At 41.1% G+C, this 144,179-nt stretch overlaps 1 protein-coding gene across 1 annotated transcript; it reads left to right on the top strand.

Moving 5' to 3' along the window:
• Positions 1 to 45,719: 45,719 nt before the first annotated feature.
• On the top strand, positions 45,720 to 134,987 carry LOC144753986 (natural cytotoxicity triggering receptor 3-like). The gene is made up of 3 exons (XM_078641507.1): positions 45,720 to 45,967; positions 120,408 to 120,776; positions 131,280 to 134,987. The coding sequence occupies exons 1-3, from the start codon at positions 45,757 to 45,759 to the stop codon at positions 131,438 to 131,440; spliced, it is 741 nt and encodes a 246-aa protein (XP_078497633.1). The 5' UTR covers positions 45,720 to 45,756; the 3' UTR covers positions 131,441 to 134,987.
• The last annotated feature ends 9,192 nt before the right edge of the window (positions 134,988 to 144,179 follow it).

Below are 144,179 nucleotides of genomic sequence, written 5' to 3'. Positions count from 1 at the left end.
TCCTGCAGTAATGCTTGCACAATGAGTCATGCTGCCCACAGGCTCTGGGTACCCTCTGGGTACCATACACTGAGGACTTATAGGTAAGTTAAATGTGCCAATCAGAGGTATGCCAATTTTGTAATTTTGAAAGGAGGAGCACAAGCTCTTTATCACTGGTTAACAGGGGTAAAGTGTGTAGAGTTATACAGCCAGCACAAATAGGGTTCAACAAAATAGGCAAGAAATTCAGAGGCCTGTGAAAAGGGCAAATTCTCAACAAAAATGTATTGTTTGTCTTGTAACATTTCTACTGAAACTATAACATAAATGCAAACTAGTAAGTGAAGGTATGTCTAAAAACTGGAAGTGCATTTCACAGGTCTGTCGCTTTCTACACTGAGAATAAGCTCCATATGACCTTTGAACCTCTTGGTTTGGATTTATTACTAGAATGCGTTGACAGTACAGCTGTCTGAAAGATATATTTCTTACAATTTACAAAGAGTGGACTTTGGGTTAGCCTCTTTCAATAGTAGGCTTATGTAGGTCATCCTCGTCCAGCCCATCTTGAAACATTGAAACATTACAATGATATCTTAGATTGACCCACAGGAGTATTTATATATTATCATCGTGCTTGGCTATTGGCATATCATTCTGCCCGCTACGGAGTGCTTATACTGTGTTGCATGAGGGTCTATTTTACATTTAAAAATTACACACACCCATCTTCCTTTTTGTGACATAAAATGTTTTTCTCATATGTGCATTGTAAACAGAAAGTAATATTACTGCAGCAGTCACTACCACTACCACCGATATCAAATACCACCATCAGTGTCATCAGCAATATCACCACTAATACCGTCAATTCCAATACCACCCCCAATACTACCACTACCACCAATACCATCATTAACAATACCACTGCCAAATCCACCTCCCCACCACCATGCTATCATCACCACCACTTCCAATACAACCATCAATACCCTGACCACCACATATCAAACACTGGTAAAAACCAATAGGTGTGGCTCTAATATACTTTTTCAAAAAAATATAATTTCTGCATACTTACGTTTACATGTGTGGCATATAAAAACATATCTATTTGCTTTGATAATACCTATTTGTCTCAATTTAGATATTTTGCTTCTCCTAAAATAGTTCTCAAGTCAACTTTTGACATGTAGAATGGCCTTCATTATGGCATAGTGGTGTCTCCAGTGTATACTATGAGTGGTCTTGTGTTTTCTGACCAGGATTTAATGCGTACAAAAACCCCCAAAAGTGCAGTGCTGGTTTCAGTTGCTGGGAAAACAAGCACCGCCCTGTTTGACACTCTCCAACACCACAGGTTTGGGGAGCAGACAATACTTTCACCACCTAGCTACAACCTGGAATGGGCCAGAACACATCCCAGCTGCCATTGTTCTTTTCCCTGTTTGAGAAGTGAATTATAGTTGGGTTTCCTAATGCATACCTAGAAAAATTTCTAATCAGCCTCGAAAGTGTTTTTAGTTAAGGGCAGAATTTCACATTCATCACTGTTTAATTTATAACTTGACATTGATGAAAAAGCACAGACTTCTTCTAAGAAGGCTGGAATTGATTCAGTGGGATTTGAAATGAAAAGTAAAATATCATCAGCATACGCTGCAAGTTTAACATTTGTTGTAGGGGTCTGGAAACCTTGGATATGTATGTTTTGACGGATTCTAGAGAGGAAGGGTTCGAGGGCTAAATTAAAGAGAAAAGGAGATAAAGGACAACCTAGATGCACCCCTCTACCAAGGTCAAAAAAGGAAGACAATAACCCATTAGCACAGACAGCAGCGCGTGGATTTGAGTATAACAGGGAATATAAGGAAATTAAATTAGGGCTGAATCCAAACCATTTAAGGGTATAAAATAAGTAACGCCATTCTACTCTATCAAATGCTTTTTCAGCATCAAGTGCTATGGCTGCTAGAGGATGCTGCAAATGCGTAGCTTTGAAAACAATATTGAAAAAAGTCTGGTGTTATCTTGTATAACACGACCCTTCACGAAACCAGACTGTTCCTTACCTAATAACCTGGGAAGATAAGAATCTAAACGATGGGCCAGTGATTTGGAAAAAATCTTGTAGTCAATGTTAACAAGTGAAATGGGTCTAAAGTTCTTACAATACTTCGGATCCTTGCCTTCTTTAGGAATCAAACAAATGTGTGCATCTGAAAAGGTGCCATTAGACTGCCCCAAGGATTTAAAAGATTCAATTAAAAGGAATAATTTAGGCATTAATAACTTGGAGAAATGAAGGAAAAATTCAACAGTGAAACCATCTGGCCCAGGGGCTTTGTCTATTTTCAAGTGTTGGAGAGCACGCAAAAGTTCTTGTTGGGTGATGGGAGTTTCCAATGGGGAAAGATCAGTAAAAGACTGTTGGGGCTTTTGTATATGTGAGAAAAACTGCGAAAGTGAATGGTCTGTAGGGGTAGTTTCAGATGAATATAGTCTCTTATAAAATAAAGCAAACTCATCCAAAATTTCCTTGTCCTTAAACTTTAAGACAGCATCATCATCAAAAATAGCTTCAATATTCACTTTGTTCTGTTTTGTTTTTAAATAATTCGCTAAAAGCTTCCCTGCTTTATTTCTACCTCCATAACATTTTGCACTAGATTTTAGTAAAATATAATGAAGCATTATCTGTTGATTCCTTATTAAACTGTAATTTAGTTGTGATAAGAGTGTTTCGAGTTAGAAGTGTAAAAAGAATGTTCCAGTCTCTTAATATCGTGAAGGAAAGAATGGGTACGATTGCGAGCAATAGCACGCTTCTTAGACACATAGGATATAATAAAATCTCTAGCAGAAGCTTTAAAAGCATCCCAGATAGTTGAGAAAGGCAAGGAATCTGTGTCATTCAGGAGAAAGTATTCCTTATTTAATTTTCCTCAAGCAAACCTGGCAGCTCAACTCTGAACTTCAAACCCATCCACAGTTTGGGCAAGGACAGATTGCTCCCTTGAAAGCTTTAGACCTATTTCCCTAGTAGAGACCCAGGGTGCCTTAGAGTCCGCCAACTCGGGCTCACCGGCAGATCTCTGCCCTCCTAAGATTATGGCGCTCCTCTCCCACATCTTGGCACCTATGGTGCAAAAAATGTTCAATTGCTCTATTATGGAAGGGGTAATCCCCTTATCTTGGAAAGAAGCATTTGTTCGCCCCATTTTTAAAAAACTTACGGCAAACCCCTCGGAACTGGGCAATTACCGCCCAATATCCCTGCTCCCTCTCTTAGGAAAAATACTTGAAGGTTTGATCAAGAAGCAGCTAAATTGCTACTTGGAGGCAAATGGTATTCTGGAACCCTCGCAGTCCGGGTTTCGACAGGGATATAGCACGGAAACGGCACTCGTAGCAGTGACAGATTCTCTGAGAACAACGGTGGATGCGGGTGGATCAGCCATTTTGATTCTGCTCGACCTCTCTGCGGCCTTCGATACTACCTCTTATATAAGGCTTGCGGAGAGGCTAGGCTCTTTCGGTATTGGTGGTCTGGCGCTCAAATGGCTCCAACACTTTCTGACTGACCGCTCACAAACGGTTATCATGGCCCCCCCCACCATGCAGGAAAAACATCATTAGATAAAGGCGTTCCCCAGGGCTCCTGCCTGAGCCCTACCTTGTTTAATATCTATATGGCTCCTTTGGATAAGGCAGTGGAGGCCCTGGGGTTCGAGGTTATCTCGTATGCAGATGCCACCCAGCTGCTATTTAACATCGGCCAGAACCTGGAAGCAGATAGACTCCGTTTTGTCTCAGGAATTGCTGAAATATCTAACTGGATGACTGACAACCGTCTACAGTTAAACACAAGGAAAACGGAAGTCATGCTCCCGGGGAAAGCCGCAGCAGTTTGGTCGGCGGACTGGTGGCCATCTCAACTAGGCCCGCCACCACTGCCCAAACAATGTGTTAACAACTTGGGCATTAAATTAAACCACACACTGTCCATGCAAGATCATGTTTCCCCAGTCTCGGGATCCTGCTACTACAGGCTTAGGCTACTGCGAAAAATTCTACCTTTTGTTCCTATGGAACATCGCAAAACCTTGACCCAAGCCTTGGTCCTTAGTCGCATGGACTATGGAAACGCCCTACTGGCGGAGGTCGGAATTACCTCCTTGAATAAATTGCAGGTAGTTCAGAACACGGCGGCCAGGCTGGTCCTGAACAAGCCAGGAGGCTCTTCGTCACTCCCCTTACTGAGAAAATTACACTGGCTGCCGATAAAACAGAGAGCCTTTTTTAAAATTTGTTGCCTGACGTTTTGTGCACTCCAGGGACAGGGACCCCTGTATCTTCAAAGGAAACTAAAAAAGTATACCCCCAGTCGTCCTCTGAGATCAAGCACGCTGCAGCTGCTTCAGGTACCTCGCATCAGGCACCAGAGATCTGGGGGCATGGCTTTCTCCTATCTTGCCCCCAGGTACTGGAATAGCCTTCCACTTTATTTACGAGAAATACCCTGCTTGTCTTTCGAAAACAGCTAAAGGCATTTTTATTTTAGGCTTCTCCTCCCTCCCTGTGCCTCCACCCATTTGGAGTACTCTGAGTAAAGCACTGAGATGCCCACCGGTGATTCGAGCGCTATATAAAAGAGTCTAACATAACATAACATATAACCCTTTTCTACGAGGGAATATTATTAACATGTCAGATGCCACATAAGGCTCCCAGAAAGGCCTCCAACACTTCAAGCAAGAAAACACAAAGTGGTTACAACCTATATGCATTTGTCAGCATGATATGTTATCTTAATATAGGATGTCAAATGTAAAATCGATGTTGTCTGATGTTTTTAGTTACAAACAAAATACAGAATGAATCATTGACAGTTATAAAAGAAAAAGTAAGATTTAGTGTTGTAATGTTCTCCGCCTAAGTCATTTGAATTCAACCTGGGGTCACATGACTGACAATACATATAGATATTTAAATGTGTATGTATCATATTTTAAGGAACATTGACCATTCATAATGTCAGATTATTCGCTACGTTCATGCTTGTTTCAGTATAATATATTGTATAGGTACAATCAGAAATATATACAAAATAATTTATTGTGTTTTAAGAGTGCACTGCAGCTCTTCTCCTTGATTTTTGCATACATAATATGATTGATAAAGTTAATATTATATTAGTAATAAAATGAGTGTATGATAACTATGTCTTACACAATCAATATGAAAATGAAAAATGTTACCATGATTGTAGATGTAAAATATGAAAAAATTTAGACGCAATGATAAAATTGAGACATTACTCTTGTTGCAAGCTGATGCATACACCTTCATAATGCATTGCTACCCAACTTTGTATTGCTATGAAAAACATCATTACAAGCGACACAAATTATGCAAAGGGAATGTACATCTAGGAGCACATTTTTACATCTACCTTTAACTTTCACTTTTATGTCTTAGGGAAGTGGTCCTGTTGGATTGTAAAGAGTGTTTTTTTGAGGTGTATTGTGAGATTTTTGCATTTGTCAGTATTGTTTATATCTCTAACTGTTTTGTATTGCCTTGTAATAGTCATTGAGTCTGTATGTTGTGTATTATTTGTATTGTGCCTTTGGCATTATTGGACACTGTCTTACCATGTCTTTCTGTTGTCTTTGTCTTAGCATAGTTGGGGGTATTAGATTGTTTTAGGAATTGCTACTAGGGGCTAGTTAGAGCTAGGTTACGTAGTTTATCAGGGTTATTATTTTAGAGATGCCTGGAATGGACTGTACCCACAATTTTGCAGAGAAGGATGTTGAGTCTTTGTTGTGGCCAGTGGTACATTATCTAACTCAAGATGTTCGACACTGGTTTAATATTTGGCTAAAGGTATTCATATGTGGTGATGCAGTGGAAGAGGATTCATCACAATCTGGTTGCTCTAACCTCAACAGATTGGACGGTGCAGCAGATGCAACATCCCTGGACAGATGCAGGATCTCGAGAGAAAGACCTTCTGCACCATTAGGTAATAGAAGAAGCCGGCCCACTTGGAAGATGTAACAATTATTATAATTAAAATAATTACTATGCTTGTGTATTAATGTGTATAAACATCATCTTTTTATGAAAGAAAATGTTTCCTATTGTGTAGCATATACTCATCACGATTAATGTGTATTTTAAATTATGTATGTGTTTAATTTTGAACATGTTTAAAGTGTTATTGTAGTTTGATAATCATTCAGTTGTGCATCTTGTAAAACACGTTTATAAGGGATTAAATAACAATATCATGACAAGCACTGTAAATGACAATAGTTTGTTTATATGTTTGTGTCATAGGTGGATCACCTCCTTGTCTCTCCAACTTAATTTACCTCTCTGGATGCCCCAACCATCAGGGAATGGATTCTGGGGCTAGCCCTACCCTCATCGGGTATTTTCAAGATGTCCAAACTCTTAGGCTATGTCAACTTTGGCTCTGTGGGCTGGGAGTGGGAAGAGTGCACTATGGTAATTCTATTGCCCTCCCACATCTAAGACTAACATCTAGTTTTTTCCAGCCCCTATACTCCCAATAAACTTAGAGACAGAATTCTGGTAGGACAAAGGTATACACAGTGGATACACACAAATTGTTTGGCAATCTGTTTCTCTCATTTGAAGTGTGTCCCCAATGTCATATCATGTCACTGTCATGTCTTGGCACGTCAACAGGATCTGACACGGTGATGTCAACAAGAAGTCCATTCTATTGGAGGCTGTTATGGTTCGAGGGACAAAAGAAGGGTGCCTGGGTATTAGCTACACCTGCTTGCGGCAGGGTAGGATTCTTTGAAGTTAATCAAGTTCTTGGGCCCAGCCCACAGGCCATCCTGTCAAGGGCACAACAGCACCTCCCCTCACTCAAGGTTTTTTGTCTCTGTCCTGGAAGCAAGTTCACACCCCAAATACTTATTCCGCATCCAACTTTACTAGTGAATTGGGTTTAAATATCTGAAACAGTAAACATTTTTTTAGATGTTTCCTAGGTTACAGTAAAATCTATTAAACTAAACATTGTATCCCAATGTTTTCTATTAAACAGCTGCCCCTGCTATGGTAAAAACGTTTTAGGAACTTTTCACTGTACGGGTATGTTTAACAATAAACTGTTAAATGTCCTTCTTTTCAATACTATGCACCCTCTGATGGGTAGTATGGTCTACTTAAGGGTGAGCTATAAATATCTAAAAGGAGGGTTTTTAGGGCGTTCACAAGGCGTTATTTTGACAGGTCAAATTGCTCGTTTAAACCTGCACAGCTAAGTTACTGATGGTAGTCCTGCAGTAATGTTTGCACAATGAGTCATGCTGCCCACTGGTAATATTTAACTTACAGGCTCTGGGTACCCTCTGGGTACCATACACTAAGGACTTATAGGTAAGTTAAATGTGCCAATCAGAGGTTTGCCAATTTTGTAATTTTGAAAGGAGGAGCACAAGCTCTTTATCACTGGTTTGCAGAGGTAAAGTGTGTAGAGTTATACAGTCAGCAAAAATAGGGTTCAACAAAATAGGCAAGAAATTCAGAGGCCTGTGAAAAGGGCAAATTCTCAACAAAATTGTATCGTTTGTCTTGTAACATTTCTACTGAAACTGTAACATAAATGCAAACTAGTAAGTGAAGGTATGTCTAAAAACTGGAAGTGCATTTCACAGATCTGTCGCTTTCTATACTGAGAATAAGCTCCATATGACCTTTGAACCTCTTGGTTTGGATTTATTACTAGAATGCGTTGACAGTACAGCTGTCTACAAGATATATTTCTTACAATTTACAAAGAGTGGACTTTGGGTTAGCCTCTTTCAATCGTAGGCTTACGTGGGTCATCCTCGTCCAGCCCATCTTGAAACATTGCAATGATATCTTATATTGACCTACAGGAGTATTTATATATTATCATCATGCTTGGCTATTTGGTATATCATTCTGCCCGCTATGGAGTGCTTATACTGTGATGCATGAGGGACTATTTTACATTTAAAAAGTACACACACCCATCTTCCTTTTTGTGACATAAAATGTTTTTCTCATTTGTGCGTTGTAAGCAGAAAGTAATATTACTGCAGCAGTCACTACCATTACCACCGATATCAAATACCACCATCAGTGTCATCAGCAATATCACCACTAATACCATCAATTCCAATACCACCCCCAATACTACCACTAACAGCAATACCATCATTAACAATACCACTGCCAAATCCACCTCCCCACCACCATGCTATCATCACCACCACTTCCAATACAACCATCAATACCCTGACCACCACATATCAAACACTGGTAAAAACCAATAGGTGTGGCTCTAATATGCTTTTTCAAAAAAATATAATTTCTGCATACTTACGTTTACATGTGTGGCATATAAAAACATATCTATTTGCTTTGATAATACCTATTTGTCTCAATTTAGATATTTTGCTTCTCCTAAAATAGTTCTCAAGTCAACTTTTGACATGTAGAATGGCCTTCATTATGGCATAGTGGTGTCTCCAGTGTATACTATGAGTGGTCTTGTGTTTTCTGACCAGGATTTAATGCGTACAAAAACCCCCAAAAGTGCAGTGCTGGTTTCAGTTGCTGGGAAAACAAGCACCGCCCTGTTTGACACTCTCCAACACCACAGGTTTGGGGAGCAGACAATACTTTCACCACCTAGCTACAACCTGGAATGGGCCAGAACACATCCCAGCTGCCATTGTTCTTTTCCCTGTTTGAGAAGTGAATTATAGTTGGGTTTCCTAATGCATACCTAGAAAAATTTCTAATCAGCCTCGAAAGTGTTTTTAGTTAAGGGCAGAATTTCACATTCATCACTGTTTAATTTATAACTTGACATTGATGAAAAAGCACAGACTTCTTCTAAGAAGGCTGGAATTGACTCAGTGGGATTTGAAATGAAAAGTAAAATATCATCAGCATACGCTGCAAGTTTAACATTTGTTGTAGGGGTCTGGAAACCTTGGATATGTATGTTTTGACGGATTCTAGAGAGGAAGGGTTCGAGGGCTAAATTAAAGAGAAAAGGAGATAAAGGACAACCTAGATGCACCCCTCTACCAAGGTCAAAAAAGGAAGACAATAACCCATTAGCACAGACAGCAGCGCGTGGATTTGAGTATAACAGGGAATAAGGAAATTAAATTAGGGCTGAATCCAAACCATTTAAGGGTATAAAATAAGTAACGCCATTCTACTCTATCAAATGCTTTTTCAGCATCAAGTGCTATGGCTGCTAGAGGATGCTGCAAATGCGTAGCTTTGAAAACAATATTGAAAAAAGTCTGGTGTTATCTTGTATAACACGACCCTTCACGAAACCAGACTGTTCCTTACCTAATAACCTGGGAAGATAAGAATCTAAACGATGGGCCAGTGATTTGGAAAAAATCTTGTAGTCAATGTTAACAAGTGAAATGGGTCTAAAGTTCTTACAATACTTCGGATCCTTGCCTTCTTTAGGAATCAAACAAATGTGTGCATCTGAAAAGGTGCCATTAGACTGCCCCAAGGATTTAAAAGATTCAATTAAAAGGAATAATTTAGGCATTAATAACTTGGAGAAATGAAGGAAAAATTCAACAGTGAAACCATCTGGCCCAGGGGCTTTGTCTATTTTCAAGTGTTGGAGAGCACGCAAAAGTTCTTGTTGGGTGATGGGAGTTTCCAATGGGGAAAGATCAGTAAAAGACTGTTGGGGCTTTTGTATATGTGAGAAAAACTGCGAAAGTGAATGGTCTGTAGGGGTAGTTTCAGATGAATATAGTCTCTTATAAAATAAAGCAAACTCATCCAAAATTTCCTTGTCCTTAAACTTTAAGACAGCATCATCATCAAAAATAGCTTCAATATTCACTTTGTTCTGTTTTGTTTTTAAATAATTCGCTAAAAGCTTCCCTGCTTTATTTCTACCTCCATAACATTTTGCACTAGATTTTAGTAAAATATAATGAAGCATTATCTGTTGATTCCTTATTAAACTGTAATTTAGTTGTGATAAGAGTGTTTCGAGTTAGAAGTGTAAAAAGAATGTTCCAGTCTCTTAATATCGTGAAGGAAAGAATGGGTACGATTGCGAGCAATAGCACGCTTCTTAGACACATAGGATATAATAAAATCTCTAGCAGAAGCTTTAAAAGCATCCCAGATAGTTGAGAAAGGCAAGGAATCTGTGTCATTCAGGAGAAAGTATTCCTTATTTAATTTTCCTCAAGCAAACCTGGCAGCTCAACTCTGAACTTCAAACCCATCCACAGTTTGGGCAAGGATAGATTGCTCCCTTGAAAGCTTTAGACCTATTTCCCTAGTAGAGACCCAGGGTGCCTTAGAGTCCGCCAACTCGGGCTCACCGGCAGATCTCTGCCCTCCTAAGATTATGGCGCTCCTCTCCCACATCTTGGCACCTATGGTGCAAAAAATGTTCAATTGCTCTATTATGGAAGGGGTAATCCCCTTATCTTGGAAAGAAGCATTTGTTCGCCCCATTTTTAAAAAACTTACGGCAAACCCCTCGGAACTGGGCAATTACCGCCCAATATCCCTGCTCCCTCTCTTAGGAAAAATACTTGAAGGTTTGATCAAGAAGCAGCTAAATTGCTACTTGGAGGCAAATGGTATTCTGGAACCCTCGCAGTCCGGGTTTCGACAGGGATATAGCACGGAAACGGCACTCGTAGCAGTGACAGATTCTCTGAGAACAACGGTGGATGCGGGTGGATCAGCCATTTTGATTCTGCTCGACCTCTCTGCGGCCTTCGATACTACCTCTTATATAAGGCTTGCGGAGAGGCTAGGCTCTTTCGGTATTGGTGGTCTGGCGCTCAAATGGCTCCAACACTTTCTGACTGACCGCTCACAAACGGTTATCATGGCCCCCCCCACCATGCAGGAAAAACATCATTAGATAAAGGCGTTCCCCAGGGCTCCTGCCTGAGCCCTACCTTGTTTAATATCTATATGGCTCCTTTGGATAAGGCAGTGGAGGCCCTGGGGTTCGAGGTTATCTCGTATGCAGATGCCACCCAGCTGCTATTTAACATCGGCCAGAACCTGGAAGCAGATAGACTCCGTTTTGTCTCAGGAATTGCTGAAATATCTAACTGGATGACTGACAACCGTCTACAGTTAAACACAAGGAAAACGGAAGTCATGCTCCCGGGGAAAGCCGCAGCAGTTTGGTCGGCGGACTGGTGGCCATCTCAACTAGGCCCGCCACCACTGCCCAAACAATGTGTTAACAACTTGGGCATTAAATTAAACCACACACTGTCCATGCAAGATCATGTTTCCCCAGTCTCGGGATCCTGCTACTACAGGCTTAGGCTACTGCGAAAAATTCTACCTTTTGTTCCTATGGAACATCGCAAAACCTTGACCCAAGCCTTGGTCCTTAGTCGCATGGACTATGGAAACGCCCTACTGGCGGAGGTCGGAATTACCTCCTTGAATAAATTGCAGGTAGTTCAGAACACGGCGGTCAGGCTGGTCCTGAACAAGCCAGGAGGCTCTTCGTCACTCCCCTTACTGAGAAAATTACACTGGCTGCCGATAAAACAGAGAGCCTTTTTTAAAATTTGTTGCCTGACGTTTTGTGCACTCCAGGGACAGGGACCCCTGTATCTTCAAAGGAAACTAAAAAAGTATACCCCCAGTCGTCCTCTGAGATCAAGCACGCTGCAGCTGCTTCAGGTACCTCGCATCAGGCACCAGAGATCTGGGGGCATGGCTTTCTCCTATCTTGCCCCCAGGTACTGGAATAGCCTTCCACTTTATTTACGAGAAATACCCTGCTTGTCTTTCGAAAACAGCTAAAGGCATTTTTATTTTAGGCTTCTCCTCCCTCCCTGTGCCTCCACCCATTTGGAGTACTCTGAGTAAAGCACTGAGATGCCCACCGGTGATTCGAGCACTATATAAAAGAGTCTAACATAACATAACATATAACCCTTTTCTACGAGGGAATATTATTAACATGTCAGATGCCACATAAGGCTCCCAGAAAGGCCTCCAACACTTCAAGCAAGAAAACACAAAGTGGCTACAACCTATATGCATTTGTCAGCATGATATGTTATCTTAATATAGGATGTCAAATGTAAAATCGATGTTGTCTGATGTTTTTAGTTACAAACAAAATACAGAATGAATCATTGACAGTTATAAAAGAAAAAGCAAGATTTAGTGTTGTAATGTTCTCCGCCTAAGTCATTTGAATTCAACCTGGGGTCACATGACTGACAATACATATAGATATTTAAATGTGTATGTATCATATTTTAAGGAACATTGACCATTCATAATGTCACATTATTCGCTACGTTCATACTTGTTTCAGTATAATATATTGTATAGGTACAATCAGAAATATATACAAAATAATTTATTGTGTTTTAAGAGTGCACTGCAGCTCTTCTCCTTGATTTTTGCATACATAATATGATTGATAAAGTTAATATTATATTAGTAATAAAATGAGTGTATGATAACTATGTCTTACACAATCAATATGAAAATGAAAAATGTTACCATGATTGTAGATGTAAAATATGAAAAAATTTAGACGCAATGATAAAATTGAGACATTACTCTTGTTGCAAGCTGATGCATACACCTTCATAATGCATTGCTACCCAACTTTGTATTGCTATGAAAAACATCATTACAAGCGACACAAATTATGCAAAGGGAATGTACATCTAGGAGCACATTTTTACATCTACCTTTAACTTTCACTTTTATGTCTTAGGGAAGTGGTCCTGTTGGATTGTAAAGAGTGTTTTTTTGAGGTGTATTGTGAGATTTTTGCATTTGTCAGTATTGTTTATATCTCTAACTGTTTTGTATTGCCTTGTAATAGTCATTGAGTCTGTATGTTGTGTATTATTTGTATTGTGCCTTTGGCATTATTGGACACTGTCTTACCATGTCTTTCTGTTGTCTTTGTCTTAGCATAGTTGGGGGTATTAGATTGTTTTAGGAATTGTTACTAGGGGCTAGTTAGAGCTAGGTTACGTAGTTTATCAGGGTTATTATTTTAGAGATGCCTGGAATGGACTGTACCCACAATTTTGCAGAGAAGGATGTTGAGTCTTTGTTGTGGCCAGTGGTACATTATCTAACTCAAGATGTTCGACACTGGTTTAATATTTGGCTAAAGGTATTCATATGTGGTGATGCAGTGGAAGAGGATTCATCACAATCTGGTTGCTCTAACCTCAACAGATTGGACGGTGCAGCAGATACAACATCCCTGGACAGATGCAGGATCTCGAGAGAAAGACCTTCTGCACCATTAGGTAATAGAAGAAGCCGGCCCACTTGGAAGATGTAACAATTATTATAATTAAAATAATTACTATGCTTGTGTATTAATGTGTATAAACATCATCTTTTTATGAAAGAAAATGTTTCCTATTGTGTAGCATATACTCATCACGATTAATGTGTATTTTAAATTATGTATGTGTTTAATTTTGAACATGTTTAAAGTGTTATTGTAGTTTGATAATCATTCAGTTGTGCATCTTGTAAAACACGTTTATAAGGGATTAAATAACAATATCATGACAAGCACTGTAAATGACAATAGTTTGTTTATATGTTTGTGTCATAGGTGGATCACCTCCTTGTCTCTCCAACTTAATTTACCTCTCTGGATGCCCCAACCATCAGGGAATGGATTCTGGGGCTAGCCCTACCCTCATCGGGTATTTTCAAGATGTCCAAACTCTTAGGCTATGTCAACTTTGGCTCTGTGGGCTGGGAGTGGGAAGAGTGCACTATGGTAATTCTATTGCCCTCCCACATCTAAGACTAACATCTAGTTTTTTCCAGCCCCTATACTCCCAATAAACTTAGAGACAGAATTCTGGTAGGACAAAGGTATACACAGTGGATACACACAAATTGTTTGGCAATCTGTTTCTCTCATTTGAAGTGTGTCCCCAATGTCATATCATGTCACTGTCATGTCTTGGCACGTCAACAGGATCTGACACGGTGATGTCAACAAGAAGTCCATTCTATTGGAGGCTGTTATGGTTCGAGGGACAAAAGAAGGGTGCCTGGGTATTAGCTACACCTGCTTGCGGCAGGGTAGGATTCTTTGAAGTTAATCAAGTTCTTGGGCCCAGCCCACAGGCCATCCTGTCAAGGGCACAACAGCACCTCCCCTCACCCAAGGTTTTTTGTCTCTGTCCTGGAAGCAAGTTCACACCCCAAATACTTATTCCGCATCCAACTTTACTAGTGAATTGGGTTTAAATATCTGAAAAAGTAAACATTTTTTTAGATGTTTTCTAGGTTACAGTAAAATCTATTAAACTAAACATTGTATCCCAATGTTTTCTATTAAACAGCTGCCCCTGCTATGGTGAAAATGTTTTAGGAACTTTTCAATGTATGGGTATGTTTAACAATAAACTGTTAAATGTCCTTCTTTTCAATACCATGCACCCTCTGATGGGTAGTATGGTCTACTTAAGGGTGAGCTATAAATATCTAAAAGGAGGGTTTTTAGGGCGTTCACAAGGCGTTATTTTGACAGGTCAAATTGCTCGTTTAAACCTGCACAGCTAAGTTACTGATGGTAGTCCTGCAGTAATGTTTGCACAATGAGTCATGCTGCCCACTGGTAATATTTAACTTACAGGCTCTGGGTACCCTCTGGGTACCATACACTAAGGACTTATAGGTAAGTTAAATGTGCCAATCAGAGGTTTGCCAATGTTGTAATTTTGAAAGGAGGAGCACAAGCTCTTTATCACTGGTTTGCAGAGGTAAAGTGTGTAGAGTTATACAGTCAGCAAAAATAGGGTTCAACAAAATAGGCAAGAAATTCAGAGGCCTGTGAAAAGGGCAAATTCTCAACAAAATTGTATCGTTTGTCTTGTAACATTTCTACTGAAACTGTAACATAAATGCAAACTAGTAAGTGAAGGTATGTCTAAAAACTGGAAGTGCATTTCACAGATCTGTCGCTTTCTATACTGAGAATAAGCTCCATATGACCTTTGAACCTCTTGGTTTGGATTTATTACTAGAATGCGTTGACAGTACAGCTGTCTACAAGATATATTTCTTACAATTTACAAAGAGTGGACTTTGGGTTAGCCTCTTTCAATCGTAGGCTTACGTGGGTCATCCTCGTCCAGCCCATCTTGAAACATTGCAATGATATCTTATATTGACCTACAGGAGTATTTATATATTATCATCATGCTTGGCTATTTGGTATATCATTCTGCCCGCTATGGAGTGCTTATACTGTGATGCATGAGGGACTATTTTACATTTAAAAAGTACACACACCCATCTTCCTTTTTGTGACATAAAATGTTTTTCTCATTTGTGCGTTGTAAGCAGAAAGTAATATTACTGCAGCAGTCACTACCATTACCACCGATATCAAATACCACCATCAGTGTCATCAGCAATATCACCACTAATACCATCAATTCCAATACCACCCCCAATACTACCACTAACAGCAATATCATCATTAACAACACCACTGCCAAATCCACCTCCCCAACACCATGCTATCATCACCACCACTTCCAATACTAGCATCAATACACTGACCACTACATATACCACCAGTATCAAACACTGGTAAAAACCAATAGGTTTGGCTCTAATATGCCTTTTTCAAAAAGTATAATTTCTGCATATTTACGTTTACATGTGTGGCATATAAAAACATATCTATTTGCTTTGATAATACCTATTTGTCTCAATTTAGATATTTAGCTTCTCCTAAAATAGTTCTCAAGTCAACTTTTAACATGTAGAATGGCCTTCATTATGGCATAGTGGTGTCTCCAGTGTATACTATGAGTGGTCTTGTGTTTTCTGACCAGGAATTAAAACGTTAAAAAAAAAAAAAAAAAATGCAGTGCTGGATTCAGTTGCTGGGAGAACACGCAAAGCCCTGTTTCACACCCTCCAACACCACGGGTTGAGGGAGCAGACAATACTTTCACCAACTAGCCACAACCTGGAATGGACAGAACACATCCCAGCTGCCATTGTTCTTTTCCCTGTTTGAGAAGTGAATTATAGTTGGGTTTCCTAATGCATACCTAGAAAAAATTCTAATACAGTTTTATTGAACATGTGAACCATGTATTCTGAATGCCTGCTGCACTATGTATACAGAGCTGGTTGGTGCATTAGACACAATCTGCGCATGTGCAGAACAGCCTATGAAAATGTGGTGCAGATCCAGCTGATTGGTACAAAAGCGGGGTGGTGATGGACGGAGCATCTGAACCAATCAAACACTCACACCCAGTCAACAGATCTGGGTTTAATCCATCACCGTTCTTTAGCCCACTCTGCCATCCCAGTTCAGACATGGCCATATGCAAATCAGTCTGACCCTGAGCCTCATGGGAACAGTCCAGCCCGAACTGCCAAGCCATGCCTTCCCTGGACCAGAAACAAGCTTCCTAGGACCGGTTTCTGGCATTTCAGCTGTCTTCAGCCAGGCTTGCTTGAATCCAGTGGCAAAGTGAGCAAGGGACTCACGTCTAAGCATACCCTGCCAACTTATGGCGAACAAAGCGGTACAAAAGGGGTTGATGATGGACGGAGCATCTGAACCAATCAAACACTCACACCCAGTCAACAGATATAGGTTTAATCCATCACCGTTCTTTAGCCCACTCTGCCACCCCAGTTCAGACATGGCCACATGCAAATCAGTCTGACCCAGTGCCTAATGGGAACAGTCCAGCCCGAACTGCCAAGCCATGTCTTCCCTGGACCGTAAACAAGCTTCCTAGGCCCGGTTTCTGGCATTTCAGCCGTCTTCAGCCAGGCTTGCTTGAATCCAGTGGCAAAGTGAGCAAGGGACTCACGTCTGAGCATATCCTGCCAACTTATGGCGAACAAAGTGGTACAAAAGGGGGTGGTGATGGACGGAGCATCTGAACCAATCAAACACTCACCCCCAGTCAACAGATCTGGGTTTAATCCATCACCGTTCTTTAGCCCACTCTGCCACCCCAGTTCAGACATGGCCATGTGCAAATCAGTCTGACCTTGTGCCTCATGGGAACAGTCCAGCCCGAACTGCCAAGCCATGCCTTCCCTGGACCGGAAACAAGCTTTCTAGGACCGGTTTCTGGCATTTCAGCCGTCTTCAGCCAGGCTTGCTTCAATCCAGTGGCAAAGTGAGCAAGGGACTCACGTCTGAGCATACCCTGCCAACTGATGGCGAACAAAGCGGTACAAAAGGGGGTGGTGATGGACGGGAGCATCTGAACCAATCAAACACTCACACCCAGTCAACAGATCTGGGTTTAATCCATCACCGTTCTTTAGCCCACTCTGCCACCTCAGTTTAGACATGGCCATATGCAAATCAGTCTGACCCTGTGCCTCATGGGAACAGTCCAGCCCGAACTGTCAAGCCATGCCTTCCCTGGACCGAAAACAAGCTGATTGCCATTAAATTACGCTGACATTACCCACTTGCTATTTTGCACATATCTCTGAACATCACTTGCATTTTTGTGAATTGATTGTCTGCTCTATTAAACAGACCGTTTTGAGATATCATGTCTGTTTGCAGTTAGTGGAAACTCTGTGGTGAGTGGTGTCTCTAGCAAAATCTTAGGCAGCACTTTTGTTTACCTGTTTTAAGTTTTTTGCAGGTGGTGTGCTGTTATCGTGCACATTTGTAGCCTAATTGTGAGCTCTCATTTAGGTTTATGGAGTCCAAGGTCCTCATTTTAGTATGTTCTTCAATTTTTCACTCCTCTTCTATCTTTCTTTTTCAGTTTCAGAAAGGAATTTTATTACAGAATACAGGTATGTCATTGCACAGTAAAGGCAAGTAAACAACAAACATTGAATATTAAACGCTGCAATACAATTGTAGCCCAACAAAAAATACTTGAGTGAAAACAGAAACAATAGTATCTACAATAGTTAAGCAAGAAAGAGATTATAAATGAGTCAGAAAAGAAAGAGAAGGATGGTAGAGAAACTAAGGAGGTTTAAGTACTTCCTGTTGAGAAGGCTTCAATGAGGAATGTTCCTTAGCACATTTGTCAAAAAATGTCGTGACTGGAAGCCACAATTGAAGCCTTTTTAAGACGATGGGTGACGAAGAATTAAAGTAGGTATCCAATCTGTGATTGTGGCACACATCATACCACCAAGCCTTGTATGAGATTTTTGTAAAGTCTTTCCAGTTTCTTGTTATTTGTTGGTAAGCAACAGCAATTAAAAGATCATTATTTTGAAATTTGTTGCATTATTATCCCAAACTGAAGAGATGCTTCCTGAGAAAATGTGCATCGCAGAAAACGGGAGGCGCGTACCAAAAATTAAATTAATTTGAAGCCAAACCTGTCTCCAAAAGTTATGTACTAATTGGCATAAAAACAGCATATGATATAAATCTGCACTTGGAGAAGCACAAGTCCAACATGTATCCGGGGTGTTAGGGAATCTTTTATGTAAAAGTTGCGGAGAAAGCAAAAGTCTAATATACACATAAAACAATGTTTGCGTTAAACTAGCTGACCTGGAGGATTTTCGCAATTTAGTCCATAAGTTATTCCATAGGACAAGAGACCAAACTGCATTAAAGTCTTTTTCCCATGCCCCCTCAGTGCTTGTTCTCTGTCTCAGTGTGTTGGTGGATTGCAAGAACGTGTATAATTTGGAAGCTTTGGGCTGAGTATGAAGTAAATCAAAGAGATCTGTATGTAAATGAGTGGTGGAAACAACAGTGCTGTTGTTAGATAACGTTGTATATACATCGAGGACAGCCTTACGAAGAGTCTGAAACTTGGAAATAAAGGAAATAGGTAGGGCGTACATCTGTCTAAGTGAGGAAAATGGGAGAAATTCTTGATTGGAGAATAACTGGTGAATCCAAATAAGACCACGTTGTCTCCAAGTTTTCCAATAGAAGGGTTTCTTGCATATTAATAGTGTTTTATTATGCCATATGGGTGAGTTAAAAAAAGATTCAGGAGTATCAGAGATTGAGGGAAGGATAGGGTTAGATAGGTTTGAGGTAAACTTGATTATTGGGGTAGAGAGTGTTTGGGGCTTGCGAGAAAAAGAGAGATATTCTTGAAAGGAAAAAGGAGATAGGAAAGAAAGTTCCACTATCGCCCAACCGGGAAATCCTCCACAGAATCAAGCAGCCAGTATGAGGCTTGTCGCAAAAGAAAAGCTTTATGGTAAGCAGTAAAATTCGGAAAATGTACCCCACCTTCAGCTTTAGGACGTGATAACTTTAGGATAGACATGCGTGATCTTTTCTTATTCCATAAAAAAGAAGATAATATTGAGTTCATGGATTTAAACAATTTAGTAAAGATGGGAACTGGAATATTAGATACGGTATATAAAATACAGGGGCGAGCATCATCTTAATGGTGTCTAGGTGACCCCACCAGGATAAATAAAGAGGATGTCATTTATTGGTAAGCTCTGTGAGATTTTGGATACAATTATTCAGGTAGAGCGTAACTGTTTCTTTTATTGTTGGTGAAAAATTCAAGCCCAAATATTTAATAGAGGACGGCTTCCAAGTAAAATTAGTGGAGATAAAATCAGCCTTGAAAGTGTATTTAGTTAAGGGCAGAATTTCACATTTATCACTGTTTAATTTATAACCTGACATTGATGAAAAAGCACAGACTTCTTCTAAGAAGGCTGGAATTGACTCAGTGGGATTTGAAATGAAAAGTAAAATATCATCAGCATACGCTGCAAGTTTAACATTTGTTGTAGGGGTCTGGAAACCTTGGATATGTATGTTTTGACGGATTCTAGAGAGGAAGGGTTCGAGGGCTAAATTAAAGAGAAAAGGAGATAAAGGACAACCTAGATGCACCCCTCTACCAAGGTCAAAAAAGGAAGACAATACCCCTTAGCACAGACAGCAGCGCGTGGATTTGAGTATAACAGGGAATATAAGGAAATTAAATTAGGGCTGAATCCAAACTATTTAAGGGTATAAAATAAGTAACGCCTTTCTACTCTATCAAATGCTTTTTCAGCATCAAGTGCTATGGCTGCTAGAGGATGCTGCAAATGCGTAGCTTTGGATAAAATATTGAAAAAAGTCTGGTGTTATCTTGTATAACACGACCCTTCACGAAACCAGACTGTTCCTTACCTAATAACCTGGGAAGATAAGAATCTAAACGATGAGCCAGTGATTTGGAAAAAATCTTGTAATCAATGTTAACAAGTGAAATGGGTCTAAAGTTCTTACAATACTTCGGATCCTTGCCTTCTTTAGGAATCAAACAAATGTGTGCATCTGAAAAGGTGCCATTAGACTGCCCCAAGGATTTCAAAGATTCAATTAAAAGGAATAATTTAGGCATTAATAACTTGGAGAAATGAAGGAAAAATTCAACAGTGAAACCATCTGGCCCAGGGGCTTTGTCTATTTTCAAGTGTTGGAGAGCACGCAAAAGTTCTTGTTGGGTGATCGGAGTTTCCAATGGGGAAAGATCAGTAAAAGACTGTTGGGGCTTTTGTATATGTGAGAAAAACTGCGAAAGTGAATGGTCTGTAGGGGTAGTTTCAGATGAATATAGTCTCTTATAAAATAAAGCAAAGTCATCCAAAATTTCCTTGTCCTTAAACTTTAAGACAGCATCATCATCAAAAATAGCTTCAATATTCACTTTGTTCTGTTTTGTTTTTAAATAATTCGCTAAAAGCTTCCCTGCTTTATTTCTACCTCCATAACATTTTGCACTAGATTTTAGTAAAATATAATGAAGCATTATCTGTTGATTCCTTATTAAACTGTAATTTAGTTGTGATAAGAGTGTTTCGAGTTAGAAGTGTAAAAAGAATGTTCCAGTCTCTTAATATCGTGAAGGAAAGAACGGATACGATTGCGAGCAATAGCACGCTTCTTAGACACATAGGATATAATAAAATCTCTAGCAGAAGCTTTAAAAGCATCCCAGATAGTTGAGAAAGGCAAGGAATCTGTGTCGTTCAGGAGAAAGTATTCCTTATTTAATTTTCCTCAAGCAAACCTGGCAGCTCAACTCTGCACTTCAAACCCATCCACAGTTAGGGCAAGGACAGATTGCTCCCTTGAAAGCTTTAGACCTATTTCCCTAGTAGAGACCCAGGGTGCCTTAGAGTCCGCCAACTCGGGCTCACCGGCAGATCTCTGCCCTCCTAAGATTATGGCGCTCCTCTCCCACATCTTGGCACCTATGGTGCAAAAAATGTTCAATTGCTCTATTATGGAAGGGGTAATCCCCTTATCTTGGAAAGAAGCATTTGTTCGCCCCATTTTTAAAAAACCTACGGCAAACCCCTCGGAACTGGGCAATTACCGCCCAATATCCCTGCTCCCTCTCTTAGGAAAAATACTTGAAGGTTTGATCAACAAGCAGCTAAATTGCTACTTGGAGGCAAATGGTATTCAGGACCCCTCGCAGTCCGGGTTTCGACGGGGATATAGCACGGAAACGGCCCTCGTAGCAGTGACAGATTCTCTGAGAACAACGGTGGATGCGGGTGGATCAGCCATTTTGATTCTGCTCGACCTCTCTGCGGCCTTCGATACCACCTCTTATATAAGGCTTGCGGAGAGGCTAGGCTCTTTCGGTATTGGTGGTCTGGCGCTCAAATGGCTCCAACACTTTCTGACTGACCGCTCACAAACGGTTATCATGGCCCCCCCCACCATGCAGGAAAAACATCATTAGATAAAGGCGTTCCCCAGGGCTCCTGCCTGAGCCCTACCTTGTTTAATATCTATATGGCTCCTTTGGATAAGGCAGTGGAGGCCCTGGGGTTCGAGGTTATCTAGTATGCAGATGCCACCCAGCTGCTATTTAACATTGGCCAGAACCTGGAAGCAGATAGACTCCGTTTTGTCTCAGGAATTGCTGAAATATCTAACTGGATGACTGACAACCGTCTACAGTTAAACACAAGGAAAACGGAAGTCATGCTCCTGGGGAAAGCCGCAGCAGTTTGGTCGGCGGACTGGTGGCCATCTCAACTAGGCCCACCACCACTGCCCAAACAATGTGTTAACAACTTGGGCATTAAATTAAACCACACACTGTCCATGCAAGATCATGTTTCCTCAGTCTCGGGATCCTGCTACTACAGGCTTAGGCTACTGCGAAAAATTCTACCTTTTGTTCCTATGGAACATCGCAAAACCTTGACCCAAGCCTTGGTCCTTAGTCGCATGGACTATGGAAACGCCCTACTGGCAGAGGTCGGAATTACCTCCTTGAATAAATTGCAGGTAGTTCAGAACACGGCGGCCAGGCTGGTCCTGAACAAGCCAGGAGGCTCTTCGTCACTCCCCTTACTGAGAAAATTACACTGGCTGCCGATAAAACAGAGAGCCTTTTTTAAAATTTGTTGCCTGACGTTTTGTGCACTCCAGGGACAGGGACCCCTGTATCTTCAAAGGAAACTAAAAAAGTATACCCCCATTCGTCCTCTGAGATAAAGCACGCTGCAGCTGCTTCAGGTACCTCGCATCAGGCACCAGAGATCTGGGGGCATGGCTTTCTCCTATCTTGCCCCCAGGTACTGGAATAGCCTTCCACTTTATTTACGAGAAATACCCTGCTTGTCTTTCGAAAACAGCTAAAGGCATTTTTATTTTAGGCTTCTCCTCCCTCCCTGTGCCTCCACCCATTTGGAGTACTCTGAGTAAAGCACCGAGATGCCCCCCGGTGATTCGAGCGCTATATAAAAGAGTCTAACATAACATAACATATAAACCTTTTCTACGAGGGAATATTATTAACATGTCAGATGCCACATAAGGCTCCCAGAAAGGCCTCCAACACTTCAAGCAAGAAAACACAAAGTGGCTACAACCTATATGCATTTGTCAGCATGATATGTTATCTTAATATAGGATGTCAAATGTAAAATCGATGTTGTCTGATGTTTTTAGTTACAAACAAAATACAGAATGAATCATTGACAATTATAAAAGAAAAAGAAAGATTTAGTGTTGTAATGTTCTCCGCCTAAGTCATTTGAATTCAACCTGGGGTCACATGACTGACAATACATATAGATATTTAAATGTGTATGTATCATATTTTAAGTAACATTGACCATTCATAATGTCACATTATTCGCTACGTTCATGCTTGTTTCAGTATAATATATTGTATAGGTACAATCAGAAATATATACAAAATAATTTATTGTGTTTTAAGAGTGCACTGCAGCTCTTCTACTTGATTTTTGCATACATAATATGATTGATAAAGTTAATATTATATTAGTAATAAAATGAGTGTATGATAACTATGTCTTACACAATCAATATGAAAATGAAAAATTTTACCATGATTGTAGATGTAAAATTTGAACAAATTTAGACGCAATGATACAATTGAGACATTACTCTTGTTGCAAGCTGATGCATACACCTTCATAATGCATTGCTACCCAACTTTGTATTGCTATGAAAAACATCATTACAAGCGACACAAATTATGCAAAGGCAATGTACATCTAGGAGCACATTTTTACATCTACCTTTAACTTTCACTTTTATGTCTTAGGGAAGTGGTCCTGTTGGATTGTAAAGAGTGTGTTTTTAAGGTGTATTGTGAGATTTTTGCATTTGTCAGTATTGTTTATATCTCTAACTGTTTTGTATTGCCTTGTAATAGTCATTGAGTCTGTATGTTGTGTATTATTTTTATTGTGCCTTTGGCATTATTGGACACTGTCTTACCATGTCTTTCTGTTGTCTTTGTCTTAGCATAGTTGGGGGTATTAGATTGTTTTAGGAATTGTTACTAGGGGCTAGTTAGAGCTAGGTTACTTAGTTTATCAGGGTTATTATTTTAGAGATGCCTGGAATGGACTGTACCCACAATTTTGCAGAGAAGGATGTTGAGTCTTTGTTGTGGCCAGTGGTACATTATCTAACTCAAGATGTTCGACACTGGTTTAATATTTGGCTAAAGGTATTCATATGTGGTGATGCAGTGGAAGAGGATTCATCACAATCTGGTTGCTCTAACCTCAACAGATTGGACGGTGCAGCAGATGCAACATCCCTGGACAGATTCAGGATCTCGAGAGAAAGACCTTTTGCACCATTAGGTAATAGAAGAAGCCGGCCCACTTGGAAGGTGTAAAAATTATTATAATTAAAATAATTATATGCTTGTGTATTAATGTGTATAAACATCATCTTTTTATGAAAGAAAATGTTTCCTATTGTGTAGCATATACTCATCACGATTAATGTGTATTTTAAATTATGTATGTGTTTAATTTTGAAGATGTTTAAAGTCTTATTGTAGTTTGATAGTCATTCAGTTGTGCATCTTGTAAAACACGTTTATAAGGGATTAAATAACAATATTATGACAAGCACTGTATTTGACAATAGTTTGTTTATATGTTTGTGTCATAGGTGGATCACCTCCTTGTCTCTCCAACTTAATTTACCTCTCTGGATGCCCCAACCATCAGGGAATGGATTCTGGGGCTAGCCCTACCCTCATCGGGTATTTTCAAGATGTCCAAACTCTTAGGCTATGTCAACTTTGGCTCTGTGGGCTGGGAGTGGGAAGAGTGCACTATGGTAATTCTATTGCCCTCCCACATCTAAGACTAACATCTAGTTTTTTCCAGCCCCTATACTCCCAATAAACTTAGAGACAGAATTCTGGTAGGACAAAGGTATACACAGTGGATACACACAAATTGTTTGGCAATCTGTTTCTCTCATTTGAAGTGTGTCCCCAATGTCATATCATGTCACTGTCATGTCTTGGCACGTCAACAGGATCTGACACGGTGATGTCAACAAGAAGTCCATTCTATTGGAGGCTGTTATGGTTCGAGGGACAAAAGAAGGGTGCCTGGGTATTAGCTACACCTGCTTGCGGCAGGGTAGGATTCTTTGAAGTTAATCAAGTTCTTGGGCCCAGCCCACAGGCCATCCTGTCAAGGGCACAACAGCACCTCCCCTCACCCAAGGTCTTTTGTCTCTGTCCTGGAAGCAAGTTCACACCCCAAATACTTATTCCGCATCCAACTTCACTAGTGAATTGGGTTTAAATATCTGAAAAAGTAAACATTTTTTTTAGATATTTCCTAGGTTACAGTAAAATCTATTAAACTAAACATTGTATCCCAATGTTTTCTATTAAACAGCTGCCCCTGCTATGGTGAAAACGTTTTAGGACCTTTTCACTGTACGGGTATGTTTAACAATAAAGTGTTAAATGTCCTTCTTTTCAATACTATGCACCCTCTGATGGGTAGTATGGTCTACTTAAGCGTGAGCTATAAATATCTAAAAGGAGGGTTTTTAGGGCGTTCACAAGGCGTTATTTTGACAGGTCAAATTGCTCGTTTAAACCTGCACAGCTAAGTTACTGATGGTAGTCCTGCAGTAATGTTTGCACAATGAGTCATGCTGCCCACTGGTAATATTTAACTTACAGGCTCTGGGTACCCTCTGGGTACCATACACTAAGGACTTATAGGTAAGTTAAATGTGCCAATCAGAGGTTTGCCAATTTTGTAATTTTGAAAGGAGGAGCACAAGCTCTTTATCACTGGTTTGCAGAGGTAAAGTGTGTAGAGTTATACAGCCAACAAAAATAGGGTTCAACAAAATAGGCAAGAAATTCAGAGGCCTGTGAAAAGGGCAAATTCTCAACAAAATTGTATCGTTTGTCTTGTAACATTTCTACTGAAACTGTAACATAAATGCAAACTAGTAAGTGAAGGTATGTCTAAAAACTGGAAGTGCATTTCACAGATCTGTCGCTTTCTATACTGAGAATAAGCTCCATATGACCTTTGAACCTCTTGGTTTGGATTTATTACTAGAATGCGTTGACAGTACAGCTGTCTACAAGATATATTTCTTACAATTTACAAAGAGTGGACTTTGGGTTAGGCTCTTTCAATCGTAGGCTTACGTGGGTCATCCTCGTCCAGCCCATCTTGAAACATTGCAATGATATCTTATATTGACCTACAGGAGTATTTATATATTATCATCATGCTTGGCTATTTGGTATATCATTCTGCCCGCTATGGAGTGCTTATACTGTGATGCATGAGGGACTATTTTACATTTAAAAAGTACACACACCCATCTTCCTTTTTGTGACATAAAATGTTTTTCTCATTTGTGCGTTGTAAGCAGAAAGTAATATTACTGCAGCAGTCACTACCATTACCACCGATATCAAATACCACCATCAGTGTCATCAGCAATATCACCACTAATACCATCAATTCCAATACCACCCCCAATACTACCACTAACAGCAATACCATCATTAACAACACCACTGCCAAATCCACCTCCCCAACACCATGCTATCATCACCACCACTTCCAATACTAGCATCAATACACTGACCACTACATATACCACCAGTATCAAACACTGGTAAAAACCAATAGGTTTGGCTCTAATATGCCTTTTTCAAAAAAATATAATTTCTGCATATTTACGTTTACATGTGTGGCATATAAAAACATATCTATTTGCTTTCATAATACCTATTTGTCTCAATTTAGATATTTTGCTTCTCCTAAAATAGTTCTCAAGTCAACTTTTAACATGTAGAATGGCCTTCATTATGGCATAGTGGTGTCTCCAGTGTATACTATGAGTGGTCTTGTGTTTTCTGACCAGGAATTAATACGTACAAAAAAAAACAAAAAATGAAGTGCTGGATTCAGTTGCTGGGAGAACAAGCAAAGCCCTGTTTCACACCCTCCAACACCACGGGTTGAGGGAGCAGACAATACTTTCACCAACTAGCCACAACCTGGAATGGATCAGAACACATCCCAGCTGCCATTGTTCTTTTCCCTGTTTGAGAAGTGAATTATAGTTGGGTTTCCTAATGCATACCTAGAAAAATTCTAATACAGTTTTATTGAACATGTGAACCATGTATTCTGAATGCCTGCTGCACTATGTATACAGAGCTGGTTGGTGCATTAGACACAAGCTGCGCATGTGCAGAACAGCCTATGAAAATGTGGTGCAGATCCAGCTGATTGGTACAAAAGCGGGGTGGTGATGGACGGAGCATCTGAACCAATCAAACACTCACACCCAGTCAACAGATCTGGGTTTAATCCATCACCGTTCTTTAGCCCACTCTGCCATCCCAGTTCAGACATGGCCATATGCAAATCAGTCTGACCCTGAGCCTCATGGGAACAGTCCAGCCCGAACTGCCAAGCCATGCCTTCCCTGGACCAGAAACAAGCTTCCTAGGACCGGTTTCTGGCATTTCAGCTGTCTTCAGCCAGGCTTGCTTGAATTCAGTGGCAAAGTGAGCAAGGGAATCAGGTCTAAGCATACCCTGCCAACTTATGGCGAACAAAGCGGTACAAAAGGGGGTGATGATGGACGGAGCATCTGAACCAATCAAACACTCACACCCAGTCAACAGATATGGGTTTAATCCATCACCGTTCTTTAGCCCACTCTGACACCCCAGTTCACACATGGCCACATGCGAATCAGTCTGACCCTGTGCCTAATGGGAACAGTCCAGCCCGAACTGCCAAGCCATGTCTTCCCTGGACCGTAAACAAGCTTCCTAGGCCCGGTTTCTGGCATTTCAGCCGTTTTCAGCCAGGCTTGCTTGAATCCAGTGGCAAAGTGAGCAAGGGACTCACGTCTGAGCATACCCTGCCAACTTATGGCAAACAAAGCGGTACAAAAGGGGGTGGTGATGGACGGAGCATCTGAACCAATCAAACACTCACCCCGAGTCAACAGATCTGGGTTTAATCCATCACCGTTCTTTAGCCCACTCTGCCACCCCAGTTCAGACATGGCCATGTGCAAATCAGTCTGACCTTGTGCCTCATGGGAACAGTCCAGCCCGAACAGCCAAGCCATGCCTTCCCTGGACCGGAAACAAGCTTCCTAGGACCGGTTTCTGGCATTTCAGCCGTCTTCAGCCAGGCTTTCTTGAATCCAGTGGCAAAGTGAGCAAGGGACTCACGTCTGAGCATACCCTGCCAACTGATGGCGAACAAAGCGGTACAAAAGGGGGTGGTGATGTACGGAGCATCTGAACCAATCAAACACTCACACCCAGTCAACAGATCTGGGTTTAATCCATCACCGTTCTTTAGCCCACTCTGCCACCTCAGTTTAGACATGGCCATATGCAAATCAGTCTGACCCTGTGCCTCATGGGAACAGTCCAGCCCGAACTGTCAAGCCATGCCTTCCCTGGACCGAAAACAAGCTGATTGCCATTAAATTACGCTGACATTACCCACTTGCTATTTTGCACATATCTCTGAACATCACTTGCATTTTTGTGAATTGATTGTCTGCTCTATTAAACAGACCGTTTTGAGATATCATGTCTGTTTGCAGTTAGTGGAAACTCTGTGGTGAGTGGTGTCTCTAGCAAAATCTTAGGCAGCACTTTTGTTTACCTCTTTTAAGTTTTTTGCAGGCGGTGTGCTGTTATCGTGCACATTTGTAGCCTAATTGTGAGCTCTCATTTAGGTTTATGGAGTCTAAGGTCCTCATTTTAGTATGTTCTTCAATTTTTCACTCCTCTTCTATCTTTCTTTTTCAGTTTCAGAAAGGAATTTTATTAATAAAAACAGGTATGTCATTGTACAGTAAAGGCAAGTAAACAACAAACATTGAATATTAAACGCTGCAATACAATTGTAGCCCAACAAAAAATACTTGAGTGAAAACAGAAACAATAGTATCTACAATAGTTAAGCAAGAAAGAGATTATAAATGAGTCACAAAAGAAAGAGAAGGATGGTAGAGAAACTAAGGAGGTTTAAGTACTTCCTGTTGAGAAGGCTTCAATGAGGAATGTTCCTTAGCACATTTGTCAAAAAATGTCGTGACTGGAAGCCACAATTGAAGCCTTTTTAAGACGATGGGTGACGAAGAATTAAAGTAGGTATCTAATCTGTGATTGTGGCACACATCATACCACCAAGCCTTGTATGAGATTTTTGTAAAGTCTTTCCAGTTTCTTGTTATTTGTTGGTAAGCAACAGCAATTAAAAGATCCTTATTTTGAAATTTGTTGCATTATTATCCCAAACTGAAGAGAGGCTTCCTGAGAAAATGTGCATCGCAGAAAACGGGAGGCGCGTACCAAAAATTAAATTAATTTGAAGCCAAACCTGTCTCCAAAAGTTATGTACTAATTGGCATAAAAACAGCATATGATATAAATCTGCACTTGGAGAAGCACAAGTCCAACATGTATCCGGGGTGTTAGGGAATCTTTTATGTAAAAGTTGCGGAGAAAGCAAAAGTCTAATATACACATAAAACAATGTTTGCGTTAAACTAGCTGACCTGGAGGATTTTCGCAATTTAGTCCATAAGTTATTCCATAGGACAAGAGACCAAACTGCATTAAAGTCTTTTTCCCATGCCCCCTCAGTGCTTGTTCTCTGTCTCAGTGTGTTGGTGGATTGCAAGAACGTGTATAATTTGGAAGCTTTGGGCTGAGTATGAAGTAAATCAAAGAGATCTGTATGTAAATGAGTGGTGGAAACAACAGTGCTGTTGTTAGATAACGTTGTATATACATCGAGGACAGCCTTACGAAGAGTCTGAAACTTGGAAATAAAGGAAATAGGTAGGGCGTACATCTGTCTAAGTGAGGAAAACGGGAGAAATTCTTGATTGGAGAATAACTGGTGAATCCAAATAAGACCACGTTGTCTCCAAGTTTTCCAATAGAAGGGTTTCTTGCATATTAATAGTGTTTTATTATGCCATATGGGTGAGTTCAAAAAGGATTCAGGAGTATCAGAGATTGAGGGAAGGATAGGGTTAGATAGGTTTGAGGTAAACTTGAATATTGGGGTAGAGAGTGTATGGGGCTTGCGAGAAAAAGAGAGATATTCTTGAAAGGAAAAAGGAGATAGGAAAGAAAGTTCCACTATCGTCCAAAGCGGGAAATCCTCCACAGAATCAAGCAGCCAGTATGAGGCTTGTCGCAAAAGAAAAGCTTTGTGGTAAGCAGTAAAATTCGGAAAATGTACCCCACCTTCAGCTTTAGGATGTGATAACTTTAGGAAAGACATGCGTGATCTTTTCTTATTCCATAAAAAAGAAGATAATATTGAGTTAATGGATTTAAACAATTTAGTAAAGATGGGAACTGGAATATTAGATACGGTATATAAAATACAGGGGAGAGCATCATCTTAATGGTGTCTAGGTGACCCCACCAGGATAAATAAAGAGGATGTCATTTATTGGTAAGCTCTGTGAGTTTTTGGATACAATTATTCAGGCAGAGCGTAACTGTTTCTTTTATTGTTGGTGAAAAATTCAAGCCCAAACATTTAATAGAGGACGGCTTCCAAGTAAAATTAGTGGAGATAAAATCAGCCTTGAAAGTGTATTTAGTTAAGGGCAGAATTTCACATTTATCACTGTTTAATTTATAACCTGACATTGATGAAAAAGCACAGACTTCTTCTAAGAAGGCTGGAATTGACTCAGTGGAATTTGAAATGAAAAGTAAAATATCATCAGCATACGCTGCAAGTTTAACATTTGTTGTAGGGGTCTGGAAACCTTGGATATGTATGTTTTGACGGATTCTAGAGAGGAAGGGTTCGAGGGCTAAATTAAAGAGAAAAGGAGATAAAGGACAACCTAGATGCACCCCTGTAACAAGGTCAAAAAAGGAAGACAATAACCCATTAGCACAGACAGCAGCGCGTGGATTTGAGTATAACAGGGAATATAAGGAAATTAAATTAGGGCTGAATCCAAACCATTTAAGGGTATAAAATAAGTAACGCCATTCTACTCTATCAAATGCTTTTTCAGCATCAAGTGCTATGGCTGCTAGAGGATGCTGCAAATGCTTAGCTTTGGATAAAATATTGAAAAAAGTCTGGTGTTATCTTGTATAACACGACCCTTCACGAATCCAGACTGTTCCTTACCTAATAACCTGGGAAGATAAGAATCTAAACGATGGGCCAGTGATTTGGAAAAAATCTTGTAGTCAATGTTAACAAGTGAAATGGGTCTAAAGTTCTTACAATACTTCGGATCCTTGCCTTCTTTAGGAATCAAACAAATGTGTGCATCTGAAAAGGTGCCATTAGACTGCCCCAAGGATTTAAAAGATTCAATTAAAAGGAATAATTTAGGCATTAATAACTTGGAGAAATGAAGGAAAAATTCAACAGTGAAACCATCTGGCCCAGGGGCTTTGTCTATTTTCAAGTGTTGGAGAGCACGCAAAAGTTCTTGTTGGGTGATCGGAGTTTCCAATGGGGAAATATCAGTAAAAGACTGTTGGGGCTTTTGTATATGTGAGAAAAACTGCGAAAGTGAATGGTCTGTAGGGGTAGTTTCAGATGAATATAGTCTCTTATAAAATAAAGCAAACTCATCCAAAATTTCCTTGTCCTTAAACTTTAAGACAGCATCATCATCAAAAATAGCTTCAATATTCACTTTGTTCTGTTTTGTTTTTAAATAATTCGCTAAAAGCTTCCCTGCTTTATTTCTACCTCCATAACATTTTGCACTAGATTTTAGTACAATATAATGAAGCATTATCTGTTGATTCCTTATTAAACTGTAATTTAGTTGTGATAAGAGTGTTTCGAGTTAGAAGTGCAAAAAGAATGTTCCAGTCTCTTAATATCGTGAAGGAAAGAACGGGTACGATTGCGAGCAATAGCACGCTTCTTAGACACATAGGATAAAATAAAATCTCTAGCAGAAGCTTTAAAAGCATCCCAGATAGTTGAGAAAGGCAAGGAATCTGTGTCGTTCAGGAGAAAGTATTCCTTAAAAAAGGTTTTGAATGAGGAAGAGAATTCTGGATCCAAAAGCAGAGTATTATTGAAACGCCACCTTCTAGGAGAATTAGGTTTGGGTAAAATGTCCACAGCAATCAAAACTGGAGCATGGTCATACAATAAAATAGGACCTATTTCCGCATGTGTAAGTGCTTGTGAGAGGTTATGTGATACAAAAAAAGTAATCAAGTCGTGATTGGGAGTGATGCACCGGGTAATAAAAGGTGTATTCCATTGTAGTAGGATTACACAATCTCCAGGCATCCAAAAGTTTATGTTGCGAGACCGTGTGGATGAAGGATTTATGTGTTTTATTGGGAAGAAATTATGCTTTAGAATTCCGATCTATGAAAGGATCGAAAACCTGATTACAATCTCCCGCCAAAATAAATTTATCTTCCATGTGGAGGGTGATTTGCTTGGCTACTGCGCGCCAAAAGGAGGCATCACCACCTGTTGGGGCATAAACAGTAAAAAAAGAGACTGGAGCATCCTTAAACAACAGTTTAACAGTAAGCCAATGACCTTCAGCATCAGAGTCCTGTGAAACAAATTTAAAATAAGAGATTTGCGACACAACATCATAACTCCATTACGTTTACCATCCCCACTAGAGTAAAATACATCTCCCACCCATCCTTTTTTCAATTTTAATGACTCATTGCCAGTAAAATGAATCTCTTGCAAAAATACTATATTGGGATTTAACTTAGCCAGATGAGTTAGTAATCTCTGCCTTTTTATAGGGGAATTGAGTCCTCTAACAGTCCATGAAACTAACTTTAACGACATGGGAGATTACGAGAGATAACAGATACCAGAAACTTAGCAGAATTTGCTGGGAAAATGGGACTACAGGACTTGAAAAGCAGTAGGGAGAAAAATATCAAGGGAATGCATACAATCCGAATAACAAGGAACAAAATGGAACACATACCTACAGAAAAGGGGTCAGGGAAACAGGAGAGGTGAAGGAAAAACGATCAGGAGAACACGAGGAGGGAGGTGGAACCACAAGGGGCAGGCGGCAACACCAAGAACCAGCAAACGGATGGCCAGGAAGACGCCACGGAACAAGGACTTAGAATCTAGGGAGACAAAAGCAAAATGACAAAGATTAGAAGAAAGTGCTAGAAAAAGCAAAGACAGAATCGTTAAACAATATCAATGAGCAAGCAATGCAACAAACATTTGAAAAACTGATACAACAATTCATAAAGGACCAAACATTATGCAAAAAGGCCGAAACGAAATAATCCTAAACGGAAGTAAAGGCATGTTCAAGTAGTGAATGAAGAAGAAGAACCTGAATAATCCATATTAGTTGTCTTGCATGAGTTAATAAAGCTTTGTAAGTGTACAGGATCTTCATACATTGTAGTTTTGTTATTATGAGTAACCTTGAATAGGCATGGATGAAAGAGGCCATAGCGAGCCACCATTGCACGCAATTCAAGTCTCAAATTCAAGAAAGCCTTGCGACGACTAGCTGTAGCTTTAGCATAGTCCTGTGCAAAAAACAGAGAAGAACCTGACCAAGTAATTTTTGGAGAGGCTTTAACCGCTGAAAGCACCTTTAGCAAGTCTGTATACTCCAAAAAGTAAAGAATGACACTGCTTGGCTTCTGTGACGCCAATGCTTAGGATGGGATTCGACCCAAACGATGTGCACATTGAATATCAAGGACTGTTCCATCTGGCAAGTGTAATAGTTTAGGAAGTAATTATTTTAAAAAGGTGATGGAATCAGACCCCTCAATTCCTTCTCCCAGACCATAGATACGGAGGTTATTCCATCTGTTGCAGTTCTCAAGGTCTTCCACTTGTCTTTGAAGTGAGGAAACTTGTGAATGATTGAAGATGAGAGACGTTGGTGCAAGTTTCTTTTAAAGAGGAGACACTCTGTTCCACTGAGGAGACCCTTGTCTCTAGTTGGGACCAGTTGTCCGTTAGTATTTGCAGCTTAGTGTTAGTTTCTTCCATGAAGGGTCGAAGGGCTCTAATCTCCTCTAGTAACAGCTCCATGGAAACTAGCGAATTTGACTTAGGAGGCGAGGGGGATCCTTTTTCAGCCGTTTGGTGTTGGATTTTCCTGAGACTGTGGACGAAGATTCCATTGCGATGCAAAACCACCGATGCATCCTTCAATTTAGAAAATTCGGAGAAAAGTTCAGAATTTTTAACAAATTTGTGCTTTGGAGTAGAGGATGATGAATGCAACAACTTTAATCTGCCCATAAAATCCAATCAGAACGCTCCTTTCTGATTAAGGATGAGCAGAAACATCAATGTGATACAGAAATAGTATCAAAGGAAGTGCATCCTTAAATTAAGAAAATGAATTCAGAGTTCCGGAGGCAGGTGCAGATGAATGTTGCCCACTAGTAGGTGAAAGAAAATAGAGCAGCCATAGAACAACAGAAGTGCAATACGCCATGCAAAATATCCACACATGGGGAATAAGGCGATTTAAAAGCACTTCTATCTGGTATGTTGTGTTTAGAGGTATAAACACCTTTTAGTCATGAGCAGACTTGAAAGGGAGGAAGGAAAATATCAGGCATGAAACATACAAAGCAGCATTTAAAATAGTCAGAAGCACATAATGGCTGCCATGCAAAATGTAATGGGGTCTCCTCAGCTTTTGAAACAAAAGCATCAGTCTGTAGAAAGAACCATCCTCAATTAGTGAAAATAAGGGTATACTAAGCACAATACCCGATTCTGTGGGGAATTGGATGCGTCGGGGCTTTAGCGCTGCAGTTAAAAGTAAAACGCACGGCCGCGCTAAAAAGCAAAATGGCGGCCGCGGTAAAACGGAGCCGCTTCAGCACCTACAGGGGTGAAATTTTTCCTGCATACAGCCTCCTCCAAGTCGTCAATGCCGCGAAAATGTGCCCTTTGACATCACAGAACTGCTCTTATCTCCATTGCCGGTAAAATCAGCTCCGTTCCGCGGAGACTGCCGAGCGCAACGGGAGCCTCACCCAAGTGCAGCCTTACTCCGTGGGCTCCAAGCCATGCCCCCTCTTCTAACTTTCCAAGGCTTCTTTGTCTAGTTGGTTGCCACACGAGATACAATTTGAATATTAGCCGACTAGCCTATTTAAAGGCAGCTGATGCATGGACGCATCAGAGGTGAGACAAGGCATGTCAAGGCAAGCGTGTATGTTCCCGTTCACTCTATCTGAAAACCTTTTCAGATCCTACTATCTGTCATTTGTGTAAGCTTCTCGTAACATACTTCTCTGTCTTATTTGGGGCTCTTCCTAATAACTATTATAAGCTTGACACATAAAATTCAGAAAGAAGAAAATCAGTTCTACCCTAACTCTTCACATACTGTCTTGGCTACATTCTCTATCAAATAAGACATTCTTCTCAGAATTAAAAGAATGCTTTGCCATATTCGTTCAGTGTCTGAAAGAAAGTGGATTATTATTGGTGTGGCTGACTGCCCACCGCAAAGAATAATACCACTTCTTGTCTAGGTGATCCCTCAAAGTCACTATACTAACCTGAGCTCAAACTCGTGTTAATAAAGCTATGCAGCAGACACGCTTAACTTAGAGCAATGGTAGTTATGCAGTACCTAAACAGTAATAAAGTCAAAACACCTAGCAAAATAAATCCCAAACCGAAACAGAAATATACAGTAACATTTAATAGACAGAATTGCACCAAAAAGACAAGAATCCAGTAAGGAGGGATGGACATACGATTTTTTTCAGTTTTAAGTAAAAAAATCTGTCAAAAATCTCTAAGCGCCAATGCTATTCTTTGGAAGCAGTAGAATGGGACCAAGGACCAATTTAAGTCTGAATGTGATGGAGCCTGGGTTGGATAGAACCAATGAAAGTTTTGGACATCAAAAAGTTTGAAAATATTATTAAGTTCCACTACAGAAGGGACTTTGGCAGTTTTTGTGAAGAAGAGTATTGACATTTTTCAAAGTCCCATAAGCAGCATGGGACTTTATCCCATTTTGAGAAGAAAAAGTCCCGCTACTTGGGTTGCCACTGAAACTGTAGCCATTTCCCTGGAATCAAAAGCTGGTACCTGAAGCAGGTTGGCCCCGAAGGCCCTTTGGCGATTTATAGCTGAAAATGCAGAATGAAACTTTTTTGAAGCTGGAGGGACCTTGGAGCAGGGGGGAGTGAAAATGTAATCTGACTCTGGGGAACAGAGGGGAACAGCGGTAGGACAGCACGTTCAGCCCTTTTTCGATCTTCTTCCTCCAGTAGGGGTAAAGAGGATGAGGCCTTGGGTGCCACATTTATGCCTGGCACTCAAAACTGGTCCTGAGGGTGGCTTCCCTCTCACTGGGTTTAGTGCCAGCTTGGCTAGGGAGACAAAGGCTTGGGCCTTTCCAGGTGTCACCTGACATTTACTTGTGGCAGGCCAGGCCATATTGGAGTTAAATAGGTTTCTGGGGCTATCCCAAGTAGTACCACCCCAATCACAGGCTATTGTTTCTACTCTGGAAGCAGTTTTCACACCTCATTCAGGCCAAGTACACTCTGAGCAGATGCCAGCGAACTAATGGCAATTTGCCTCTACCAGCTTCAGACAGGGTAAAGGTAACTCTCAAAATGCACATTTCTGTTATATTGAATAACCCCTTCTGTGCTCCCGTCGGCCAACGGCAGTCGCAAGCATTACCTGGCTAGTGCTGCGCACGTCCATTGGCCGACGCTGCTACTGCTGCTGCCGCTGAATTCGCACTGCGGTTAATTGGATGAAAATCAAACTTCACAAATAGATTGGAATATTAATAGATATAAACATACATCTTTGAATGGGGTCTGTAGCTGGTATAGGTCAAATGTTATAGATGAAAGCGTATAATCTATACTCTGACTTTTGCTATGTGCCAGTTACAGGCTGACCAGTGACATTCTCGTTTTGAGACTAATCACTGGGGGAACATGTCATTTACAATGTCAGAAATTTTCCATTTTTAAATATTATGCACCCTAACTTGTTTTATTTAGATAATATTTTAACTTTTATTTATACTTTTTTTGGTCTTTTTTGTCTAGTAGCTAGAAAATATATATATCCTTTTCCTTTTTGCCCCTTCTGAAACTAAAGGAAGGACCCGTGGGAGGTGGTGCGCATGCCAGCAGAGCATACCGGCTAGAAATCCAAATCAAATTTATGTAAGCGCACTCTCAGGATGCAGCAAAAGTAGTCACATTTATGCAGAAAGCTGTTTACTTCACACAACGCTTTTTGACTGCCCAGCAGTCTTGGTCACATGTGTTTACATCACCAATAGGGTGTCCTTAAGAATGCATAATAGAAATAAAGAAAGAGATAACATTACAGTCTAATGTGTCGGTCATATTGGAATGTGGTTGTTGACATTTGAAATGAGAAGTACATGCCATGGAAATGTATAAATCTTGCTGAATTGCAAATGAACAAAGCCATAAACACTAAGGACAGTTGGCCAAAAGTAGAGAAATTGCACATCGCATAATGCATAAAATTCTATAGAAATAAAACTAAAAGAAATTATATCATGCATGAATCTTATCTCTGATGGAATCCCAGGAGTGAAGACAAAGAAAAGGTTAGGGAAGCCAGTGCAGGTGAATTTGTAGTGATGAGTCCCTTCCTTTCCTCATATAAAAAAGACACAAAAAAAGAAAGCATTAGCATCTAAGAGCACAGTTAAAAATGCTTAAAGTATGTCTCTACAAACAAACAGTACAAGTGTCATTCTCATTGCGGATGAAGGGAAGAGGATTAAAACTGGCTTAAAAAGACAGGTGTGGGTGTGTAGAGATCATTGTTCTTTGAGGTGAACTGCTAGTTCCTCATTTTGGTTTAGCCCTCCGGGATTTTGGTTAGGAAGTCCACTATATATTTGGACTCCCTTTTCCTGAGCTTCAGGGTCCTGTCCCCACCCCTAATATAGACCATTGGTTATCTGCTCAGTGGTACAATATGTATGTTCGGATTGGCCTGAAAAATTATTTTCTGGAAAGTGTTGGGCAACCGGATACTTGGGATCTCTGTTGTTGATGGCCCTCATGTGTTCTAAAATTCTCTTCTTGGCCATCAAGGTAGTACTGCCTATGTATCAAAGTTTACAATTACACTCAATAATGTAGATTACAAAGTTGGTACTGCATGTGAGAAATTGTGAGATAACCTTGGTGACTGGCTCACATCTTATTTATTTGCGCATCAGACTGTTCGTGCAAGCCTTACAGTGGCCGCAGGGAAAGATACCCTGTAAATTATGTCTGTGGTAATGTCACTGCGGACTAACATGTCCCTGAGGCTGCGCCCTTTCCTGTAGGTAATACGGTGTGTATCCTCCATGTAGTCGCCTATGGTTGTATCACACTTGACGATATCCCCGTTTTTGGCAAGTATCCACTTGACCCTGCGGCATCGCGTTCATATGTAAGAATGATCCTGGGGCCGTCGTCAGTATGTTCTGTCTCAGTGTTCGTCCAGTCCGCTAGTGTCTCCTGCCCCGTGATGCCATCAGCTCTCTCACTGGCCCTCTTGAGGACCCAGTTCAGGTAACCTCTTTCCCTGAATTTGTTTAACATGATGTAATGTTCATTTCAATAGGCTGTCTCGGTGTTGCAGTGTTGTTTGACTCTTAATAGTTCCCCGTAGGGTATGCTCCACTTGAGAGTCTCGGGATGACTGGTGAGAGCATGCAGTAAGCTGTTACCAGCTATGGTGTTGCAGAAAAGCTCAGTGTGGATGGTTTTCTGCCTGATGTCAATCTTGATGTCAAGATTCTCAACTGCGGTGTTACTGATATTACCTGTAAGCTGAATGTTGCGATTGTTATCATTAAGCTTTTTAATGAAATCAATCACCAGTTGTTCGGTGCCTCTCCAAATTATGAAGAGATCATCAATGTATCTGAGCCATACCACAACATGCCCTAGGTCTTGTGCAAGCTCAGGGTTCTGATACAGGCCCTCCTCCCACTGGCCCATGAACAGGTTGGCAAAGCTCGGAGCAAAGCACGAGCCCATGGCGGTCCCAGTAGTCTGCCTGTAGATGACACCATTGAATAGGAATATATTGTTCTTGAGACAATTGGCTATCATGATGGTATGTTTCCTATACCTAATCTGCCTTCTGCGTAAAAAATGGTGGCAAGCTTCAAGTCCTTGTTAATGGTATAGAATGGTGTAGAGTGAAGTAACATCGAGGGTGATCAACAGGTAATTATCCTTCCATTCGATGTTCTGCAATTTGCACAAAAAGTCCTTAGTGTCCCTAACGTAGGAGTCCAGTTTGAATACGTGATCCCTCAGAAAGTGATCTACGTATTTAGACACATGTTCAAGAGCTCTGCCCTTTGGAGAAACAATAGGGAGTCCCAGCGGGACAAGAGGGTCCTTGTGTATCTTGGGAAAAAGATGCAGAACTGGGAGCTTCGTGTGGCCTTTTTTCAGGAAACAATATTCCTCCCATTCAATTACCCCCTTGTCTCTCTATTCAGTCAACTTGTCCCAAATGGTTGTGATGCTGTTGGTGTAATCCTCTCTAGAGATGGGAATGTAAAATCTACTCAGCCTTTGGTTTTGCTTTGTTCGCCCTAAGTTGGCAGGGTATGCCCAACCGTGGGTCCCTTGCTCACTTTTGCCACTGGATTCAAGCTCGCCTGGCTGATGACGGCTGATTAACCAGAAACCGGTCCCAGGATGCTTGTTTCCGGTACAGGGAAGACATGGCTTGGCAGTTCGGGCTGGACTGTTCCCATGAGGCACAGGGTCAGACTGATTTGCATATGGCCATGTCTGAACTGGGGTGGCGGAGTGAGCTAAAGAATGATGATGGATTAAACTCAGATCAGTTGACTGGGGGTGAGTGTTTGCAATGTTTAACACTCCATCCATCATCCCCTTTGGTTTTGCAATGTAAAATCTACTGTCACTGAGTTGTCTCATGGCCTCCGTAATATACATATCTTTGTCAAGTAAAACAGCGTTACCCCTCTTGTCTGCTGGATGTATGACAATCTCACTGCCCCCTGCTAGTGAGACTAGTGCCTGTCTTTGTTCAAAGGTAAGGTTATTGGGAGTCCTGTTCCTGTGATTAGATTTGTGTTGTAGTTCTATGAGAGACTTGGTGACAACCTCATGAAAGATGTCAATCTTGTCATAGTGTGGGATAGAATGTAGAACGTGACTTGTAACTGGTGCTGGTTGCTGCTTCATATGTTATGCCCAGTTCGTCTAACGCAGAGGTTTCGGTGATTTCTAGTTCCGTGTGTCCTGGCTCCTGTTGTAATTGTAACAGAGTTACTAGGGTATCCATGTCCCTGATGTCTAGATCTGTCTATTTGCCCTGGGCTTGAAAGGGATTACTACTTCCCAGTGCAGAAAGCGTCAATTTGTGCCACTTTTTCAATTTGAGTTTGAAAATATATTTTAAAAGGTCAATTCTAGTTTTAGTGTAGTTAAACGTAGAGGAGGGACAGAAAGAAAGACCTAGGGAAAGGATGTGTTTTTTAATGTCATTAAGAATTCTCTTAGATAGGATAAAAATAGTCCTATTAACCATCTCGGGATCCATTACAGTGTCTTCTTGGAGCTTGCGCTGTTGTTTCCCATGCGCCCCGTCCTCTGTCTCTTTCGCCGTTTTTATTGGATGCGTAATCTTTTTTGGCGGTTCCTCTTCTACCTCTTCCTCTGCCTCGTCCTCTCTGTACTCTTGGTTTTGGTATCAGGGTATTCTGTGTTGTCTGCCTCCCCCGTCGCATGAGACAGTATTCGTCTTAAAAAGTCACCGGACGCGTGATTCTTTTGTTACCAGATGCACTGCTACCTGATGTCACGGATTCAACATCAATGACAGTCAATTGCTCTAAAAGTGAGTTCTCTGCAGTTGTCTGTTGTACATCCTGTGTGGGAGGCCTGTCTGTGTAAAGGTGGCCATATTTCTTACTAAAAGTGAGAATCTTCCCACTCTCATAGTCACAATGATTTCTCCAACTTGCACTGTTTGCAGGCTTTGTCCTCGTGATTCTTGAGGTGATCTTTCATGCTCTCCATATGTCTTTTCAAGTTGCCTTCTTCTATATTGGTCTCAAGATATTCCTGTATAGATTTTATGCCTGTATAGATTTTATGCCTCATGGTTAATCCTTGCATATTTAATCAATATTTCTAACATGCATCTTGAATCTTTGACTGAATTTTCAGACCATTCCTGTAGCATTTCTGGATTGAGTGAGTCATAGGAGGGGGGTGGGGGGGGGGGGGGGGTAAATATCCGCAGTCCTTCAAGTACCATATTATTATCTATATAATTCTGTAGTGCAACCCTGTCTCATTGACTGGGTGGTACTTATTGCTAAGGGTGCTATCACCATGCGGTGGAAGTCGGCGAAGGCCCCATCAGTTTATACTTGGCATAGAGAGGTGGCGCACTGGGGTAGTGCGGAGAGCGCTGCCATTAGACGAGAGGAGGCCTGAGGCTTATGTAAGACCCTGATTTCAATCGAACGGGACCTGTTAATAGAAGAATTCAAGGCTATAGAACCTGCGCCTGTTCCTAGAATAAATGATGAGTAGTAGGATAATTATCCTCCAATGCCAACTTCCCTATTACTATCGGTCCCAGAATAATACACATACGTAGTATGGTTCTCCAAACCCCACATTATACACATACCACTATGGGCACAAGGTGGCATCCAGGGTTGAGTGTTTCTAACTGGGGTAGAGCCAGCCAGAAGCAGTGGGGGGTAGGGAAGTTCAGATGTTATGGTATTATAAATGCACTCATGTGTGGCCTCTTTTTTCAGATACTACTATAAGAATGCACATGTAATATATATCCTATACCAAGATGTGTAGTGTCAAATGATAGCTATAGACTAAAGATAGTAAGATATACAATGTATGACATTACCTTCAATGTACTGCAAATTTCACTGTGCATATACATGTTTCTGTCAAAATGAAAAGGAAAAAAAACAATAAAGTGTGTTTTAAAAAATATGTCTTTCAGGTGCTCTCCCATCATGATATTGCTCATTTATTTAGACCATAAAAGTTGTTGCACCTTAGCAATAGCTGATGCATGTATCTTCATTATTCTGCAACAAGGTGCATTCACTTTATTGTGTGGTTCTACAATATTCGTCTAGCTTATATACTGAGGTAATCATTTCAATAGATAATGCTTAGTAGAAAGCATGTTAGCTTTAGACATTGACATGAGTTTACATGGGGAATTTGCACATTATTTCTTTCACCATCTACATCGTGATCACAGGGTTTATTTTTTTCAAATGAATGTGTTACATAATACACATTTATTGACTGTATTGAAATATTCTAGCAATAGATTTTATGCTTAAGGTATAGGCATGCAGGGATTCTTAAAAATGCACAGTATAATATGTTGCCTGCTTTCATATTATTTAAATAGTTTGCTTAAATCCTCGCTGTAATATTTTTGATGTCTGCTGTTATTTTGTTTTAAGTATTGTGCACTAAAACTGGCGTGCAAGAAATCTAATACCAGGGTGGATTTCTTTTGTGTGCGCTCTTGTTCCAAAAATTTTCAGAACTGATAGCAACAATAAATATATATGCCTGATAGTCTCTGGCATTGTTGCATTTCTGATTTCCTGTTAAGTTGAGAGAGATGCTTGGGTTATAACTTTCTGCTTCTTCAGCTCAGCATTGGTAGGTTGGTCTATATCTCCACTTGCAAAAGCATATACCTTATTGTGTTTACAAAATGCTTGTAAAACCATAAAAGGAAAGACTTGTAAATGGGCTTTTCCATACTATGGACCTAAACATTACATCCATTCAAGACTGTTTCCTTCATTTATCCAATTCCAGAAAGAAAGAACTATTTTAACAACCCTTTAGCTTCATGTGAGCGTGTTCTTCATGCCAAATCCAGATTCAAGCTATTACTTTATCTCTCCCTGTGTGATTTCACCCAATGTGTTACTTTTGCCGATGGAATTTCAGTTTAATATGCCCCTGGGTCCACTGCACTACAATTTATGTTTTAAAATTGTTATATGTGTCATGTTCATTCTATTTTGCTATATACAGCACTATACCGCCCCTAGGTTTAGATCTGTACTTATAAAATACTCATAATAAAATAATTTTGTTATTTCAGGCAAGTGAAGGTTTATGTTGTGATTTCCAGAAAAATACCTAGTAATGTATTTCAATATATGTTTATACAAGCGAGCATTCTCTACTCAATAGATGGCAATACCTGGTCAACGAACACTCAATTAAAGGTGCATCAATGACAAGTTTGAAATGTATACTTTTCCGATTTGTCATTGTTTCTGGAGGATGAAATCTTTTTAAAAAACATTGTAGACCTCATTTGTTTATTAAAGTGCAAATATGACCCCAATGAGCTGTAGAGTATTGTACACATTGGGAACAAGCAAAACATTGAATATTAAGATGCATCAATTATTTTTCTTTAAGCAGACAGTTAACATTACAGTTTGAAACATTACAATACTGAAGAGCAGCAAAATCATGATCTATTTTGGTGAGAGTTAATGACAGAAGCATTTTGGCTTTAGACATAGTAATATGGAGCATGGTAAGAGGAACCTGACAGCAGTATGCAAACAAACTATAAAGGAGTACTGAGGGATCCAAAAGGGAGACCCATATTTAGTGCAAGTTGTATCTTTAAGGTAGTGCACTAAGATTTCTTTTTAGCAATGTTCTAACAGTAGGCAAAGAGACAGACTCTGAAAGGGGCAGATAACACATTCCAATGAATCAGTGCTATGCAAAAATGCTGAAATGAACACCAGAGAAACCCTGACTTTTATTGGGCCTTTATATATTTTGTATAAGAACTGAAGTACTGTTTCTTGTTATATACATTTCAAAACTGTTGATTTTATCTATAAAAATGGCTGAAAATAGTAAATAATATGTGGCTTTGCATGTTGTGGAAAACACGTCATCATTTATTTACTCATCTAAAAACCTTTGTAGTAATAGAGAAGAGACTTATGCCAATGACTACACCACAGGAAGGAGTGACAATACAGCCACTATATAAACCATTAACAATTGTACTATTACACAGAAGCACATTGAAAGATTATAGCCACCAAATCTTTTTCTGAATATGGCTACAGAACCTGCTGTAAGTATTTGAGTGTCAAGTGTTAGGAATAGGATGCTATTACTGTGTCAGATGCAAAGAGCTCCTGCTGAACGTTACCACGTATTGTTCCTAGAAAATAATGATTCAACTACTTTCTTTCCTGGGATTAGCCCTGATAAACGAACTCAGTCCTAATTTATTCTGTCTTTCACTTTGCACAAGTACATAGGTGTAATTATCACTCCAAGAACACGCTGCTCATTTTGTAGCAGCGGAGTGTGCTATAGTTGCTATTTTCTACTTGTCATGTATATTTGTACTCTAGCCTCTCTAAAATTTAAATCCGGATTCTAAATCCTTTTCAGGAAACAATTGTGTCATTTTTAATTGTTTTTTTACTATTTTTTCTTCATTGCTTTTATTATTCATTCATTCTTTAAAGAGTATATCTTTCAATATCACAAATATGTAGTTTCACTCAACTCAGTAGTCAATATGTGTGATTAATAGAAAGCACATTTAGTTAATATTTCTGAGCTCTGCAATGTGATAATCAAGTTTGCTTGAATATATTTGCAGTATTTATTCTAAATGTTCTGTTAAAAAATATTTGTTATTGATTTCTGAAAAGTTGATAATTATGTGTCTTGTTTATTGTTGTTGTTCAAAACAACACAGTTTTGCAGAATGAAAATAAGTGAAAGGACATCAGGCCACTCTCTGCTGATTGTTTAGGCCAAGAGTTTCAACAACAGTAAAATAATATTATAAAAGCTGAGCACAAAGAGTGAGGATTTAGAGGGGCAACTGGGCAGGCCGTGTCCCGATTCTAACTGAAGGCTATTGGGAAGGAAGGTACTGAGACTTTGCATGCTGAACCCATCAGTGCAGCTGGCCTCATACAATAAGAATAACAGGCCTTGCTATTTTATTGAATATATGTTCTGTTGCTCAAACAGGTATGTGGGTGTGAACCATCTCTGAAACTCTAGAAAGTGTTTCTTTTCTGCTATGCTAGAATTAGCTTAGCGCTTAGAAGTAGTATAATGGGGTATAACTGCTATAAATGTACAACCACAATTTCGTTGAAGTGGGTTCTTTTATTCATTCTTTTGGTAAATGTTGCTGCTGCCACTTTATCTGTTTCATTGTAGGTGTCATTCATATTGGGTGTACTAGACAAGGCATTTAATTTTAAAATCAATGGTTAATCTCCTGTTTTATAGTGCTCTTGAGTGTATTATTTCTTAATGGCAGAGGATTTGGGATTAAACTAAATATACCAGTATTGTCTCACAGGATTGATTCTCCTTAGTACAGGAAGTCTAGAAAACTGAACTCTGTGTTTCTAGAAAAACTAGAAAATGCATCACCACTTTGGTGTCTTGCATGAACAATGGTATCTTCATTTTCTAATTATCCTCCTATTTTAGATTAAACTACTAAAATAATTCACATTAATTCCAATGTACATGAGCAAGTTTCTTTGCAGTGCTCCTGCGATTCATATACATTGTATGAATGTTTTAAGTATGTGTAATTTACTTAACTCGAAGGAACACATGTGAATTACCAATTTTTTTAATTTACTCTAGGAAACCATATATGTAAAATACGTTATTGACATTTTGATGAACCTTTGTGATTCAGGCACAATTTTGTGACTTGTAAAAATGTCTAAATTTCTGTTTCGTTTTTGTACCTCCCTCCTCTCTGTTAACTAGCCTCTTCCATTTCCTTTTCATTTCAACCCTGTCCTCTTGACCTAAATAATCTCATATGCCGCCTTTCACCATAAGCACACGTGCGCAACCAGTTCCCTCTCTTTACTGGTTGAAACGGAGACCACCAATTCATTTTTTTAGCGGTTTGGGGCTTTTGCTGAAGCTGCTTTCAGCGTCCGTACCATTGAACCTCAGGAGCATGGAATGGAAACCAATACTTACAATCTTCATCGCTTACATGATCTTACATTTGCCATTGTGCCCAGGTAAGATACCATGTCATTGTTCCAATCATTTGCAATGTTTGTTGTACGTTTATGGATGCCCTCCAACTGATGCTCGGTGATGTAGATAGGCTAGTTGGTAAAGCAGTACTGTGTGTAGGCAGAGATTCTCAAGAAATTGAGATACAGAGAGAGGCAGATAGCAAGACAGAGGTCCAGATGACAATTTCACTGGATATATGACATGGTGAGAAGAGATAACCAGATGACACTGGGAGTCAAAGTCATATCTCCAGGAAATGTATTTGTTTATTTTTATCACTGAAATGTAATTCTATTATTTTCAGATAGCTGCACATTGCATCATATCCGTCAGTCAATGAATCATTAAAAAATACAGACAGACTAGATTCAAATCATATATCCAAAATCATTTTTGGAAATTGGGCATAAACAAGCAAAAATTAAGAAATTAAATATTTTTGATCAAGCACTGATCATTATATAATAGGAAAGGGATACTTCCATGTGTAGGTGGCGTTGATGCTATGTTATGGTTAAGGTTATAAAAGTGGATCACAAGAAAGAGCACATCAGGCAATGCCATCTATTCCCCATTGGGTTGGGATGATGTCAATAGGGCTTTCACTAGTCCAAAGGAAGTAGCGGGATGAGAAGGAAATACTGTTTGCATTAAGAAGCATTCAAATTGCTCTTTTTTTCTTATTTTCGCATGAAAGATTGGCCACAGACCCATTGTATTTTCTTATATATTTGTATATGTTTGTGAAATCAATTCCCAAAAAATCTGAAGTATTACAGAATTAGTAATCACATATCAGGTTGAAAATAGTCAGTTGAAAATTAGACGCTAGCAATAGGACTTAATCATAGTTATATATTATTATTTAGTGCCTCATTGAGAAATTATCATATGAGAGTTCAGCCGCACATCCGTAGGGATTCACGCCCCTCAAATCTGCAGTTCCACACCTCGTTTAGGGAATCAGCTGGCTCAGGCATTGGAATCTTTGCTCCAGTAGCATCCGCCAAAGAGCCACCGGGGATCACAATACAGATGCCCCATGGCCTCCCTCCACTGATTTTTCTTGCCTATGCTTGCCATACAGGACAAGGTGGTCCTGAGCAGGAAAATACAACAATGTTCCTGACATGCAGAAATAAAATGTAATTTAAATATGGGAGGTTGTTTCCATAAACAAACACTGTCAGCAGGTTGCAAAAATAATTGTCATCGTACTTTCAGCTTTGGAAAAAGTTCATACACCAAATTGGCAGGTTTTCTTTCAGGGAAGAGAGGTAGGTATCTTTAAATGAGGCAGGCGGATATGAGGGTGTCAACCAACCCAGCAGACTGGTGGCCCTCCTTTTTGTACTTCTGAAACACATATCATTAGGAAATATAGACAGGCCCCTGGTGATAGTAATTTCACCACCATTACCAGTACCCAAAACAATATCACCTGCCACCATGTGTGCCAGCCCTACACAAAATCTTTTTATTGATTTCTGTTATTGGCCTTCAATAGCACCAACCATTTCACCTTGCAGCCACTTCAGGACTCCTTGGGGACAACACAGTGGTCTTTGAGAAAGTTTAATTGAGGTTGGTGTGTTTATTATTGAAGTATGTTCTTATTTCTTGATTTCACTTTCAAACATTGTTTAGTTTTATTTTCATTTATGGTAAGCAATGAGACAATTTCAATATTCTGTTGATATAAGAAACCCTATAGAATTGCACCACTCGCCAGATGCTTTCTTTGAATATTGATCTCTTTTTCCTGAGGTGCATCTCCCTCACTTTCTCTGAGATATGGAAAATATCACTGATGATATATCCATTTAATGGGTGTGTCCTAAATCCTCACAGCACCAAGCAGCTACTTCTTGAAGAAAATTACTTCTACTTACTAGTGCAAATTCACAAGGTTTATGAATTCCCATACATTCTTAGCAGCACACTTCGAAAGCTGTAACTTGCTTTGTAAATGTGGGCTTTAAAAGTTTATTCTCAGTGTTTGAGATTCATAATACCTTGAAATTGTGGGCCAGATTTACAAAGGAATACTTAAGAGGTATAAATACGTTTACTTCTGCATAACTGTATGACATCACTTTACATAGTCACGCAGCAGTAAATCACGTTCAAGGGATGGGCATTTTGAGGATCAAGATGCAGTTTGCTTACAGGTTTTTAATCGCCCACAAAGTTTATTGGTATTCATAAAATTCTCTCGGATATTCTAACACCCTGGAAATGGTAAAAGATTTCTCCAGAAAAGTGCTGGATTAAATGTCCATTTAGGGTTGATTGGCAATAGAACACTCCAAACTTCCTGGATGTGGGGGAATGGCAAAAATGTTTAATCCATGGATTAAAAACTGAAAGAGAAATATGCAACTGCACAGTGACAAATAACAAAGGACATGACATTTCTAGTAGTATGCCTAGAATCTTCTGATTGGTGCAGCTTTCCAGGTGTACCACCCAGAATGTTTACAAATTCCCAAAACTCGTACACCTATATCCATGTGGACTGTATCCAGCTGGAGTACTGTCCATGTAGGGAGTTACAAGATTGTGCATCTTGTTCTTTGCTTTTTCTTGGACAACAACTTGTTGGGTAGGGCTGCAAAGGGCAGTTTCTTTGTACTTTTAAACTCTTTAAGATATTGCCACCGCTAAAGTTAGGGCTAGATGTACGATGAATCATAATAGTGATTACCGAAGCAATTTTCTTGTGAATTACTATGTGGTTTTCACTGTCACTAATTTACTACGGGGTTATTTAGCCCTTATTCCTAAAATAGCGATTTGTAGTGGGTCGCAAATAGGCCTACCTCATGAATATTAATGAAGCAGGTCATAATTTTTCACCCACTACTATTCGCTGCCACCACAGGGATGGTGGGTGTCCCGCTGGGGTCAGAAGACCATCATAACTGTAATTGCTTTAAAAGAAAGCAATTTGTTTTAAACATAACCCATTTTCCTTGAAACAAAATGGAAAAAAAATGAAAGGTTTAAGTTTCATTTTTTGAACGTATACAGGGGTCCCTTGCTCTTACAAATTGATTATTCTACTATTTTCAAAGAGGAAGAGGTCCCTTGGGGACCTGTTCTCATTTGCGAATGGGTTACCACCAACTTTGCATACCAATGCGAATCGGTATTTGGAAGGGACGCGCTAAACAAGCCCCTTCCAAATACCGATTCACAAACCCAAATTGCGATTCAGTGATAGGTTACCGAATCATAATTTGGGTGCAATAAATCAGAAAAGGCATTTTTGCGTTCACAAACAATTCTGCGAATCATGCTGTTTCCGAATGCAAAAATGCCTCATACATTTAGCCCTCAGACCCAAATTTAATTCATATTATTGAGAAGTACACTCCATTCATTTGCTTATAAGAATGCCTTGTTTTGGAGAAAGTCAAGAGAGATGACAGAAGATCTGGCGGCTGAGTAACTAAAGGCATTTATTATTTCACTTATTGTTTTGTACGTTTTTGTTTTTATATTTCACAAAACTTTGCAATGCCTGAAGAAGCACAGTTCTACAGGCTTTGAGTACAAAGCTAATCTACGGCGTTATGAATGGTGAGGGAATAGATTTAGAAAACAACCTAACAAAAGGGACCTTATGTCCAGAGGATTAGGTGGAGAAAGTATTCAATGAACAGATCCATCTCCACTTTCTGAAATAGACAGTGAAACAGGGCATCATCAGTGATCGTTTTTGACACTTTTTTTTGTTTTCAATGACTTACATGCTAAGCATACAACAAGGCGACCATCAGTTGTATCATGATGGACTTTTCTGGCTCAGCGTAGAGCCAAGCACCTCTTTTATGCGCCTTCACAGCCTAAAATGGATTCATTTTACCCAATATTTCTCTGGGTTAACACTTTATTTTAAGACAGCACAGCTCAAAAAACAGAAGGATACAAACCTTGCCCACTGTTTCCGAGCTGTAATATCTGAACATCTTTGTACCATGCATTTTAGCAAATTCAGTACTTTGTATACAGGAGACCTTGCATTTGAAATTCCCATAGTTTAAGGGTGGCCATAGTTCCAGCAGTGAATGACTGGGGGGGGGCTGGACTGGTTACATTCACACACTTTTGTAATTCGGCTGTTTTAGCTGTGAGGTAAATGTATCAGGAGCTGTGAACTTCACACCTTCCAGTAATCCCTTCATAAATGTGAAATGCCTTCCAGGGGAGTAATTCTTTCACTGACTGCGTCAATTCTAGGCATAAACAGTGAGGAGGTCCAATACACTGTTAAATGATGGACTCCTCCAACTCATCGTTTTCTGGGATTTAAATCTAAGACCCAAAAGAGAACTTCAGGTCAGACCTTTCAGCGCCGGAAACTTGTGCGCCGCTTCCTGCAGCAGTAAGCCCCTAAAGTATTCTTTATTTTTCACAGTGCAGTTCACAAAGTGGCCTAAGCTTCTGAGTAATGCTTCTCCAATAACCATACGAAATCACATATTTGCATAAGTTATACCACAGTAATTCCGTGCAGTACAAAACAATATAATAACCAAATACCCATGCAAACCAACAATAATATCACACATGGCATGTGGTTATTGCAACAAACATCTTAAAGTCAATACCACCACCTGGGACAACCCTCCAGCCCAACAGACAGGGCACACTAAATGCACCAGTATACAGCCAAATCATAACTAGCCTAAAACAACATCCATTGCCTTGGAAAGATAGAGAAATTAATTCCATCCCTAACGAACACATGCATTCGTATGTCATACCTAGAAACCTCTCACACTGGTGTCCACAACCCATAGGCCCATTTTGCAAACTAGTGTATACTATAAACCTAAGTATAATAATAGTGAACATGAAGCTCTCAATGTATACATCCACTGTTCATGGGAGGCGCTGGGATTTATGTATGTTTAATGACAGTGTATTGCTTCGCACTCACAGATAATAGAAAATACTGCCCTCCTACATGGAGGCTCAAACACCACGAAGCAATACAAACAACAAAACACCACCTGGAAAGGGATTTCACTTTATAAAAGTAGACACATCAAAGACTGTATTCAGAATAAGGCTTGAGATTTTATTTATGCAACGCTCTCCAACCGAAAGGCTTTTCCAGATGTCAAACGAACAACATTCAAATGTATATGGATATATATAAATATATATGTTTATATATGCAATGCATGGAATATACATGAAATAAAATGCAAGCAGATAGCAATATTAAAATTAAATGAATGCACATAATAATATGATATAAAATTCAAGCAGATAATACTGGACGTCCTGCAAGAAATCAGAAGATATATACATTAAATCCTTCAGATGATTAACTTGGATGTGCACACAGACACTCACACATAACAAAGTCAATACTCAAAGAAAACACCTCAGATGATTATTGACTGGGGAGCCTTTGAAGCGTTTCGAGCACTCTGAGCCCGCATTTCTAAGCCAGCTGTGAGGACTTCAACGCCCAAGGGGAGCCGCGGCGGGAGCCACGACAGCAACGCGCCAGCTGCGCATAAAAGCAGCCTTGGGCTCCCGCTGCACTGGACGTGCGCAGGCGTGCCCGGTCCGAGCCCGGGCAAAGCCCGGGCCAAGGGCAGGTCCGTCTGAGCCCATCAGAGACTGGAGGAGGCTGGACTGGGCCCCCCCCCCCCAAGAACTGCAGTAGCCAGAGTATAAAGGTCAGTACCACTATCCACTTCCTAATGCTATGACATAAGAGGTTCTGGCACTTACATCACACTCTAATTCTAGTATCAACATGAAGTAGCGAGAGGGTAGGGGCACAGAAGCTGGTGGAAGTATTGTGGGGACACTTGATCAATTCCTAATAAGAGCGACCTCCGTACTCGAACACGAGATTGAGATAGCAGATTGACGCCTATTCTTTGAACCTCTATCCCACAAAAGATCTTTGCTGGGGGGCTTGGCATCCAACATAAACCCAGACCAGCAACCGAGTATAGACAAAGCAATTGAAACCACAACAGATCTTGACCAGGCCCCAGAAATACCAACTGGACAGATATCCTGTGGGCTAGAGCCCGAGACTGTTGCAACCAATAATACATTTTGATATTCCACTAGAGCAACTAGGGCTACAGGATTAACAAATCCCTCAGGACCAGGAATGTCTCCTGATCCTGCAGTGAAGAGGAAGAGGGTCGGGGCCCTCAGAGACCGAAAACCGTAAAATCTGCTAGTTCGATTAATAGTGGAGGGGGGTTAAAATAGACACTACTGACCCAGATGTAAGAGTCCCAATTAATCTGGGAACGCTGAACCCAGACACCTCATATGCCCCATGCCCTGCCACAAATGAGGCTATGTGGAAGAGATTGGAGACACAATGCTGACCCCCAACACACAAAGACTAAGTCGGATTGAAGAATGACTAAATGTTTTTGATTCTCAGGCCAAGTCCAATTTTCGTGCATTAGAGGCACTATTAGTCAGAACTAAGTTGACGCCACTGCCAGTGCCATTGCCTAATGGAAAATCCCAGCCCACGCACGAGATAAATAAAGCTACACCCTCTGCCAAAATAAGGAAACCACCAGCAACGAAGTCTATACCCCAAAGGAAGGCAACCCCGCTGTTAATATCACCGTCACAGTTGTGGATGTGGATAACTCCAGGACAGCTGATACATCTAGCGAATTCACCCAAATTCCTGAGAGCCCATCGGGCGATACAGCATCTAATACTCTGAGCGACGGACGCAATCTATTAAAGGACAATCTCAATCCTATCCCCAATTGTCCATCTACTGGGCTGGTCAGCATACCATCAGTGAAGAGTGGCCCAGAAACAAATGGGATGTATGTAAGATCGGACAATGGTACCTCAAAAGCTAGTTTTTAGCTTTTACATCAGCCCCCTGGGGTGGTGGTATTGGGGAATGTGCTATTATTGCGGGAGGGTCAGGTGGAATCCACAGTTCAATTAATGCTAAAAGTTATGCACTGGGTGGATCAACAATTGAAGGGGTGGGGACCCTGGATGGGGGCATCCAAAGCCAAATGATTACGGCCAGAAGAATTACTTGGATAGGGCCCACAAGGAAAGAAATGAGGGGTGATTGTGTGGTCATAAACTTTAATAACGGGACTGTTGTCCGATTCCTTTTGAAATATTTGGGAAACAACTTAGATAGACACTACGACAAGATTACTGTGCTGCCACTTGGCTTCTTTTATAGATTGCCCCCCCCCCAATTCTTATCAGGGAGCTGTCCTTTATTTGTGGAGAGACAGACTTGGGTGACCCCAAGAGGCCAAACCAGGTTTTCTAACCTAAGTCTTGAGAACACATTTGCCCCCCTAACTGACCTAGAAGCATGCGATTGACTGCAGCCAGCTCACATTAATTTTACAGAAAGTAGCGTCACTTAGACCATATCAGTTTCTGACGCTGGTGATAGACCCCAGCTAGCAAATCTAAATCAATCAGTAGCTAGACCCAGCTCACCATGGAAATTAATGGTGAACCGGTTTGTTCCCTATTATCTGTTATTTCTTGGAATATTGCTGGCTTACCATCTAAGATTGTGTCAGCAGACTGGTCATCCTTTATAGAGGGGTATGGTATCTGCGCTTTTCAAGAAACATGGACACAGAATTTGATTTTTCGCTCAGGCTACCTGACGTTTAATAAACCAGCTATTGTAGGACAAAAAGGGACACCTTCTGGTGGGCTAACCACCTGGGTAAGGCAATAATCTGGATTTCAGGTAGAAGAGATTCCAACGGAAAGCAACGATATTTTGGTTATTATAATACGTCCAAAACTTGACAGAGATATACTAGTGATCAATGTATATGTGAGAGGGATGGTGGGTGGGAAACTTTCAACTACTGTCTCCCAGTTAGACATATTTATTGAGACCAATAGGGCGAAGAATCACATGGTAGTTGCAGGTGATTTTAACTGTACTTTTGAGCCCCTTGGTGATGAAGACTGCGGTCTCAGTAGCCATGAGGATTCCAATTGGGGGATCCCCGTGTTAACTCTGCCACTTATAAAGAAATGGACCGAGGCAGCACGTCAGTTAACAAGTTTATGCCTAGAGAAGGGTATAAGGACTGTAAAGGGGAGGTCAAAGTCAGATAATATAGGCCAGCATACCTACAACAATGGGGTAAGAAGTAGCAAAATTGACTATCTGCTCATTAATTTGGCCTCGACTTAAGGACATGATGATCCATCAAAGACTTGAGAGTGATCACAATCAAGCACTGATCATTATATAATAGGAAAGTGATACTTCCATGTGTAGGTGGCGTTGCTGCTATGTTAGGGTTAAGGTTATAAAAGTGGATCACAAGAAAGAGCACATCAGGCAATGCCATCTATTCTGCATTGGTTTGGGATAGTGTCAATAGGGCTTTCACTAGTCCAAAGGAAGTAGCGGGATGAGAAGGAAATACTATTTGCATTAAGAAGCGTTCAAATTGCTCTTCGAATATGTAGGGCAACTGATGCCCTCTTGAATTAAGAGTCTTTTTTTCTTATTTTCGCATGAAAGATTGGCCACAGACCCATTGTATTTTCTTATATATTTGTATATGTTTGTGAAATTAATTCCCAAAAAATCTGAAGTATTACAGAGCTAGTAATCACATATCAGGTTGAAAATAGTCAGTTGAAGAATAGACGCTAGTAATAAGACTTAATCGTAGTTATATATTATTATTTAGTGCCTCATTGAGAAATTATCATATGAGAGTTCAGTCGCACATCCGTAGGGATTCATGCCCCTCAAATCTGCAGTTCCACACCTCGTTTAGAGAATCAGCTGGCTCAGGCATTGGAATTTTTGCTCCAGTAGCCATACGCCAGAGAGCCACCGGGGATCACAATACAGATGCCCCATGGCCTCCCTCCACTGATTTTTTTTGCCTATGCTTGCCATACAGGACAAGGTGGTCCTGGGCAGGAAAATACAACAATGACCCTGACATGCAGAAATAAAATTTAATTTGAATATGGGAGGTTGTTTCTATAAACAAACACTGTCAGCAGGTTGCAAACATAACCGTACTTTCAGCTTTTGCAAAAGTTCATACACTAAATTGGCAGGTTTACTTTCAGAGAATAGAGGTAGGTACCTCTAAATGAGGCAGGCGGATATGAGGGTGTCAACCGACCCAGCAGACTGGTGGCCCTCCTTTTTGTACTTCTGAAACACATATCATTAGGAGATATGGACAGGCCCATGGTGATAGCCATTTCACCACCATTACCAGTGCCCAAAACAATATCACCTGCCACCATGTGTGCCAGCCCTACACAAAATCTTTTTATTGATTTCTGTTATTGGCCTTCAATAGCACCAACCATTTCACCTTGAGCCACTTCAGGACTCCTTGGGGACAAAACAGTGGTCTTTGATCAAGTTTAATTGGGTTGGTGTCTTTATTATTGAAGTTTGGTCTTATTTCTTGATTTCACTTTCAAACATCGTTTAGTTTTATTTTCATTCAAGGTAAGCAATGAGGCAATGTCAATATTCTGTTGATATAAGAAACCCTATAAATTGCAGCACTCACCAGATGCTAGTCCTAGCTTTCTTTGAATCTTGATCTCTTTTTCCTGAGGTGCATCTCCCTCACTTGCTCTGAGATATAGAAAAATATCACTGATGATATATCCATTTAATGGGTGTGTCCTAAATCCTCACAGCACCAAGCAGCTGCTTCTTGAGGAAAACTAATTCTAAGTACGGGTGCATTTCACAAGGTTTAGGAATTCACATACATTCTTAGCAGCACACTTGAAAAGCTGTGACTTGCTTTGTAAATTTAGGCTTTAAAAGTTTATTCTCAGTGTTTGAGATTCATAATACCTTGAAATTGTGGGCCAGATTTATAAAGGAATACTTAAGAGTTATAAATACGTTTACTACTGCGTAACTGTATTACATCACTTTCCAAAGTCACGGAGCAGTAAATCCCATTCAAGGGATAGGCATTGGGAGGATCAAGATCCAGTTTGCTTACAGGTTTTTCATCGCCCACAAAGTTTATTGGCATTCATAAACTTCTCTCTGATCTTCTAACACCCTGGAAATGGTGAGGGATTTCTCCAGAAAAGTGCTGGATTAAATGTCCATTTAGGGTTGGGATGGCAATAGAACACCCCAAACTTCCTGGGTGTGGGGAAATGGCAACATTTTAATGGATTAAAAACTGAAAGAGAAATATGCAACTGCACAGTGACAAATAACAAAGAACATGACATTTCTAGTAGTATGCCTAGAATCTTCTGATTGGTGCAGCTTTCCAGGTGTACCACTCAGAATGTTTACAAATTCCCAAAACTCGGAAACCTGCATCCATGTGGCCTGTATCCAGCTGGAGTACTGTCCATGTATGGAGTTACAAGTTTGTCAATCTGGTTCTTTGCTTTTTCTTGGATAACAACTTGATGGTTAGTGCTGCAAAGGGCAGTTTCTTTAAAGTTTTAAACTCTTCAAGATATTGCCACCGCTGAAGTTAGGGCTAGATGTACAAAGAATAGTAATAGTGATTACCAAAGCAGTTTTTTGTGAATCGCTATTTGGTTTTCACTGTCACTAATGTACTAAGGGGTTATTTATTCATAAAATAGCAATTCGTATTGGGTCGCAAATAGGCCTACCTCATGAATATTAATGATGCAGGTCATAATTTGTGACCCACCACGATTCGCTGCCCTCACAGGGATGGTGTCCTGCTGGGTTCAGTAGACCATCATAACTGTGATTGCTTTTAAATAAAGCATTTTTTTTAAACATAACCCGTTTTCCTTAAAACAAAAAAAGATAAAAATCAAACATTTAAGTTTAATTTTTTGAGAGTATGCAGGGGTCCCTTGCTCTTAAAAAGTGATTATTCTACTATTCTCAAAGGGGAAGAGGTCCCTTGGGGACCCGTTCCCATTTGCAACTGGGTTACCACCAACTTTGAGTTGGCAGTAAAGTGTGAATGTTTTGTGACTGCATACCAATGCAAATCAGTATTTGGAAGGGACGCCCTTAACAAGCTCTCACACTGGTGTCCACAACCCATAGGCCCATTTATTGCAAACTAGTGTATACTATAAACCTAAGTATAATAATAGTGAACATAAAGCTCTCAATGTATACATCCACTGTTCATGGGAGGCGCTGGGATTTATGTATGTTTTATGACAGTGTATTGCTTCGCACTCACAGATAATAGAAAATATTGCCCTCCTACATGGAGGCTCAAACACCACGAAGCAATAAAAACAACAAAACACCACCTGGAAAGGGATTTCACTTTATAAAAGTAGACACATCAAAGACTGTATTCAGAATAAGGCTTGAGATTTTATTTATGCAATGCTCTCCAACAGAAAGGCTTTTCCAGATGTCAAGAGAACAACATTCAAATGTATATGGATATATATAAATATATATGTTTATATATGCAATGCATGGAATATACATGAAATAAAATGCAAGCAGATAGCAATATTAAAATTAAATGAATGCACATAATAATATGATATAAAATTCAAGCAGATAATACTGGACGTCCTGCAAGAAATCAGAAGATATATACACTAAATACATCAGATGATTAACTTGGATGTGCACACAGACACTCACACATAACAAAGTCAATACTCAAAGAAAACACCACAGATGATTATTGACTGGGGAGCCTTTGAAGCGTTTCGAGCACTCTGAGCCCGCATCTCTAAGCCAGCTGTGAGGACTTCAACGCCCAAGGGGAGCTGCGGCAGGAGCCACGACAGCATCGCGCCAGCTGCGCATAAAAGCAGCCTTGGGCTCCCGCTGGGCTGGACGTGTGCGGGCGTGCCCGGTCCGTGCCCGGGCAAAGCCCGGGCTAAGGGCAGGCCCGTCCGAGCCCATCAGAGACCGGAGGAGACTGGACTGGGCCCCCCCCCCAAGAACTGCAGCAGCCAGAGTATGAAGGTCAGTTCCACTATCCACTTCCTAATGCTATGACATAAGAGGTTCTGGCACTTACATCACATGCTAATTCTAGTATCAACATGAATTAGCAAGAGGGTAGGGGCACATAAGCTGGTGGAAGTATTGTGGGGACACTTGATCAATTCCTAATAAGAGCGACCTCTGTACTTTAACACAAGATTGAGATAGCAGATTGACACCTATTCTTTGAACCTCTATCCCACAAAAGATCTTCGCTGGGGGGCTTGGCATCTAACATAAACCCAGACCAGCAACCGAGTATAGACAAAGCAATTGAAACCACAACAGATCTTGACCAGGCCCCAGAAATACCAACTGGACAGATATCCTGTGGGCTAGAGCCCGAGACTGTCGCAACCAATAATACATTTCGATCTTCCACTAGAGCAACTAGGGCCACAGGATTAACAAATCCCTCAGGACCAGGAATGTCTCCTGATCCTGCAGTGAAGAGGAAGAGGGGCAGGGCCCTCAGAGACCGAAAACCGCAAAATCTGCTAGGACGATTAATAGTGGAGGGGGGTTAAAATAGACACTACTGACCCAGATGTAAGAGTCCCAATTAATCTGGGAACGCTGAACCCAGACACCTCATATGCCCCATGCCCTGCCACAAACGAGGCTATGTGGAAGAGATTGGAGACCCAATACTGACCCCCATCACACAAAGACTAAGTCGGATTGAAGAAAGACTAAACGTTTTTGATTCTCAGGATAAGTCCAATTTACGTGCATTAGAGGCACTATTAGTCAGAACTAAGTTGACGCCACTGCCAGTGCCATTGCCTAGTAGAAAATCCCAGCCCACGCACAAGATAAATAAAACAGCACCCTCTGCCAAAATAAGGAAACCACCAGCAACGAAGTCTATACCCCAAAGGAAGGCAACCCCGCGGTTAATATCACCGTCACAGTTGTGGATGTGGATAACTCCAGGACAGCTGATACATCTAGCGAATTCACCCAAATTCCTGAGAGCCCATCGGGCGATAAAGCATCTAATACTCTGAGCGACGGACGCAATCTATTAAAGGACAATCTCAATCCTATCCCCAATTGTCCATCTACTGGGCTGGTCAGCATACCATCAGTGAAGAGTGGCCCAGAAACAAATGGGAAGTATGTAAGATCGGACAATGGTACCTCAAAAGCTAGTTTTCAGCTTTTACATCAGCCCCCTGGGGTGGTGGTATTGGGGAATCTGCTATTATTGCGGGAGGGTCAGGTGGAATCCACAGTTCAATTAATGCTAAAAGTTATGCACTGGGTGGATCAACAATTGAAGGGGTGGGGACACTGGATGGGGGCATCCAAAGCCAAATGATTATGGCCAGAAGAATTACTTGGATAGGGCCCACAAGGAAAGAAATGAGGGGTGATTGTGTGGTCATAAACTTTAATAACGGGACTGTTGTCCGATTCCTTTTGAAATATTTGGGAAACAACTTAGATAGACACTACGACAAGATTACTGTGCTGCCACTTGGCTTCTTTTATAGATTGCCCCCCCCCCCCAATTCTTATCAGGGAGCTGTCCTTTATTTGTGGAGAGACAGACTTGGGTGACCCCAAGAGGCCAAACCAGGTTTTCTAACCTAAGTCTTGAGAACACATTTGCCCCCCTAACTGACCTAGAAGCATGCGATTGACTGCAGCCAGCTCACATTAATTTTACAGAAAGTAGCGTCACTTAGACCATATCAGTTTCTGACGCTGGTGATAGACCCCAGCTAGCAAATCTAAATCAATCAGTAGCTAGACCCAGCTCACCATGGAAATTAATGGTGAACCGGTTTGTTCCCTATTATCTGTTATTTCTTGGAATATTGCTGGCTTACCATCTAAGATTGTGTCAGCAGACTGGTCATCCTTTATAGAGGGGTATGGTATCTGCGCTTTTCAAGAAACATGGACACAGAATTTGATTTTTCGCTCAGGCTACCTGACGTTTAATAAACCAGCTATTGTAGGACAAAAAGGGACACCTTCTGGTGGGCTAACCACCTGGGTAAGGCAATAATCTGGATTTCAGGTAGAAGAGATTCCAACGGAAAGCAACGATATTTTGGTTATTATAATACGTCCAAAACTTGACAGAGATATACTAGTGATCAATGTATATGTGAGAGGGATGGTGGGTGGGAAACTTTCAACTACTGTCTCCCAGTTAGACATATTTATTGAGACCAATAGGGCGAAGAATCACATGGTAGTTGCAGGTGATTTTAACTGTACTTTTGAGCCCCTTGGTGATGAAGACTGCGGTCTCAGTAGCCATGAGGATTCCAATTGGGGGATCCCCGTGTTAACTCTGCCACTTATAAAGAAATGGACCGAGGCAGCACGTCAGTTAAAAAGTTTATGCCTAGAGAAGGGTATAAGGACTGTAAAGGGGAGGTCAAAGTCAGATAATATAGGCCAGCATACCTACAACAATGGGGTAAGAAGTAGCAAAATTGACTATCTGCTCATTAATTTGGCCTCGACTTAAGGACATGATGATCCATCAAAGACTTGAGAGTGATCACAATCAAGCACTGATCATTATATAATAGGAAAGTGATACTTCCATGTGTAGGTGGCGTTGATGCTATGTTAGGGTTAAGGTTATAAAAGTGGATCACAAGAAAGAGCACATCAGGCAATGCCATCTATTCTGCATTGGTTTGGGATAATGTCAATAGGGCTTTCACTAGTCCGAAGGAAGTAGCGGGATGAGAAGGAAATACTATTTGCATTAAGAAGCGTTCAAATTGCTCTTCGAATATGTAGGGCAACTGATGCCCTCTTGAATTAGAGTCTTTTTTTCTTATTTTCGCATGAAAGATTGGCCACAGACCCATTGTATTTTCTTATATATTTGTATATGTTTGTGAAATTAATTCCCCAAAAATCTGAAGTATTACAGAGCTAGTAATCACATATCAGGTTGAAAATAGTCAGTTGAAGAATAGACGCTAGTAATAAGACTTAATCGTAGTTATATATTATTATTTAGTGCCTCATTGAGAAATTATCATATGAGAGTTCAGTCGCACATCCGTAGGGATTCATGCCACTTATAAAGAAATGGACCGAGGCAGCACGTCAGTTAAAAAGTTTATGCCTAGAGAAGGGTATAAGGACTGTAAAGGGGAGGTCAAAGTCAGATAATATAGGCCAGCATACCTACAACAATGGGGTAAGAAGTAGCAAAATTGACTATCTGCTCATTAATTTGGCCTCGACTTAAGGACATGATGATCCATCAAAGACTTGAGAGTGATCACAATCCCCTATTGTTAACCTTAGTGATAAGAGGGCTGGGCCCCCAGATGGAGCGGATAGAGACAGTGACTGCAGCCATAATTGTGACAAATGACATGCGCTGGGTAAAATGGGCAACATTACTAGTAAATGACAACAGCCTAGAGCAGATGAAGACCCAGATATACATGATAATTGAGTGGCATACAGAGAAATGGTTCAGATTAGAGTGGTGTACAGTGGAGTGGCGTTCAGTGGAGTAACGTACAGAGGAGTGTTGTACAGTGGAGTGGCGTAGCCTGGAGTGTTGTACAGTTGAGTGTGGTAGACTGAAATAGCATACTGTGGAGTGGAGCTGCATACAGTGCAATAGTGTTGAGTGAAGTGAGGTACAGGTAGAGTGTTGTGGCATAGAGTGGAGTAGAGTGGTGTAGACTCAAATAGCGTAGAGTGGGGTAGAGTGGAATAGCATATAGTGGAGTGACACAGTGAAGTGACATACATGGAATAGGTTAGGGTGGAGTGGCATAGAGTGGAATTGCGTACAGTAGAATACCATAAAGTGATGTAGCACAGACTGCGGTGGCGTCGGCTGGAATTGTGTTGAGTGATGTACAGTGGAAATACTAGAGTGGAGTGGCCTAGGGCCAGATGTACGACCATGTTATTTTGCGAGTCGCAAAATTGCGCTAAATTGCGAATCACAATTTGTGACTCGCCAAATGACATGTACAACAATGTCAGAGACACTGTTTGTGATTTTCAATGGTGTCTCACATTGTATGCCTCATCAATATGCATGAGGCACTCGCAATTCGGGACCCCGTTGAGACTGGCTGGATCTCCCAGAAACTATGGCCTGCTGGGTTCAGCAGACCTCCATGTCTGGGACTGCTTTTAAATAAAGCAGTTAAAAAAAACGCAATCCGTTTTTCTTATAGGAAAATAGGATGCATTTAAAAAACAAAAAAGGCAGGTAGTGGTCCCTGGGACAACTGCATGCCCCTAACAAATATTTTCCCCTGCATTTGCAGATGGGAAGGGGTCCCCTGGGGACCTCTTCCCATATGCAAGAGCATTACCATCCTCTTGAAGAGGGCGGTAAATTGGGAGTGTTTTGCGGTCGCAAAACATTCTTACATAGGGTAGTGAGTCGCAATTAGGAAGGGACGCCCTTGGAACTCAGCTTCCTAATTGCGAGTCGCAAATCCTATTTAGCGAGTCGCAAATAAATTGCGACTCGCTAAATAGGGTTTGTACATGGCCCTTTAGGTTTTTGCATGTGCAAACAGGTTGCAAACCCGTTTGCGCATGCGAAAACAGGTCGTACATCTTGCCCTTAGAGTGGAGTGGGGTAGACTATAGTGGTGTAGAGTGCAGTTGTGTTGAGTGGAGTGGCATCCAGTGGAACAGCATCCTGTAGAGTGGCATACAGTGATGTAGTATACAATCAAGTGGTGAAGAGGGTAAAAGCATAGAGTGGAGTGGCATAGAGTGGAGTTGCTTACAGTGGAATAGTGTACAGTAGATTGTGGTACAGTGTAGTGGCATAGACTGGAGTGGTGTAGAGCGGTGTGGCGTACATTGAAGTGAAGTATAGTGGCGAGTGGTCTGGTGAACAGTGGACTGGCATACAGTGGACTAGCATAGAGTCAAGTGGCATAGAGTTGAGTGGCGTAGACTGGAGCAATGGAAAGTCAGTGGAGTGGCATACAGTGGAGTGGTATGCAGTGGAGGTGAGTACAGTAAATTGGGGTGCAGTGTACTGTATTACAGAATAGTGGCATAGATTGCAGCAGTGTACAGTGGAATAGCATACAGTGAAGTGATGTACATTGAGCTGCATAGACTGGAGTGTGGTCGAGTGGACTGGCATGGAATAGCGTAGAGTGAGTGGCAATAAGTGGAGTGCCATAGAGTGGAGTGGTGAAGAGTGGACTGGCATAGAGGGGAGTGAGGTACTGTGTAGTTGCGTAGAAATGAAGTGGTGTAGAGTAGAGTTGGCATACAGTGGAGTAGCTTACAGTGGAATAGTGTTAGTAGAGTGGTGTAGAGTGGACTTGCATACAGTGGAGTGAGGTACAGTGTAGTTGCGTAGAAATGAAGTGGTGTAAAGTAGAGTTGGCATACAGTGGAGTAGCTTACAGTGGAATAGTGTTAGTGGAGTGGTGTATAGTTGAGTGGTGTACAGTTTTTAAACAAATGCTTTAGTACCACGCTGTAGTACCAAGTTACTCTGTAAAAACAGTTTCAATCTGTAGAGGGGAGTGAGGTACTGTGCAGTGGCGTACTGAGGAATAGCGTAGAGGGGAGTGCTGTAGAGTGGACTGGCATACATTGAAATAGCGTCAATATAGTGGGGTATAGTGAATTGGTGTAGAGTAGAGTGGCATGCAGTGGAGTTGTATACAGTGGAATAGCATACAGTGGCTTGGGGTACAGTGTAGTGGTGTACAGTTGAGTAGCATAGAGTGTCGTGGTGTACAGTGGAAAAGCATTCAGTCAAGTGGTGTACAGAGCAGTGGTGTAGGTTGGAGAGTGGAAGAGTGGACTGGCATACACTGGAATAGCATACAGTAGAGTGGTGTAGAGTGGACTTGCATACAGTGGAGTGAGGTACAGTGTAGTTGCGTAGAAATTAAGTGGTGTAGAGAAGAGTTGGCATACAGTGGAGTAGCGTACAGCGGAATAGTGTTAGTGGAGTGGTGTATGGTGGAGTGGTGTACAGTTTTTAAAGAAATGCTTTAGTACCACGCTGTAGTACCAAGTTACTCTGTAAAAACAGTTTCAATCTGTAAATGTATAAAACTAACTTTTCCCTACCACTACACAATTTTCTAGAGTGGAAACTTTATTTGCGTGATGTGCATCATAAGTAATCACTTACAGTCTATATTCAAATGCACAATCCAGTAAAACTGTACTGTAATCAAGATGGCTGCCTTTTCATTTTGGAAAGGTTTTTAAAAGCCAATCATATTGTGTTTTGTAATCGCAATGTAACATCGTAGTACCACAGCACTACTGCACTATACCGCAATATACTTTGGCCTGAGATATCACTAAGGTTGTGTGCCTTATAACTGAAAAACTACTAAACGAGTCCACTTGAAATACCAAAAAGTATCCTTTCCACACCATAATCTATATTCCTGCCAAATTTCATTAAAATCCGTCTAACCGTTTTGGCACTACTTCTGTCTAAAAAAGTCCAAAATACTCAATGCATTGGGGAAAATGTGTTTTTAGACCCCCTCTTGTTTCTTACCTCTCCCTAGATGAATCACCATAAACCTTTGCAATATCCGCCCAATGTAGCAAAAGCAAAAGGTCTGCTAAGTTTCAAATGGGGGCAACATTCTTAGCGATCAAAAATCAGATGAATTCTTATCTCTGGCAACCCTAGCTATAACTTGTTTGGCTACCACCACTCTTTCAGATATATTGTCATGTGCCAGAGTTAGGCCCGGTAGGACTTAGTATCATTCTTGCATGCACACAAATACTTTTTCCTAAAGTTGCCTTCTCTTTGCCACGTTAATGTTTTACACACATTTTGCATTTGTGACACTTGGATTGGTTTTGCAGAACTACCGACCTTCCTGACACAGAACACTACGTGAGAATCCTATCACACTAACTTGGCATTTGGTGCAAGGCCTTTTACATGCGTAATACAAATGTGTTTATTAATACATCCATATGGCAACACAGCCTTCTGTAGAACACAAAAAATTGTTGCCTGATTACAATCTCGCCCAAAATTTGAAGTCTGTCACCACGGTCCCTGAGGGTACAGAGCTTTCATGTTCAGTGGTTGTCAGAACTGTTTGCTGCTTGTTTAGTTTATGTATTGACCACCCGAAAGCGAAAGAAATAGACGTTTCGTGGTGTGATTAAAAGTGATCGCAATCGCGGCACTTATCCTGATACACCCATATTTCTCCGCCGGCTGGTGGAGAAATCAAAAGCATTTAACCCTAAAGATATCGGGATTGACTCCTCGGTCGCAGATAGTGTCGCCTGACGCATCTCCACCGCCCTGCCCCTAGTAAGACAGATGCAGGATATCTTCAAAAGCAACAGGTTGTCCAACTGTACTTTAGTCCTGATGAAGACCCGCCTCGGTTGCGATAGAATCAGCACCATTGTTTAGGGTCGAAACGTCGACGTTGCAATACTGGTCAGCCCACACCTAAGTTTCAATTTCAAGAAGAGAAAAATGTATCTGTTGAAACTATTGCTTTGAATTTTGGACTGTTATATTGTTACTTTTATGTATTTTTTGTATTTATGTATTAACTCACAAACAAGAGCACTTGTCACTATTTCACTTGAACACATATTTGTTACGGATATACTCACGTTATTTATGCCTAGGACAACCGTTTTTAAATGTTTATTCATGATATATTGATGTCAGATTTCCAAAAATAAGACAAAATTGGAGACAATCTTTAAAAAGTGGTGTGTGTGGTTCTTCTTCTGCTTTTTCCTTTTTCCATTGTGTTGTTATTATTGGATGAAAAAGTTAGTCTAATAATATTGTAGAACAAATTAAGAGTTTTACCTACATATGAGGTTTATAAAAGAAATTGCTATCCCCAACAGAACCACTGTCTTTATATAAGCTTGGAACCCAGGTTCTGAGGGTCACTGGGCCACCCCATTATATCTAATGCTTGTTTTGTTAAGGTGGGTTAACAGTGGCACTGCGAGCTAGCTGATCCAAAGGACAACATATCCTGCGGGGGTGCATGGAATCAGTCTGGCACCATCCTCAGTTTATTTCATCCTTAATGTCGTCCTCAAGTACGTAGTTCCTACTAATTGGTGGAAACTACGCAACAATATTTATAGTAAATGTAATTATATAGCACTTTCTACCCCTGACAAGGCATTGAAGTTGTTTTTGACGAGTAGTACACTACTCCAGAACCCAAAGTAGATTAGTGATGAATAGTATAGGAAAAATAAATGTTTAATTTGAGAGGAGGATATGTTAGTTTGTTAGTTGGAGAGAGTAGGGGGATAGAGGAGGAAAAGTCTTGAAAGTGTTACTTGTGAGACTGTAGAAGTAAAATGATGTTTGGGATGGATCTATGACAGAATATCGACAGACAAAATATCGACCTACAAAACATCGATGCTGGAATATCGAAGGCAAGTATATCGACATCCTATCTACAACATGGTAAGTAGAAAAATATCGAAACAAAAATATCGATGTTAAAAATATCGTTTTATATCTGTTAAAATATAATGTGTAAAATAAAGTAAATATTACTTATGAATAAAATAAACATAGTTAAAAATATTTACTAATTTTTAAAATTAATAAATAATAGATATATAATAATATAACATTAATTAAACACATATGTAAAATATATATCATATATTTCCTTAATAATACATTTTAATAATTACTTTAATTACTTATAAATTATTTAAAAATACTATAAATTACAAATACATCTCCACACATAAAATAATTACATTAAAAAAATATATATTTTTAATAAATTAAAAAAATTAAATATACTTTAAATATTTTTTACATTAGTAACATAATACATTATCTAAATTCATTCTAAATAATAAATAAAACTACTATTTAAAGTCCCAAAAAAACTACAGTATTAAAAACATTGGATAGTGTAAAACGTAAAATTACTATTCCCACTCCAGAAAATGCAAAATTAGGGAAAACATTGTATAGCATAGAAATAAAAATTACTATTCCAACTCCAGAGAGTGAAACAGTAGGGAAAGCGCTGGATCGAGTAGGGGTAAAAATTACTATTCCAACTCCAGTGAGTGCAACAGTAGGGAAAGCGCTCGATAGCGTAGGGGTAAAAATTACTATTCCAACTACAGAGAATGAAACAGTAGGGAAAGCGCTGGATAGCGTAGGAGTAAACTTTACTATTCCCACTCCACAGAGTGAAACAATAGGGAAAGCGCTGGATAGCGTAGGGGTAAAAATTACTATTCCAACTCCAGAGAGTGCAACAGTAGGGAAAGCGTTGGATAGCGGGTGGGTTAAAATTACTATTCCCACTCCAGAGAGTGCAACAGTAGGGAAAGCGTTGGATAGCATAGGGGTAAAAATCACTATTCCCACTCCAGAGAGTGCAACAGTAGGGAAAGCGTTGGATAGCGTAGGGGTAAAAATTACTATTCCAACTCCAGAGAGTGCAACAGTAGGGCAAACGTTGGATACCATCAAAATTAAATAAAAAAAACTTAGAAATAATTTTTATATTTAAATGTATTAATGTTTTAATTTCTAAATAACTAAACTTAATTTAAAAATACCCATTAATATTAAAAAAACTATAGATTTCAATAAATCATAACCAATAAAGTAACAATAAATATCAATTAATAAATTATAGTTACCAAATAATAAATATTAAGCAATAAATTACTGTAAAAAACTAAAAATATATTATTAATAATTGATTACCAATTAAAAAACATTAAACAATAAAATTATAGACTTTTTATAACACATTAATTACCAATTATTTACAAATACTTTCCAATAAAAACATTTTAATTACCAATTAAGTAAATTAATTACCAATTAAAAAAAATAATTACACATTAATTACCAATTACAAACATTAACTACCAATTACAATCATTAACTACCAATTACAAACATTAATTACCAAATAAATAAATAAATTACCAATTACAAATATTATTTACCAATAAAATAATTAATTACCAATTACATTTATTAATTGCCAATTAATAATTAATTAAAAATACATAAATTATCAATACCAATAAATAAAAATAATTCATTACTTAATTACAAATAAAATACTTCCCACCCAATTCCCCTATAAACCCACTACCCGCTACAGAACTCAAACGCAAAAATGAATTAACATTCATTTATATTTACTAAAAAGTAATAATTATTTTATTATAATTAAATTACTTCCCACCCTATTCCCCTATAAACTCACAACCCGCTCCGGTACTAAAACATAGAATTGACTTATAACATTATAAATATATGAAAATAGTTCACATATAACTTAAAACAAGTAGAATAACAAAAACATATAACACATACATATTAAATACATACTAAAATGCATAACAATAGTAAAAATATCGATATTAGTGACATCGAAATTACTAACATCGATATGTTTGATATCGATATTACCGACTTCGATATTACTTACATCAATATAAAAAAAATCGATATTACTTACCTTAGTGTCGATATTCTGTCCAACGATATTATTGACATCGATATTCTTTACCTTCGATATTTCTAACTCGATATTTGTGTAGGTCGATATTTACAACTCGATATTTTGACTGTGTACGGTTTGGGATGAGTGAAAAGAGGGATAAAGGAGGGGAGACTCTAGAAAGTGTTATTTGGAAGACAACAGTAGTAAAATGACGAGTAGCATGCGTCAAAGGAGCCATAGAGGAGGGAAGAATTAAGAAAGATGTATTTAGGAGATCATAGTAGTACATTTTGGCTAGAGATGAGTCGAAGGAGGGAATAGTTGAGAAAGTGTTCTTAGGGAGATCATAGTTGTACAATGAGGTTTGAGATGTGTCAGAGAGCGGAAGTAGAGGATTATTGAAAGAGGTATAAGATGAGATATAGAGTAGTGAATTGGAGAGAGTTGAAGGTTTTTTTTCCCCAGCAGTGGGCGTAAAGTAATAAATATATAGATGCATAACTATATAGAAAGGTATAAATGTATATGGAAAATAATAAATACATATGGATATGGATAAAATTGTTATAGACTTAGGGGGTTATTAGGATGGCGGGCGGGCACCCTATCGGCTATCGGGACCGCCCGCCTAAGTGGCGGGGGTCCCGACATTGGTATTAGGATGCGCCCGCCACAGTGGCGGGCGCATTCCTCAATTTAACATTGTGGCGGGCGGTGCTCACTGCACCGCCCGCCACAATGTAAAAAAAAATGCACAATGATCGAAGCGGCAGGCACCGCACGGTCATGTAAATGCAGGGGTGTGCCACCCCCCTTTAGCCTTCACTCTGGGGGCCCACAGAGGGCCCCAGAGTGAACACCGAATGCACATAGTAATATGGCGGGCAGTGTCTAACAGACACCGCCACCATATTACTCGTTTTCCGCCCCGGCCGCAAGGCGACCGGGGCGGAAAACAGGCGGGCGGTGTTTTTCACCACAGCCATCCCCCCGCCATCCTAATATGGCGGGGGGATTTGGGCTTGCGATGTCAGGCGGAGGCAATCCGCCGGACATCGTTATGGCCCCCTTAGACTTTCAATTGTTGCTGTACATAAAGCTAATTTATGTAATGTTATGATAATATTTCAATTATGCAATACTTTTATACTTTTAGATACAATTGTTATGATCGTATTTCAGATAAAATAAAATAAGACAGAGACCCATAAAATCCAATAACTTGTATACCTGATCAAACATTGTTATAGACAAAAAAATAAATCACAGTCCTATAAGCATGCAATCAAATAACCTATATGTAAACTATGCAGTGACATAGGTACATGTTAAACTGCAACAAATGATGGATGGAATGCTGAATGATTCAAACATTCTCCTTGAGTCAAGAGATCTGTGTTAAATCCATCATTTTTTGCCCACAACGCCACCCCAGATTGGACCCAGCCATATGCAAATCAGTCTTGACCCTGTGCCTCATGGGAACAGTCCAGACCAAACTGCCAAGCCAGGTCCTCCCTGGATCGGAAACAAGCATACTGGGACCGGTTTTGGGGTATGTCACCCTTCATCAGCCTGGCTATCTTGAACTACTTATATTTCTTCCCATACTTCCTTCATAAATTGTTGTTATGCCTTTGTAATGTAGGAAGTAACATAACTTGTAACCACTGTTGAGTTATCAGCAAAAATTGTATTTCTATGTTAGCATCACACATATGTAAAATTAAAGGGTTGTAGTCATAGATCTGTTGTGATGCTTGTGGTCTTCTAATTCTGTACGTGTTTTTCAGTGATTTGCTGGTAGCTGCATGTCTTACAGATGACATTAAATTGTTCACACTTCCTTTCTGAAGAATTGGTCTTGGGAATCCAAAGTGAAATTTTGAATAATATTTAGATTTGTTTCGATATTTCCTGAAGCAGTATTTACCCCACTTAGCATTAATTCGTGATTGAAAGCATAAAACTTGCTCACATATTTGTTGTTATCTTTTTTTGGGATGCCACAAGTCATATAACATTTGATACAATTCAGAAATGATTCATCAGACTTGTATTCAAAATTAGGTGCATTTTTGATACAGAGAAGCATATGAAAGATTGGTGCACCTCTTGCTTGATACTCTTTTTGCCAAAAATAATCAAGTACTTCTCCAGCTGGATTTTTTATGTTGGATAGGTAGTGAAGTATAGTTTGAAATTTGTGGATGAAATATTTGTATACATTGGCAGGAGCCAAAGAAAGTATTTCTGTGGGTATTTTATAGGTAATGTCTGGAATATTAGCATTAGCTTAGAAAAGAAATTGATACAAACTGCCCCATCCGTACTCATCACAGATTAAAGTAATAAAATAAGTTGGTGGTCCTAACTTTCTGAGCATACATTTCAATTCCCTGGGTCTTCAAAACAAATATTCATTAGTCCCTCATTGACATGCCATAATGTTGAGTAAGTTATATTCTAGATTTTCATCGTTATCATGCACCTTTTCAACAACTTTTTGTGCTGTCATATTAGTAAAGCCAGTTCCAGTTCACATAACAGGTGCAACAGCATGAGAAGTGACAGAAAGTTCACTTTCATATAATAGAGTGAACATATAAGCAATAGCTCATTAAATCATACATCCCCTGAATATAATCTTGTAGCTCGGTGCTCACATGCTGAAATTTGTACTGGGTGATCATCATATTGTCCACACTTTCCAGTGGGGAATAAATATGGATAACATCTTACTTCTAGTGTTTTCTCCAAAACACTTATAGGGTCTCCTTTAGATCCATTGGAAAGAACAGAACGGCTGACCAGGGTTATGCACAAAATATTTCAACGTAAGATATGTAAGTCCGTATGTTGCGCACGTCACGTCCAATGTATGCCACACCAATACTCTACTGCAAGGCAGATCCCAAAGTTCATGTATACAAAAACGGTGCACCAAAAAAAAGAGTGCTCATAAGCTCCAATTCTTATTTCCAGGTTCTTTTATTAAATTCCAGTTAAAACAAATTCCTCAGCCAACGCGTTTCGTTCACATTGAACTTCGCCAGGGCTGAAACAATGCAAAGTTACATAATCAAAACAACACACAACAAACCCATTAAAAACACCACCTCACAATTAGATAATCATAATAAAACCCTAATGTTTTTATATATATATAAATCAATCCTATAATGTATTTAAGATTTCTAATCTGAAAGGGAAAAAGGGATGAGAGAGCACAGCATATATCCAAATAAAAATAATTGAATTTCATTTTCTTCATATATGTTTGGTCTCTTAATTCATCTATGGAAACAACACATATAAGCCAATTGTGAATACTATACAATTTAGTCAAATCAAAAAGTGCTTAATAAGTATATATAAATTAATCTAACACATGAAATAATCCATAATCAGCATGAAACTAAAAGAGGGAAGGGTGAAAAAGGAACGAGAAAAAAAGAAGAGTATCTTCTATTTCGAATAAATTCCTCACCTATCATAAAGAGGGGAATTTCATACGGTTAAACCCATCATTGGTATGTAGTGAGGATTCAACACATCGTTGTTTCACAGTGGGCCACAAAGAGGATGGCGGCCACTAAGTAGATAGAGTGGTAAGCGTCCGTTCTACAAGTGAACAAGAACCAACATGAATACCGATGCGGGATGTAGTTTATAAATCAGCCACTATAAATAGGTACATCCTCCTCATAGCGAATTAGTTCGAGGGATATATAGTGTCCGTGGGGCACCCTACTTAAATAAATAAAGAAACACTCTTACCTAGAATAAATACCCAAATAGGTTCCCGCAGTATAATATCTTTGGGAGGGTCCGACCCAAATCTTGGCCGCCCGTGTCTGTAAGGAAAAGGATAAGTACAATATGATTGAACTAGACTGTGGTAGGGGTAAGGTTTACAGAGAGCCTAAGACTGAGCTACAATGTCCTTAGTATAAGTAAAAAATACAAAAACACTAGTATATCAACACTTTGAGGAAACTTAAACCCTTCCTCCCAGCTAAGGACTTCCAAACTGCCCTAGTTATCCCTCGCATAGACTACGGAATTGTGGCCCTTAGCGGACTCCCCATTACAACAACCGCACCCCTAAGAGCCTCCATGAACGCTGCAGCGAGATTCATCACTGGTTCAAGGAAACATTCGCATATATCCCCGGATTTAAAATCCTTGAACTGGCTGCCCTTTGAGGCCAGAATACAGTTGAAAATAGCCGTTATGACACACTCGGCCGTTCACCACAAGTCACCCAACTACCTCACCCAAAAGCTGACTATATCTGGAGGCTCGAGATCCAATAGAAGCACAAAAAATCTACTCCTGAAACCTCCTAGATTCCAGAAGGAAAAAACATGCAAACGCTCCTTCTCAGGAATGGCTCCCAGGATCTGGAATGCACTCCCTCCTGAAACCAGGCTTATCTCCTCCACGGCACTTTTTAAGAAAGAGGTAAAAGCCATCCTTATGGCCAAGTTCACCTGAACTCTTCTGCTGCTGGAACAAAGACTTCTGCACCATTGCTGCAGTACTGGTTACCTGATTGTCTATTGGTATTATATTTGTACATAACTGATATCCTATTATGCTATTTCACTTACTACAGACTACTATATTGCTCCTAATAGTTGGTTCCAATTACCCTCTTGCTGACCCTACCCCTTGTTCCTGCAATCTTTAAGAAAGAGGTAAATGCCATCCGTTGGGCCTAAGTTCACCTGTTCTCTATTGTTGCGGGATCTAAGACTCTGCACTGTTTCTGTACTATTATTTACTTGGTCGTTTACTGGTCTTATATATGTACTTGGTGTTATCCTACCATGCTATGCTATGCTATGCTATACTATGCTACCATATTGTACCCAATAGTGTATTTAATCTCCCTCCTGTTGCCCCTACACCTGTTTCTGCAAAGATCTTGTTCGCGCTATATAAAACTTTGAATAAATAAATAAATAAATAAATATTCGGAAAAATCGATATAAGCGAGCATAGATCAACATCACCCAAAACGGTTTATCTTGACCCATATGGCCAACGGGCTAAATACGTTACATTGCGTGTCCCAGCGACAAATTTGAAATTTACAAAAGACATTACAAGATTATGAAAGGATTGTTCCTATAATAGTATAGTCCTAAAACAAGTCAGCGAGGAGCCAGCTAGAATGTGGACGAAGCGGAAAAATATGTATGAAGCCGGACCCAATGCGTGCCCGGTTTCCTACATAATTGCATTTCTTTGGATTTGGTCCCTCCATATCACACTAAAATCCAAAACTTCGAGAAAGCGTACGTGATCCCCAATAGTGAACCCTAGGAGAAGCTGGCAACATCAACAACAATAACGAGTATCAGAAGCCAAGAGCCTTTATGGCAAGTACCCTCCCCTCCCTCTTCAGGACTTACTAAATCGCTTGAAGTGCAGCGGATGAATGAGTCGCAAACCGAGCTCACATATTTCCCGGTTTAAATGTCCCGGTCGGGTCCCTTAGTACCGCCTTCCTCCGCGTCATACGTTTACAATGGATACTGGCTTGAATGTTGGTGCCGGTGAATATCGGCGCCATTTTTGAATGTGTGCGAAATTAAGATTTAGGGCAGAATTAGTATATGTACCAGTGGCAATGTATAAAACGTATATCAAATTGGGATATACATTGAGATAATGTGTTTATCTAAGTCTAATCATGTCAATTGCACCCAATTTTGTATTGTCCGATTGTGACTTCGTCGCCATGTTGGAGTGGTGGATCCATGCCTACGATTGCGGTTTCTAAAAACCTCATTGTTTATACTGATCCCCGTCCGCGTCATATTGAAAATATTTCACAAATCAAAATCGTCGGGATTTGATCTATATTAATATCCATCACCGCGAGCTACTTATAATGATCATATCCTGATTAAAACCCCTCACCTCCTAATCTAATGTACTCAAAAGATTAATTTATCAAATATAAACAAGGAAATAAGTAAGTAAAAGGAATGGGGGTGAGAAATCTAAGATTGACCTCAGATACTATCATATTATTCTATTTTTTCATCTCCTTTAGATCCCTTCTAATAAGTTCTAAAGCATCACCCATCATGTCTCTTGAGTGTAGTGGGTGTATACTATAATGTATATATATATTCACTGAAAAAACCATAGGTTATAGACCATATATAGTTAGGAATTAGCATTTACAAAACCTTGAAAATTCACTGAAAAAACCATAGGTTATAGACCATATATAGTTAGGAATTAGCATTTAAAAAACCTTATTTTACTCACACAAAACCATTGAAATTCCATATATAGTTAGTTGCACTAACTATATATCGCGCACCCGCAATCCACTGCTGATCATGTCACATATTACATCATTCATGACATGGTCAGTGACATCACTGATGACATCACTGATGACATCTCAAATGACATCACTGATGACATCATCTAGTGTCTGTGTGTTTTTGTAAAGTTTAAATATGTTTTACATATTGAAGAATGAGTGGATGTATAAGTGTCTGGATGAAGGATTTAGGAGGTGCGTGACTGACTGTATGAGTGAGTGATTAAATGTGTCTCACTGAATGCATGGGTTAGTGACTAAACTGTCTTAATTTGTGCATCATTATGTCTGTTGTTCTGTAAACTGCTGCATGTGTTGATCATTAGCTATACGAGAGGCTATATGTGTTATTAATTGGTTGCCCAAGTATTTCTATGGGAGATTGAGTTTGTGTAGGGGTGGCTGGAAGGTGTGTGACTCTATGCATAGATGTGTGAGCAGTTTATTCACTAGGTGTATGAGTTCAAGAGTGCATGTGGAAACAGCTACATGGGCAGTTGACTGTGTGCATGAGTGTATTGATGAGTGAATGGATATCTCAATGCTACATGTCATAGTAAGTACATATGTAAAACACAGTACATGTGAGAGTTGGCATATATAAATAACTGTGCATGAGAGGCACTGAATGAGTGAGTAGTTGTATCGATCATTGTGAACTTGTATCAGGGATTGTATAAGAGAGTAAATATGTGTTAGTATATGTTTCAATAAGTAAGGTGTGTTTAACTGTATAGTTGAAGAAATGGAGGTGAGATTGTTTCTTTGCATGACTGACTGGGTGTGTGAGTAACTCCATGGATGAGTGGCAGTGTGTGAGTGTCTGTATACACTGAGTGTATCTAAGGTTATATTAGAGTCTGAAGAGGTTTATCGTATTAGCACAAGAATGATGTCAAATGAGATGTCATCAGTGATGTCATCAGTGATGTCATTTGAGATGTCATCAGTGATGTCATCAGTGATGTCACTGACCATGTTATGAATGATGTAATATGTGACATGATCAGCATTGGATTGCGGGTGCGCGATATATAGTTAGTGCAACTAACTATATATGGAATTTCAATGGTTTTGTGTGAGTAAAATAAGGTTTTTTAAATGCTAATTCCTAACTATATATGGTCTATAACCTATGGTTTTTTCAGTGAATTTTCAAGGTTTTGTAAATGCTAATTCCTAACTATATATGGTCTATAACCTATGGTTTTTTCAGTGAATTTCAATGGTTTTTTAATAGCAAATATCATAAGCTGTCGAATGTCAAGTACGTGGTAAGTGAAAACATTTTCGTGTTTATGCACACTGATCTGCTTTGAATGGTGCCCCCCCCCCTCATTTCTATTAGGAGTACTCTCTCTTTGCAGATAGTGAAAGGTAGTTAACGCAGGCCTTTGCCCCCATTGTAATCCGTCGTGCCTGCTTCTCTCTCCATTTGATTGATTGTTATCCAAGTATTTACTGTTTTAGAATTAGTTCTCTTTGGTTCATTCTCTATTTACAAACAAACACAGAGTCACAATACTCTGTTTAGTCTTTGCAGATAACGAAAAATCGTGTAAAAAAAAAGAAAAGGAATCGAGCAAAATCAGTAGGCCACTAATGGGATCTCTTTTTGACCTCGCTAAAATAGAAACATTAGGAACAACCCCTCATGACAAATACAAAACTAGTGAGATGAACTGAACTCCACACAATGATGGCTGCAAAACAGCTCGGCTCCGCCACCCACCCCGCCCAAAATAACGATAAAGAACGGCTGCCATGATTGGTTGCGGAATGACCACGACGGAGCTACGAAATGGTGCTGCTCTCATGCTAACCCCAGCTTCAGTCTGAAACATCCAGAAACACTGTAGACTACCAATTCGATCAGTTCCGGTAGCGCCCCAATGTAACCCGGTAGAGAAGAACTAGCCCTCCCCTCTTTGACTGATGGTTCTTGTTGCCTGTCCCTTCTGTTGTCATTTAACAGAACTATTTAGCCTGCTGAAAGGGGTTGTGTTCCGACCGCTGGTTGGTGGAGACATTTTGACTATATTCTGTACCTGCGTTGTCGCGTAATGCGTCATATGACGCGCCGCGTTAGCGCATCCGGAAGTCATCCGGGGCGCGCAGCGCGTAACGTAAGCATAACAAGTCATGTGACTTGTTAATAAAACTTTTCATTGGTTCATTTTACTTTTCTTATTGTAATGATGAAAGGCTTGGTCATATGACCTAAAAATTACGCTTTTCATTACTTCCGAACATTATTTTTTCTTAAATATATGTTATAATGTTCCAGGCTAATGTACTTTCCCGGAAATTTTACAACTGTCCTGCAAGTAAAATATATTCTTTTTTCGAGAAAAAGAGCGTTTCTTCGTCCCATGACGGAGCCGTTGAGCAAAAGAGGGTCGACCTGCTGTCTTAGTCGCCGATACGCCTGAATATGAGATTCTTATCGATCACTTTATGTTGCAGGAATAGAAAACACAACAGCCCTTGACCATTTATCTTTACTGCGTTCCTTCGTATTATACCTTTTACCCTTCATGTAATTGGTCTGCTTTATTTCACTTGCCTTTTAATGATTCTAAAACAGTCACTATTATTAAAAACTTTACCAATGTATATACTACTACCATGTTTTCTTTTAAAAACCTTTATTGTGAAAATTTCATTATACAAATACGAGCCTATAACCACGTGGGCCTGCCACAGAGCAAACTGTAATCGTATATGATGAATAGACATTTACACTGTAGAGGAACGTAACGGGCGGGCCATTAGGTTGCAAGAACTAAGGTGTCTAACAGTTACGGAATCGGTGGACGTACATTTTATAATTAAAATACGACAGGGCCAGTTACAATAAAATTATCTAGATATACATTTGCGGGCAAGTACCATGGGTGACGTTAATTCGAACTTTCAACAGTACAGTAATCAATAACACATCAGAACTTAATATCAATAGGGATGTCGAAATATTCAATCAATTCTCGTCCCCGCCCGCCATGTGCTTCAAAACTGCATACGTATCTCGTGATTTCAAGGTTCTGCAACCAGTACACAACAAGGAGTTACGAGTCCCATTTATTCCGGCGCCATTTTGGGCGAGGACGGGCAGGTCCAGGATATAGTCAAAATGTCTCTACCAACCATCGACTATGATGATGTTCATATGCTGTATTTATTAGAGTAACACTCATCTGTCCACATGAAATTAATTTGCCACAATCTAAACATGTCATTTTAATCTTTCCAAAGTTCTTCTAAATATTTGGGACCGTTTCCCTTGCCTCTGAAGCTCTCAGTGCCACTTCTTTGATGAATGTACTAGCAGGTCAGGGGTTCTCCTCCAAATCTCTCTTTTATGCAGCACTATAATTAATTGGTGCCACCTCTCCATATGACGATGCATGGTATAGTTACCACAACTATATTTTTTTTCGGTTCCTCTGGAGAGTTCATCGTGGCAGATGAAGCGTGTAACGTACCGGGCATTTACCTTTTTTTGCATGTACAGGAAAGGAAAAAAAAATCGAGCGTCCGAGTTCTAAGGTGTCCCAGGGCCATTTTAGTGGACCAGGCCCAAATCCAAAGAACAGGCCGCCATTTTGAGAGTCCTCTTGCAGCCGCCTGTCGCTGTAGCATCAAGAGCAGCCGAAACTCAGCTGAATGGCAACTGAAACGGTAAAGGGGCGCCCCACTACAGCAGACGAGCCTCCACCTAGGAAGGCCCATTCACGCCGGCTCCCCCCCCCTTCGGGCACCCCACGCCGTTATTCGGAGCAGTATTGTAGGATGGCCACACCAGTGCGGCAACTTGCTAGACATCACCTCGGTGGTAACCGAATCTCAACGCCTTGTGGTGTCTCCTATTCAGAAAACATTGTTATGCTGCCTTCGACCTATTCGCCGCAAGTGCGCACACAACTCAACTGCATAGCTTGCTAGACACCACCTCGGTGCCATCCGGATCTTGGAATGTCAGCACCTTTTGGTGTCTTCTCTTCAGAAAATATTGTTGCGCTGCCTCTGGCCCCATTCGCACATCGGTCCGCTACTGACGCCATCTCACAGGCTAATGGGGCGCCCCACGCCGAGTTTCAGCATTGTAGAATAACCACACCAGTACAGCAACTTGCTAGACATCACCTCGGTGCCATCCGGATCTCGGCGCCCCACTGCAGATGAAGTGCCTCTCAACTATGAAACCACCACGGTGACATCCGGATCTTGGCGCGTTGTGCTGCCTTCGGCCTATTCGCACATCGGTCCGCTACTGACGCCATCTCACAGGCTAATGGGGCGACCCACGCCGAGTTTCAGCATTGTAGGATGACCACACCAGTACAGCAACTTGCTAGACATCACCTCGGTGCCATCCGGATCTCGGCGCCCCACAGCAGATGAAGTGCCTCTCAACTATGAAACCACCACGGTGACATCCGGATCTTGGCGCGTTGTGCTGCCTTCGGCCTATTCGCACATCGGTCCGCTACTGACGCCATCTCACAGGCTAATGGGGCAACCCACGCCGAGTTTCAGCATTGTAGGATGACCACACCAGTACAGCAACTTGCTAGACATCACCTCAGTGCCATCCGAATCTTGGCATCTCAACGCCTAGTGGTATCTTCCATACAAAAAATATTGTTACGCTGCCTTTGGCCCCATTCGCACATCAGTCCGCAACTTAGACATCACCTCGGTGCCATCCGGATCTTGGCATCTCAGCGCCTTGTGGTGTCAGTCAGAAAATATTGTTGCGCTGCCTTTGGCCCCATTCGCACATCGGTCCGCTACTGACGCCATCTCACAGGCCAACGGGGCGCCCCACGCCGACTTTCAACATTGTAGGATGGCCACAGAAGTGCGACAACTTACTAGACACCACCTCGGTGCCATCCGGATCTTGGCGCATTGTGCTGCCTTCGGCCTATTCGCACATCGGTCCGCTACTGACGCAAACTCACAGGCCAACGGGGCGCCCCACGCCGACTTTCAGCATTGTAGGATGGCCACACCAGTGCTGCAACTTGCTGGACACCACCTCGGTGCCATCCGGATCTTGGCGCGTTGTATTGCCTTCGGCCTATTCGCACATCGGTCCGCTACTGACGCCGCCTCACGTGCCAACGTATTTTCTCCGCATTTTATACCCTATGCCGCATAACAGGTCATGTGACTTGTTTATAAAACTTTTCATTGGTTCATTTTACTTTTGGTTTCCTAATGATGGAAGGCTTGATCATATGACCTAAAAACAACACTTTTCATTGGATGAAAACTTTTTTTTCCCCCCCAAACGATGAAAGCCCCACCTTGTTTCTGGATGTTTCAGACTAAACTGGCGTCAGCATGAGAGCACCACCATCTCGTAGCTCCGTCGTGGTCATTCCGCGAGCAATCATGGCAGCCGCTCCCCACCAGAAGCCTGCAGGAGTCGGGGCCCCCAAAACTTTTGATGAATTCTCAAGGCGGAGGGGACGCTTTCGAGAATGGGGTCCAAGACCTAGCAGACAAGCGTCCGATTTCCAAGGTGTCCCAGGGCCATTTCAGTGGACCAGGCCCAAAAAGGAAAGAGCCTGCCGCCATTTTGAGAGTCCTGTGACAGCCGCCTATCGCTGCACCGCAAGAGTGGGCGCAACTCAGCTGAATGGCGGATTTTGACACAGTGGACCAAAAGCGGACGGAATGGCAACTGAAACGGTAAAGGGGCGCCCCACTAAAACAGATGAGACTCCACCTGGAGAGGCCCGTTCACGCCGCCTCCCCCGGGGCGCCCCACGCCGTTATTCGGAGCAGCATTGTAGGATACCAAAACCAGTGCGGCAACTTACTGGACATCACCTTGGTGCCATCGTTCTGCTGCCTTGGAACTATTCGCACAACAGTTTGCTACTGATGACCCACCCCCCGCGACGCCCCACGCCGTTATTTGCTGGGTGGCAACTTACTAGACATCACTTTCGTGTCATCTAGATTTCGGCGCGTTCTGCTGCCTTGGAACTATTCGCACAACAGTTTGCTACTGATGACCCACCCCCCGCGACGCCCCACGCCGGAAATCTGGACGTTGTGCTGCGTTGGGACTATTCGCACAGCCGACCGCTACTTCGTTGTTTTTCCCTAAAAATGTTTATATGTTATTACTATTTTTGTTTTCTTGTATATATTTATAAATTATTAAAGTTTTATAATCTTACTACTTTGTCGGAGTGCTATATATTTTTAATGTGACACATAATTGTAAAAACTTTGATGTACAAAGAGTCATCCCTGGAATCTTCCGCTTCACGCTCGGTCCCCTCCCCAATCACAATACAGGATGGTTTTCAGATAATAGCAACGCTTCTGCTGTGACGGATCTCATCGAGTGTGGGCCTTGATCTACTATAACTCCTTTGAAGAGGGGTGATTCTTTACAGCTGTGGCCATAAACTACATCTGCAGGGCTAGCTGATAGCCTAGGACCGGCCTGGACAATCGGACACAGAGGAAAAGGAGTGTCAGAGGGTGCGGTAGTGAATAGGGCGAAAGGGAGGTGTCGGGCGGGCACAGGGTGTGATTCTCAGGGAAGAGCAGCGCAGATGGGGGGAGGTTTATTACCCATGCATAAGACAGAGAGCGGGGGTGACCACTGCCTGGGTGAGATGCTTGCGAGGGTGGGGAGCCATGCTAAGGATCGACAGCGTGCACAGAGTGGGTCTGGTCAAGGCATCTAAAATGGCTGCCGTGCACGACAAAAGTGTGGCATTTGAAAAAAGACAAGATGGCGCACACAATGTTTTTCAACAATTCCTGATTTCCTTCGAATCGAACGTTAACAGACGTTGGGGCATATTACCAAAGTTAAGCGATATTTATCCCTAACGATGCATTGCAAAGATTTTTTTACCGTCAGAAATTATCGCAGATAAACCTTGCTATTATCAAGGTTTATCGCAAATACGATAAAAAACGACCGCAATGCATTAATATCGCTGAAAACTCAGCGATATTCATGCATTACCGAGCTAATGCTCTTAGCCATGTTATCCACCTCCCATTGGATAACATGGCTAAGAACTGCTCAGGGCAGCTGTTACTTTTTGGAGATATTCGCGCTTATCTCGAATATTTCCAAAAGTTGATAATAGGAGATAGCGATGTTAGCGACTGTTTCCAGTCGCTAACATCTTGGCATGCCCACTTTGCATGTCATTAGTGATAAATATCACTCACATGCAAAGTGGGACCCAAGATGGTCGCTATCTCCTACTAGCCGTCGCTAACTGGTGTTAGCAACAGCTAGGTAATACAGATATAATTTTATCTCCGCGAAGCGGAGCGCTGTTACAGATATATATCTTGTTTTTGAACGTTAATTTCTCAAAATGCACTGAAGCACATATATTGAGACATAGCAAAGGCACATCGGGCTACCAGTCCCTAATATTTTACCAAGTTTCGTGCAAATCCATTCAGCCGTTCGATTATTATTATTATTATTTTTTTTTGCCCCGCGGGGCCCTTTTAAAACCTCCACATCAAACCTAGGGGGTCAGCGAGGATCTACTATGCCCCCTTATGGTCATTTGCCCCTTCGCTTTGGCCTCCTCTTGTCTCTCGATCCTACCGAGAGACAAGATGGCGGCCGCTACGTACTGTTTGGAATGTTTACAGACACCGGAGAGCCAATCAGCTTCGCTTCGCAAAGCTCCGTAACGCGAAAAGTACGCGAAGCGGTGCGCTGTTACAGATATATATCTTTTTTTGAACGTTAATTTCTCAAAATCCACTGAAGCACATATATTGAGACCTAGCAAAGGCACATCGGGCTACCAGTCCCTACAATTTTGCCAAGTTTCGTGCAAATCCATTCAGCCGTTCGATTATTATTATTATTTTTTTTTTTTGCCCCGCGGGGCCCTTTTAAAACCTCCACATCAAACCTAGGGGGTCAGCGAGGATCTACTATTCCCCCTTATGGTCATTTGCCCCTTCGCTTTGGCCTCCTCTTGTCTCTCGATCCTACCGAGAGACAAGATGGCGGCCGCTACGGACTGTTTGGAATGTTGACAGACGCCAGAGAACCAATCAGCTTCGCTTCACAAAGCTCCGTTGCGCGAAAAGTACGCGTCCTGGGCCGCTGCCCGGTCCGCTGTTACAGATATATATCTTTTTTTAAACGTTAATTTCTCAAAATCCACTGGAGCACATATATTGAGACCTACAAAAGGCACATCGGGCTACCAGTCCCTACAATTTTGCCAAGTTTCGTGCAAATCCATTCAGCCGTTCGGGCTAAAAGTGAGGCCAACCGCCCTATGGAAAACTCAATGTTAAAAACACGTTTTGGGACCCCCCTTTTTTCTCGGCCCCCACTGGACGAACCCCCCCCCAAATTTTCAAGGGCTGCTCAGAAACAAAATGTGCCATTTTCCTTAAAATTTCAGCCAATTCCGTCCACAAACGCCAAAGTTATTAGACATAGAATTTTCAAAAAACCCATAGAGAAAAAATCCTAACTATATATACCTACTGGCGACCGCCAGTAGGTAATATATATATATATATATATATTCACAGAAAAAACATACGTTTCAGAGACGTTATAGTTAGGAATTAGCAGTTAAAAAACCTTTGAAATTCACTGAAAAAACCATAGGTTTCATGAGTGTTATAGTTAGCTGGACATTTCACTCGTACACAACCATAGAAATTCCTCCGTTATAGTTAGATGTGTGTTGTAAGAAGTACTTTACTCCAGTATTGTTCAAATGAAGATTTATTAGTTGAACATCACCAACAGCCGCCTACAAACTCTTCCAGCTCCCACAGACTCCAAAGCTCCACTGACCACATAGAATCATGAAGAGCAGGAATGTAGGGAGAATAGAACACAAAGTATGTCACAGTGCAAGCCTAATAAAATATGTCATGTACATTACAACACATCCCCTATACTAAAAGAAATAAGAAGAAAAGAACAAAACATGCAGCGAAGAAAAACATACCCCAAAAAGTATTACACATCAGTAAGATAAGTAACTTGACATAAGAATTAAACATAGTCTCTGAAACGTACAGAAGCACGATGAGTTCTCTGTGGAAACCTCCTTGAAAGAACTTCACCACAACCAGATCAGGAAGAAGTGGATGTAGTACAATCAAGACCAGATGCAGATGGGGAAACCTAATTTGGACCAAGGTTGATCAGGAATACACACTGGTGACAAAGGGGCCTTACTCACTACCTTAGACTTATCATTGATAGAACACTGATAACAGTCCTTAACCACACACTCAACCTCACCATCCATATTGGGCCACCAATATCTCTCTCGTAACCGTGTTTTGGTAAGACTTCTACCCATGTGTCCATCATGGGCAAGATTGATTAACTTAGATCTCATTAAACAAGGAGGAATCAACCTCTCACCTCTCATCAAGACATCATCAACAATGGTAAGTTCATCTCGTACAGACCAAAACGGCAAAAGGTCATTGCTAATACCTCTACTATCATTAGGCCAACCATTAATTCCCAAATCCTTTACTAAGGAAAAAATCTGATCGCCAGATTGAGCACAAACCCAATCCTCCATAGAAATAGCACTTCCGCACACCCAAGAAACATTGACACAACCCAACTCCAGATATTCAGTTTGATCTTGTAGAGGCAACCGCGAAAGACAATCCGCAGCCTTATTTAAAGACCCAGGAAAATATTGCACAATGAAATTAAATTCCTCCAACCCCTCAATCCAACGTTTAAGTCTCGGGGTTAACCTTTCACTCTCCACACACGAAAACACCTGTACTAACGGTTTATGATCAGATTTTACCACAAAAGGAATACCCCATAGATAAAATTTGAAATGCTTGACTGCCCAAACAAAAGCAAGCGCCTCTCTTTCTATACACGAATACTGTCCTTCAGCTTTCTTCAAAGCTCTCGAGGCAAACGCTACCACTCTTTCCTCGCCATTGTCATACTGAGAGAGGACTGCTCCCAAACCTGACAGACTTGCATCAGTAGATAAGAAGGTCTTTTTTTTAGTATCAAAATGACCTAAACTAGGTAACTGACTGATCGTCCTTTTAACAACCAAAAACGCATCATTGCAACGAGCATTCCACTCAAAATGAACACCTTTTTTTAAAAGATTCCTAATAGGCTCAACAACAGACGCAAAATTTTTAATGAATTTTGCGTAAAATTCAGCCAGACCAAGGAAAGATCTAACTTGATCTTTGTCACATGGAGTGGGAGCCTCAGCAATGCTCTTAGCCAACTCCAACTTAGGCTGTGTTCCTTCATCAGAGATCACATGGCCAAGGTAGGTTACCGAGGTCACACCAATTTTACATTTAGCCTTGTTTACAGTTATGCCCTTATCAGCCAATCTACTCAAAACTATTCCCAACACACTGTCATGCTCATTATCATCCCTGCCAAAAACAAGAATATCATCTTGAAAAAAATGACATTAGAAACATCGCCCACCACCAGTTTCATAATCCTTTGAAAACATGCCCACGCGGATGCCAATCCGAACGGCATTCTCACAAAACAAAACGCTCCAAGAGGTGTAACAAATGAGGTAAGATGTTTTGAATCATGATGAAGAGGCACCTGGTGGTAAGCTGAGGACAAATCAAGCACAGATTTTTTTTTGCCCCAGACAACATAGTGATGGATTCAGGAATATTCGGGAGTGGTTGGCGATCCACCCATATGCATTTGTTTAACCCCCTAAGGTCCACACACACACTCTTTCCCCCATCCTTAGGGGCCAAAACCACTGGGGCCAACCACTCTGACGACTCAATTTCTTTAATAACATTCAAATCAATAAGTCTAGTAAGTTCTTGTTTAAGTGCAGCCAACATCATGTTGGGAACTTTTCTGACTTTATGTACACAGGGGATAGCATTCTTTTTGAGAATAATACGATGCTCAAAACCTTTCAATAAACCCAAGATGTCAGAAAAGACATGGGGAAAATCGTCAAAAAACGTATTTGATGAGGAGATTTGATCAATTAGCATAACCTGATCAGAGGGTTTGAGAGCATTTGGATTGAGAATAATCCCCAAATCTCTCTGGTGTCTCCACCCTTAAAGGTTGTCACCCCTGTAAGCAACATAAATTTTACCAATAGTCTCTCGACCTTTGAAGTGAATTCTCATAACTGTATAACCTGATACATCAATACGGGAACCATTATAACTGTGAGGGTTAATATCAAGTTTGATCAACTCTACTTTAGGAAAGGTCTTGTTCCAATTTTCATTACCAAATAAAGTGAAAGGCGAACCCGAGTCAGCCAGAACTACAAAATGTCCCCCCCCCCAATTATCACATTGCATTCAGGCATGGTAATGGGATCAGCATCAATAATGCCATCACTAGTAACACTTGAAAATACTAACCTGGGACTGTCTTGTAGAGATTCAACATTTTCTATGGAATGTATCTTACCCATGGATTTGCAAACTCTGGCATAGTGTCCCTTTATGCCACATTTTAGACAGGTAGCAGACTTGGCATAACAATTTGGAAAGGAAGAAGAATGATTTGAACTACCACAGTGATAACATTTGATCTTACTACGATCAAAAGGAATTTTAACCTTTGGGTGTTGAATAACCTTGCAAATACTATCTTCCGAAGCAATTGGCTGAATACCCCCCTGAGGACCAGAAGTACTGGATTGAGTAACTTCATGGATGCTGCTGGAACTGGAAGAGCAATCTGTGGAAACCTTATGCTCTTTCATTTCTTTAGCCCAACCAGAAGTGTTCTCAATACCCTCAACAATAGATATAGCCTCTCTGAGAGAAGGATTTTTTGACAGAAGTTTCTCCTGTACTCTTGAACTATTTGTGCATCTGACCAACTGATCACGTATTAAAGAATCAGTAAGATCCCCAAATTCACAGGTTCGTGCAAGAGTTTTCAACGAAGCTACATAATTGGCAACCTTTTCTTTAGGTTCTTTCACCCTCATAAAAAATTTATGTCGTTTGAGAACCACATTGATTCTGGGTCCAAAATAATCTTCTAACATTTTTAAAGACATTTGAAAGACATCAGAAGGGGTATCACCAGAACCATTACCTAAAGGTATTTCATCAATGCTATCATAAATGTTACGACCCTCCACTCCTAAGTTATGAAGCAAAATAGCTTGTTTCCTTAAAGCTGAAAATTTCTCCCCTCCTATAGCCACTAAATATGAATCAAATAAATGTTTCCATCTTTTCCATGGAAGAAGGGGTTCACCCTCCTCACAAAGAAAAGCTGGAGGTTGAGTCATAGAAGTAGAACTCATATTAAGAAAAATATTATAACCTAAACATAAACCAAAAAAAAATAATAAAGTAGGAAGGAAGAAAACAAATGTCAATAAAATAGACAAAACAGTGTGTATATCACTGGTGAGGATAGTAGAAATGATACACAGTCCCAATCAAAAAAAATATGAGGTAAAAGGAAACCAAAAATGCAGTCACAGTCAAAATATCGAAGCTTCTTTGTTATATTCTAAAAGAAATCCAACGTAGTCAAAACGAGCAATACAAACGTTGAAAAAAACAAACCTTTAATGTCTTGCGTGTACTGGGTATTCTTTCCGTAAAATATTTCCGACAGAGTCCATGGTAACCAGGAATGCTAAGATGGCGGCATGCGTGCGTGTGACGCGTAACGTGCTGACATCAAACGCATAGCCAGCCGAGAAGCACGAAGTTAAAAGTAAACAGAGGAGGAGCGCGAGTGAGGACATCGCGATGTCGGAACCCAGGCGCGCTCAATAACAGCAATGGAGCTGCGCGAGCGAAGGCAGAGCGAGGCAGTGACCGAGGCACTATCAAGAACGGTAAGAGTAACCGTTATAAGTTGAAGGTAAACATAGGACCTTCATGCCTAATTTTGCTCGACATACCTTGTTTTTTCCGAATAACTCCGCAATGCTCTGGTTACCATAAAGTTTAGAGAAACACTAAAGATGTAATCGAAAATGATCAACAATCCAAGATGAACCACGTAGAAAGTCAAGAAAGAGTACACGCAATCCAAACAGTATCCAAAACCCAAAATATCCAAGTATCCAAAATCCAAATTAAAATCCAAATGCTTTGAAGAAAATCCACAATAAGATGCAAAGTTCTTGTAGTCTTTAAAGATGAAAACTGTATTTTTCAAAGAAATCCAATAAGTCACAAGAAAATCCAAGGTTAAAGGTGGGTTCAGGGTTGAGTGGTGATGTGGCTTGTCCCTTCCAAGCTTCCAATCGTCGCCAGTGTTGTAAGAATTACTTTACTCCAGTATTGTTCAAATGAAGATTTATTAGTTGAACATCACCAACAGCCGCCTACAAACTCTTCCAGCTCCCAGAGACTCCAAAGCTCCACTGACCACATAGAATCATGAAGAGCAGGAATGTAGGGAGAATAGAACACAAAGTATGTCACAGTGCAAGCCTATTAAAATATGTCATGTACATTACAACAATGTGCTAACTATAACTCGTGCGTCCGCAATGCACTGCTGATGATGTCACATATTACATCATTCATGACATGGTCAGTGACATCACTGATGACATCTCAAATGACATCACTGATGATATCATCTACGTGACAATCTGATACACCTCATCACACACTAGTATAAACTTTGATCACTCACTGTAAAATTCAGAGTACCATATTTGAAAGCATTGACACACACATACCAGTTACTACATACGCACTCACAGATTCCTAAGTCTACACACACAACTGTCCATTCACCCACAGAATCATTTATACATGCAGTCACTGATCAATGGTAAAACTATCAAATGTACTCATACACCTATATAGACATTGACACATCAGCAGTCATCCTAGTCGGTTATTCAGTAATGCTACCCACTCATGAAAAGAATCAATCACACTTAGATTTACTCACCTACACAGTTATACACACAACACCTGATTTATACATACACATAGTAAATCATAGTTACTATGGTAAAAAATCACTATTACAATTATACACTCATTCATACAGTTACTCTCACAATCACTGACTCTTACGTATACTTATTTATATACACAAACTCTCATATACAATGCCTTTTATTTTTCTACGTTATTGGAGATGTACCACTGACACATATATTCACTTACCAACACACAAATAAACACACTCAGACACCCAAACAACTGTTTCCATAAACACTCATATGCCTAGACAATCAACCACTCACACATCTATGCAGAGTTACAACTCCCCCACCCAACCAGAGATACACTCAGTCTCCCTTACAAATTCTCAGCCAACAAATCAATAACTAATATAGACACTCATGTAGTTAGTGACCAATTGATGCAGCAGGTTATACAACAACAGAGTCAGTGATACACACATTCACATAGTTTGGTTACTAACCCTTATATTTAGTGAGACACATATAATTACTCACTTAAACAAACAGTCAGACAGCTACTAAATCCTCTATCCAGACAGTTATATATCCACTCAATCTTCAATACAGATTGGTATATATATATAATAGATATTTAAATTTCAAACAAACCTACATTCACTGGATGATGTCATCAGTGATGTCCTTTGAGATGTCATCAATGATGTCACTGACCATGTCATGAATGATGTAATATAAGGCATCATCAGCAGTGCATTGCGGGCGCGCAAGTTATAGTTAGCACAACTGACTATAACAGAGGAATTTCTATGGTTTTGTACGAGTGAAATGTCCAGCTAACTATAACACTCATGAAACCTATGTTTTTTTCAGTGAATATATATATATATATATATGTTCCAAAAAAACAAAACGATCCACGTATGCTCTCAGGAATGAACAGGCAGCTCACAATCTGGATTTAATGATTTAATTAACACAACGCGTTTCGGCGCAAGCCTTGAACACGTGTATATCTGCACGCCAAACAGACAATGTTAAAGTTACACGAGCAATAGTAAACAAAAACATAGGACAATGTTGCATCACATGATCCTGGTGATAGTGGACATCTTGGAATGGTAAATCCACACTCATGTGAACAAACATATCAATACAGATGTATAAATAGACATTAAGTCAGAAAAGTATTTCAAAGAAAAAGCCCAAGATGTCTAGAGATAGCATGTAAACAATATGGCTCAGTGATTTCCTAGCGGCGTCCAATAATTTATGCAGGACATCACCACATCAGCACCGGCTAAGTGCTGTAATTATCAGTATATGTATAGCCAGTCTTGCAGATAAATAGTGCATAGTGCAATTCTATATATCCCTGAAGGCAAGTGATCCTAGACTGATATATACCATAACGGGCATGTGCCCTGTCAGGGGATTGCCTATCGTTATATGTAATCATGTGACCACCTATTCAAATAGCTATGAGTCACAAGTGCAGGACAAAGTTGTTCACTGGATACAGTTTAACGTGACATGGTATCCAAATGGTATCTTAGTGCATAGCTAGCACCTGTGGTTGGCAAGTGCCTGCAATAATGACATACCGGCTCAAGATGCTCGTGAAGTTAACAGTGACTATAATGTGACTACAATTATAAAAACTTACAGGATGTGACTAATGTGCACTCGTATCAGGTGAAAAGGGTAGGTTGCCCGTGCTGGTGCGTACATGTGGGGGGGCCCTTTCTTTTCTCCTGAAAACCAAACAAAGAGAAAACACAAATGGTTAAAATTGCTGGGAAGCAAGAAAAATAAATATCATATACCTTAATGCTTTACATTTCAATTGAAAAACATCCTCTAAGGAGGGGGAAGAGAGGAGGGTAGAACTAATGGTATACAAGGCATGTACCTGCTAAGCATATGGATGTATCCACGTACGTAATATAGCATTACACAGTTATATTGCAAAAATCAGAAAGAAATATGTACATTAGAGAAACCAAAAAACGAAGAACTTTCCCTTAAATGAAAGGAAAGTTCTTCATCCATATTGAGTCTCCCCCGGGCTTTTGGTTTTAAAGTTCATTGTATGCCGGGATTCATGTTGCCCGAGGGTGAGTTCTCTATCACCACCTCTGGGGCTTTTTTGAATTTGTTCAATTATCAGAAAACTCAGGTCTGAGGCATTTCCAAAATGTTTCTTGTTGGAATTCAGTTTCTCAATAAATCTCTCTGTGCCTCCTTTGGTACCATTCCAGATGATAAACATATCGTCTATGTAGCGTAGCCACATGACGATTTTGTGGAGGTCCTCCTTTAGGGTGGTGCTGCCAAAAATCTCTCGCTCCCAGTAGCCCATAAACAAATTTGCAAAACTGGGAGCAAAACAAGAACCCATGGCAGTACCATTGACCTGCCTGTAGAGGGCGCCATTGAATGCAAAAATGAGATTTTTTTAGACGGAAATCAGTCATTTCAATGATCATTTTACTGTGTTTACAGAATTTAAGGGGCCTGCGTTGTAAGCAATACTCGCATGCTTCCAGTCCCTGCTCATAATCGTATACAGTGAATGTACATCAAGTACAATGAACAGGAATCCAGGGTCCCAAGTGAGATTTTCGATTTTACACAAAAAATCTTTAGTGTCTTTCAGGTAACTAGGCAGTTGTATCACGAAGTCCCTGAGGAAGTGATCTACATATTTTGAAACATGTTCACTGACGCTACCTATGGATGATACGATAGGGCGTCCTGGTGATGTCATTTGAGATGTCATGAGTGATGTCATGAGTGATGTCACTGACCATGTCATGAGTGATGTAATATGTGACGTCATCAGAAGTGCATTGCAGGCGCGCAAGTTATAGTTAGCTGAACTAACTATAACAGGGGAATTTCAATGGTTTTGTATGAGTGAAATGTCCAGCTAACTATAACATGTGTGAAACCTATGGTTTTTCATTGAATTTCTAAAGTTTTTTAAATGCTTGTTCCTAACTATAACGTGGCTGAAACCTATGGTTTTTTCAGTGAATTGCTAAGGTTTTTTAAATGCTAATTCCTAACTATACGTGGCTGAAACCTATGTTTTTTTTAGTAAATTTCAAAGGTTTTGTAAATGATAATTTTTAAATCTATTAATTGTTATATTTTTTATACTGATTTACTACATTGTTTTAAACTATTTATTTTTAGATATTTTCTTTTTTAAATTACATTAAATATTTTTAATATAAATTGAAAAAAAATGTTTTAAAGAATATTGAAATTTTAGTATTTGTTTTTTTTATTTTATATATTTTTTAATTTATATATATTTTATATAGCAGGCGATGATAGCCTATGGAAGGAAATTCAAGTTACTGGTAAGTACAGTTAAAATTACTTCTCAGGATCAGTACTGGGCTGAAAGATGCAGCACTGAAGTCTCTCCTGATAACAGGTGAGTAAATCGGAATTCATAGTTCGGCTGATTTTATAGAAATATTTTAAAGTTCCAAAACTCCACACAGAAGAATTTCCAAGTGAAACCAGTCAGTGTTAGCCTATGGAAGAAAATTCAAGTTACTGTAAGTACAGTTAGAATTACATTTCAGGATCAGTAGTGGGCTGAAAAATGCAGCACTGAGGTCTCTCCTGATAACAGGTGAGTAAATCGGAATTCGTAGTTCGGCTGATTTTAGAGGAACATTTTAAAGTTCCAAAACTCCACACTTAGAAGAATTTCTAAGTGAAACCAGTCAATGTTAGCTTTGGAAGGAAATTCAAGTTACTGTAAGTATGGTTAGAATTACTTTTCAGGATCAGTAGTGGGCTGAAAGATGCAGCACTGAGCTCTCTCCTGATAACAGGTGAGTAAATCGGAATTCGTAGTTCGGCTGATTTTAGAGGAACATTTTAAAGTTTCAAAACTCCACACTTAGAAGAAGATATGGAAGGAAATTCAAGTTACTGTAAGTATGGTTAGAAGTACTTTTCAGGATCAGTAGTCGGCTGAAAGATGCAGCACTAGGTCTCTCCTGATAACAGCTGAGTAAATCATAATTTGTTGTTCGGCTGATTTTAGGTGAATATTTTAAAATTCCAAAACTCCACACTTAGAAGAATTTCCAAGTGAAACCAGTCAATGTTACCCTATGGAAGGAAATTCACTTAGCAGGTAAGTAGTGTTATCGTTACTTTTTCTTACTCAGTGGTGAATCCTGGATCCAGCACTGGTGCATCTCCTGTAAACAGTTGAAAGAATGCGTTTAAGTCATACAGGCGATTTTTTAGGAATATTTGTAGTTTGTGAAAATAGACACTTTGAAACTTTTCTGGTGAAAACCAGACAATGGATTCCTATGGAAGGAAATACAAGTCACTGGTAAGTATGGTTAGAATTACTTTTCAGGGTCAGTGCTGGGGTAAAAGATGCAGCATTGGGTTATATCCTGATAGCAGGTGAGTAAATCCGAATTCGTTGTTTGGATGATTTTAGGTGAATATTTTAAATTTGCAAAACTCCACACTTAGAAGAATTTCCAAGTGAAACCAGTCAATGTTAGCCTATGGAAGGAAATTAATTACTTTTCAGGATCAGTACTGGGCTCAAAGATGCTGCACTGAGATCTCTCCTGATAACAGGTGAGTAAATTGGAATTCGTAGTACATCCAGTGAGCGCAGAAAGATGTAAAAAGGGGCACGGCCTGCACCACCTCTCTGCAACACAGCGCAGTGGCGCTTCCTGGAAGCACCTGGTGGGCTACTTGGTCCCCATGGTCCCTCAGGTTTGAAGTGGAATTTTTTCCTCAACTTAAAGGGCGGCACAGGGCGTGTTTGCACACATCACTTCAGGCCCCTCCCCTCCCTTCACCACTGTGTAAACGCACCCTGTCACCGTTCTAAGTTCAGAGATTAAGTCCCCTTCAATTCTAAGGGTCCCTAGGGTCAAACTAGCCCACTAGGTACCTCCAGTAAGCGCCACAGAGCTGCGTTGCAGCGAGGTGTAAAAAGGGGAGTGGCCTCTGAACACCTGTCTGCAACGCAACTCCCTGACGCATACTGGAGACACCTGTTGGCCTATTTGGCCCTCAGGGACCCTCAGTATTGAAAGAGAATTAATTCCCCAACTTAAAACGCGCCACAGGGCGCGTTTCCACAGTGGTGAAGGAAGGAGGCGTGGCCTATGGTGATATGTCTGCAAGCACACCGTGTGGTGCGTTTTAAGTTAGAGAACTAAATCCTCCTCAATCCTGTGGGTCCCTGGGGGCCAACTAGCCCACCACGTCCCTCCAGTATGCGCCAGGAGGCTGTGTTGCAGAGAGGTGTTCAGAGGCCACGCCCCATTTTACAACACTCTGCAACGGCGCTCCGTGGTGCTTACTAGAGGTACCTGGTGGGCTAGTTGCCCCCCAGGGGCCCTCAGTATTGAGAAGGAATTAATTCCCCAACTTAAACCGATCCACAGGGCGTGTTTGCACACATGTGAACTCAGGCCCCTCCCCCACCCTTCACCACTGTGCAAACGCACCCCGTGGCGCATTTTAAGTTGGGGAATTAAGTCCCTTTGAATCCTGGGGGTCCCTGGGGTCCAACTAGCCCACCAGGTACCTCCAGTAAGCGCCACAAGGCTGCGTTTGCAGAGAGGTGTAAAAAGGGGCGTGGCCTCAGAACACCTCTCTGCAATGCAGCCCCCTGGCGCCTACTGGAGGATCCTGGTGGGCTAGTTGTCCCCCAGGGATCCCCAGTATTCAAGGGGAATTCTTTATGCCGGTCTTTTTTTTATTTTATTTTTTAAGAAGGGGGCTGTGTAGCCCCCCTACTTTTTCAATTGTTTGGGCTCTGGGGACCCCATCCCCCAGGGCCTGCCCCCAATTTTTAATTAAAAAAAAAAATTCGGGAAGGGGGCCCCGGGGGATGGGCCTCTTTTAAAATATTTTTTTCATTATGAGGGGGGCTGCCTTGCAGCTAACATGCTGCTCCCCATGTAGAAAAGCAATCGTCTTTGGTTTTTAGAAGAGAGAGCAGGTTTCCTGTTCTCTCTTCCAAAAACCAAATCAGTTTGCTTTGGTAGGGCGGGAGCCGCGAGGCTCCAACCCTACCATAGCAAACTACAGTGTCCCTGGGTAGGCACCCCGAGACACTACAGGAGCCGGCCCTGGGGGGTGGCAGTCCCCAGGGCCACCACAAGGCTCCAGGAGGGGGGCCGCGCGGCCCCCCCTCCCAACATTTAAAGCCCCCGGAGTTGTGGTCCCCGGGGCTGGGGGGTCCATCACGGACCCCCCAATTTAAAAATGTAGTGCCCCGGGGAGGTGGCGGTCCCCGGGGCGTGTGGGGGGGCAGAGCCCCCCCACAGGTTTTTTTCTTTTATTAATTTCTTTTTTTTTCAAAAGAAGCCCCGGGGATGGCGGTCCCCGGGGCTGGAGGGCCCCTCTGGGCCCCCAATTATTATAAAAAAAGAAGCCCGCCCCACATACGTATTGTTAAAGCCCCTGGGGTGGCGGTCCCCGCGGCATCGGGCCCCTCTGCATCCCCATTATAATAAATCACATTGCCCCCAGGACTTGGCCTCCGGGGGCTAATTACCACTAAAGGTTTTTTTTTCTCCACGGGATACGCATAACCCGCGATTTAAAAAAAAGAAAAATAATTTTGGCCTTGGGGGTCATTGTGGGACCCCCGAGCAGGCGTAGGGGGTCAGGGTGTTTCTACCATGCCCCCTTTACGCCTTTTGCGCACTTGTTTTTCAGTTTTCTTGTGCCTCGGTTCTACCGAGACACAAGATGGCTGCCAACACTTCCTGGTTTGGAGTGTTGACAGACAGCTCACAGCCAATTAGCATGCAGCTCGTGTTCATAAGGGTATGCGGAGGATACGCATACCCTACGAACCCATAGATATATCTATGATTTTACTTTAGATTTTCTCAGGAACTACTGCACGGATTTACACCATTTAACAAAAAGGGTGAACTGTGAACCAAACTCCACCCTTTTGCCATATTTGGTGTAATTTCATTCAGCAGTTCGGGCTGTAGCCGCGGCTAAAGGTCCCTATGGAATATTGCATGGGGAAAACACATTTTGGGACCCCACTTTTTTCCAAGCCCCCGATTGACGAATCACCCTGAAACTTTCAGGATAGGAGCGGAGCGGGCCTTCTTCTTGGAGAATTTCGCGAAGATTCGTCAACCGGCGCCAAAGTTATTCCAAATAGAATGTTGTGGATTTCCTATGAAAATTAGGTCCTAACTATAACTACCTGTTGCCGACTGGCGATATATATAGTGGACTAAGGGGGAAAACCTACGACCTAGTCCTTTTTCTGTCACAATGAACAACTGTGTGGAGGAAATGGTGTGTATAATTCCAATCACATTCCAATACATAAAAAATACACCTATGCCAGAAAATGGGCTGTAGCATAGGCGCCAGCATTATACAAAAATCACGTAGGAAGGGATGAGGATTCTCCTCACCATAAAACCAGTTAAAAAATCAACCTACTGCACAAAGGCAGTATCCAGTTAAGCAAGAAGCAAAAAAACAAGTCAGGGAGATCTTAGAACAACTTGAATACCAAGGGGTGATTGAAACATGCACCTCATCAATGAACAATCCTTTGTTTCCTGTCTCCAAACCAGACAATAACTATCGTCTAGTTTTGGACAACAGACACTTAAACTCTTGTTGCAAAACTTTTGCAGTACAAAATGCACACAGTGCAGCACTGATGAATAACATTGTGCGTAAAAAATATAAAACCACATTAGATATTTCAAATGGGTTTTTCTGTCAAAACATTGCACCTGAAAGCAGGCACTTGACCGCTTTCTCAATCATGGGGACACAGCACAATTTTGCCGTCTCCCCCAGGGATTCAAGAATAGTCCAGGGTTATTTTCAGCCATAGTAACAGAGTTACTACAAATGTACGATGATGAGGCATTATCTTATGCCGATGACATCTATCTTACAGACGATGATTTGGACGTGCACTTGAAAAGAGTGAACACCATAATACTTGGGTTCGCTTCTGAAGGGTATAAATTCAGTTTTAAGAAATCACGAATTGCCCACCTCAACGCCCTATTCTTAGGATACGAGTTATCAAGTGAAGGCAAGAGCCTGGCAGCAAACTTCCTAGAGAAATGTGCACTGCTCCAACCTCCGAAAACGCTGAAAAACTTACAATCAATTCTAGGTTTCCTGAATTTCAGAAGAACTTATGTTTTAAATTACGCAGAAAGGGTTAAACCTCTCTACGAACTAATCAAACCTGATTTCAAGCCAACAAATTGGACTCAAAACCATACAGAAAATTTGCGTTCAGTGCAAACAGACATGTTAGCAAAAACACAGTTAGAAACACACGATAATACGTGCAATCTTGTGATCCGAATCATCCCAGGGAGATGCGGATTCACATACCTGACCTTTAATGAAGGTGAAAAGGTACCAATAGCATACAAATCACACTTGTACACACAAGCGGAAATAAAATTCACTTCTACAGAAAAAGTTCTGACAGCGGTTCAAACTGCAGTAGCAAAAGAGAGAGCTCTTGCGCAGGGTAAACGCATAATGATCGTTACACCTGTACCTGCCTTAGAGGCAGTGACGAAAGCAAGCATTCCCAATGCTAAGGCTTTACATCTGAGATGGATACAATAGGTTAATTATCTTGCTGCAACAGACGTTGAATACGTTTTTGACACCCTACTTGAAGACACAAGAATTCCTACAATACAAACACAAATGTCCTCTGCCGACCGAAATTCTGCCTCTAGAACATTACGGATGTATAATGTATACAGACGGATCAGCACAGCCCGCAATTGGGGGTAAACAAGCCTATAGTGCTGCGTGCGCGATTGGTATAGGTCGCTGACGCGAAGGTAAATTTAGACCTATGATCACTAAAACCCAATCACTCGGAGACTGTACAGCTCAGTGAGCTGAACTACAGGCTTTCAAGATGGCGCTTGAAAATACCGATCGCGAATTCCCCACACTCAGAGTGTGCGATTCGTATTACTGCGTTCAGTCTTACAATGAATATCTGCAGAATTGGGTTCAAAACTGTTTCAAAGACGCAAAAGGTGGCACAATCAAGCATAAAACGCTTTGGGAACAAGTAGATCTATTACAGAAAGAACTACAAAAGACTCACCTGATGCATACACTGAGTCATCAACGTGATGGTGTTCACGTTGCAGGGAATTCATTGCCTGATGAAGCCCCAAGGCAGCTGTGCAAACGGCTTCCGTAGCTGCAATCACTCGGTCAAAAACTAAAATATTCAGCGAAATAATGCAAGCTGTCACTGCTTCAATTAAAGACAGTGGTAAGACACTCCCAAAAAGCTTTCCAGTAAAGGACTCATATATAACTGATGCGAATAATGTTCCTTTTGCTCGAATCCCTGGAATCGACATCGTCTGCAGGAACACCATCCGCATCACGACTAACTCTGACGACTCTCTCACCGCTGCCGAACACCTTCACTTCCAGATACACACCGACCCTCAGAGGGACTCTCATCTACAGACACCCTGGACCGCGCACACAATTCAGCGAAGCCATCGCAGACTTCATCAGCCCGCACGCCCGCGCCTCCGCGGACTACATCCTCCTTGGGGACATGAACTTCCACCTGGAGAACAACAATGACAGCAACACCACCACCCTGCTGGACAACCTAGCCAACCTCGGACTCAAGCAACTGGTGAAAACCCCCACCCACTATGCCCGCCACACGCTTGACCCAGTCTTCTCCTCCAGCAACCACGTCTCCTTCAGCTACGCCACCGGACTTCACTGGACCGATCACAGCTGCGTCCACTTCAACTTCAGGAAAACCACGACTCACCACCACCCGCAACAGGTTCCCCGAAGACGCTGGAGCAAGATCACCACCAACCAGCTCACCACGTCCCTGAGCCAAAACCCACCTACCAACACAACGGACACCAACAACGCCGCCCGCAACCTCACACAGTGGATCACTGACTGTGCCAAATACCCTTGCTCCACTGTAGACCCCACCAAGCAATCCCGGCAGCAAGAAATCCTCATGGTTCACCGACGACCTCAAACACTCTAAGAAAGCCTGCCTTACCCTCGAGAAAGCCTGGCACCACGAACAGTCGACAGAAAACATGGCAGCCCTCAAGAACGCCACCCGCAAACACCACCAGCTGATCCGCACCACAACAGCAAGGAACTCTTCAGCATCGTCAAAGAGCTCTCCAACCCCAGCGCCAGCAACAACGACATCACGCCTTCGCAAGACCTCTGCGACCCACTCGCCACGTACTTCCACCGCAAGATCGCCGACATACACGACAGCTTCGGCGCCCAGACCACGCACCCAAACAGCGAACCAACGCCCCCCACCGCCATCCTCCGCCCCTGGACCCCTGTCAGCACCGAAGACACCACCCACGTGATGAACACCATCCACTCCGGCTCCCCAGCCGACCCCTGCCCACACCACATCTTCAACAAGGCCGACTCCATCATCGCACCCCACCTCCGGAACATCATTAACAACTCCCTTGCGTCCGCCACCTTTTCGGAGAGCTGGAAGCACGCAGAGATCACCGCCCTCCTGAAGAAACCCACCGCCCACCCCACGGACCTCAAGAACTTCCGCCCCATCTCGCTCCTCCCCTTCCCCGCAAAAGTCATCAAGAAGACCGTCAACATACAGCTGACCACTTTCCTCGAAACGAACGGCTCCCTCGACTCATCGCAGTCCGGCTTCCGAGCGACCCACAGCACCGAAACCGCCCTCATCGCAGCAACCGATGACATCAGGACCATGCTCGACAACGGGGAAACTGCCGCCCTCATCCTCCTCGACCTATCGGCCGCATTCCATACAGTCTGCCACCGCACCCTAACCACACGTCTCCACCACGCCGGGATCCAAGAAAAGGCACTGGACTGGATCACCTCCTTCCTCTCCGACAGAACTCAGAGAGTCCGCCTCCCGCCCCGCGGCCACCAAGATCATCTGCGGCGTAACCCAAGGCTCCTCGCTCAGCCCTACCCTCTTGAATGTCTACATGAGTCCCCTCGCGGCCATCGCACGCAAACACGGCCTCAACATCATCTCCTACGCAGACGACACCCAGCTTATCCTCGACTTCACCAACTACGCCGCCACCGCCAAAGCCAGCCTCCAGGATGGAATGAAGGACGTCGCGGAATGGATGAAGCTCAGCCGTCTGAAACTGAACTCAGACAAGACGGAGGTCCTCATCCTCGGACCATCCCCCTCCGCCTGGGATGACTCCTGGTGGCCCCCAGCTCTGGGCACCGCCCTCAAGCCTACAGACCACGCACGCAACCTGGGATTCATCCTTGACTCCTCCCTCACGATGACCAAGCAAGTCAACGCCGTTACTTCTTCCTGCTTCAACACCCTTCGCATGCTCCGCAAGATCTTCCGCTGGATCCCCACCAGAACCAGGAAGGCGGTCACACAGGCCCTCGTCACCAGCCGTCTGGACTACGGGAACACCCTCTACGCTGGTACCACAGCCAAACTACAGAAAAGACTTCAGCGCATACAGAACGCATCAGCACGACTCATCCTGGACATCCCCCGTCATAGCCACATCTCCACCCACCTGACAGACCTACACTGGCTCCCCGTCAACAAGAGGATCAAGTTCAGGCTCCTGACCCACACACACAAAGCTCTCCACGACATGGGCCCCGAATACCTCAACAACCGCCTCAAGTTCTACACACCCATCCGCCAGCTCCGCTCCACCAGCCTCGCCCTCGCCACCGTCCCGCGGATCCGCAGAACCACCACAGGAGGAAGATCCTTCTCCTACCTGGCTGCCAAGACGTGGAACTCCCTCCCCACCCACCTACGTCTGACCCAGGACCCTCTCTCCTTCAGGAAACAACTCAAGGCTGGCTATTCAAGCAGTAGCAATACCCCCCCCAGCTCCTTGAGACCCTCATGGGTGAGTAGAGCGCTCTATAAATGTTCTTGATTGATTGATTGATTGGAGTGGGGGATAGGGCAATTCCAAACATGGAACATAGGTTAGGACTGATCTTAGCAGCAGCACACGAAGGACTGGCATCTGCCCACGCAGGAATTTCCGCCACCGTATCATTATTAAAACAAAGACATTGGTGGCCGCGCATGAGGAAATAAACTAGAAACTATGTTCTAGAATGTGAAATCTGCCAAAAAATAAAAGTTTAACAGTAAAACGACCTGCACAGACGCCCCTCCTGATTTCAGATAAACCACTAGCGTGTGTTTATCTGGACCACTGTGGTCCCTTGCAAAAGGGATGGTAACTATAAATATATCATGGTCACAGTGGATTCCTGCACAAGATTTATTTGGATGTGGCCCCAGTGCGCGGCTGACGCCAGAACTGTTATAAAGGATCTGCGAGTCTTTATCGGCACATACGCAATCGGCACTCTACATTCTGACCAGGGTCCTGCGTTTAGATCTCGAGCTTACAAAGAGGCCTTGGCTAGCTTGGGCGTTGCATTGCGGTATTCTAGTCCCTTCCATCCTGAGGGTAATGCGGCAGTTGAAAGAAAAAATAAAGCAATCCATAACAGCTAAGGTATTAGGTTCGGGTGATGGGTGGGTCAAACATCTAATAAGTGTCCAACGTAACCTTAATAATCTGCCAAGAAATTCTCTGGGTGGAATCACTCCATATGAATTACTGTTTGGTACTAGAATGATAATCGAAGACCTCGATTGTCAAACGTCAGTGGTGGAACAAAAACCCTTTGATGTCAAAGATCGTTTGGCTGTTTTACAGGACTTAAATGAAACAAGAAGTCTGAGTAACTCAATACAGAACCAAACGACCACTGAAGAAAAAACACCTGTCCCAGCAAGACCTGTCTGGATTCCAAAGATTGGGGATCTAGTCAGGGAAAAGATTACAGTAAAGAAGGAATTTGGGCCTTCTTACAGAAAAGCAGTACCTGTCTTAGCTATCCACGGAACAAGATCAGTATTACTACTGCCCCCCCTTGCTGGTAAAAGGGAGAACAGAGTTGTGCCCATCGACCTTGTCAAACGACATCATGTGGCTGATAATAAGTAGTAGGCCCAGTGGACTCCCGAGAAGTAGCAGTCAACCAAATCCTGCTACAATCCAAGAGGTTCAAACTGAAAGCCTTATCACCTTTGATAAACCTGCAGTAAGAAAAGAAGGACTATGCAACAAAGCCATGGAACTTGTGCCTCTGTATACCGAAATAACAGTTGGTCAAGAAACACCTGTCTACAACGATATAGCAACTTACTATACCTACATGGCAAAAGAAGAAACAGCTCCAGCGATTTCAAGTAATCAGGTGCAATTCCAACAATTGACAGAACTGCCTATGGCTTCTTTATCAACTTTGATAAATTTTCTGAGGATCCCCGTGAACCTGAAAATACGCTAGCAAATAAAAATTTCAAAGAAAAAATAACAGAACTCTTTCATCAACTTGAAAAAACATATCTGGTTTCACCATGGGTTGAATTTTGGATTGTGTTAGGTGTACTTTACCTCCTGCTCTGGCTCATAATGGTGTTAAGTTTGGGAAGGATGATAGATGGAAAATACAGTACAATGGACACAGCAAGTAAGAAAATCGACTTGGTCCTGAAACCGCACACATCATCTCATCGTGAAAGAAGAGACCAGTCATCAGTAAACCTCACAGACGTTCCTATACCTGGTGGTATAGCATGGGACAGAACTGATTATGAAATGTATGGCCCGGTGAAGATTCCACACCAGTTTAAGGTTTCTTTAAGTGACTTTGTCGCACCCATCACATTTTCTGATGATTGGGACTTTGAAACTGTTAATAACATGATGACAGATTTAGAAATGTCAGCTAAATTTACAGAACATGAATACCTGGAAGGTTCATCTGATTATGAACAAATGTATTGTTTTAATCATTTTGGTCACCATTATTTGCATAAATCTGCAAACCCTAGAAATGTTTTTACTTATTATCAATGGGAACATTGTCCAACGCCACCAAGGGGTAGCTCAAAAACATTTTATGAAAAATGTCCGTACTTTTCTGGGTTTAATGTTACAAATCCAGAAACGTTTTATTTTAAAAATATAAATAAGACAGGAATGAAAACAATGTTGCCAATACTAAACTCATTTATTCTGCAAACTTTTATGCTCAGCTGTCTACATAAGGTTTTGACTTTTGGAAAGACAACATTGAGACAAAAACTGTCTGGGGCACAAAAGATTGGCAGGTGCAAGGTTTAGAAGCCTTATTCAGAGCCAGCATCATCCTGGAACAAATAATGTTTTTAAATGACACTGTTCAACAAACGTCTTGTCTTGGCCTGGCTAAGATAAAAGATTTACAAAAACCGTCTATACCTAAGCCCCCATCTGACAGTAACGATACTACAGAAGAGGAGGTAGATGTACCCTATATTTTTAAACAAAACAGAACTAATCCTGATTGGAAAAAAAGGTTAATCTGGCCCACAGACACGAATAACTGTCAAGATAGATTCCTGAACAAAACACAGGGGTTCACAGTGAATAGGCCAGATCCAAGATATTCCCAGAAACAACATCGAGGTATAGTAACTACTTACAGTGTAGGAAAGCTATGCCTTGAGTGTCTACATAAATCTACACTTCCAGAAATCAAACAACACTTATCTTTACTTAAATAAGGCAATGATTTGTGAGATTTCCTAATGGGGCCTCGCAAACCACATCAAAAACGTTTCATATACGCCGGTATATACGCTGCTTACAATGAAGCATGGAAAATAACGCAAATGGAAACTGCAGAAAGAATACGAGAAATTGATCGTATTCATTTAGAGAAAAGCCTCTCTGTAGTGAACAATGGGTTAACGACTCTGTCCTCCAGAATTTATTCTTTGGACAGCATCGTATCATCTGCAATTAACATAATAGAGCGAGCAAGACTTGCTTATGTTACAACATGGCCAGTCTCAATTACGTTCTATAATGCTGCTAGGCTGGACGTTACAAAATCTCCGTTCAGACTACACGCCATGGCGTCTAATCAATACCACGTCATTATTTACTGTGTTTAACCTTACAGATAAACAAATTTCTTTGGCACACTAAGGAGCAGACTATACGGTGCTGAGCATTGAGAAACTGGAAAGATTACCATTGACAGTTTCTGAGAAGCCTGTCATTGAATGGATAATACATGGCACCATCACGATACCAGTGACGATTTACCAATTTCAGTAATGTCTACAGCATATACCAGCGGGCCTGTATGAAACGTTGGGTAAAGACTACATTAAGTCGACCTGGAATTTACCCTACACACACAAATGTTGTAATGGGGGAAAGGAGGTATTCCTTAGTGGTAACAATTTTAAGAACTCACTAAGTGGTACACTTTTGTGCCAAGGCATTAATTTACACGGAGCCTGCGAAGGTTCTGCAAATAACCTCTCTTGCCACCTGCACGGTTCATCCTCCACAGTGATATAACCAATTTTCAGGCAGCTATCCAATGGCAGCTATGTTATACTCAATGACCACAGCTGTTGTGGCATGTTGCCAGGAAGAGCGAATCTAGTTAGTGTGTCATCCAGGGTCACTTGTTGTATTCAAGTATTGTATCCAAAAAGTAAGACAGAAAGGGAGACGGAGTTATGGCCTTCACTGAATAACTCTTCTATACGAATTGATACTTTAAGCAGAATGAAAGTCATTCTTTTAAAAAAAAAATGTGCCACTGACCTCGTCATCTGTATGATCTGCAAGTTGCAAGGACTTCTGCAGAGATACATGCATTATTATCAACAAACTGCCCAGTGCATTTTTCAGAAATGTTAAGTCAAATCTTAAATATGTCTGATACCAGTGGCATCGCACATGTATTTAAGACGCTTTTCCGGGACTGTTATCACCATTTGAAGCAGTCCGCGGCATTATTCCAAATTTCGTGCACTCTGTGTTCGGCAGCCTGCCTCTCATCTTGGGACTCGTAGCAGGAATTCAGTTTTTATTCCTTCTGCTCCGATATGGCAAGTCCAGTGATAAGCGATACCTAGACTACCATGGAAGAAGCCCTCCTTGCCATGAGGTATCGTGAGACAATTACATAGATTCTTGGCTTGGCTCGTTTAAGGGATCTGAACACAACTTGGTTCCTTTCATTCAGACCAATCTGGCAAGATTGCATCTTACCTGTTCTGCAATGCCTGCTTTGCGGAGAAGAATGCGTGTTGGACATTTGTCTTACACTCCCATCAGTCCTGCCATCGGATGTTGATGCTTTGCTAGGTCCGGTAACGACTCATGAATCGTGTTGCCCCCCACGGCTGCCCATTCTGATGACGGCATTCATTGAGGTCTCACCGGCAAGTCTAACTGAGGGTGAGATACGTGACACTACAGGTACACAGGTACCACCTACTGCGGACATTGCTAATGCATCAAACGCTGACAGCGATGATCCTCATCTATGCACATTTGACCTGCTAACTGAAGTGGTTCCACTTTCGCCTACTATGGTAGACGATCTGATGTTTTCTCATGACACACAGAATAACTTTTGACTAATTCAAACAGCGTTCCCTGAACTCTGAAATTCGGCCTTCGTTTTTTCAAAACAAACCGTCTAACAAATTTGAACTTTTCCAAAATAGAACTTGTTGGCAAAGAGTAAATCTGCTTAAAGTAGAACTATTCTTAGAGAACAAGATTTCTTTTGAAAACTTTCTAATGGCAATATTTGGCCTTGTCCTAAAAAACAAAACAGTTTAAATATTATGCTATTCATGAATGTAATTTCGTCTTTCATAAATGTTAGAATGTATACTCTCATACTAATATCGGTTGAAGACCTATTTTTTTCATACAGTTTATACTCATTTCATGTGAACAAAACCTTTCAAATGCAATTTGTATTTTGGGTGGGATTGTAAACACTTGCCTTAGATATGTTCAGTGCTTATGCATTTAGTTTTATTGAACTTAATATCGTGGAGTGGATGTTGTGTAGGAATCTAGGACCCTAGTGTAATTTTCCCGATTCATGCCCATATATAGGTATAAATTACCCGATCCTTATATGGGCATAGAAATCATTACCATAATTAGACTGAGCCTATGGAGCCCAAATACGGCATGGCTACTTACACTACGTTCCGAGAATCAACAACGTTTTCTTCGAAAAACCTGCCTTGAGCAGCTAGGGACTTCCCCTTGCCTGAATACTGATTTATCTAGGAAATCATGGAGTTTTCAAAGAACTTAGTCTTTGATGACGTTATTATGTCCAATCATACGTCAAACTCGGCACCTTCAAGGTATAAATATGCCTATATTTACCCAGACAAACACACGGTTGTTTGGAGCAGTTCGACTATCTACTTGCCCGACGCGCCCTGCCGTAGCAAGTGCCGAAGGAAGCCGACCCTCCAGCTGACACACTGAGATACGCTGTCTTTTCTCCTGCCGAGAAATCCAGCTCCAGTGTTTCCAGGCTACCCTTGCGGGTTGCTGGGAAATCGAGTCCTGAGAGAGAGATACAAGACCTCCTTCATTCTATGATTAGACCCTTAGAGAATTCTTGGAATAGATTCTTGGCAAAGATTACTAAAACTTAAGCTACACCTCACTTACTTCTTCCCTTGTACTAGACTTAGGTTAGGTACATCGGGGTACGCGTATTTAGAAGCACCAGTCGAGTACTTTTAGTCATTATTTATCACTGTATGTATTTCATGTATTATATGTTATTTTATATGGCTTAGAAACCATACCATGCTTTTACAGTACTACTTTATAATACTTTTCGTATTATATGCATTGTTTCTTATAACCAGTATTACGATTGTAGCAGTACATTTATTATGCTTGAGAAAGAAGACTGTTCAATAAATACTTTTTATTGAAAACGCCCGTCTCTCTATTTCTCTGCACCGCTGGTGAAACGAAGCATGCACGATTGACTGAGTAAAATAGCTATCAATTGTTTCCGCAATTCTAGAGGTTGATTTCTTATTCTTGGGAAACAAAGTTGTCATGTTTATGCGGTTGTCAGAAACTAATCCCTTCTTGTGAATTCGAGAACGTTTCTAGTGACCTCTGAGCTAGCTGGCACTCACAATTAAGTCTATTATATTCGGTAAAGACCTAGTCGACCTCAGTCCTACGTCTAAGCTACAGGATATATTATTCCAATGGGCAGAGCCTATTGGGAATATAGGAACTACACTACACCTACTGCAAAGTTTATCTGACCCGCGCCCTGTCAAGATCAGCCTGAAACTTTCATATTGTCCCAGTCAACCATGACCAGATGTCCCAAATTGGGGCTTTTGGCTTTTAGTCATTACGAAGTGTTTACTCTTTAAAAAGTCATATCTCTGGTTCCCTACATTTCGTTTCTGTCATTTTGGTGTAATTTTAATCATAAAAATAATATTTCCTATTTTTATAAATTAGTATTGGAGTTGTATTGTGTGTTGTGTTTTACTTATTTAATATACTGATGTTTTCAAATGCATTACACACTGTCTGCAAAGGAAAACCTGCCTGCTCACAGCCAGCTATCAAGCATGTGACCAGTTAAGTTCCTCAGGATTATGTGGTCAACCAAGGGTAAATAAGTGATGTACTTTAGGCTTGTCAGCATCACGCCAAAGAGCAATGAAAAGCCTACCCAAAATTGAATACCTTGCACGTTTTGATCCTACTAGCAAACACATTTAAACAAATATATGGGACATATTGTACCTAAAGAGAAGTCCGTTGTTACGAAAATGACCCCTCTATGAAGTTGCTCAGTTCTACACATACAGAAATAATGTGCAGATGATATCAACACTAGAAAAGTTGAAGGTACCAATGGTTGTTTAATACATAACAGAAACCTTCTCTTATTAATCATTGTAAAGTAAGTTGTGACACTGAGAAAAGAAATAATTTATCTATTTAGCTCTTACTTAACTATTTAAACCATGGCACAAGAAGAAGAACTTATATGCCCCTTCGATGCTATGAAAATACACTTAACGTTTTTTTAAAATGACATTGCATTGCCTGAATATTAAACATAATTACAAATGCTGATCATGAAAAACAAGAAGAGAATAATAATAATGCAGAAATTCAACACAGTGCTCTATCTACTAGTAATATTTCTGTTCACAGGACTGCTGACCCACATGGACAACTATTACTGAAGCTTTGGTTACCATGGACAAAGTACAAAATGCAGTGGACCAAGTCAAAAACGTTCCTACTTACTCATGCATCCTACACCGCCTGTGGTATAGGCCATCAACTAGGACTCTAGCAATCTATCTTGGTTTTTTTTTTCAATCTGCCTCCAGGAGTAACGCATCCCCTTGCAGTGAGCCACAAAGTATTGGCACCATGTGTTTTTGGACTACATCGTTTCCTTTTCCCTTGATGGTTCCAGGTCAAGGCTCGCCTGGTGGTGTTTGATGTGGGATTGCAGAGATTGTGACCTATTCAGCCCTGGCATCTTTCCATGGTTTCTTAATGGGCAGGGAGTTGAGATTTCTACTTCCATTAGTCATTGTTGCTGATGGTGTTTGGCTAGAGGATTTGGAGAATTTTCCTCAGACAGGTGTTGATGAAGGTCTGGACTTTGTTGGTGCTGGTCATAGTTATCCTCCAAGTTTCTGCTCCATACAGAAGGACCAATTTTACATTGGCCCTTAATAACCTGATCTTGGATGGCAGCATTAGTCCCTTGGAGCTCCAGATCTTCTTCAGCTGAATGAAGACAGCCCTTGCTTAAATAATTCTTGCCTTGAAGTCGGCATTTGTGCCGCCCTGCTTGTCTGTAACACTTCCCAGGTAGATGAAGGCCTCAACCTCCTCCAGTGTATCACCTGCAAGAGTGACTGCAGATGTGCTGGCTATGCTAGCCTTTAGGATCTTGTTTTTCCCCCTGTGGATATTAAGGACAAATTGAGCTGGTCTTCTCTTGCATCTACTGATGGGTATGGGAGAGTAGGGTCAGGAAATCTACAAAATCCAGGTTGTCGAGCAGCGTCCAAGGTGTTGACTAGATCCAGTTTATTCTCCTTGCTATGGATGTCTTTATGATCCAGTCTAAGACCAGCAGGAAGACGGTGAGAGCAAACAATCCTGGTCGGCTTCCGTCCTTATTTGGAAGGTTTCCATGAGTAGACATCCATGAAATATCTTTCAGATCATTCCCTCTTTAGAGTTCCTGATGAAGTTATCTGGCACACTGGAGTGCCGAAGGAGTTTCCATAGGGTGTCTGTCCATGCTGTTGATTTGCTTCTCATAGTAGATGAAGTTGACATGGGGGGTTATTCCATTACTTCTCAATGATGATGAGCAGTGTTGCAATCTGGTGCGTGCAGGATCTATTTTTGTGGAAGTTAGCTTGCTGGTCTTGCAGCTGAGCGTCAACCTGTTTCTTCATTCTGTTCAAGATGATTCTATTGACTACTTTGCTTAGGGTTGATATATGAGTTGCCCCTCTGTAGTTTGTGAAGTTACTTAGGTCTCCTTTCATGGGGATCATGCTGAGCAATCCCTCTTTTGAGTCTGATGGCACCGTTTCCTCTTCCTGGATCTTTCTAAACACGGGGTATAACATGTCTATTGATGTTACAATGTCTGCCTTTAGTGCCTTTGGAGGAATGTTGCCAGGTCCTGCTACCTTCCCTATTCTTAACTATTTGATTGTTTGCGATATTTCTTTCTTGGTTGGTCTGCTGCAGTTAAATGGCAAGTCCTTGTTGGCTGACTGTATGGCTGGTGGAGACTACGACACAAGCTGGTACAGCAGTGCCTTAAAGGGCTCCACCCATCTTTGTTTTTGGCCTTTGTTACCCATGATTATCTTTTCAGCTTTCTATTTAAGAGGTCATTCTTGCTTGCTGTATCTGCTGGAGAGTTTTGTTATGACGTAGAGTTCTTTCAAGTTTCTATGGTTTGCTACTTCCTGGGTTTCTGTGGCAAGACCATCAATGCATCTTTGTTTGCCTGCTCTTAAGCTTCTCTTTGCTTCCTTTTTCTGCTCTTGTTAGGCTGGTGTTGACTGCAGATTTATTTTCCTATTTCTCTTGGATTTTGCAGAGAGTCTTGGTGGAGATCCATTCGTTATACTGGTGTTTTCATGGGACCCAATACCTCCTTGCAGGTTGATGCCACATTTTTTTGATCTGCTACTGACTTTCTACTGATTCTCTGTCATTCTCTGGCTCTTGCAGGATATGAAACTTGTTGCAGAGGGTCACTGAGTATTCATTCCTTTTTTGTGCATATTTGAGAAGGGTGGTGTTATATCACTGGTGTCGGTATGTCAGTTCCACCCATGCTTTATTCAGTTTTAGCTTCAGTCTGGCCATGAAAAGGTGATGGTCTGAGGCCATGTCTGCTACTCTCATCACTCTTGCATCCAGCAGGGACTCTGGAACCTCTTGACTATACAGACATGGTCAATCTAATTCTCTGTTAAATGATCTGTAGAAGCCTACTTTCCTTGTGTATTGTTTTGTGCAGGAATACATTGCTGCCTATCTTCAGACTGTTCAGGGTGCAGAGATCTGGCCACCTTTTTTCATTCTTGCTTATGTCGCCAGGCCAATAGTTGCCTATGACTTCTTTGTACCCTGTGTTGTTGCTTCTATCCGTAGGTCCTCATTACGATGGTGGTGGATCGGACCACCAACCGTCATCGTATTGGGCAAGTGACTGTCCGTCAATGAGTTGGCAGTCCCACCCGGCCTAATATGATCAGATCGAAGTGCAGGCAGTCTGAAAGTGCTTTTTTCTACAGCAGCTTGTGCTGTGGCCCAGGAAAATGGCCGCAGCACAAGCCGCAGTAGAAAAAAGCACTTTGTGCTTATCCATGCACTGTGTGTCAGGCACCACCTGGTGCCTGGCACACGGTGCATGGATGTTTGGGGGCACTACATGTGCCCCCAAGGCCACTTAGCAGTAGCCCACAGGGATGGCGGCTCTACTTGGGGCACCAAAGTCTGTTTCTGTCTGCCTTTTCATAGGGGTGGGACCACCATGAAATGGCAATCAGAAAGTTAAATCCTAATCCCTATGGCAGCACCTGCACAGGCACCATCTCCACTGTAGGGATAGTTCGACTGCCAACCCCCAACAGGATCATGGATCCTGTCGGAGGCGGCGGTCCCAACCCCGACCTCTGAGGTTGTATCGGTAGACCGATGCCCTGGATGTCGGGTAGACCGCGCCCTGTTGCTCATGCCTGTTATACATCAGCATTCCTCCTAGAGTCAGTATTTTTTGCCCGACACTGTGTCTCTCTGTTCTCACATGATGCCAGGCAGGGCAAGGTTGTAGTCTTTCATCTCCACTGCCGATTGGGCTGCCTTGCCGTCTTGTGCATGCGCCTCACGTTCCATTTCTGATGCTGATGGCCTTCGTCAAAAGGAGATGGATCTTGTTTGTGGCTTCCAGGGATCTCTGGCTTTCACCACAAGGCATCATAGATCTCGGTGAAGGATATACCTCTCTCCTGAAGGACGGGAATGTCTTTTGGTCTTTTGGCTGATGATTCTGTAACTAGGATTTCTTTTACATAACATACAAGAAGAGGTCTTTTTTTATCTTAGATCTCTTGGACAAGACAAATCCCACTCTAACCCCCTTCACTACCCCTCATATATCTCCCTTTCTCCCAGTTCACAGGCCAAACCTTTTGTTACGAAAGTTCAACAGCCACCTGCACATACACAACGGCACCTGCAATGCGCTCTATTACACTCACTGTATTTATTTTTGTACTTGCATGCTACGTATTCAAAGGCATATGCCACCTTGGCCCTGTATGGAAAGATGAAATTCCACCATGCTGTTCACTATACCCTCCTTTTATGTTTCTAAAAAACAATACAAAGATTTCCAAAGAAACACCATACAAGAAGAGAGCACTATTAATGCAGAAATTCAACACAATACTCTGTCTGCAAACAATACTTCTACTTCCAGGACTGCTGACCCACTTGGACAACCAATTATTGATACCAAAGCTGTGGTTGCTATGGAGGAGGTACAAAATGTAATGGACCAAGTAAAAAAGGACAACATAATTAGGATAACTTAGTACCTCAAATAAAACAACTACAAATTTACAAATTCATAACAACATCAGTAGATCCTAGACTTGAACATGAAAATGGAGTATGTCAGTGGACAGAAAGGAACAGGGAAAAGCTTTCTTATGAAAGTAATTACAGCTTATGTGTTACTAGCTCTAATTTTTCCTGTGTAGTTACTTGTCCTACATCAGAGGAATCACCTCACGTCGTCTACTGTTACTACCTGTGGGGCATGATAATAAAGTAGAATACTTACAATGTAATGGTGCTATATGTCAAGAACTTGGTAGAGTCCTTACAACATAAAACGCTTTGGTTATAGAGGACCTTAGTATGGTTTCCAACTTAATTTTGCCATTCATTCATCTTGATGTGCAGGAGGTACTAAAAATATCGAATGGTATGCTGTTTGGAGGCAAACATGTGATTGTGTTTAGAGATTTATTACAAATAATACCTGCAAAAGGTCAACCAATTTTCAACAACCATTTGCAAGAACAAACGTGGAATTTTTTGGGAAGTATAGGCAATGTCAACATTTGATTGTATTTCACATATATAGAATTGACAAAACATATGAGGCAAGCCAACGATGAGGAACACGGCAAGAGATTGAAAGACATTCATCTTGGCATTGTAACAAATGAAGCAAAGATATGCTAAAGAAACGAATTAAAAGAAGATTATTTCCTAAACTTCATGCACCTGTTCAAATTATGTATTACCCTCTCTCAAATTCATTGTTTAATGCCACCTCTTGAAGAATGTGCACAATCAAACTATGAAATGCTAAATCTGGAAAAAGAAACAATTGTACATCTTCCATCTAAATATAAGTGGTGAATCATGGACTAAATGTCATAATTAGGGCCTTGCTATTGAGGTCTCCCATTAGTTTGGTGATGAGCATTTCTCTAGGATGGAATGGAGTCTGTTGTAAAATTGTTCTTTTTCTTCTTTGCTGTCATTTGCAGGTGCATAGCACATTCCTGTTGATCCTCTTTTTCTTTGTGTAGAAGGTCACTGTGATGGTTCTGGGGCCGTCGGCTTCCCATCCAATCAAAGCTCTGTTGGTTGCGTTAAATAGAAACAGTGCTACTTCCTGCGTGTGTGGGGCGCCCTGTTGCTCATGCCTGTTATACATCAGCATTCCTCCTGAAGTCAGTATTTTCTGTCCAGACTGTGTCTCTCTGTTCTCACATGATGCCAGGCAGGGCAAGGTTGTAGTCTTTCATCTCCACTGCCGATTGGGCTGCCTTGCCGTCTTGTGCATGGGCCTCACGTTCCATTTCTGATGCTGATGGCCTTTGTCAAAAGGAGATGGATCTTGTTTGTGGCTTCCAGGGATCTCTGGCTTTCACCACAAGGCATCATAGATCTCGGTGAAGGATATCCCTCTCTCCTGAAGGACGGGAATGTCTTTTGGTCTTTTGGCTGATGATTCTGTAACTAGGATTTCTTTTACATAACATACAAGAAGAGGTCTTTTTTATCTTAGATCTCTTGGACAAGACAAATCCCACTCTAACCCCCTTCACTACCCCTCATATATCTCCCTTTCTCCCGGTTCACAGGCCAAACCTTTTGTTACGAAAGTTCAACAGCCACCTGCACATACACAACGGCACCTGCAATGCGCTCTATTACACTCACTGTATTTATTTTTGTACTTGCATGCTATGTATTCAAAGGCATATGCCACCTTGGCCCTGTATGGAAAGATGAAATTCCATCATGCTGTTCACTATACCCTCCTTTTATGTTTCTAAAAAACAATACAAAGATTTCCAAAGAAACACCATACAAGAAGAGAGCAATATTAATGCAGAAATTCAAAACAATACTCTGTCTGCAAATAATACTTCTACTTCCAGGACTGCTGACCCACTTGGACAACCAATTATTGATACCAAAGCTGTGGTTGCTATGGAGGAGGTACAAAATGTAATGGACCAAGTCAAAAAGGACAACATAATTAGGATAATTTAGTACCTCAAATAAAACAACTACAAATTTACAAATTCATAACAACAGCAGTAGATCCTAGACTTGAACATGAAAATGGAGTATGTCAGTGGACAGAAAGGAACAGGGAAAAGCTTTCTTATGAAAGTAATTACAGCTTATGTGTTACTAGCTCTAATTTTTCTTGTGTAGTTACTTGTCCTACATCAGAGGAATCACCTCACGTCGTCTACTGTTACTACCTGTGGGGCATGATAATAAAGTAGAATACTTACAATGTAATGGTGCTATATGTCAAGAACTTGGTAGAGTCCTTACAACATAAAACGCTTTGGTTATAGAGGACCTTAGTATGGTTTCCAACTTAATTTTGCCATTCATTCATCTTGATGTGCAGGAGGTACTAAAAATATCGATGGTATGCTGTTTGGAGGCAAACATGTGATTGTGTTTAGAGATTTATTACAAATAATACCTGCAAAAGGTCAACCAATTTTCAACAACCATTTGCAAGAACAAACGTGGAATTTTTTGGGAAGTATAGGCAATGTCAACATTTGATTGTATTTCACATATATAGAATTGACACAACATATGAGGCAAGCCAACGATGAGGAACACGGCAAGAGATTGAAAGACATTCATCTTGGCATTGTAACAAATGAAGCAAAGATATGCTAAAGAAACGAATTAAAAGAAGATTATTTCCTAAACTTCATGCACCTATTCAAATTATGTATTACCCTCTCTCAAATTCATTGTTTAATGCCACCTCTTGAAGAATGTGCACAATCAAACTATGAAATGCTAAATCTGGAAAAAGAAACAATTGTACATCTTCCATCTAAATATAAGTCGTGAATCATGGACTAAATGTCATAATTAGGGCCTTGATATTGAGGTCTCCCATTAGTTTGGTGATGAGCATTTCTCTAGGATGGAATGGAGTCTGTTGTAAAATTGTTCTTTTTCTTCTATGCTGTCATTTGCAGGTGCATAGCACATTCCTGTTGATCCTCTTTTTCTTTGTGTAGAAGGTCACTGTGATGGTTCTGGGGCCGTCGGCTTCCCATCCAATCAAAGCTCTGTTGGTTGCGGTAAATAGAAACAGTGCTACTTCCTGCGTGTGTGGGGCGCCCTGTTGCTCATGCCTGTTATACATCAGCATTCCTCCTGAAGTTAGTATTTTCTGTCTAGACTGTGTCTCTCTGTTCTCACATGATGCCAGGCAGGGCAAGGTTGTAGTCTTTCATCTCCACTGCCGATTGGGCTGCCTTGCCGTCTTGTGCATGGGCCTCACGTTCCATTTCTGATGCTGATGGCCTTCGTCAAAAGGAGATGGATCTTGTTTGTGGCTTCCAGGGATCTCTGGCTTTCACCACAAGGCATCATAGATCTCGGTGAAGGATATCCCTCTCTCCTGAAGGACGGGAATGTCTTTTGGTCTTTTGGCTGATGATTCTGTAACTAGGATTTCTTTTAAATAACATACAAGAAGAGGTCTTTTTTATCTTAGATCTCTTGGACAAGACAAATCCCACTCTAACCCCCTTCACTACCCCTCATATATCTCCCTTTCTCCCAGTTCACAGGCCAAACCTTTTGTTACGAAAGTTCAACAGCCACCTGCATATACACAACGGCACCTGCAATGCGCTCTATTACACTCACTGTATTTATTTGTGTACTTGCATGCTACGTATTCAAAGGCATATGCCACCTTGGCCCTGTATGGAAAGATGAAATTCCACCATGCTGTTCACTATACCCTCCTTTTATGTTTCTAAAAAACAATACAAAGATTTCCAAAGAAACACCATACAAGAAGAGAGCAATATTAATGCAGAAATTCAACACAATACTCTGTCTGCAAATAATACTTCTACTTCCAGGACTGCTGACCCACTTGGACAACCAATGATTGATACCAAAGCTGTGGTTGCTATGGAGGAGGTACAAAATGTAATGGACCAAGTCAAAAAGGACAACATAATTAGGATAACTTAGTACCTCAAATAAAACAACTACAAATTTACAAATTCATAACAAAATCCGTATATCCTAGACTTGAACATGAAAATGGAGTATGTCAGTGGACAGAAAGGAACAGGGAAAAGCTTTCTTATGAAAGTAATTACAGCTTATCTGTTACTAGCTCTAATTTTTCTTGTGTAGTTACTTCTCCTACATCAGAGGAATCACCTCACGTCGTCTACTGTTACTACCTGTGGGGCATGATAATAAAGTAGAATACTTACAATGTAATGGTGCTATATGTCAAGAACTTGGTAGAGTCCTTACAACATAAAACGCTTTGGTTATAGAGGACCTTAGTATGGTTTCCAACTTAATTTTGCCATTCATTCATCTTGATGTGCAGGAGGTACTAAAAATATCGAATGGTATGCTGTTTGGAGGCAAACATGTGATTGTGTTTAGAGATTTATTACAAATAATACCTGAAAAGGTCAACCAATTTTCAACAACCATTTACAAGAACAAACGTGGAATTTTTTGGGAAGTATACGCAATGTCAACATTTGATTGTATTTCACATATATAGAATTGACACAACATATGAGGCAAGCCAACGATGAGGAACACGGCAAGAGATTGAAAGACATTCATCTTGGCATTGTAACAAACAAAGCAAAGATATGCTAAAGAAACGAATTAAAAGAAGATTATTTCCTAAACTTCATGCACCTGTTCAAATTATGTATTACCCTCTCTCAAATTCATTGTTTAATGCCACCTCTTGAAGAATGTGCACAATCAAACTATGAAATGCTAAATCTGGAAAAAGAAACAATTGTACATCTTCCATCTAAATATAAGTGGTGAATCATGGACTAAATGTACCCATAAGTACAACTAATACTAATGATAATACTTTAACAAATTACAAAAGGTGGGAAAATCTGTTTTATGTACAGCGTGATTGGAGAATGATTTACAGCTATGTAAAATTTGCTCTGTAATTTCATGTAGACATTTACATGCAGAAGACCAGAAAATGGAGCCATTTGATTTGTTGTGGACTATTTTACGCCTAGAAAAATTAAGACCGTGAATTTATGGTGGTCTAATTCGACCACAATAAAGAGCTAAACATCTCCCAATGTGCAGCAAGATTCTTACTTGTGGAAGATTTTTATATTCATAGAGAACAGTTTGCTCTTTTTTTGGCTTATGCGGTAATAATACATAAATTGCAAGGGATAAGCTAAGATGACGCACTCATTAAAATTGGTTTGAAAATTGTTTAAAGAGACTATGGTATATGTTGGACTTTCCAAAATACATTTTTTTTCAGGACTATATATTACCAATTTTGATGAGACAGTAATTATTGCAGACGGTAGCTGTGTAACAGAATTTAACCATTTGCGAAACAGATACGCTCCTCATCTTGGGCAATATCCCAGTTTTTTAAAACCTAACATTTCTTTCAAAAGAAAAATTTAAGCAAGCTACAAAGACAAGGAAGAACTGGAACAACCTAAAAAGAACCAAAAAATTAACACATGGAAATAACAGGGCAACAGTTTCAAAATCAGATTGATATAAATTTCTACAGCAATGTAGTTGTTGATGTTCTTTTTTACCTTCCATCTGTCATAGAATTACTTGACCAGCATGTAGATCAACTCTTCTGCAAAACCTTGATAACTCTTTGTGAACTGATTTTATCACAGAACCACATACGGCACTCTAAAAGTGCCAGAAGTGCTATGGTAGATTTGAGTGTAGGTACAATTTAATTTTCTATTAATCTAAAGCAAGATACTCTAGAATTCAATAGCTACTAAAACTCACCCGAGTTGTGACCTGTTTGGAATAAACCACTCTTGGGAACATGAATGCTTCAATTGTCTACATTACAGCTCCATTCTAACAAGCTTTGAAAGATTTGTATATGTACTAATACCTGATTGCAAGTTAATTCCATTTAAGTATTTAATATCTAAAGCTTTGCAAAACAAATTACAGCTAAACTATGAATCAGAACTTGTGTCTACACTTAATTTAACAATGATAACCAAATATGTCCTTTTTATGATTCAAAGATGTACTATAAATGACTTTACTGTTGACATGGTAGGGTAACTGAAATGGTAATTATGTCTGAAAACACATAACAAGGAAACCAATGAGTGATTGACTTTGTGTTATGTTTAAAAACTACATATTGCTGTAGTATTCTATTTCATATGTAACTTGTATTAAGATGGAAAATGTTTATTACATAGGTTGCATGCAACAATTTTTGAATGTACTTTTCCTCTACAGCTAAGGAAAAAATTCACACGCTATGTAGTCCTTCAAGTTCTTTCACCACACCACCTCTTCTTCCTCCTCTTGCACCACTACAAGATCATCATCTTCATCCACTGCAGTTCTTCTAAACCTCAAAGGTGGCCTCTGAACTGAAGACTTACCCTCTTACTAAGAGGAAAACCCTCACCTTTGAAGATATCAATTTTAAATAGGGTTACGGGTCACATACTTCCTTTTTCCGACAAATGACATAGTTATAAGGCTATATACTTTTTCGGGAGTTTTATATAGCACAAACTTGACTCGAAGGTATTAGAGCGCTTTACATGAGCACCAGTTGTGTTACAGACAGACACTTGCTCAGAATCACAGGATGTTGAGCGTCCCTTCCAAGACTCAAACCTGGTTCCGCAGCTTCGAGGTCGACCACTATAGCCATTAGACACCATCCACTACCCTATAAAATGGCAACAAAATGATGTTTTAAAAAACATAAAATACATTTTTATTGCACAATAACTTTTAATCATTGTAAATTGATTACATTTAAATAACCATATGAGTTTCGTTATATAAAAACTGGTATCGCCTTGCAAATGCCTTTTGATCCTACTTCGTGTCAGAAACATAATAGTAAAATCAGAATAGATTTAAAAGAAGGTGCTCAAGCTCGTATTCTGGATGTTTAAAGTTCTTGGCAATGTTCAACTTTCACTAAAGTTGTTGCCGCTGTCATGAATTTCGTAAGCGAGCGTCCAGTTGTACCGAGTCATCTCTCATGCACTCTCCTAGTGCATCTTGAAAAGTCCGAACATATATGATGCGCCATATCAGGCGGAGCCAACATTTTCTCAAGGTGGTCAATTTCTTACAGATGCATCTACCGTGGTAGTATGTTGATATTATTGCAGTACCCATACAGTTCACAACAGAACCTAAAGTTTCAATACTCATGCATACACCATAAAAAACAAGCAATCAAAGTGTTAATGCGTATTTGAAAAAAAAGAATGAGGGCCAGATGTATCAGCATTGTATTTTGCGAGTCCTTAATAGCGAATTTTACGAATTTGCTATTATAGACTCGCAAAATGCAATGTATGTAGGTTTCGCAAATAAAAATGCGAATCCTACATATTCCTTAATAGCGAATGGCAAATATCAATTCGCTATTAAGGAATGCCTTTCCATTCATTCCTATGGGCCTAGAGGCGTTTCCCTAACAGCATTCGCAATTTGGGTAATTGCATAAAATTTCGATTACCCATATTGCAAATGGCAAGAGTTTGATACATTGCAAAAAGCATTGATACATCTGGCCCTAATTCTTTGGTCTAAATATAATTTTAGCACTTTTGAGGAACCTCTATTGAAAGGAAAACTATCATTCTAACGACGCGAAGCTTCCTAATTAACTTTGAAGTAGCTCAAAAGTATGAAGGTGCCAAAACATACATTAAAAATCATTAATAGCATAATAAACAACATTATATTATTACAGACGCATATTTATTTTAAAAACATACAAATTCAATGAAAAAAACAATGGTTGAATATACGTTATACACAATAAAAGTGAATTTATTATATCTATACAAAAAAAGCAAACTACACAAACCTTAGTAATTAGAAAGTTATAGTTATAACTTTAAGTTATGATTTCCCCTGCCCAAAACTTTCTGTAACTTGCACACCTTTGTACAGACTGTTATGAACTTACTAGGCAGAGTAAAAAGCTATAATCTTCCCCTTCCATGCACAGTGTGCTCAGAAATAATGTAATTTGAGATGGCATGGGTGTTGTTATGAATGCTATGATATAGCATGGTATAAGTGATGTAATATGAAAAGGTGTAAGCAGTAAATGCAGAAGGTACAAATTAGAGTTGATTTACTCTGCCTAGGGAGTTCATAACAGCCTGTAGCCGAAAGGTTTAGCATAACGTGTTTTAGATACATAATATGGCACATTTTACCGCCTATTCCGTACTGCAGAATACTTCCAATACCAGTACTTAAATTGATTCTGCAATGTAGTCAACCTGGGTGTAGCATAGTTTTTAATGTAAAAAATAAATGTAATCTTTCGGATAAATTTACAATGGAGGATACCCAATTTAGCTGATTAGCAGGTGTGTTGGAAAGTTCGAAGGAGCAAATAGCACGTGAAAGAGGAACTAAGTCAAGTTCCAGATATGATGTCACCATCTGCCCTAGGTAGATACTCTGACATCACACCAGGATTCTCACTGTCCAAGTATTGGTTTGACTGATGCAACATGAGGTTGACTATGGTAGTATGTATTATTCAACAAGATATTTGTTTTGCATGTCTCCCAAGGTAGCAATGTGACAGTCTTAACAGTGTGGCAACACCCATTCCTGAACGCAACCGCCGGACAAACGGCTGTTCTAAAGTGTACCTTCACCAACCAGGAGCAGCGCGTGGCCAGAGTCAGATGGACACGGGAGCTCAGACATTGGGAGTCAGTGGATCCAATCAACCCTCACTACCAGGGACGTCTCAACCTGTCCAGCATAGAACAGAACAGACTAGGAGAAACTACCGCTGCCATTTCAGACTTAAATGAGAATGACTCAGATGTCTATCACTGCATCATTGAGGTGAACGAAGAAGGCAAGAGGGAAGTAGTGGCCAGGGGTAAGGGTGTCGGCACCCGGCTGCAGGTTGTCAATGACCAAATTCAAGGTAATTATTCTTTCTCTCAGAATATATGATTATAACACATAGTGGGATGGACAAAGTCAATTATGTCAATTAGTAGAATATCACAGATAAAAATCAAAATATGTTTTGTGAGAAATTCTTTTGTCAAAAAAGGAGAAGAATATGGCAGAAACATCACACACTCAGTTTCAAACCCTAAGTACAGAAAAAAGGTTACGTTTTTAAAGATTTTTTAAAAAGAGGCATTTGTAAGATAGCAAAACATGTAAGAAGTAGATACGGACGATAGAATTAAGTTTATATTTCTACAGCAACTCTAAAACACAAATGGGATATGGCAAGAGCAAAAGGAATACAGTTATCCAAAAGAAGCAAAGGTGAGGAAATAGAGTGGCAGGGAAAGAAGAAAGAAAACAACCCAGATATGAGGATTCTAATGTTTGGTGAACATAGCTTATCTTGAAATGTTCAAGGAAATAGGTTAGTTGAAATGGATTTTATAAAAAATAGTATTCTAGAAATGTGTTTTTCTCAGAGATCATGTACTGATCACTGGTCCATAGGGATTCATTAGCAATTTATTCCAAGGTCCCAATAAAGTATATGGCCAAAGAAAAATGTGAAGGATAAAGCCAAATTGTGGAGAATCCTCAGTGGTTTAACGCTTCAGGATTAATAAAAACCTTGAATGGACCATGGCAATGATAGCCAAAGGTTGCATGTGTTAATAAATAGTTCCTTATCCCACCGGATACTTGGTGCTCTGTTCCTGTCCCCATGCCTGACATCTTGACCCTCATCCTCAGATACACAACTACCTGAGTCACTTCTCCAATCCACAAACACATAACTCAAACCACAAACCTGATGGGTTGGCACTCTCCACACCTCCAAACACTTACCTGCTCTCCTTAATCCACACACTTTGCTGATTTGTGCTTCCATAGTCATACCCAATACCTCATAGCTTCCGTACTGTTGAATGTCACTGTGGCATCCTCAGGCAGCCTGGTGTCTTATACAACAAATTGCTGCATTCTATGGGTTCCGGATTTACCGTTAACCTTATAATGTGGCTAAAAAATTGCAGGATGTCAAGCACTGTTGACTTAAAGGCCATGACTGGGTGAAGGTATCACACATGGCATTGGGCTACTTGGCAGCTTTGCAAAGCTGGAGCCGGATTAAGCATAGGGTCCCAGGGACACAACTGGGGCGTGCCCCCGGTTTGTGCACCCTGGAGCACTATGGTGTTACAGACGGGCCGCAGACCCATGTATGGCCCATTTTGTAATATTGATAGCTCTGTTGCTACATGCACATGTAGGGCCAACAATATCTTGTGAGGGTGTTCCTTCATTTGCATGGGGACATAGCTGTGACTCACTGCACATGCCTTCAGGGGTAGCTTTGACCTCTCTTGAAAATTGCTGCCAGCTGCCGCCTATACTGTAAAACACAGAGTGGCTTGTAGGCATCCAATCTACAGTTCATTGAATTAGCTTCCTCCAGGGCAGCTCTAGAAGACGACTGCCCTGTGGGCAGGACATTGATTGTAATAGGACGCATTGTGTACCTCTTTGCGCCCAGCCCACCTGCTTATATATATCGGGCAAGATGTTTACTCCATCACACCTACCCCAATCAAGCTTAATAGTTGTGTACCTGCAGCCAATTCAGCCCCAAACAAGCCCCTACCTGATGCACCCCTATCTATATCATTACACCTCTAGCAGAGAGTGATAGTCGGTGCTACCTCTGCTCTGGATTCTGGTTCTAACATGCAAAATCTTTACCTAATTTGGAATGGTCTTTTGGTGCTAGCATGCACCTTTGACAGAGATGGAACCAATGGGATCAAGAAAGATCTCCAGTGATTAGCCAGGCAGCATGTGACTGTCCACTTTCAATTTACAATACTGCCTATCCATTGGTAGAGTGGTTTGCCTCTTTGCACTAGCAGGTGAAAAAGCCTGCTGGAAGGAGCCTGTTATTATTATTTATTAAAGACAAGAAGGCAGAGGTTAAACAGGATGACAGAACATCCAGTTTTGGTCCTCACAGAAATATAGATATCAACAGTCTTGATAGAATAAAACCTGTTTCTAATAGACACAGCACAGACATCAGAGACTTGATTGTGTGCCAGCTTGGCAGAGAGTTCTGTAAGAGAGAGTTTGGAGGACAGCGGCTTCAAGAGGATATAACAAATTGACCATACACATTGATGAGTATTATGCGTCAGAAGTGTGTGAGGCAATTTTTTTCAATGAACTTAGAGACCAAAATATTCTTGTTGATGGGAACACAGTCTAAAAGAGAATGACAATACAAAGGTCTGTACATGAGTAAGTCACAGCATTTGAACTGGAAGTACATGCTTCCAGTATAAAATACTAGGTCTATACAGATTTTAAACCTTTTCCCATATTGTATGTGTGCTGTACTATTCATGTAGTAAAATGGTCCTTCATGCGTGGTCTCCCTAGTTGGCTCTCCTCCAAATGTAATGTTTGACTTGCTTATAAGTTGCTTTTATATCGTACAAAGTGTCCCAAGGGCCTGTAAGTTAAAGGTCACTGCACCACATAATGTGACACAGTTAAGGTGACAATGCAAAGCATATCTCCAGAATGGCCAATTTAGCCTGTACAATAAACCTTTTGCCAGGCCTAATCTTCCGTTTATTGCTTACAAGTCACTGCTAAGGTAGGGCTAAATGCCCATAGGGCAGGATACATGGTGTTTAAAATGTAGGACATCTATATTTTTATGTTTTACATATCCTGACAGTGAAAAAACCCCAAAGTAGTTTTTCACTGTAGAAAGGCTATCCCTCTCATAGGAAAGCACTGGTTTACATTATAACACCTTACAATGTATATATTGCATGAGTTCAGTTTGGAGGTAGCTAGGAGCTAAACTGCAAGGCCTCATTTTAATATTAATTTAAAACACAACTTAATGGTCAAGTCGTAATTAAATATTACTATTTTAAAGACAACACTTTTAGAAAGTTGTCATTACAGCTGGGGCAGATGTGTATTTCTGCCAGTGTTCACTGCCACCCAGGAGCTAAATGACTGCTTTGATGAGGTGTGAAGTGGCTCCATGGCTGAGACAAAAGGTTCTGTGTGGCTTGAGGTGTCCGGTTTCTCTGGCAGGATGGCCATTTGGGCAGTGCCCAGGAAATTAATTATCTTCAAAGGGGCCGCCCTTTCACAAGCAGATGTAGCTCACACCTGGGCCCGCTCCCTATATTGTCCTGCTAGCCACTCAGGTTCCACTCCCAGTGGGAGAGGAGCTGCCCCGAGAACCAGTTATGAGTGACTGCAGAGGAGGGGTAGTTCATTTTCCTGAGGAGGCCACAGGGACCACTGTATATGGGAAGAAAGGTCCTGCCATGTTGGTTTCAGGTAGAGAAAGGCCCTGTGGGGTAGGCTACAGTAAAACACACAGATGCAGAAGCGCTGGAAAAGTGGGTAGGGTCACCCGTATGAACTTTTACCATTTGGTTAGGGAACGGCCTGAAGTTTCCCTCACCCACAGGATGGCACTGGGCATTATTGTGGTACCCCAGTACCCTCTTCAGAACACCTCTGGACCCGTGAAAGACAGGCAAAGGACTGCAAATGCTGCTGTGACTTGTGAGGAGACCTACTAGTGACATAAAGACCCTAAGGTCTGACTCCACCCTTTGTAGGGCCAATTCCATCTTGGCGAATTGGGGTCTCCATTGTCTCACTCTTAAACGATGAAGGTCACCATCTTTTCAGATGTATGCAGAATCATTGCCATTAGACTGCCATTAGACACAGATGTTGTCTGACCGTATTTTTCTAAGAACTGTGAAAGTGTCAGGCTACTTGATTGATGACATAGATACAACATTTATTGCGAGATTCGTCTGGGTCAAATGTCTAATTTTCACCATGTCAAGGTTAAATATGAACACATACAGACATATAACCAAAATAATGTAGTCTGAAGTGAAGTCCCTCTACCTTATATGTTCATCAGAAAATGTCTGGGATGCACACCTTGATGCACATAATCTATGTTAGATATTCCTAAACTTATGTCAGAAATTCCAATTTCTGATAGGGTTTAGTATATAAGGACTACCACATGACCACTTGTCAGGAGAGGTCCTTCACCCAGATTACTGTACAAGATTCTGCCGGAGACGGCTCCACCTACATCTTGCCTAAAGCCTGAAGCTGATAAAGCCAAGCTCCGGAGGAAGACTGACCCATTGCTACTACAGTGTGTGTTTGCCCTTCGCAGGGAACACTGTCTTCACGCCTCCGCTGATAAATACGACCTTTGCTGTCAAAAAGGTATACAGTGTGCCTCTCCTCCCTAAGAGGTCAAACTTGGATGATGGATGAAACATTCAAAATGTGCCACAAACCATTCACTCAGATATACACCATACATGGTGAATATAACAACACTAATATACCATTAATATACATCCTACTGCCTACTAAACAAAGTATCACTAACTACATGCTGCTTAACCACATCAAAATTACAACAAACAACTACTCACCACATAAAATAAAAATAGATTTTGAACAAGCCATGATTCAAACTATCCTAAAATGTTACCCACACATAGCTATACAAGGCTGTTAGTACCACTTTGAATTTGTTTACACCACCAATAATCTATATTAACCCCTTCAGTGCTGCGAACGTCCAACGGTCGTCACGAGCACTACCTCCCCAGTGCTGCGTGCGACCGCTGGACGTCCAGTTCAGCACTGGATAATGGACAGCGCAGCACTGGGGAGGTTTGTTTACGAAGCTCCTAAGGTGTTAAGGGCCCAATTCACAAAGGTAAAGTTAGACCAAAAGTCTAGCTTAGACCAAAAGTCTAACTGTAATACTTTTCGATATTCATAAAGATAACTTACTACTAGTAACTTTACTAGTGGTAACTTTACTAGTAGTAACTTACTTTTGTGAATATCAAAAAGTCGCAAAGTTAGACTTAAGTAGTAAACATAGACTTAAGTCTAAGTTAACTACTTTTTGGTATTCACAAAGATAAGTTACTTTTAGTAACTTTTCTACTAGTAATGTTACTAATAGTAACTTTACTACTAATAACTTTAATACTAGCAAGGTAACTAATAGTAAATAAATGTTTTTTTTATTCTTGCTATAAAATACTCTGCCTTCTTTTTTGTTTTTTAATACTCTGCGTAGTTGTTTTAGATGTTCTGAGAAATAGAGTGCTCCTGTAGTAATAAATATTTAAACAGTTTGTGTGTGTGTGATACAATGAACAACAAAATAAGGTTTGTTGCTGTTTCCACTGGACCCCTGATCACTCTTGGGATTGTTAGTAACCCATAAGGCCTCTATTTTAAGTACATATTGAATAATGTTTTGTGGTTCTACAATAATCTGCCTTCTGTCTTTCGCATTAATCGCTTGTGCATGGAACCAAGCTTTCCCACCCGTATCAACCATGGGGGGGGGGGGAGTAGAGCTACGCCAAAGTCGTAGTGTCTGCAACAAAAGGGCTAGACCTACTCCCACTTGTACACTGGACTGTGAAGTGGACTCCAATGGTCAGTTGGCTGACCTTTTGGTAAGCTACAGAGACACACAATCTGCAAGATGCCCATTTCCTGAAGAGACCAGCTGAATGGTTCTAACTAGACTTTCCCTTCACCCTGCTGTGCTTCGACTGGAATGAGATGACCCCAAAGGGGTGTAATAATGTCTTGGGGACCTTAGATAAGTGTCACAGGATATTCCTCCTATATAAACCCTAAAAGCTGGAACGTAGAAACTTTTCAAAGAATTTTCAGCTGGAGAACTGATAGAAAACCGGGACCAACCGGCTAAGTCAATCCAACAAAGGTGCGTTGCTGCTGGGCCAAAGATTCGGTTTGCCCCTGCTCAGGGCTTGTCTGCAGCAGCAAATCCATTTGAGCGGAACCTCATGGAAAAGGTGTCCGACTTTGTGGAGCCCTGTTTGGCTGCAGTTTGCAGCCTTGTCCGCCCAATGGAGGAATTAGACCTGCAAACAAGTGACTAAGGGCCTGATTTAGATATCTCACCGGCGGTCTGACTGCCATATTATGACTTTGGTGGTTGGATAGCCATAGGATCCCTGCTACCGCCAGGCATCCGCAATCCCTGGTTGTCTTGGAGTGCTCTGAGGCCACAATATGGTGGCGGTGCAGCTGCTGCAGCTCCAAGTATAATGTGAGTTTCCTCACTGCCCTCCTTTTCATGGCGGTGAGCCAGGCATGAAAAGGGTGGCAGTTACGAAACTTGCAACTTGTAATCTGGCAGGTGATCAGCAATGGAGTTTGGTGGTGTGGGAACGGGGCAGTGGAGTACCAACTCGCTCCCATACCACCAAACTCATAATCAGGTCCTAAGGGGGTCACTTTTACCCCGCTGGTGAGTCACTTTTTGTGACACCCCAGCGGAGTAAAAAATGTGCCTTGTTGCACCATATTTACAAAGTGGCGCCTCTAGGTAGATGCGTCACTTTGTAAACCCCTGCGGCACATTATACCTGCACCAGGTATAATGTATGCAAGGGGGGCGTTTTGACGCAAGAAAGTGTCATAGAAGTGACGCAGTGAAATCTATAAGATTTCACTGCGCCATTTCTTGGATGCTAATGCGTAAAAATCTGACGCAGGCACTAACAACATGGGCCTTGCCCATGTGAAAGTACACATTGCTGGAGTTGCGTCACTTTTGTGACACACTCCAGCAATGCGTCACTTTTGCGCCTACAGATACGTCAGAAATACTGACATATCTGTAACTCCTTGCAACATGATGCGAGACACTGTAAATATGACACATCGTTAGTGTCATAGGGAGAGCGCAGTGAAAAGTGACGCATCGCTGTTTTCACGCAGAGATGCGTCACTTTTCATAAATGAGGCCCTAAGTCTCTTGACAAACAGCACACAGAGGTTCATGGTACTTTCTCAAAGCTGCCCCAGGAGAAAAAGGGGAAGGACTAAAGAAACACACAGCTTTTTACCAAGGCACAACTTTGAGGGGTGTGGCAGGGCTCTGCTTACCATGATAACATTCTTGCATGATAGTTTAATCCTAAAAGATTGGAAGGATAAATATAATCAGTCATATTCCTTAGAATCGGTAAATTTAGTCATTACACGTACATGCAACATATATTTTTATAGGTTCTAACCAGAAAGTCTCAGAAGCTAAAAATGACATGCACCAGGACACCCAACAGAACCCGGAGACTCCCAAATCCATATATGGATGGAACAAGAGAAAAAAACACCCTACTAACATAACCACAACACAGACCCGACAGAAAGGGAAAGGAACAAATTCAGAAAACGTTAAGGAACGTGCAAAAGTGGGTCAAAACTAAATTCTTGGCTCAACACAATAACTAGCAATGCTTCTAGTCTATACTGTCTTTGTCTAGCCTCTACTTACTTTGCCTTAAAGGTATTTGTGTGCATCTATTTACTGTGCCCTGGCTCTGCCTAGCCATGCCCCACATGCCTCAGCCTCTACTGGCCCATCTTCAAACACCTCCAGGAAATGTTCTGCCTACAGCTTGACACTACTCTACTTTTTCACTTGCCTGAAAATTGTGATTGCTGGTAATAGTGAACAGCTTTGAACAGTAGAACAGAACAAAAATTAAAGTAGATAGTCACCACCAACCACCTTTTAAATTTGACATATTTGCTGAGTCAAGAAAAATTTACTATTGTTGAGTCAGTAATAATTTAACATTCCATGGGAAGGACGAACAGGTTTGATCACTAAAATACCAACATACTCCTGACACCTGTGTCACACTTAGAACTTACCAAAGTAATGCATTCTTTCCCGACACAAGCAGAGTATCCAATGCAAGTGAAACTAAAATGCTTGAAAACATAGAGTCATACATACTTTTTGTAAAACAGAAAGAGGAACATAGGGTGGTTCCCATATAGGTTGAAGAGCAATCATAGTGAAACCTATAAATTAACCAGGAGCATTCTAAAGTTTTACATTTCAAATGTTACTGTAATTCAGGCTTCTATAGAGTTTAATCACATAACTGACGGAAGCCAGCACCAGGATGTTCATACATACAATGTTCAAAAATGCAACATAAATGGAGGATGTCTAAAACGGACATAGATAGACAGTCATACAAGGGGGAACAGAAAAGCTACAACATTGCAATACAAATGCGAAAAAGACCTACTTTTCTCATCGTGTGGCTAGAATAGCGGCTCGTCGAAGGAATTATTTAAAAATGTGACAGAGCTTTGAAATCCAGCCAGTATGTCGCAAACCCTGACTCCGTCGCAAGAGGTCTGCGAGGCGATTAGTAGGTTCTTTTTTAATAAGATTGAGGGGATTTATACCTCCTTCCATGACAAGCAGCCACTTGGTGATTTAAAAAAGGAGTTTTTTAATTCCAAACCAGATACACCGGTCCACCTTGATAGCTTCGGTCCATTTACCGAGCAAGAGGTGGAAAAAAACATGATGGAAGTTAAATCTGGATCCCCATCAGACCCTTGCCCCCATTATATTTTTCTCAGATTGCTCCAACTATCTGTCCTCTTGCTACCCAAGTCCTCAATCAATCATTGTGCACTACCGTATTTCCAGAGATCTGGAAGAACTCTACAGTAATTCCATTGGTAAAAAAGGCAGTTACCGATCTCCATAATCCAGGGAGCTATCGCCCGACATCACAATTGCCCTATTTGTCCAAAGTAATGGAGAAATTAGTGAATAGACAGTTGACGCAGTATCTTGAAGCCAATGAACTTCTGGATATTTCCCAGACAGGATTCAGAACTAACAACAGTACTGGGACTACACTTCTAGCAGTATTGGATTATATCTGATGTATGGCAGATCAGGGTAAAGCTGTTGTGCTGATATTATTGGATCTGTCTGCAGTGTTTGATACTGTTTCACACAATATTTTGCTAAAAACTCTATTGACCACGGGCATCCATTCCAAAGCTTTGCAATGGCTTCACTCATTTTTGACCAACAGAAAGCAAACCATACAGCTGGGTACTTTTTCTCCCACTCCATCTACCATCAAATATGGTGTACCACAGGGTGAATCGTTGAGCCCAACCTTGTTTAATATGTATGTGTCCTCTATGGCAGGGATATGTGGAAAGTGGGGCCTCATCATATGTTCCTATGCAGATGATACTCAGCTGATGGTTGCCTTAGATGGACAAGAGGACTCTAGGGCTAGACTTATTCGCTGCCTTACAGAAATGGCAGCTTGGATGTCAGACCATTGTCTGAAATTAAATGCAGACAAGTCGGAAATTCTATTGCTTGGGGGTGCTCATCAAGTATGGAATACAACTTGGTGGCCTTCTACCTTGGGTAAACCTCCAGCTCCCAAACAGGTGCCAAAGAATCTGGGAATTCTCGTAGATAACATGCTTACCATGCAGAATCATCTACACGTACTCTGCGGTAAAAGCTTTGCTATCCTAAAAATGCTAAAGAGAGCATTCCAGTGGGTTCCGCTGGAATTTAGAAAGACCCTGGTTCAGGCACTGCTTGTTAGCATGCTGGACTATGGGAATGCTCTTTTTGTTGGTATGACGGACTACCTAGTCTCCCGACTCCAGCTAGTCCAAAATGCAGCGGCTAAAGCGGTATGCAATGTCAAGAAGTATAGCTCCGCTTCGGAAGGCATGAACACCCCACACTGGCTCCCTATGAGATAGAGGGCCATGTTTAAATTATTGTGCTATACACACAAAGCCTTGTATCTTGCCGGCCCAAAATTCTCTAAGGCAGAGTGAAGTTTTATCTTCCCAATCGGAATCTGCGATCATGCAATCTGGCCAAGGCAACTTCTAAGCGTATTAAAAAGTCTAGACTAGGGGGCCGCTCTTTTTCGTATTTGGCGGAATTACTCCCAGTAGAACTTATCAATTGCCACCAGCTATTCAGGAAAAAGCTTAAGACACATCTATTTCCTATAGCCTGATAAGTTATAGAATCTCCCCACAATCTGTATCCTTCATTTGTAATGGGCCTTCCTTTAGCGCAGTGATATGTCGCGCTCTTCAAATAAATAAAAATAAATAAATACATATCTCAGTGGACTGCTTATACATATACTTGATAGGAAAATGTGATCAATATATGGAAAAAACCAAGCAGCAATAATAAGGTTACTAAGCAATTACTGATAATCCATATGACCCCGGGACATGTATTCAGTGCAAAGACAAATCTACAGTCACCCACCCAAGAATGTAGTTCAGCCCCCATCATGGTAGCCTTGCAGTGCAAATGTTAAATTGCTAAATGTAATATACATATGTGGATTTATTCCATAAGGTTGTAATAGAGTCAAGTTTAAATGTTTCTGCAAACATTTGTTTCCCCCTTTCCAAGGGATACATCAGCCATTTTGTAGGTAGGACTGTGTGAAATGGAGAGAAAATGTTGTTACTGCTGTGGCTATAGTAAGGAAACTAACCACTTGTATCTTACTTTCAGGGCAGATGGACACAGCTTCACAAATCCGCACAATGATCTGGAGCTGGAGCATCCGGTCAACCCTTGTGTTCCTTCTGATCTCTGGTGGCCTCCTTGGATGTTTTCTATCATCACACAGTAGGATCCACGTTGAAGAAGAGATGGAGGAATCACCACCTTGAAGGGAGAGTTCTTAGTCAATAACTAGAACTCTTTTCCAAAACCATACATTAATGATGGATTAACCAAGGAATGTGTTGGCTTACAATTGCATGTTTTTTAATGCACAAAACAAATTATATTGCAACGTGTTCTATATATTTATGAATCAATGCATAATGTATATAATGTTACATTGAAGAGGATTCAGATTGTATCACATGAAAGCATCGAATGGATTGCTTCAAATCATAAAACAGCTACTAAGAGCTATTTAGACTATGTCTGAAGAGTCAAATAAAAAAAGACTCATGTCATCAGGGGCTGTATTAAGAAAATGAGCATAATCCCTGCCCTAAATAAACAGTGTGCCGTATTACAGTCCCGGCATGACACAACACCTATGTTGGAGTTAATACAGCATGCACTGCCAGGCTTACTAAGGTTTCGCGTTAGGGTTTCATCACTTTTATGACTCAGCCCTGACGCAAATCCTTTTTAGTATTTACTAAGTCACACAAAGTTGCTTTATTTCCACACATTCACCCATGGATTTTGGCGCAGATTTACTAAAGCTAGTAGACCTGTGAATGCGTCAAAATGCTATCCCTTCAGCAGTGAGGCATAATGAGGAGAAATATCTTTATTTCTCTTTGTTATTTCTTGATTCCAAATGTGCTGCATTCTGCAGCACACATAGAAAGAAGAAAATGCCTTTAAAGATTGTTTTTGTGCAGGAAGTCATACCTTTCTGCACAAAAACACTCCTGCCTGCAACACAGGCACAAAAAACACAGTGCACCAGCGCAAGGAGAGACCAGAAATTCTCCATATCTTTGTAAGTATGAAGAATTTCTGCTCCCTTTCTTTCACACACCACAGGGCAGCAACTTTGCTTGCTACCTTGTAAAAGATTAGTAAATATGCCCCTGCCAATGTAGATAGACCAGCAGCACTCTGATGAAGGGGCAGGGATCCCCGATATGGGGTGAAGGACATGAACAGACCCACCCATGGGAGCAGTACCTGGGGGATGAGTACCTAGTTGATGCTCTTGGTGGCGCACTATGTCATTTCATATGTGTTGTACAATCACTGCACCTTCCAATGACCTGTTTTACCATGTATATATAATATGACACAGGCACAGAGGCAAAGGCATTCCCTCACTAGCATGGGGTCATATCGCCATGCAAATGAGGAAAACCCGGGTGGTTGCAAAATGAGGGAAAACCTGTGTGTGTGCAAAGTTTGCACTGGTGTGTTCCATACTATTGAAAGGGCCTCACATGCAACTGCAGCTCCTTCTGCAATATCAAAGTACCACCCCAGGGTCTACAAAGTGGTTACTTTCTTTAATACACCCCAACCCTGCGCCTAAAAAGTGGCACTTTCTTTAATACAGCTTCAGGTGGGGAAGAAACTACTGAACCTGAGGCACACTCTCAAATATCTTTATATTATTCTGAGACCTGTCTGGAATCTTGGGCGAAAATGTACAATCCTTGGAATCCTTACAGAACTATCTTACCAAAATTAGGAAGCTTTCAGCTTTCGATTAACTACTTTCAAACACTGTTGGTGTACCAGGAGTGGAGGCTCCTACGTCTGGCTAAGGAATTATCTAACCCATGGAAATGGCATTCAGTTCAATTGCATACTTAGATATCCAATTACTTATTTTAAGATGATGCAGAATGTCAGGCTGGCCGTGGAATGGAGATCTGGAATAACATATTAGCCTCAGCCAATGAAGGTAGGGCTAGGCTCCTTCTCCAATTAGACCTTTCCGCTTCCTGTGACACTGTGGACCATACCATCTTGCTCTCTCATCAACTAAAGGCGTGCTTAGTGGGCATCCCCCCCCCCCTCATATCGTTAAATCAATCTTGCATGTATAACATTAGACCTTAGCCTGAAAGTCTTAGGTCTAATCCCCAGGCAAAAATTTATGGGGTTGTACATTGAACTCCACTATCATCCATCACACTGGGTATCTCTATTACCCCTCTCCCAAATCTTGATTACCACCTTTAGATTGCTTTACAAATGTATCTACAGGCTATCTTGGCTACCTATAATACCATCAACATTTCATCACTGTACTCCAGATGTTTATCCTTAACTTGGCTATCAATATGCACACACAGAGCTCCTCAAAGTCCTCCTAGCCAACCACAAATTAACATTCATCTCTAGGCTGACAACACAATAGTGAGCGGCTCAAAGATCAACTCAACACCATGCAAGCCCAATAAATTCTTCAAATTAAGGTATTTATGGGAGAATCAAAGGTACTACCACAAGTATGTGCCAGTGGTCCTGCCCAGACTACAAACCCTCCAGGCCTGGTATTCTGTTGGCTGGCCTCATATAATCAAGTATGTACACTGTAATGCCTACAAGTATTACTATTTGGTAGGGAGTAGCTTTATCAATCAACTGTTAAGAATGTCAACATTTTTTATTAAAAAATGTATCAAAAAAGATAAAAACATGAATATTCATCTATGCAACCCAATATCTCTTTACAGTGCAATTTGATATATTTAAAAAAAATATACAAAAGGACTATTCGCAAAATACTTTCTAATATATCAGGCAAATACTGGCCTTGAAGTAGCCTAGACAGTCAATACATGCTTAAGGACATGTAGTTTACAGCTCCTTCAGGTCATTTATCACAACATCACTAAATTTTAGTCACTCAATTTAGTAAGTTGTTACCATATCTTGCCTTCATCTAGTACTGATATTTTCTATCATTAATTCCAAGATTTCAAATGGGAACTGCAGAATTGGCAATTACATCACCCATTTCAAAAGTATCCATGCTTTATATTCATTAAAGACCAGGAAGTTTCCTCTAATAGAGCCAATAGGCCACCCATGGTAAGGCTTCATCTTTCAGGATGAATTGAATTGCACGTTTACATATTACAGGTAGTCCAAGTCGGACGCTGATTGTTAAACTGACTCTCCACCACATACTAATGCCTGAAGGCATGGCAGGGTAAATATTGTATCTTCAAAGCACTAAGCAAACCCAGATACAGGAATGCCTCTTCAGTATGATGCTGGGTTGAGTCTTACCCAGCTCTCTGTAACAACCAAACGACTGGGATACAACACCAGCAGTAACTTCATCACTTAGAACCCAAACCCTGAAAAAATGTCACTCAGAGCCAGATATTACATCTGCACAGAATAATATCTTACATTATGATATCAAAATCTAGAATCGCCTTCCAAGCTCTGATCATTTCTACCTATAGAACATACTTTAGGGTAAATTTTCTGATGCACTTATTTACTTGGGGACGAACATGAAAAGCCTGGCTGTCCTGAGCAGAACAAAAGAAAAATGGCTCTCTCACACTGAAAGAAAACTCTCAGGGTGTAAGAGTATTTTTTTCCCCCCAAGAATTTGTTTTTGAAAACCAGAAATGTTTGCTCAGTGGCTGTATGAATCATGTTGGCTCCTCAGCAAGCAGACACTGCCTTTTGAAAAAAAAATTTAAATACTCTACTTCCCCCTTGAAGCTCATTAAAAGATCAGCAAAATAATTCTATGGACTGGAGCACTAAGTCGTGGTTGTGTCTGTTGGTTTCAGTCTCAATGAACACCCATAAAAAGTGATACAATGTGCTTAAAAACATCAGTGACTATTCAGTATCGACCACCAGGCATGCAGCGGATTTATATTTATAGACCGAGCTTTTTGTGCTGTGCAGTGGATGGGCATCGACAGCTGAACTGCCTGTAACTGACCTATAGGCCACATTAAGTAAAGTAACTATATTTTATGTCACTTCATCATTTGGGAGAGGGAAGTTAAGATATTAAAGTACAGAGATTTGACTTTGATTTAGAAGCAATAATGTCTATTAAACAAAGGGGTGAGGTACCTAGACGTTTGCTTATCCGCAAACATAGCACATTTTAAGGAATCCCAAATGATTTGTCGTTGAGACCTATGTACATTTGTTTTGCACTAGTAAATTGCTAAAACTCACTAATCAGCTTAGTCGATAAAATAAATTGTGTATTTTAGCAGTTTCCCAATAATTCCTATTTCTTCTCACTTTGCCTTTCTCCTATTCCATCTCTTGATCTCTGCCCTTTTATTTTATTTCATCTCACTGATGTCTACAGTAGGGGCATCATTACTATGGCAGTCGGACAACTGTACCGGGAAACGGGACCGACCGCCATAGGTGCGGCGGTCCCGCAATGGAAATTAGGATGCCACCTTCACGGTGGCGGTAGAATCCCACAAATATTGCATTGTGGCGGGCAGTGCTGTAAGCAGCACCCACCACAATGCAATATATGCATGTTGTGCATATGCATGCAACACATGGCAGGCACTGTGCGGTGCCTGCCACATTGTGCATGCAAATGGAGGGGGGGACCATGGGTACCCCCCAAGTGCACCCCCAAACCACCAACCTCTGGGGGCCCGCAACGTAAACTCCATCTGGCTTTCCATGGTGGGGTCTCTGCCAAGGAAAGCCCTGCACCGCCGCCCATCCTAATATGGATGGCGGTGTATTGCAAACACCGCCACCATATTGAAGCCCTTTTCCACCCCGTCGCCTGTTCGACCGGCAGAAAACCGGAGGACGGTCTTTCTGTTCGCCGGGATCCCCACCACCATCGCAATTTGGCGGGGGGAAATGGTGGCGGGTGGTGGAAAACGGTGGGCGGATCGCCACCGCCAAATGGGCTGTGGCGATCCGCCCTCCATACTACTGACCGCTAGGTTTTCATCCCATACCTTCATTTCGAATGTACTTCCATTTCTCTGCCTTTCCCATTATTTCATACCTATTCCTAAAATGTCCTTTCTTTGTCTGCGTCCTCCACTATCCCCTCCTTTCAGTGTCTTCTCTCTCCTTCTCTTTCCCTCTGTCTTCAATTCTTCATTCTGTGCTGCCCAACTTTAGCTCTCCTCTAAACACTTCCGCTCTAGCTTACGCCTTTCTTATTCCCCCTACCTCTCCACGTGATAACCTTGGTTCACTTACAAAATATCTAAACCAGAACCATTGTGCTACCAAAATATTGTGTCAAAAATATAAATCATAAAAATATAATTTATCTTTACATATAATGGTAAGGACAAAAATATTGACAAAAATATATTGTTTCCATTAATATCAAAATATATACATAAAAATATCGACCCACACCTAAAACATAACTTAAAAAAATGAATAATAATACTTATTAATTATAATTAATTTACTTCTCACACTGTATCTCTACAAATCCCACAACCTGCACCTAAAACGTAACTTAAAAAACACATTAATTGCACAATTTACATAATTATTTGTCAATTAAATAATTAATAATGAAAAAATAGTAATTAATTAATTTACGTCCACCCTGTACCCCTACAGCTCCCACAACCCACAAAAAACTAAAAATTACAATAAACAATTAAATTAAATTTAAAAACAAAAAAGAAATTACAAACTAATTTAAAAACAAAACAATAATTATACAAACAAATTAGAACATTTACAATTAAAACATATACTTAAATACATAAAGATAATTTAAAAACTATGGGGCCTATTAGGATGGCGGTCAGACTTTTTCCGGCTGCCACTATAGCGGAGATTGGCTTCGACCGCGATGCGTGCTGCGGTCCCGCGCATGGTATTATGATGTGAGCGCCGCACACATGGCGGTGATTGGGTCTGTCTGCCATGCTTCCAGAGGTCCCGCCTGTTGAATTATGATGGGCCCGCCACCACAGCGGTCGCATTCTGCAGCCTTAACAGTGTGGCGGGCAGTTCTGGCAGCAGCACCGCTGCATCGCAAAAACAAGCATGTTGTGCATTTCACTGCACTACGTGGCAGGTACTGCACTGTGCCTGCCACTTGGTGCAGTGAAAAGTACCCCCACAGTGCACCCACCCCTCCCAACACGAGGGAGACCCGCAACGGGTCCCCAAACACAATCCCCACCAGTCTTTCCATAGCGGAGAGACCGCCGCTGAAAAGCTGGCTTCCGCATGCATCCTAATCCGGACGGCAGAAAAAGCTAAGCACCAGTACCATTTTAGCAGTCCAGCTCCCCACGCCAAGCCAGCGGGCGGATTGCTACAGGCGGAAAAGCAGCGGATGGATTTTCACACCGCCGTGGTCACCACCGCCATCATAATCTGACTGGCGGTTTTCAAGGTTTCGATCGCGGTGCGAAGGCCACCGCCAGCCAGACGGTGGCGATCCGCCCGCCATCGTAATAGGACCCTAAATTATTAACAATTATATTTGTAAATGATATTAACAACATAGGTATTTTTAACATTGATATTAACAACGTAGATATTTTTGTAAACTATATTAACAACAGAGATATTTTTGATATCAATATTACTTACCTTACAGAATCAATATTATTGTCAACCATATTCCCGCATGAAAATATTTGAAGATCACAATATTAACAAGCATTTACAATGCAATGGTTTCGCCTTTGGAAAAGTTTGAGCTATTGGCATTGTAAATGACAAAATTTGTATTTATGTATTCGTTTTGAAAATAGATAAATAAATGGCATTGTCATTTACATTGCCATTAGCAGTATGTGTTTATGGGCCCAGGTGAGTATGGTAAAATCCCGAGCAGGTGAGCCTGCGCTCTATCAGGCCAAATCAATGGAATAGCACCCACAGTCCTCTGTCACGAAAAAATGTATGTCTGATGGCTTTCGCGCACATACACCAAAGAAAAATTCTGAGCTAAGTAAGGAAATACAAAACACGTTTTGAAAATGCATTTTAGGTAAACATGTTGAAAGAAAAACATAGGGTGAACCCCTTTTTGAAAGCACAAGATACAAGCCCAACCTTCGATCCAAACTTCAGTGTCTTGCTTTCAGGTGGTGAATAACTGGCAGCCACATCCATTTGGAGCGGGGGTGTTGCGTAAGTGAGGAGCTGCAGTATGGCCCGTGGGAACGACTCCACTGGAAATCTTGATGAGCGCAGATGACTATTTAAATCTTATGATCTGTTTCCATGGTAGCCCAGTCAGTTTCTCCATTGTTCATATCCATACAGTATGTATGCATAAGCTTTGTTGTGAATCATTTTTTTAAACCTCTTTCCAACATTTTCCAGATTTCAGTTTTATTAATTGGGGTGGAACGGAGCGGAACAGAGTTATTTTTTGCAACTCTGCAGAATTCCACATCGTGGTACTTGGCCAACTCCGCCCCCCCTTAATAAAAAATATAGCTATCGAGAAACGAAAGGCCACCAGTCAACGATCGCAAAGGGCATACTATTTGTGCGGCAGCAGATGTGGCAGAGTTTTTAATTACTTTCAATCCACCTGAGTGAGAAAAAAAGTAGTTAAAAACTGAAAATTCTGCAGCAGATGGTTTATGTGGTAAGCGTTGCAGATTAATAATTATGCGGAAATCTCCGTGGCTACTGAGTTAAATACCCACTCTGCAATTATGTACCAAGCCCAAGCGAGGGCCCTTTAAGCTGGGAGCAGTTAATTAACCACCATTGCTGCCCTGTCTGCCAAGGCTATCAGCGTTGGCTTACTCATTCTATGCAAAGTGAAGAGCTGTGATGCTGCAGGAGCGTTCGCCTCAAAATCCCACGGCTCAGGCCTCTTCCTCGAAAACCGTCCCTACACTGCTGTAGTGTGCCCAACCCACAAAGCACCCTTGGTCTGATCACTGCCCCCCAGTAGGAATAATCCTTCAGTGCAGGAAGTGATGACCGTGAAGGCCCAGCCAATGGAAGCCCCGAGAAAGAACAGCGATCATACAGAGTGTAATTCAGGGTAGTAGTGAACCTGCTACGTTAAACGATGTTTTAGTGAGAGGCAGGCTATTCAAAGAGCACCTTAAGGACGACCAACACCCACACATTGGAAACGCAGAAAGGTGAGGCAGCTAAATAGTGCCAACCTAACACTGCTAATACATCAAGACACAAACATTGCATTCTAGACGTAAGCTTTTCATAGAGATAAAAATTAGAAATGTATTACATTTTTAGAAAACAATACCCATCTGGCAGTGACTGTAACCAACTATAAATCTAGAAGTCAGCATAGGTACTTAAGGCATAACACATCACAGTGAAGCCATTACTATTGTGTTGTTGATGTTGCATAATTTAAAACACACTTTGGTAACGAAATAGAGGGAGAGCTATGGCGGGCTTGTGCGCAAGTACATATATGAATAAAGAGCGAGGTTTGATAAAAAAAATCCTGAAGTAAAACACGCATAGGTTACATTTGCAATCTCCACACTGAAGTCACCCATTCACATTTTTCTCACTGCATACGGTTTTCAACATCAACATGAACCCCATTCTCTCGGGGTTCCAATTCATTTATTGAGTAATAAGGCGGAGGGTGGTGTGGTGGTGGAGGATTGGCATCCTTCTTATATCTTTTAAACCTTTCATTTTCTTGCTCTGGGCCAGATAACAAATGAGCACTGGTCCCCTAAAATGGGTGCTGACGTCACCATCTGCCCAGTTGATACACGGAGTTAATTGCCTTGCAGTAAGAAATCACGTGTATTTTCTATATCTATTAAATCCATAAGTTACTTACAATCTTTATTCCCAGCCATATATGCACAAAGACACGGATGCTTACCCTAATCAGTGCTTTAAGTGGGCCGGGTCCTGCCAGTAAGCAGCACCAGCAGTTCTAAAAAGAAGGTGCCGAGATGGGTGAGTCCCTACGGGGGCTCTTCATTTGTACCCTCAGGGTGTAAAAAACCGACAAAAAACCTTAACTCTGCAATAGTACAACCCGTCACTGCCTTTGATGTAAGGTCAAGGAGCCTCGTTTTTTAGTTTTATATATAGCGCAATCTTGGAGCTCTGTACATAAGCACCACTTACATACACAAGAACATATTCATTTTTTTAACCACATGACGTCATGCTCGAACCTGTTTTCTCAGCTCGAAGGTCGGCTGCTCATGACTTACGCTACAACCTCTCCTACAAATGCAGGTAGCATTTTCATTACTCTATACAACGACGTGAGAGTTGGTGCGTATTTTTGTTATGCAACTTATACCCATTGACAAAGCAAATAGTCCCGGATTGGCGGCTTCTTGTAGGTGTAATGTTCCTTTTTGTGTTATACACACCCGGATTAATGGACAGAAGCAGCAAAGTAACAGTCGGGCACCAGATTTGTAGCTTGTGTTTTAAGCCACGCCCTTAAATATAGCGGCCACGTCCATTTGAGACACCCCCAGTTTTTTCAACTCACTTAAAACCCTGCTCATAACTAAGGTTCATAGAAAGGGTAAAGGTGGGCTAGCCAGGCAAAAAATTCGAACTTTCTAAGCCGTGATACCTTCTATTGGCTAAGCTTAAATTAAAGTAAATATCTCGAAGAAGCCGTATCATAAACTCATCCTCTATTAGATCACCTAACAGAAATGCATGACAATTGAGTATCTTGCAGGCTTGCAATAAAATGCAGGACACTCGCCTCCACCCGCTTCAAAATGTATTCTTGAATTTCAATTGAAGTTTTATACATTGTGGACCAGGCGTTCGCTGACGTCATGGACATTTACACACCTGAAGAGAATCCCCAATTGTACTGAGGCCAGAAAGGGAATTTACTACTGATGGTTGCTAGAAATAACACAAATCTCTCTTTCCCGACAGACGCAGAACCACAGCCACGCCCGTCTAAGTGTACGTGTACCTGTTCTGAAAGTGTGTTGTGCAGACCCCCCAGGATATAGCGGCATAGATTGTCAAATTTAGCGGCACAAAAATGGAAATTTAGTGGCACAAAAGTGGAAATTTAGCGGCATTATTGCGGCACTGTATTTTATTCGTAATCATTCCTTTTCAGCCTTAAATCAATGTAAACTGATTCAGCAGGGTATTCCACTGTGAAACTGGCATGTTTAACGTGTATGCGGCTCTACGGAAGCACAGTCTTGTCTAAAACACTAACCATACTAATTTCTTTTAGGTTCCGAAGTGCATCTTACTTTGCAACTACCTTCCCCAACTTTCAGCTCCGACATATTTTTCCTGGCTCACTTTTCAAAATGTGTTACCCTGTGGTGGCATTATTGGAGAAGAACTACGTGCACAGCACAGTCCTTTACCCACAGGAGGCGAGGGGGAAAGTAGGGGGGGGACGGCAAACAGAACGAGCACCTTCAAAATAGCCAATGTCGAATCCTACTCGGCTGCCACCACAACTTCTACGACCGCAGCTCCAGCGCTCTAATCATAGCTGCCAAGGTTTCAGATTGCTATGTGTGACATTTTCAAAAATATTAGTGTAATTATGAGTGACATTTCAACAACTATGAGTGACCCTTTCTCCCGAGCAAAAATCAAGCAATGTAGACGATTGCAATATACCACCCTTTAACAGTGACCCACAAGTCTCCATAACCATTCTCGCTCACAAGCTTTTGTTTTGTTTTTTAGAGCTACTCATACCAGTGTAGGGTGTCAGAGCACTTTACATCACACAGAGACAATGAGTTATATGTGTGTAAAGCAGTGTATAGGAAATGTTACATAAGAGGTGTAGGAAAGGAGTCATAGGTCATTTGTCATTTATACTAGGCATAGTATAAGAGTGCTTGATCTGAAGTAGCAGAATTTAAAATATGCCACTATGGTTGGGGGTTCTCTTTACTAATAAGAATTGATTTCTACCCAAATTACCATTTTGCAACATTATGATAATGAAAGTCTGGGGAGAAATCAACTCTTAAACCTATACCTTGCAGTTTGCATGCAGCTGTTTCATAACAGTTTATAGCTCACTGTGCTACATTAGGATTTTAATTTATACATTTCAACTATTAAAAGGATCTCTCCAACAAAAGCAGTAAGGCACTGAACTATTTAAATTATATGCATTTATGTGATCTGCACGTTACTCGTGCTTAGCAGCAAGCATATTAACCTTTACTCTGTGTAAAATTTCCACTAGACAAAACTCTGACGATACCCAGGCGGTCCATTAATCACCAGATTTGCTGTTTTCTTGGCATTTTTATTGTTGCTTAAAGTTGCCTAGGGCAAGGAACCTGACTGGTGCCATTGGAATATGGCAGATATATCGGTGAGCGTGGGATATTGGCTGACATGAGGTCTGTGCCCCTCACCAAGGCCTGCAAATGTGCAAAAGGATGTGGGTACAATACCACCGATCCGCAAGAAGACCCGGGTGGCCGCCGGGGATGAGTCTGCAAGGCGTCGGTCAAAACTCAGGTCAAATCAAATGCAGCAACGTGAACACAGAACAGCTGTGCACACTGGTGATGTGTGACAACGTCCGTGTGCAAACCTGCTGCATCTTTACAAACGTTGCTCCATCTGAGTAATTTGGACAGGGGACTATCGTTGTTTAAATCTAAATCGCTGCAGTGCGTTTGTTGCTGTGCTTAACCCCTTTGGATCTGTACCCTAAGGAGGCAGACTCTAACTGCATCTACAGTTTTCAGCTCAATGCTGTTTTCCCTGCTACTGACCCGGCCCAGCTCCCTCCCATCTTCTCAAAGAATGCCGTACTGCCTGGCCAATGCTCCATCCATCTACCACCTGCAGCGCCTCCGATCGGCCTATACTTACGGTGGGTCAAGCCCCTGCACCCTTGGTGTCCATCTGAACGCGGAGAGGCTAAGTAAGGGTGACTTTACTGTTGGGCCTCTTGGACCCCCTCCTACTTTCGCCCGTTACCCGAACTGCTGCACTCCAAACACACACTAATTAATCTCAGGCACTCCTACTGCTGATCGGATGCACCATCCATCTGCCAGCGCCCCCCACCCCCCTGTCAGGGGCCCTAGGAGCCTACATGCTTACAGCGGATCAAGTGCCTCTCTCTGCCATGATCCCTGCTGCTTGGTGTGCTTCCCTATAACATCGATTTGCAAAGCAGTTACTTGAAAAACACTTGCTCACTGTGCAAGGCGAGAGTGGCGCAGCCAGCGGCCCACCTCGTGGCCACAACGAATTTCGTGGCAAACATCATCCGGACTCCGGGCATGAATGACTCCCAGCAATTAATACGGGTTCCATCGGCCGCCATCAGCTCCGGGCAGTATCTGTATTTCCATTTCGTTTTTTTTTTAATTTACCACGTCGAGTTGAGCTCTGTCTGCCATTACCAGTGCAAACTCCGTCCCACAACCACCCGCTCGCGACGGCGCTCTCACTGTTTACATTGTTGCTTTGCTAGCCAGTCCCCAAGCTGCTAAATTCAATTTAGAAGACGAGGAGGACGTATTGGCTGTCGTCCAATCGAAAAACGGCGGATTTCGCGGCCGGTTTGCCAAAAATCGCGGGATTTGCACAAAGATGCAAATTTCGCGATTTTTTTGCAAATCGCGAAATCGCGATATCCTGGAGGGTCTGGTTGTGTGGAGAGGCTGTGGCTGAGTGTGGACTGTTAGTCGGGTTGTAACAAGGAGACAAGCGCCTGAAAATGAAACACGCGCCCGGGCAGGAGCGTCTTTCAAAGTTTTTTTTTTTTAATGCAGGATTTATATAGCGCGAGATCGACCCGAAGTTATTGGAGGGCTTTACGAGAGCACCTGTTACGTTACACAAGGCCACGTTTCACTTTAAGCCCTCCTTAAGGAGCTTTGGTCGTAGAAAGAAGCGGTGCTGAGAGTCATAAAGTCGTCAATCGTATTTTATACCATCGCTGCCTCTAAAGTAGCACCCACCGATCATCTTCTAACAGTTTTTTTCTGGACCCGT

Source organism: Lissotriton helveticus, chromosome 5_1 (genome assembly GCF_964261635.1).
Source record: "Lissotriton helveticus chromosome 5_1, aLisHel1.1, whole genome shotgun sequence".
NCBI lineage: Eukaryota > Metazoa > Chordata > Amphibia > Caudata > Salamandridae > Lissotriton > Lissotriton helveticus.
The sequence above is the reverse complement of the archived record's forward strand: the minus strand, read 5'-3'. Positions and strand labels throughout refer to the sequence as shown.

Bases quoted from the DNA above. Each gene is read 5' to 3' on its own strand.
- LOC144753986 (XM_078641507.1), top strand. From the start codon at position 45,757: ATGCCGCCTTTCACCATAAGCACACGTGCGCAACCAGTTCCCTCTCTT. The intron at 45,968-120,407 runs GTAAGATACCAT...ATGTCTCCCAAG, and splicing joins ACATTTGCCATTGTGCCCAG to GTAGCAATGTGACAGTCTTA. The intron at 120,777-131,279 runs GTAATTATTCTT...TCTTACTTTCAG, and splicing joins TGTCAATGACCAAATTCAAG to GGCAGATGGACACAGCTTCA.